Source organism: Elgaria multicarinata, chromosome 2, assembly GCF_023053635.1.
Source record: "Elgaria multicarinata webbii isolate HBS135686 ecotype San Diego chromosome 2, rElgMul1.1.pri, whole genome shotgun sequence".
NCBI classification, from domain to species: domain Eukaryota; kingdom Metazoa; phylum Chordata; class Lepidosauria; order Squamata; family Anguidae; genus Elgaria; species Elgaria multicarinata.
The window spans coordinates 22217657-22361835 of NC_086172.1; the positions used below are offsets into that span (position 1 = coordinate 22217657).

Sequence of the window (144179 nt, forward strand, 5' to 3'; positions counted from 1 at the left end):
TGCAAGTCCCAGAGCACAGTTCATGCAACTGTGCTGAACATTGAAGGCAATTTTGCATTATCCGGCTTGTCGGCATACAAAATTGTCAATCCTAACCCAATTCTGTTTGTTTGCTTAATGGAATTTCTTTGCCATCACATGTACTTCTCCCACCCCCAACTTTTTGCTGCTCTTGAAGGACCGGACCACTGCTTGTCTACTTGCAACCCTGGAAGGATTCATTCTCCCCCCTCCCCTGTCCAAACCAAGAAACAACACACTCAGCCAGGTCTGAAGACAAGGACCATCAGCACAGCCCTACCCTTCACTGGGTGTTACAAATAGCATGCAACTATATTTTTGACCTATGTACATTTTCTTCCTTCCTTTTTTTCTGCAGGACTGCAGTTTGTATTAGGGCAGGAATGTTGCAATGCAACTGTTACAAAGCCAGATGACTGGCCAGCATGGGGCACATTTAGCAACTAAAAATTCCCTTTTTTAAAAAAAAAGGGGGGGATGCGGGGGAGGGGGTTGGTCAAAGCTCTGCACATCTTCTAACCAGTCCAGGCTGGATAGTGGAAGTAAATACGATCTCTTAGAAACCTTCAGAAAGGAGAGCTTGTACGTGCGCACGTGCGCGTGTCTGACTGCTGGAGCCAATCAATCCTCTCGCCTGCCGCCAATCCTGAGCTCCGCATTCACTCCGAATGCAAACTCCCTTCTCTCCCCACCCCCCACGCGAAGTTTGTGGAAGCAGATGTGGCCCATGCGAACCATTTATGGAAAAACTCAACCCAGCCTGTTCACGTGCTGACTTCAAATGCGTTGCGCTGGGAGAGTCTCGCAGGCTTCTGAATCCGTCGGCTCAGATGGATTCTGGCACCAGGCGGCAGTTGCGTTCTGATGAATCCCGGCTGCTTTTCATTCACCCTGTGCCGCCACAACAGGTCTCCGGACCTCTTCTTACCAAAGACCTCTGCTACAGCTGAGCATTTCTGGGGGCGGCGGAAGAGGAGGCGTCGCCTGCCTTAGAGCGCCCAAACTTTTTCTGGGCGCTGCAAGGTCAACCAACGCGGCCCGGCCGAGTTCAAAAGGGGGGGGCGTTACTCCCACATAAGCGTATACAGGACCGCAGCCTAAAGAGCCTGACAGGTCGTGTACACCCTGCGGACAGGCTATCTGGCAGATGTCAGTGGGTTTAGTGTTCACAAAGTAGTACCAAATGCTCAGGGATAACGAGCGTTATCCCGCCCCGCTCTGTGCAACTTTCTTGGGTTTCAAAAGGGGAAATTGGACTAAGCTCTGAAATGGAACGAGCGGCGACCAGTTTGAGGAAGAGAGAAGCCCTCTTTCCCTCCCCCCCCCAATCGCCTCTCCCCGCGTCCTTGCGCCCACAAGCTCTGGCTGCGGACCGGGCTTCCTGCTGTCATTTCTCCCCATTTTCCAGGCTTGCTGCCGGTTGTTTTTTTCCCCGCTTGGTCGTGCAAAGAGGCTGCCGGCTGCAGTGGAAAGACAACCCCTGATGCCTCCGATGCGCCTTTTGACATTTGCATGCATCGGCTCTAAAGCACCGCTCTGCAAAGTGCGCCCTCCGACCGCGGCACTATGGCACTGCCGCCGCGTCTCCCTCTCCCAACCCTGGCCAGGCAGCAACCAGCCCTGCCCCTTTATATAGCGCTCTAAAAATAGCTCCCCTTACACTGCCTTATAAGGCGGCAGTCGGATCGAGCCCTCGCCCAATCGCTCCGGCACTTCCGTGCCGCGTCCCGCCTCCTTCCCATGGCCGAGCGCTGGGATTGGGCGTCAGTGACTTCATGAGCGGCCCTCTCGGCCCTCCCCCTGTTTACCTTACATGGTCACGCGCTGCCTTAATGGACAGATCCCACGGCTGCGCGGAGAAAGGCGAAGGGGGCTGGAAAGGGGGAGGGGCTAGGGACTTTGGAGGAGAGGAAGGGAGGAGAGGAGGGGAGGGGGAAATGGGAGCGCGCGCGCGCAGGGAGGGAGCGCGCGAGCGAGAAAATGCAACCTCCCAAAAATAAAGCGCAAAGATTGCATTCAGCAGCGAGCAGCAATGCAGAAATAGATGGCAGTCTCGTGTCAGTGAGTTTGCATCCCCCCCTCCCCTGCCCTGGTCCAAGAGCTGGAGTCAGCAACAGAGCTCTGGAAAGCAATTGCTTTTTTTTTTCTCCCTTTCTCTTACTACAAGTGGAGAAGTCCCCCCTCTTTGGTTGCCTGGCTGACGGCTTGCACTGTACATCTATCCCTTCTCACTGGGTTGTTGATGGGGCTCCTTTCCTTTACCCCCCTCCTTCCTCCACTCTGGTTCCTGCCTTGATCCCCCCCTTCTCTCTGTGTGAAAGTGTAACTACAATATATATATATATATATCACAAACAAAAACAAACAAAAACAGAGGAAAAGGACATCTGGATTTATTGCTCTTAAGGGTCTTTCCCCCCCTCCTTTTTAATGAACAGAACTAAAACCCCGTCACGAAATTGCAGACACAAACCCAAAAGAAAAGGATTGGAGTTTGTTGTTTTTTTGCTCGGCAGAAGCAGGAGCAGCAGCAGCAGCAACAACAACATGGATGTACTGGCTAGTTATAGTATATTCCAGGAACTGCAGCTTGTCCACGACACCGGGTACTTCTCAGCTTTGCCATCCTTGGAAGAGAACTGGCAGCAGGTGAACCATTTACATTACTCCTGTAAATCTCTTAAATGCAGACACTGATGAATTGGAGCTGCTTTTCTGCTTTTAATATTTTCTCTCGTCTAGGTTCCCCCCTCCCGCTTTTTTTTTTTAAAGAAAGCAACACTGTCATAAATGTCATCATTAACAAAGTGGTCAGTTTCAAAGCTGTTTGCATTAAATCCTAAATCTTATAATCATAAATCAGGGAGCATATGGGGGTTGGTGGAAGTTCTTTTGAGTCTTTTCATATTATATTGTGGGTTACTTTGAAAGAAAGCCTGTGTCCCCTCTTTTTTTCTTTTTAAGTAAGGGGTAATTGGTTTCAACCAGTGTTGACAACTGACAGCTGGTGAAAACGGAATAGATTTTTCTGATTTTCAAGATAATTGGTGTGTCAGTGCAAGCCACTTGCTTTATTGGAGTGACTTGATTGCACAAGCCAGGAACTTACTGCAATAAAAATGATTTATTTGTGTGTGTGTTTTTGGAGTTTCTACCTTTTTTCAAAATCTCCCTTAAAAAAAGAAGAAAAAAGTCTGGATTGATAATATTGGCTTAGAACAATGACACCCCATGCTTGTTTCTGCACACCCATTAAAGAGTTTAGACACCGGAGGGGTTAAGAAATGCTTCCAAAGAGGGAAATTGGGTAACGAGGTTAAACTGAACTAGTAGACAGGAGAGTGAAAGAAGGGACTTGTGTGAAATCTGTGATTAGCCTAAATGCAAAGATTTGGAAAGCGTATGATTAATACAAAGATTTGGAAAGCGTATGATTAGAAATAAAACTATCAGCTGGGATGGTGCAATGTAGGTGGAGATGAAAGCTCTTAAAAGTGGTTCCACATTAGGGCAAGATCATACCTAAGCAGGGCTATAAATTGGATTACTAGGTTTGATTATACATCTAATAAGGTTCTTTAGTGTTCTGCAAGCTACTGTCTTTTGTGGGGAGGGAGGCAGAGAACCCTGGCCTGAGTAGTTAACTAAACAGGTGTGTATGAAGAAGCATGTAGCGGCTAATGTAACTTACACACCTCCATGTCATTTGTAAGGTGAATGAGATAATGAGTTGCTGGATTTTATCTTCCAGTCATCCAAATGTTATTGATTAGCATACATCTACAATGTGCCTGTGAGGTAGGTGTGTGTGTGTATATATATATATATATATATATATATATATCTGTATCTGAATGCACACACATTGTTGAATCTTGCTGTAGCTTGATATTTAAAGATCTCCCTAATATACCATGTCTAGTTTCAGCTTTCTTTTTGGGAAAGGGTATTTAGCAAAATACTTGGTGCAAATATTTCTTAGGCAAGTGGGCAGTTCAAATCCACTTTATTCTTAAAGGAAGAGGAGCCTTTTCTGTGTGCTTCCTCGTTAGGCATAGTCACTGATGAGTCACATCTGGTTTTCTTTATGTTTCTCCTTTGAGCAGCTGATTCAGTTGGAGAGGCGAATAATTCTCCACTTAACAGTTCTTCCAGTTTGCTTCCAACAGTGTCCTTGCTGTTGAATCAGTTGCATATTAATAACAGTCTAGACAGTTCGATGCGAGATAATCTGTTGACATAGCCAGCATGCCTAAGGCAGATAATGTATGGTTACACTTTGTAAGGTTATTTTACTGTAATGGAAGGAAGCTGCCAGTTTTTTTCCAATTCAAAGCCAAGTCTACTGTATATGTGGAGTTCAAAGGAGCAGGATGGTGGTGGTGTTTTTTTTTAAGAGTTCAGGTGTTTGTCCTAAATCCTTTTGTCATTTTTTTGGTTTTATTGAACCTTTTCATTATTATTTTTAGTTGCTATGTGAGCACATCACACTAATAATGTTTACCATTGATGCAGCATTTTTGAGTGTTCAAAGCATTCCATGTATACTATCTCAATAACCTTTACAAGCAGTCCTGTAAGGTAGGCCAGTATTATTACCTCGCTGTGTGTATTTGGGGGAGGGACTGAGAGATTATTGGCCTGCTACCCTAAAGACTCCTAATGAGGCTGAAGTGAGATTTGAACTGTTTTACAGTGCAATCCTATACATAACTCCTCTGAAGTAAATCCTATTTGAGTTCAATAGGGCTTAACCCATGTAAGTGGGGAAGAAGGTGAATGCAAAATGTTATTTGACACAATAATTCATCTACATACAAGCAATTTGTATATGAACATTTCTTTTCTTTACTTTTCCCTAATCACCATGATTACTAGGAGTGCATCTACAATAGCTAGGCCAAATATTTTCAACAATTATTTTAGGGTGTTGTTGTTGTTTTAGACGATATGGTCACGGAACCCATATATGCTTTTCGAAATTGGTTTATCTCCTGGATTTAGGAGGCTGCAGAATTGCCGGAAGCATCTCAGGCCCTTCTCAAGCGTTTTTCAAAACATTGCTTTTACTGAAATGTCATCTAGCACAGCATTAACACAACACATGTGGGGGTGAGGTGGGGGGATGACAAAGGAAAGAGGAGGGAGAAGTCTCTTTCCCAGGCTTCCCTTTGTCTTCTTGGCCAGATCTCAGCAGAGTTGGAGGAAGCTGCTCCAAAGGTTTGGCTAAGTAATAGGTTCCAGAAACGGCCTCTCAAAATGTAACTCTTACCAGTTTCCCCAGCATCTTCCTTTAGTCCTGGCCAGTTCTTCTGCCTTTGAATTCCTAAGTAGTGAAAAGTTGCAGTTCTGTTGTTGAAGGACAGCGCTGCAATTGGTTATTTCAATGATTTGAAACATCTCACTCAAATGAAATCCTCAACCCTTAGCAAATTCAGGACTCATGTTGCACTCATGTCCTGCCTGTGGATTTCCCGTGGGCAGCTGGTTGGCCATTGTGTGAACAGAATGCTGGAGTAGATGGACCTTTGGTCTGATCCAGCATCAGGGTTCTTCTGATGTTCTTACCAGCAAAGCAGAAAGTGCCTAGTTCAAATCTTAACTCAGACCATGACTTAATAGAGACACGATGTCAGCCCCAGCTTCCTACTTGCAATGTAGAAATTAAAAATGTAAGTCTAATTTCAGGGATTCTATAAGGGAATGTATGAAGTGGTTTGAGAGTATCTAGGAACTGAAGTGGTTTGAGCGTGTCTAGGAAATGCACTGCAGAAACATTTAAGAGTACAATCCAGCCAAAGCCGAGCAGTTTTGACATCTAAAACAGGGATGGGGATCGTGTGAGCCCTCCAGATGTGCTCAGACTGCAACTCCTATCAGCCCTAGGCAGCATAGACTATGGCGAGGGATGATGGGAGTTGCAGTGCAAGAACATCTGGAGGACCACACATTCTCCGTACCTGAGCTAAAGTCAAGTACTTAGTTAAATTTCTTCCACTGCAATCAATGGGACTTAAAAGTGCTTAATCAGGGGTGATCTTGTCCCAATTGTTGTTATGTGGATGTAAGGCTAATTGGTTTCGATGGAACTTGCTTCTTGAAGTGCTCAAGATTGCAGCTTTTTATTGCTCTGGTAGACTTTGGGTGTGCGTTAACAGCTGTGGAGAACTGGTACAGGGACACTGTATTGCACTAGAATCCTTCCTTTCTCTTGGCCTACTGTTTTGCCAGAAAAGTTACATGTAGTCAGCAAGTGTCATAACCAGAAAACCTACAGTACTGACTACAGCAATAACTCAAGCCAGTTGCTAAATAATCACTCTGCTGTCACCCGTGTCCTTTCTGACCCCTCCTCCCCATAGCTAAAGGAAGAGGAAGTTCTTGAGTCTGTGCTTCTGAGAATTAGTTGCATGGAAAGTTACAATGAGACAATTTCTGCAAAACATAGCCTGTTAAATGCAGAGTAGACAGACCTTTCGTTGGAAGAGAATTAATGGCCGTGTGTGTGTGTGTGTGTGTGTGTGTGTGTCAGAGAGAGAGAGAGAGAGAGAATATGTACTAATTTTAAGACAAATACATTTGGCATGTGCCATTGTTGCATACCTGAAAATAGAAGGGACAATTTAGGTAGGTTGATGGCTTTATTTGGATTGAAGTGGTGTAAAAATAGATAGGTTATGCCCATTAAACTGCGCTTTATGGAGTACAATGGAAATGTAATCAACTCTCAGCATTGTAGCAAGCATGTTCGCTTTTTGATAAAGTATCATTTTAGTTCTTTTAGCTAGAGCCAAAGTGGATTATGCTTGAATGCCAATATAGGCCAGTAGAATAATGTCTTTGGGTGGGTGGGGGGACGGGGCTAAGTTCAAGTCTCCCCATAGCCATGAATTTCCTTGGCAGCCCTGGACAAATCACTTTCTCTCTGATCTGGCCCACAGATCAGCCCTATATTTGTCAAAAAGAGCAAGGATCTCTTGTTTACCCTGCTGCTCACAAGTAAATAGAGATGGGAAGGTTTGGGAGGGGTTGGTGGGGGGTTGGATGTGAACTCCTCCCAACAGGAAAATTTCCCCCCTAAATTTTCCAAAAATCCCTGGAATCCCCCCCCCCCCCTGTTCCCCCACCCCAGGCCTTCACATCTCTATTCACAATGTTCTGACATATCTTTTCAAAGTCTTACACAAGACCCTTTCTTACAACAGGGACTGGAGTGAGCCAGAGAGGGAAGGGCTATAGTGAATGGGATCCTTGGCCCAGACATTGGTACTTATCAAAGAGATGTCTAAAATCATGAATGGAAAAATGTTTTATTGACAGGAACAGATTGTTATCTGTGGGTATCTGGTGCATTATATTAGGTTTACCACATGCTGTGATTTGTGTTCTTAATGGCTGGTGGATTCAGAATGTAAATTTAGAATAAATGTAAACAAGTGTGTGTGTGTGTGTGTGTGTGTGTGTGTATGAGAGAGAGAGAGAGAGAGAGAGAGAGAGAGAGAGATTTTAATGGAATCTAGAACTGTTACCTGTGAGGTGAGGTTGGGTTGAAGAAGGAGTAATTTTTGTTTCCGTTTACATTTCTTACTTGCACTAACTCCTGAGCTCAGAAAAGATCTAACTCCTAGGCTCAGGGAAGATGTGTTAGGCGCACACTAACATTTATTTAACCACACTAGCATTTATTTGATCACATTTGAAATTAGTGACATGCTGTTATGTCATTTATCTGCTATCTCTGTAATAATCGACTCACCTCCAGCTAGCAAGTTCCTCAAATATAATTTTAATAACACATGTATGTCCTCTGTCTGCAGCAACTCAGTATTACTCTAAGTCATTTCTCAGCCCTGTTTCCTGAGATCCTTTCAAAATGGCATTATTAGTAGAGATTGAATATAGGACCTTTTGCATGTTCTACCGCTGAGCCATGGTCATGTGGTGCAGGTTTCGTGCTCTTTGTTACTACGTGCCCCTCTCCAGGCTGAGCCCCTCTCCAGGCTGAGCCCCTCTCCAGGCTGAGCAAAAACTGAACGAATTGTGCAAAACAAGATTATACATTCAAATTGACTAATTGCATATTTCTGACAAGTTGTTGAATTTACAGTTGTTTAGTACAGTATTTGGGCAACAATGATGTGGAATTGAGGGTTGTTTTTTTGTTATTGTTAAAGAGCTCTATTTAGCTCTATTTAGCTCTATTTGACCTAAAGCAGAGATAGAATTTAAGAAGATGCAAAGCTGCATGGTTTCACGAATTCAGTGGATACTCTGAACAGCAGTTCACATGTTGTGGAAATTGGCAGGCATGTAACTGCAAATACCTAGAGTCTTTCTTGTACCGTATGGTAGTTGCAGTTGTCTGCCTCTATACATGGCATAATGACCCACAGTTAGCCATTGATTCCTGTAATATGCTCAGAAATTGGACGCATGAATATAATTTGCGCATTATGGGGAACACCATCTTGATGGCTTTTTTTTTTTAAGCAAATAAGGCAGTAGATAAATGTTAGTAAATAAATAAAAAATAGCTGGTCATTTCAGTAATATGTGTGAAAAGGCCTTTGGATTTTGTCTGGCCGAGCATCCTGGTGTGATGTGGTCCCCTCAAAATGACTGAATGCCTTAAATTAAGATCCTTCACCATAGGGAATGAGGTACGCTATAACTATAACCATGGTTGACTTGGTTTTTTTTACTGCAATGGAATTCCAAGTTCTTGCTGCTTCTGGACAGAAGAACGTTCTTTCTGTCATCATTAGATTTCTCCACTGGTAGGAGTTCTTATAGCTCACTGAAAGTATCTCTACAGCAGTAACATGTTAATTATATTATTTATCCTATAATGTCTCTTTCCTCCTGGTTTTTAATCACACATCAGCATGATTCACCAAGTTTTGTTTCCTTTTATAATGGGTGTGGTGAGGGGGATGTGGCACTGGCATAAGACTGGCTTTTGTCCAAGGCTTTTGATCTTCCTAAACCAGGGGATTTTTTAGATGTTGTGCTGAAGAACTTCCTAAGTAAAAAGGAGAGAGAGAGAGAGACCCTTTGGCCTGCCCAGAATTAATAATTACAAAATCCAGCCCAACAGCTGGCCTTTTGTCTTGCTTTGAAGCAAATGTACCTCCCCAGCATGGTGGGAAATTCTTTTGTATATTCTTCTTTGAAATTGGTGCTGATGGCAGCTTCCCTCCTGGGGCAAATGGCAGCTTCAGGGGTATGTGTGTGTGGAATTTTCATTGGGACCATAGCATGGAAGAAAACCATTACATTCATCTTCCTGCACATTGCAATTCCAATCCTAATTGCCCCTCCACAGCTGCTGCTTAAAGTCTGAAAGTTAAGCATGTTAATTGCATCCATGCAATTAAAACCATGGCCAGTTCTCAAGATCAAAATAAGCCACTCTCTGCCTGAACTTGCTTTGTTGTGTCATCCAAACCTGGGTGGCATGGCTTGTTGAAGGGGAAACAATTCTCCAAGAACCTGTGGCCTGTTGTAAGGTTATAGGAGAGTTGTTTTCCCTTCCAACCAGCCATGCAACCTTGGTTTGGATGACACAACAAGCCATACACTCACACATGCTGCATTCTAAATAAGCCACCATGGCTTATTTTGATTGTATGAACCAGGTCCAGGTCCAGTTTGGCTCTAGGAGGAGCTCACCATGCTGTGCTCTTGCACAGGAAGAGTTTTGAAAAATAATTTGTTTGGTATTTCATGTTAATAAGATGTAGTTGAACCGCCCAGAGAGCTTCGGCTATTGGGCAGTATAAAAATGTAATAAATAAATAAATAAACATACATTTACACAAACTTGGCCCAATTATTTACTTATTTATTTATTTATTTAAAATATTTATGTCCCGCTCTATATCACTAAGATCTCAGGGCGGCGTACAGATAAAAACATAAAGTATAAAACAATGAATATACACAGTTAAAAACAAATTAAACCATAATCCAAGTTAAAACAATATATAATTTAAAAGCATTAGATACAGTTAAAACGGTTAAAACAATGTGCCAGTGAGTTTAGCCATCAAAGGCTCTGTTAAAAAGCCATGTTTTCACTTGGCGTCGAAATGCAATCAATGTTGGCGCCAATCGGGCCTCCAAGGGGAGGGCATTCCACAGTCGGGGTGCCACCACAATTAACACACACAAACTCAACAGAAGGAAGAGGGAGATCCAGAAAATGCATCCGCCTTGCCTAGCAAATGACTACACTTTCCTCTTTGGAAATCCTAACAGCCTTCCCCAATCTGATGCCCTCCAAATGTTTTGGACTTCAATTCCCATCAGCCCAGCTAGCACCACCAGTGGTCAGGAATGCTGGGAGATGTAGCACAAAACAACTGGAGGGTACTAGGTTGGGGAAGGTTGTCATAACTAAGTATCAGAACTGTTGCCTGTGACTCTTAGGCGGTAAATCCTAGAGACACTTTACTTGTGATTGATCCCCAGTGAACACAGTGGGATTTACTTCTCAGTAAATTTGGATAAGATTGCTCTGTTAGTCTTATTGCTGGGGAGTGGTGGTCGTAATCTTGGGTAACCTACTCTGCTCCTCAGGTGGTATTACTGACTGATGATAATGCCTGTGAAATAGTCTGAAGCCTTGGCACTGTGGAAGTATTACAATGACACAACTAATCTAGCAGAACTCTCTTAGCCGTTAAACTGACTTACATTTGGCAGATGGGGCCATTTTGCTGGCTGGTTGAAATTTTTCCACTGCTACTGGAAAGGAATAAATCACGCCATACTACATTCTTTCCTCCTTGCTATCCCCCATTGTTCTAGAGTAATGGCATACTTGGCCACTCCATAAACGAAACTCATCTCCTTTAATATTGCTATTTCATCTTGGTTCCAGTCGCAGCAAAACACATTTCTAAGTGCTTATTGTACATCATGCCCCTGGGAGGAGAGCTTGCAGGAAGGGTTGACTTCCAAGAACAGCCACCTGTGTGGTGCAGGGTAGTGCAAATGACTACTAAATAAACTGAAAGGCTTCCTGTCACACATGCACACAAAGGGTGATGCATAGTCAAAGTACTCCAGGTAACCTTTGCTACAGAAACGTTATTATAGATGATGTTTTCTCTTGTGTTGCAAGTTTCTGGGGCACTGTGAAGGCACAAAGAAAGCCAGGAACTTTGTGTATAAATGGAGCTACTGAAAGCTGAAATGGAAACCTGGCTTTGTTGTAATAGAGTTGTGCATGGCCGTTGGATATTGGAAAAGGAAAACTACTCTCCTTATTAGTGCAGGGAGTGAGAATTTATGTCACTTCACTTAAAAATAAGGACCAAACAAAATTCTACCCCATCCCTATTTTGGAGCATGAGGTCCACAGAAAAAGCCTTGCCTAGGTTCTGCATTATTTATTCTTAAGAAATTAAATTTTGCTGTGCTTAGACCAAAGCCTATTCCATGGTGGTGGTGGTGCTACACTTGTAAACCAGTGACCCCCAGGAAGCCAGGTTCTGATTAATTTGAAGTGTTCTGCCAAAAAAAAGAAAAAAAGAAAAAAAGAAGCCATATTTTCTTAGGCATCTCAATCCAAATGGGGGCTGATGGTGGATGTGTGATGCCTGTGCTGTTATCCTTCAGTTTTTATCTTTGCTGATTTCTTTTAAAATGTGTTCATTTTAAAACATATTTCTATAGCTGTACATTGCCATGAGTAGTTTTCATAGAAAAATAATAGAGAATAATAGAGTTGGAAGGGGCCTATAAGGCCATTGAGTCCAATTTGATGGCCTTATAGGCCCCTTCCAACTCTACTAGGGTGACCCTATGAAAAGGAGGACAGGGCTCCTGTATCTTTAACAGTTGTATTGAAAAGGGAATTTCAGCAGGTGTCATTTGTATATATGGAGAACCTGGTGAAATTTCCACTTCATCACACCAGTTAAAGCTGCAGGTGCCCTGCCCTTTTAAATCTGGTCACTCTAGTATAGCTCCTGCAACTTTAACTGTTGTGATGAAGTGGGAATTTCACCAGGTTCCCCATATATACAAATGACACCTGCTGAAATTCCCTTTTCTATGCAACTGTTAAAGATACAGGAGCCCTGTCCTCCTTTTCATATGGTCACCCTAAACTCTACTATTCTTCTTAGTATTTTTAGTTGCTATTTTTAGGCCCTATCCCTTGTGCATGTCAACCTAATTGACATTAGCAACAGAACTTGAGAAGAAGCCCTGAGATGGAGTTTAACGATGTATGATCAGGATTGTATGGATGGTCCTTCAAATAAAATGGTTCCAAGCTGTTTTAGGACCTTAAAATGACTATCAACACTTTGAATCAGGCCTGGAAACTTATTGGCAGCCAGTTCAGCTGGTACAAATTTGGAGTTAATGTTTTCAGACTTCCTGGCCCCCACCAGCATAAAAATAAAATAAGCATAAAATGAAACAAATGGCAACAGGTAGAGTATTAGACTTGGACTCCCTAGATTCAAATGTCAACTTTGCCTCTGGTAAGACACCAAGTATCAGTGTTTCAAGACATATTTTTGTAGTATAATCATTGTTTAGTTGTTTGGTGATGAGGTTTTCATGTATCTTTCCTCAAGGCAGAGTTTCTGTTGCTAGAAAATCACCTTCTCTTAGCATTCAAACCTCAACATTTTGGCACTGTGTGGTTTTGTTTTTTCCGCCCCTATTCCAGAAGTTATCGTTCTGAGCTGTTGAGAGTGTGAATTATTATATAGTTATGTCCCCTTCCTTGTATCATTTGAACTGGGTGTCATACTTTTAATGCATATAATGTATATAATTATAACCAGTGCCTTATTGGATTGTGTATCACGATTATTTCTCTTACCCACACTTCTCTGCTTGCTTTTCCTGAAATTGCAGGACAGCTCCCACGCTGCAATTGCAGACATTGCTGAAAGCTTTTACCTGGAGCGGGAGGGGAACTCAGATGTAGGAAGCGTGATCTTCCTGTCTCACTCCCTTGCTGCCTCACAAATTGCACATGCTTGCTTGGTTTGCATTGTCTGCGTGCAAGCGAGTAGGTGGAATTAATTTAACCTCGGTAGCTAAACGTTGCAGAAAGGGAAGGGGAGGAGGGCAAAGTAGTTAATGCCATTTGGCAAGCAATAAAACGTAAGGCAAGCTACCATGTGCAGGCACCTCAAACCAAACAAGCAGCTAGAGCATGTGATGTTGGACTGAAGTATTTTTGCCTGCAGAGGAAAGACCCTGTGGCTGAGCCATTCTCTTCTTGAACACCGGATAACTGATTTCAGATCTGTGCTGTAGTAACAATCCCTTTCCCTGAACTTTTTTTCTCTTCTCTGTTTATTTTACTGGAAATCTTTCAGGGAGATAATTTTTCCTGTTCTCTGCTCTCCTCTTTTTATCTCGCCAAACAAAGGAAGCCCTGCAGCAGTGATTATGTTTGGGTTTGTTTTTTTTTATAAAAAATTGTCATCTCAGATCCCAACAGTATATGGGATCAGCATGTGGATCCTTGCTCTGCTGTTACATATAGTTATTGTGAATTTTTCAGTATGTTTCAAATGTCCTATGTGGGGTGTCTTTATTTTTAAATACATGTTTAAAGCCTTTTGATATTCACATCTTGATAGATACTCCCCAAATGGTTGTAAAGACTGATTGGGATGTATGGCAAAAATAGGTAGACTTTAAGTACGGAGTCATTTCAAAATAAATTTAGAGCTAAATGTTTCGGCTTCCACCCTCAACAGTAGCTGTGATGTTAAAAGGATGCTAAGGGTGGCAGTTTGGGATGCTGGCAGATGAAAATTCCTAAGGAGAACAAAACCGAGGTATGACTGGTATAGTGCTTGCAAATTGTCCTCTAGATTAAGGCTACATAGACTAAAAATTCGGAGTCTGTAAATCCATCAGTTTCCGTTTTGTCAAGAATATCAGTGTCCTCTGTTTTTGTTTTCCTAATTGGGCATTTTTATCTCCCAGTTTTCCAAATGGTCACTTTTGGTATCCATTTAACATCTCAGCTACTGATGAGAGTGGGTGCCAAAATGTTTAGGTCTAAATATATTTTGTAATTTCTCTGTTAGCCCATCTTTCTTATATAGTTTATCCATGGTGGACCCAGAGCCTCCTTGTTGCTTTGCAGTTGTGCCACTTTGTACCAAATATATGCATGCATGTGTGCATGCACACACACACACACACACACACACACACACACACACTGCATTCTACTGAGGCTGTGGAAAATCTTTGGCTTCTCTAAAACTTAATAACTTTCTCTTCTGGATATACGGTTTCAGGTTTTGTGCTGTTCAACAGACAATTATGTTGCCCATGGGCAATGAAAGGTACAACTTCATCCTACTTTCCCCACACTGGTACCACCCAGCTGTGTTGGGACTACAATTCCTATCATCCCCAGCCAGTATGGCAATTGGCTTCAGCTGTAAAATCGCTGCATGAAAAGATAATAAAAGACAACTTCTTGAGATGGTGGGGGGAAACAGGCAGTCTATGCATTACAATAACAACTCTGAGACGTCTAAAGCTTGCTTCTGTTTGCATGAGGAGTTGAATCATGAGTGATGGTGAGACAATGGTGTTAACTTGTTTTCATTGGGCTTGCACTCCCCTTGAAGGACCAGGCTCAATGCTGGGAGTTGCGCATTGATCCAGTCCAAGAGGCCTTTGTAACATGGAGTTCCTTTCCACCAGCTGTGTCTGGCATGTTTGGTGTGACTCATTCTGTACATCAGAGGGCCTGGCCATGGTGATTGTGCTCTGGGTTAGATTACTGTAATGCAGTCTACTGTATCATGCCTGGACTTCCTTTGAAGATTGTTCAGCAACTGCAATTAGTTCAAAGAACAACTGCCGAGTATTAGAATTGCATCATTCCAGTTTTATTTATTTATTGCATTTCCATACTGCCCAACAGTGGTTTGAGACCTGTCTGGTCCATTTCTAGGCACAATGCAAAATGCTGGGTTTTACTTGCAAAACCCTGTATGGCTTTGGAACAGGGTACCTGAGGAATTGCCTTCCTTATCAGTCTGATCATATATCAAGACTTTTTTTGAGAAGCCCTCCTCTAGGTGATCTGTAAGAGAGCCTTCTAAGGGAGGGCGGTGCGGTGTCCTAGCTATGGAATGCTCTCCTCAGGAAGGTTCGCCTAGCAGCTCCTCTCCTCCCCCCCCCACCTCTTTAGTCCCTGATGAAATTGGTTATATGCTATTTTGAGATGCTGCTTACCTTTTATTAGTTTTAATGTTGCTATACTTCTACTGATTTGTATTCTGTTTTTTATGAGTTGTGAAGCTGTCCTTGAGAAATCTTTTTTTTAAAAAATAAATTGTAGGCTTTGTGGATAAAAGTGGCTGCTTAAACAGTCACATTATGGAGGAAAAAGAGCTGGAGCACATGAAGCTTCCAATTATTATCCTGAATTTTAAATTCTGCTCTTTAATCCCTGTAACTCAAGGCCACCCTTAATTATGCCATAGAAATATAGGGAGCTGGGGAAAGAGCTACTGCAAAGTAGGAAAAAAGCTCTCTGTGACATTCACTTCAAAATGTCTTTTTTAAAGAAGTCAGTATTTTTTTTTGGCCTGTATTTGAGATGTTTAGAAGTATGTTTTGTTTTACAAAGAGGCCTGGAAAAATTAAAGAAGGGGGTTTGCTTTATGCCATTTTCTTAAAGGTCCAGCTGAAAGAAATCCCTAAAGCGTATAACATGACCATTATATATTTACCACTCATATGTATAGACACATAAGTGCCAACACTTTGACTATGGCATTATTGGCCTTAGCTAGACCTAAGGTTTATCCCGGGGTCATCCCTGCCTGCTCCCGGGATCCCCTGTGTGTCATTTACATGAACAGGGATGACCCCGGGACGATCCCAGGATAAACCTTAGGTCTAGCTAAGGCCATGGTCTTGTAATGATGCATGAATCCAAGATCTTCATTCAAACCAAGTTATGAATTTTAATTCCTAGTACATTTTTAAAGGTTTCATGTACTTGTACACCAAGGATGGCAAGGTCTCTGATACTGACCTAGTTCGCATGTCACAGATACCCAGGATTGAAACAAACCCTCGATAGCCATAAATGATCAGGACTGAGCTAGTGTACTTGTTCTCACCCAACTGCTCCCACTTCGTTAAACGACCCAGGGCCATTCCTTTCCTGGGATGCTTATCATGATGTCTGAACCCAGAATTGGAGGTTGTTCGGGGAAGACAACCCAGACTTGTGACAGATGGTTTGTTCTTGGGTTACAAATCTGGGTTGTTTCAGTTAACTTGGTGGGAATGGGCAGTAGCTTCAATATCATCAGCACACAGCTAAAAATCACGTTTGTGATGTGTGAAATGGGTCATTGTGTTGTAAGTATCATTCTGCCACTGTTCTCAAATTGTTCTTATGCACATGTTTTGTGTGTTTTAATATGGTTTCATGTGAAACTCTTGAGTTTCACCTATATAATTATCAAGACAATATTTAATGCTTTAGTATATTAAATGCTGTGGCAAATGTATTTGTGTGGGTTCAATGTATTATGAATATTGTGAATTGTCACTGTGTGGTTTGCCTGTCATTATGGTCTCAGTGAAGTTTAGATGCTTGTTTTGCAGCAGCACAAAATCTGCAGTTAGGGACAATCCTTACAAATACAGATCTTAGTGTACAATCCATTAAAATAAGAGGCAAGGTAGTTACTGACTTCAGCGTGATGTGGATTGGGCCCATAGACTCTTACAATGAAAACTTATCTTCCCAGTAGGTGACTTGGTTTTTGCCTCATTTGGAAATCTGTCTTTTCCCCTTTAATAGCTCAATGTTGCACACTTTTTCTTTGTGCTGTTTTTCATCTTGAGTTCCCAAGGCAAAGGTTTTTATCCTGCTGTGTTTATGTGATGATTTTCCCATTGTGGCAACCCAACCATTGTTCTGAAATTTTATCAATTGAGCCAAGGAAGCCATTGAAATAATATTTTGAAATCATTGCATGTATGTGTGCTGCCATTTAATCTGACAATTACTCTGGAAATTTTATATTGCTTGGGGGGGAAATGCAGGTGCTAAGGGGCTGTTGAATGAGATACTGAGTATAGAGAGAAACGAAGGGACAGGGATGGTGAAGAAGCACTGGATGCATTAAAAAGAAAAAAAGAAAGCTTCAAATATTGCTTTGTCTTTGACATATTGATGGCAGAAAGGTGGTATTAATTGACTAATGGAACTCTGGAGGGGTTTGTCACCTAGGACAAATTTTGCCCATTCCTGAGCAGTTTGGACCAACAATGAAAATTGGGTGTAAGGATTTCTTCTGATGCGAGGTGAAACTACATCTGAAAATTAAATAGCCATGGATGCTGTGTACAGACTCCTAAAATTATTACACTTTGTTTCAGGATAACCGTAAAAGCTGGGCAAGGCTGTTCTTCTATGCAAGTGTTCTTGCCAGGGCTCTGAAAGATGTCTAAAGGTGTGTTTAATGTTCTTTACCTGCCTTTCCTGCTAGTTTTCATGTTGTGTGACTAGAATGAGGAAGCTCGAAGATGTGAAACCTCTTTTAAGGGTTGCTTTTGTTGTGTAATGATGGGAGGATGGATAGATTGATGTCTCTGCATGCCTACTGGAAAATGTAATTGGTAATCAAAGGTGATCAGGCAAAATGGCCATTTGCAAGTGTGATATGTAAGTCTGATTATGTTTATGTATACCCCTTGAGTTCAGTGGGACTTACAAATAAATTGTTTGTGTATTTAAAGCATTTATGCTCTGCTCTTCAGCTGGTAAGGCTACAGTCCTATACCCATTTGTCTGGGAGTAAGCATCACTGAATGCAGTGGGACTTACTTCTGAATCGACATGCATAGGATTGCACTGTAAGGCTCCCATATTAATAAAACCAAGATAGTCCCTGCTCTCAGGCTTACAATCTAAAAATACATGACACAAAAGGAGATTGGGAAGGAAAAAGAAAACAGGGAAACTCATGCATCAATTCGTAGTGTTATAAAATACTAAATATGCATAGGATTAGGCAATTAAGATTTCAGGATGCCGTAGTTACTGTTTTTTGTTGCTAGTTCAGAATAAGCATTTTCTCTGTGTATAGTCAGCCCTAATTTCACACTTACCAGAGATAGCTTTGAGACTGCTGTGTTTGATTGATCCTCAGTGATGATACATTTCAGGCTTCCCCACTGAAATATCTGTTGTTGTTTTTAGATGTGTCTATTTGCAGTCAATCTTGATGTCAAGTAATAGAACAAGACCCAAAACATCAGCCACAATTGTTTGAACAGAAGCAAAATGCCTACTATACTCTTACACATAAATATAATTTGAGTGGGAGAATGGTACATAGTTACCTGGAAGAAATGGTATTTGAAAGTCAAGGTATAATTGAATTAGGAGGTGGAATGGGCATTGTGGATTGAGAATGGCATGTGTGGTGCCCCAGTTTTTTTAAAGGGAGCACTGACTGTGGTTTCCTTATCTTGGCTCCAATTCTTACGTTACCTAAACACATCTTAGTCAACAAAACACGTCTCCATGGCTAGGTCTTTGCATGTCAGTGGTTAGAGATGCAAGAACCAGTCACATCAGTCTTCAGCAGTACACATGCAATTACATATTGCAACATGGCACTCTGACCACCAGCTGCTCTCACTGTCGCATGTGGCTTTGCAGCGGCTACTAAGTTGCCTAGGTAACTTGGGAAGATTCCTTAAAGGCTAATTTTCAGACTGTCAGTTGGACCTTTTTAAGAGGGTGCAAGAGAATATTTACAGGGATGCCCTACATCCCGCCCTTTACGCATGTGCTCGTGAAAGCCACCAAGTTATCTATCTTGGTATCGCCTTTGGTGGTGGTCCTCCTTCTCCTCCTTCAAGTAAGTGGCACTCCCTGTGATAAAACTTGCATTCCTGAAACAATCTAAGGAAGTTACTTACTCTCTGCTACCTACAGCTTAGTGCCTTTTTAACATGGCATGAGCTGGACACCTAAAAACCGATATTGTTGAGAATTGTTGACCCCTAGCTATAAAGTTCATGAACAGAGTCATCTTGGAAAGCTACCAGTAGCCTCAAGACACAGAAATTATCTTTACAGAACTTCAAGGTGACACTGTAAGAGTTTTTCTTCCACTGACCTCAACCTTGATTTGCAAGATCGTTTACTCAGAACTTTGCCAGCTAATCTGTATTCTCTCTTGAATGCATTCAGACTGTAAATCTGCCTAGTTACACAGGCGATGTTTCTTTTTCCGGAGAAGATCGTAAAACTGAATGCATCATCGTATTCAGGTTTGAACCAGACCATAATGATACCATTGTAAAACTGCTCTTTACTATCCATTTAGGTTCTCAGCCTCTCACTTAAAATCTTCTATATATTGGTGTTGTACGTTTGTTAAAGATGGGCTGAATTACTTCATGAGTTCCACACTCAGCAAGCGTAAGGACTCCCTGGGTGAAGCAGGCATTGCTATGCTGAAGGTGGAGGCACTTGTGTCCTAAAAGCTTGGCCAAGTTGAATGTGATTGTGGACAATGGAATAGCATTGAAATGGGCCTATTCTTGGCATCACTGCCCGCCAGCTAATTGCAGATTGGCGACCATGAATGTTGATGCATGACAATGACCTGTCTTTGCATCTTAAAAGGAAAGCGCATTTAGCACAATTTGTCTTGTTTAAAAGATTGTTCCTGGTGATCACCACATTATTACCCATTACAGGCTGGAATTTGTTACACTATTGAATTTGGAACTCTTGATTTCAAGGAATGAGTAATGGAGAAAAATGTTCTTAGCTAAATACCATAGAGAAAGGGCTTATTGGTACTCCTTCAGTGGGAATGAGATTTAAATAAATGCTTGTTAGGCCTTTTGTCTTTAAGGGATGGGGTCCCGTCCCACTCACAAACCTTTACAAAAGACCTCTTATATGCAGCAGTGCTATCCTTTAAAACAAAGGTTCAAAACACCTGTGTGTGGCTGTAGATTGATATTTCAGGTTGAGAAAGAGCAGTAAAAAATGAGGCTTTGGTGAAATGAAATCTGTCTGTTGCATTTTAAAGGCAGATGAATTTGAGGAAGACCGCCCCCACCCCCCTGGCTAAAACAGCCTCACTGTCTAGGGGCCACAGACATAAAATACAAAAGCTGAAGAACTATAATTGTCACATTCATTCCTTGTTGCTTCTTTTCTTCTTTTGCTTCCTTTGCTAGGTTGTCTCCCCACCCTTATAATTTTGATTGTAAAGCCTTTGTAGCAGGGTTTTTGCTGATGTTACACTACAACCCCCCCCCCCGCCTTGCTTCCTGCTGCCACTGTTGAGATCATAAGAGGAAGAAATAGCTCTTCTTTTTTGTTTGTATTCCTCTCCATGACTTGCTGAACTTTGCAACTAAGCATTTAGTGCCTAAAGTTGCTTCCCTGCACCCTCCTCCACCCCAATCGCCTTGAAGAGCAGGATGAAAATGCCTTGAATAAATAAATAAATAAGCATCTACACTAATAATACTAATAATATTAGTGATCTGTGGGAAAGAAGCTGTTGTGATAAGAGGTTGAAATGTTCAGCTATCAAGAAGTTGAAATATTCAGCTATCAAGGAAAGGTCTGCAGCTGCCTTCCCTCCTCATCTACTAATCTCAAAAATTATAGATAAATACCTGTAACATCATCCAGACTAATGTCCAAAGTGCTGCTGTTTAATCTACCAGGAGCTGCTCCTGCACAGTTTCAAATGAATGCTATAATGTGAATTCCAGCGTTTTCAAATATCTGACTTTGTAGCCACTGCAATTACAGACTTTTTTTTTTAAGTTAAGGGTTGTATTTATAATTAGGAGTGACACACAAGGTTGTATTTATTACATTTTTATCTGCTCTTCCTCTGAGGACTTTTCGGCGCATACTTTTGCTCCAACCCATTTTATCCTTGCAATAACCCTGTGAGGGAGGTCCCGGTGAGAGCAGGACACCCAGTGAGTTTTGTGGCTGATGGGAGATTTGAATCGAGCTCTTCCTCGTCTTAGTCTGATTCTCTAAGCATTATGCCAAACAGGCTTTTATTTTAGTTGGGTAATTTGTAGATATCTATTGCAGGCATTTAAACACATTTCTGCTTCTGAGCGAATTGTTATGAATTGTTGTTATTGCTCCTTAGCTTGAGGGGTAGGTTGGGAAGAAATAAGTTTTGTTCTTCCATCAGGCTTCTGACAAATGTGGTCAAGATTTGAACTGTGATTTGGTCTCCAGGCTATGCCAGAGGATGAATATAGAACACTTTATATTTTCTCTATAAATAGATATTTTTCCCAACCTCAGCAATTTCTATTGATCTTTCCTGGATGATTGCCAGCTTGTCAAGATCTTTGCTCTGCAGCAAGGTGCATAAACCTAAATATAACATTGCAAGTGAGGGCACGTAAAGAGCAGGACCTTCTTCACGGGGTTATTATCTATGGCCGTATTAGCTAGTTTGGTGTGGTATTGGTTTCCATTGCATAATATACAACATATTATCTGGTGACCTGCTTTTTTCATTGCTGCTGTATGGACAGGGATTGGCAGGTTGGCAACACCAAAATTAGTGCCTTTAAATGTGTAAACCTATATATTTCTACTTAGAAGGAAGGGCCAATGAGCTCAGTGGGGCTTACACCCAGGTAAGTGGGGATAGGGTGCACCCTCAATCCCAGTGAAGTAGATGTTGCAACCTTGCCATTTCCACCTAGTTCTTATTTATTAGTCCACCCAGTCCCCATCCCAGATTGCTGAGCAAGATTCCAGGTTTTCCATACAGCAGGCAGGGGAGAGGAGTGAATGGTCAGGCCAAGGGATAAGCATGGGAGAGAGATGGTGGCTGCCAAGGAAACTCATGGTCCACTAGGGATTTTAAAGGTACAGATCTCAGGGTTGCAGCAAGGCATTTCTTGGTCTCGACTTGAATGCATGTTGGATTTAGAAACCGCAATCTCCAAGCTTTGGTTGTGCATTAACAATCTTCACAAGTGATACATTCCAGGCTAAAAGATGTTTTTGTCACCTGTGCAAACATTGTAGGAATGGCATTGCTCAGCCAAAAATAGATATATTGTGAAGTCTTGTTATCTATATAAAGGCCGGTAGTGTCAATGGAAAACACTTCAGTGAGTTTGATATTTCATGCTGCAATGCAGGCGAAAGATCCATCTCTGGCCAGGTATCATTTAGATCTAGGTTATCTTTGGAGATCTGTGTCTTTACTCTTCAGGTCCCAGGAATTCTCTTTACGTATAGTTGATAAATAACTGAGCTGCGTGAAACGCCAGTCAACCGTTAGGGTCTTGTCAATCGCTAGCCCACTCATGCAAATTTAACTGCTAAACAAGCAGCACTTTAGGGCAGCTAAATGAAGAAAGTGCAGAAAATGCCGGGCAGCTCATGACAATGACATCCCTTCCCTGTTTCACATTGATTTCCATTTAATATGTGGCTGGAGGAGCTGGGAGCCTGCGGGGTTATAAGTAACTGTAAAACCAGCCAGCTGCTAATGACCAGAAAAGGATATCCAATGTGCATAATTGTCTTTACAGGTTTTTCAGCATGATGTTCTTTAAAAATCACAATAGTTAGGATAACTGGCCAATGGAAAGAGGGAACACAAGCCTTCATTTTTAGCAGATTTTGAACTTGCTGTGAGCAGGGGAGGAAGATAAAACTTCCCTTTTGAGATGTGAGCAAGAATTGGGGTGGGGATAGAGGGAGGCTATTGCTAATTAAAAGGGCAGCAATATAATTAGTAGAATTGGCATAAAGGAATCCTGAATCTGGTGGATGTTCAAAGATGTGCTGTAATTTCCCCCCCTGAAATATTTGTGCAATTTTTAGTAAAAGATGTAAAATGTCAATCTTTAGAGTATCTGGAGATTATCTGTTTGTCCATGACATCTTGGTGCCTCAGGCAAAAAATCCAAATGGTGCTCTTCCCCAGCATGGTGGTACAATTTATAGTAATAAACTAAATAATTGAAAAATTCCTGCCACTTAATGAAACCCGAACAACTGTCAACTGACTAATGGCAGGGTTGGTCCTGACTATTATTGTTTGGCTGATTGAAACCCTTATGTGTTGGATGGCCGTAAATTTCTCAAATATATAATAAATGCTTTTAGGTGTTTCCTAACAATTGTACTGAAAGTCTTAAACAAGATATGTAATTTCATCAGTTTCAGGGACCCAAACCACAGCAAATATTCACATTGTAATGTAGCACACTTTGCAGTCCTTATGAACTTTAGACAAAACAGTACTCATTTCTATTAAGTTCATAACATCCATAAATGCAGACTACATTTTATTATAAATGTTTTTATCTCATTTCTTTAATGCATTTGCTGCCAGCTCAGCAACCTGAACGAGCTGCACATAAACTTCTGGAGCGTTTCTTACATTCTTTTGTCTATACCTGCAGTGGCATTTGCTTTCCAACCAATGCAGCTTGCACAATGAAGATTCTCTGGCAGCTTATTAGAGAGTCCATGTTGGAAAACTCTCCTAAAATTGCTTCATTAAATGTGAATTCATGGTCTATTAATAAAAACTGCCCTAATAAAATCCATGATGTGCTTCCAAAAAGCAACCACAATCCGGCATTCCACAACATGTGCATAAGGGTTGCCTTGCTTTTTCCACATAGTAGAAGGCAATAAATTTCTCCTGACCATCTATAAGGTTGTCTAATAGACCCTCAAAAACAGACCTTATATTGTATTATTCTTATAATCCATGTACAACAAATCTAAATTTTATTTTCATCATATATAATACCAATATGTTGTATATTTTGGTGCAAGAACTTTCTCTAAACAACAATGCTTAGTTTGAAGGACACTGCAGTGGCATCTGATCCAAATATTTTCTATCAGTTGAGGACCTAACTAGTTATATTGTCATTGAAACTCTGAGATTACATGTCTCCCTGGAGGAAAAGGCTATCAGTGGCTACTAGTCCTAATAGCTATGCACTGCCTCCACTAGCAGAGGCAGTAAGTGCTCCTTTCATTGCCAGCTGAAGACCTTTTTCTTTTCTCAGTATTTTAACACCTAATTTAACTTAAATTTAAACTTTGCTGTTTTAATTCTGTATTTTAACCTATATCAATTTCTGCTGTGTGGTTTTATCCTGGTTGTGCGTTTTATATTGTATTTGTGTTTTTAGATTGTTGGTTGTTTCATTATGCGCTTCATGGTTTTAATTTTTGTGAACCGCCCAGAGAGCTCCAGCTATTGGGCAGTATAAAAATGTAATAATTAAATAAATAAAATATATATATACACCAGTTGCTGGGGAACACGAGTGTGAGCCTGCTATTACACTTGTGGGTTCCTGGTCAACAGCTCATTGGCCCCTGTTTTAACAGAATTCTGGACTAGTTTCTTGGTCGGATCCAGCAGGGCTCTTATGTTCTATATGTTCTCAGAAATCAATCATATTGAAATCAATGGGACTTCAGCGGATCTAGGGTTGCACCCTAAATCTATAGTTTTCTTAGAAGATGGCAAACAACCCTGCTCCATTATCAAATAGTCAATGCTAGTTGTTCCTTTCCATGGCTTCTCCTCAATTGCTTGGATGCTGTTTTAGCTAACTGAGATTTCATATCAATGTTTTTGAAATGACCAGATCCCTGATCTTGTTAATTCTTCTGAGTTTTTAGGTCACCATGTTAAACACACTTATCGATTTTCTTAAAATCATGTCATGTTGACACAGTAGAAACTGGTTACTATGGATGTTCCCTCCTTCCCTGTGTCCCTGTAGATGCTTGCTCTATAATTTTCTGGAATCTAATTACCCTTGACCAGGAGAAAACCATTTTCTAGTGTTTATCTTTACCTAACCCTTTACATGTGTATTTCTAATAATTAAGGGAACATTTACAAGGTGGAAAGTTGGCTGGCGAGAGGTAACCTTGTTTTATGGTCTTGCATTAATAATGCGTGTCAGAGCTTGCAATAAGAGATCCCAGCCTCTCTGGTTAGCAGCTTTGATTCAATTGCTGAATCTACGAATGTTTGATTGCATGGTTTTTATGGGACCAGATGCTCAAAACAGCATAAACTGACACAGCTTCTGTGACTTCAGTGGCCCTTTCTCATAAATCTGGGTAGTTATTGGGGTGTGTGTTTTTTTGCCTCTGACTAAACATTTTGAAAGCACTTGCCATGAAAGCAGGTTAGGTGCCTGCAATTGTATAAAGGCATTTGAGAAAGATGCTTTACAGCTACATCACACAAATATTCTTTGAGAGTACTTAAGACAAGTGAAACCAGATTATCTTTTAGCTGTGCAAGGATTAATCATCAGGGTTTGTGTACATGGTAATCTTTACTGAGATAACGTACTTGCTTTGGTCTCCTATTCTCCAATTGAGTCTACATAGAAATAATAGGCAGAAGCTAGTTCAAAGTGAAGCCATGAGTCCTATCAGTAATCAGGGGTGCATGATTTGCCTCTGTTTTGACTTAGGGATGAAAGAGCACACACCCAGGAGCTCAGAAAGCAGTTAGTTCAAAATGCAGCAGCTAGGTTATTAACTGGGACTTATTGTGATCCTTTCATACCAGTGCTACATCAGTTGCACTGGCTGCCAGTCTGTTTCCAGGCCTGAATGCTTGCGTCTAATAGAAAGTGCTGTTTTCAGTCTGTTTTCAGTCTGTTTCCAGGCCTAATAGAAAGTGCTGTTTTCACCTTTTTAAAAACCTGTGTGTCTTAGGAACACTTTTCTCCTTCTCTCATAATACTAGAACTTGGGGTCACCCCATGAAGCTGATTGATGGGAGATTCAAGACAGACAAAAGGGAATGCTTCTTCACACAGTGCATAGTTAAACTATGGAGTTTGCTACCACAAAATGTTGTTATGGCCACCAGTTTGGATGGCTTTAAAAGTGGTTAAACAAATTCCCAGAAGAGAAGGTATAGATGGATACTAGTCCTGATAGCTCTGTGCTACTTTTAGTATCAAAGGCAGTAAGCCTATATACACCAGTTGCTGGGAATGTGGGTGAGAGGGTGCCGCTGTTTGTGGGTTCCTAGTTGACAGCTGGCTGGCCACTGTGTGAACAGAGTGCTGGACTAGGTGGACACGTGGCCTAATCCAGCATGCCTCTTATGTTCTTAGGAATGGGATACTAGAAGGACCGCCTGTCTCATGCGCCTGCTAATAGATTTTCACTAGAGGGCCTTTGGCAGGAGTACCTGCCCTCTAAGGCAGTGGTTCCCAAAGTGGGCGGTACCGCCCCCCTGGGGGCGGTGAGATTGCATAGGGGGCGTTAAGAGGCAAGGGGGCGGCAGGGGGGTGCTCAAGGTGGTCTTTTCTGAGAAGCGCCTCTCCAGAAGGTCTTAAAACCCAGGGACACTTTTATGGGAGAAGGTAGGTTGGTCCCAAGCCATATAGGGGAAGAATCCACACATGTATTAATACCGTTTAAGAACAGTCCTTTTAACAGTGAATTGAAATGTTTCAAAAGCCCCAAAACGCTAATGAAGAGACATACCTGCTTGGTGTGCCCCACCATGCCAGCTGCAAAACAGAGGCGTTCGCTCTCTTTTCCCTCCCTCCCCCGGCAAGCCTGTGGCGGGTGTTTCCCATTTAAAGGGGGCATGTGCAGCACGGCCCCTTTTTCATTCTCAGCTCTTCTGCCCGGCCGCTGCCACCACTGCTCAGCCCAGACCAGCAGGATCCAGAGGACAGCGGCCCCCTTTGAATGAGAGGCCCCCACTCCGGGCTTGCCGAGGGAGGGAGGGAAAAGATGTAATTGGATTTTGAATAAATATTCAAGTAATTGTTACTGTTTTGAATTATATTGTTATTATCTTCCTTAGTGGGTCGTTGAAAACCGCTATTCTGAATAATGATCTTTATAGTGTACGGTAGCATGCACTGGGCATAAGTTTGTGGAACCAAGGGGGCGGTTACCTGAAAATGTTTGGGAACCACTGCTCTAAGGTGAGGCAGGTGGCTACCAGGGAGAGCAGAACCTTCTCAGTGGTGGCATTCCAAGTGTGGAATGCTTTCCTCAGAAAGGTCTTCTGTGTATCTGTTTCATTGCCCTTTTGGTACCAGGCAAACACTTTTTTATAATTCCATGACTTTTAAGGCTTAATTTTAATCCTGCTGATTGTCATCATCTGGTGTTTTAAAATCTTGCTGCCTTTTAGTCTTTGTATAGTTGAATGCTAGCTCTATTTTAAATTTCTACTGAAGGCCACTATATACATTTTTGTAATGCAAATAAAATGTCCAGTGTTCTTATGTGAACAGAGATGAGCAGGAGTGAGAAGAGAGGGAAAACTGCATTACTGTGAAAGCGTTGGTTTGTATCAGAATAAAGCTTATGAATGAACCACCTTGAAATCACCTTGGGTATCCCTGGTGGTAGACACAAATTGTCTGAACTATTAAGGCTCTCTTTCAATTCTTTAAAGACTGAAAAAGGTGGTAGATGCAGTTTTTTAAAAAAAAATTGCAGAGGTTGAATTGTATCCAATGTTAGTCCTACTTAGAGTAGACCTATTGAAATTGGGGGGATTTACATTAGACTAACATTAAAGGCAATCCATTGGATTCAACCCTGTGTGTTTTCCTGGAAGAACCCTATTTCTGTTCATCTGAATGTTTGTTTTTCACAAAGCTTTGCTCTTTTAACTGAGCCTATATAACAAAGCTTCAACTTGCCCATACCAGTGGTTTAAATCTTTACTAGCCTTTTTACTTGTGCAATTTTGGGTTCTTTCATTATAACTTTCAGCATGTTGGAAAATGTCTCTGATGTAATTGTCTGTAGAGAAACTATTTCTTCAACTCCCTCCTCAGTCAAATTCTTAGCAGTCTGTGGGGAACAAAATGGTTCTCTCTCTATATTATATATATAATATTCCTTCCTCTCCTATTCAGCAGAGCTTATAAAGTAGCAGTTGTGCTCCTCTTTTCTCTCTGCACAATATTGATTTTAGCCGGGCTTTCTGTCACTACGTATTTGCTTTTTATGTCAAATATTGCATAGTTTTAAAGTACATTTTCCATCTATTGCTTTAAAAAGGCCTGTTCCGTTGTTAGTTCAATGTATGGTTTTGTTCTAAGAATCCAGGAGTCTAGTTGTCTTTTCACTTTCCTACATACATGCGCTCTCTGTGGTCTCCTTGCTTTGAATTTATTTAGAGCACCTTCAAACATGCAGAAGAGGCACATCATAAAGTTTCCCCAGCTGCATTCTGAAGTGGTACAACTCTGTGAGGACTGTACCATGTGATTCCTCTATACTTCTGAACTGGTGCTTAGTCAAGCATCAAGGTTAGCACACAATTATAACAAGATCTGATTCTGTGCCCTTGAGAAGCTGCTCAAGGAGGCAGTTAGTGAATGCTTTTCTGCTGCTGGAATGTGGATAAACATGCCCTTACGGGAACAGGAGAGGCTTCTGGTGAAGGTGAGCAAAACAACTGTAGCAAGATTGTGTGTAAGAGAATGTTCAAGGTATTTTATTTTAAAGCTGCTGATCATGACCTTGAGGAGCAAATCTCTGTACCTGAGAGGCTGCAGTAATAATCATTACAAGGTTGTGGATAAAACGTTTTAGTATGACTGTGTGCCTGTTGTGGGTTAATTTCACTTAGGCTCAATTTTGACTTTTCTCTACGTGTGTAATATGTCTTACATATGGGAGGAAATTAAAAAGAAGGGTAGAAGATTCAGGTCTTCAATGTCAGAGTAATCAAGCTCTTGCTGCAACATTTGAACTGGCCCTTAAGGTATATTCTATATAAACCTTGAAAAGCGTGATGACTGTGCTTTTTCAGGCTCTCACAGACTGTAAACGGCCAGTTAAAATGTTTCAGCAAGTACTTGACTACTCTAACATTAAAGAAAACACCACCAATATTACTAGTAGCCCATCTGTCCATACTAAAAGAAGCCTATGTTTGTCGCCTGAAGTACACTATTTATAAAGCTTGCCTGTCTAATCACTTTGAGCTGATTCTTCCTTGCCTCAGGTGAGCAAGCGAACAGCTTGGTTGAAGCTGCAGGCTTCCCCCTCACAAAAAAGAGCCATATGAGAACTTAAAACGAACGAATTTCCACAGTATTAAAATTAACCTAAACCACTTGAAGCTTCAAATCTGAATATTGTTTGACTTCTGTTTCCTTTTATACTTTTTTAGTAATTGAAGCAGATTTGCCCATGCCGCTGAGGAGGAGGATCTCCGAGACATTGCAAATGGAGGCTCCGCGTCCTCTACCTGCATAATTGATGCATCTGTGGCATTTCTCATAAGAGCAAATGCTATGGCTTTTATTTGTTGGCTAATGTCTTTGCCTTGGATGAACTATTAGCCCCGAGATGAAAAGCAGAGAAGTGGAGGGTGACGAGAGAAGGAGAATGTTTGTTTATGCATTTTGTCTTTTATTTGTGTGTCTGCGTACATGTTTTTCTTTTTTTTACATTTCTAAACCGATTGTTGTGATACTACTTAAGCTTCATGGACAAAAAATTCAAAGATCTGACCTAAATGGATTTGGGGTTCTTTTAGTACTCCAAACCACATTCAAATATAGCTTTATATAGTAGAATGACCCCACAATAAAGTGCACTTAGTTCTGTTTTCTTATATCATGGTTTGTTTATTTTTATCTTGATGGGACTTCTTTTTATCTCAATACTTTCCATAGGCTGTCATAAGAACGCACCCCAAACACAAAAATCAATAGGGTTTGTGTGGTCATTTGTTTGTTTTCAAAAAGTCTAGTATGTATGATCAGCAGAATAGGAATGAGGAAAACCCAATTTAGACTTCCACATTGTTCTCTGTTGTATAATGTTCTAAGCATGTCACATAGACTAAGATTCTCTCAAATATGATGTCTTTCCTAGTCTTTTTTTGTGGCATTTTGAAGTCTGCAGAGGTGGAGCATGGGAGCAGGTTTGAGAAAAGCAGGGGATCTGAGCTGATTGTGAGAAAACTGAGAATGTGAAGCATCAGCAGAAACCGAATTGGTCTGCAGTTGTTAGGGATCAGCAGCATGTCTCCTTTCCATATCCTGACACAGCTGACCATGACTGAAGTAGAGGCACATGCTGGTTCCCCAAAAGTTGAGGAGAGACATAAGCTGAACAGAGAGTACAAATTTGCAGCTGTCCAAGGTGCTCAAGTGACTAGGTCTCGTCCTGAATGGAAAGAGAGACAAAGTCTTGCACTCTGTTTCACATACGATATAGATGTGTTGATTCTTTCTTGCATTCCTCAATAGTGATGGTAAAGGAGGGATGGGTGAATGTGTTGCTGTTATAGGGTTCTCATGAAATTTACAGTTATTTGACTTGAAAGTGGTGAATCTGATGGATATCAAATACATTCCCATACTTCTAGTTGCATGTCAGTGGCTGAGCAACTAGCAAACTAGTGCCTAGACAGAACCATGTTAAGTGTACACACTTGCATTCTTCTCCTGCCACCAGATATTTGCCCCTCTCCAAGTCATTCAGGGTCCGGTTAGGTTCTGGGGGTGAGGGTGGGGATCTGCATTCTTTGTCCATGACTGGCTTTCCTTTTAAGGCAATGATGGGAGATAAGCAATTGGTGCTTGTCTGGCAAATAATTCCCCAAAACACAGTATCGTACCAGAAAATTGTGAAAACATATTAAGCAGTTCCTAGGGATGTGTGACTGGGTGGGGGGGTGTTGGATGGGTGATTATATGATGGGACATTGCTGCCATGATGCAACTTAATGCTGTCAAGCTTCACTTTTTCTGCCTCCATCCATAGGCTCTCCTGCCATTTTCCAAGTTGGTGGTAACAGAGAGAGATTACAGGCCTTTTGCCTTTGTTATTATTTGTAGTACAAGTTTGCAGATAACAGAGGGTTAGGTATGGAAGAAATGTTGAAAATGGTGTTGTGTTACATCCCCAAAAGCTAAGCCATGAGGAATGTGGAACTGAGAGGAAAGTGGTGGCCCTCAGTTCTCTGCACTGGCTGACGGTGCTACTGACTGAACTGAGAGCAAAGTGAGACATAACAAAATGCCATCTAGTACTGTAGAAACACCACACCTGGGACTTAAGTGTCAGACTTTGAAGTCATAAGGGGCAAGAATTTCCTGTAGTGTTCAGCATTAATGTTATTGCTAGAAGATTCCTGCATTGAGTGGGGGGGTTGGTCTCGGTGGCCTTATAGGCCCCTTCCAGCTCTACTATTCTATGATTCTATGCTAAGAATGAAAACTGGGCTAAATAGAAGCAATGGGTGCTGATATTAATGGCCGCTGGGAGAATAGAAGAGGGGCTATTGAAGTTTGATGGGGTATTTTTCCATGAATAAATTCTGCCAGCCCTTTTCTTGGCAAGAGTGACATAATGATTATTTATTTATTTTGTACAAAAAGAGACGTAATAAGCTCGGTGTCAGAATAAATATGGGTAAATACTATTGGAATGAAACTTTGGGATGTCTACCTTAGTATTGTCTGGTCTTCAAGGCTTCAGGCATAGGTCTTCCCCTGCCCTGCTGCCATAGTGTTTTAACTGGGGATGTTGGATGTTGGACCTGGGATCTTCAATATGAAAAATATGTGCTTGCCCCTGCAGTTCAACACACACAATCTAGTCTAAAGGGGGGAGGGGGGTTAAAACCTCATGGGCCATTTTAAGTCCTCTTCTGTTGACTTTTTTTTTTACCCTTTTGGTATAGAGAAAATATGATAATCACTCTCATAGACATATGTAAGTTTTTTTTATAGTTAATTAGTCCAGACTCTCATCTTAGCAGAGTCGTGCATGGGGAAGAGGGTGGGGAGAGAAATTCTTGCATTATTTAATCATTGAAACTGCTACTAACTTTGGAGAAGTCAGGAATCCTTTGTTAGTGTCCCATCTAAAACCTATTAATGTTAAGTGAAAGAGCTTCATTTAGTTTCAGACAGCTGTGGCTCAAACATTTAGGCCTGTCCAAATTAATTTCCTCCAACATTTGACAGGTGAAAAGAGGTATCTTTGTGTGGTAGTAAGACGGATGCTCTCAGTGCATTGGTAAAAAATAAACAAAAGTGAACACGAGGGTTTTGGCTTTCCTTCACAACAGGAATGTTTGAAAAGAAAAGTGAAAATGCAGGAATTTCTGTCCTCTCAGCTTTAGTTAACACTTTCAATATTCTAATATGCTTTGATGGAGCCATATAGTTTAAATTGGATTATGGTTAAATATCTGATTAGAGGTTTAACTTCCTTTACTTCTACTAATTGTTCAACGCTCTACTGTGTCGGTGTATGTGGTCATAATTGGAGACTATGTGCCATTTGATGAAGAAGAAATTAAATTAGCATTCACTCAAGTATCTGATATTTGACTCTTCCTAACGTCCTTCATGTTTGGCCACTAACTGCCTCTAATCAATATAGTTCTGTATTTTTAAAAAATCATCTTCAGGATTGAAGCCTAAGGTATCTTTTTAAAAAATGCTTAGCTTTAAAAAATACCTCATCAGCTTCCTTTTGTTTTACATACACACAGTCCTGCAATTTTGATCTTTCAGTATTCTTAAATGATTCCTAATTTAGCAGTGCACGTGTGTGCATTTATGTTTTACTTTTTAAAGGAATTCTGTGCTCTTTTTAATTGCTTCCTTACTATCAAGCCTTTGGGAAATGTCCCCCCCACCCCAGATAATCTTTTGTAACCTCAAGAGCTAGAATATAACTTTTTTTTAATGAAAGCAGAGAATTCTAATTGCCTGCTTTAGTGCCTGGGGCATTAATAAAAACATCAGATATTGCAACTGAAGTGATAATATTGCAGCAGTGATTCTTAGTGCTTTTTATTATGCTCCTGAGTGTTTCTGTGGTGTCCTGTCTTGCTCTTACAGAAGTTGAAGGACAATTTTTCAGTGGCTTCTCAAAAGCTTTCATTGAAGGTTACACCTGAGGTTTGGGCATGATGTTCATGCCTGATTGGTATGTTTATTACATTAAACATAGGCCTGTGTGGCTCCCTTTACCTTATAGTTCTTGACTTTAAACACCATCTACCATTCAGTGAAGGACACTAATAAGCACTGTAATGTGTGGTATAAAATGTGCCAGGATACTTTTTCTTCTTAATGTTTATTTTTAATAAGTATCTTAATATTTATTTTTGACTACAGCTCACTTAGCACATTAGGTGTACACCCAAGATGATTTTAAGTGTACAGCAAAAACGTAACACATGAAGGTGACCAGCAACTATTTGTAAATATGCCTATTGTACTTGGGGCGTGGCTAGACGAGGGGGGTGGAGAGGGATGATCTTGCAATTTTATGATTGCGAGATTGTCCACCTCATCTACACTCAGTGTGCGACGTAACAGGAGGAAGAGGACATCGTGGCCGCCATTTTGGTTTTTTTTTTTAATCGGATAAGAGCACAGGAGCACTCCAGCACAAAATATAAGTTTTTTAAACAAAAGAAAAACCCTCCCGCTCCCCCCCTCACCCCTGATGGGCACAGAGCTCCTGGCTCCTCGCGAGGAGCTGGGACAAAACCGCGTCAGTGGGCCACACGTCCCACAGTTTCGGGAACATCCTGAGACTGCAGGAAAAACTGAAATGGAAGGGTAGGGCGATATCCGTGGTAAAGGCAGGGATCTTCTCTGCCCACTCCTGGGATGCCCTGTGCGTCATGTGGACACACAGGGACGATCCCTGGGATATCGCCTTGTCGAGACATGCCCTTGTTCTCTTATCAAGAAACCAGGATCGGTTGTGGCTCCCTGTTAAGTATGCACTTTGAGACAAGCTTTGGTTTGCTGCTGCCTAATGGGGTAGAACAGCTCTATATCTGTCTGAACTAATTCTGACTTTTCTCCAGTCATTGTGCTGGTTGGATTTAGTAAGAAAGCTTTAAAAGCGTGCTTGTCTTGTGTATTTTAAACATTTATTTGAGGCCTTCTATGAAAGAGACCACAGACCAAACCAACATGTTATCTTATGGGAGTTGCCTCTCTGCATGAGTCCATGAAAGTCTCCTGTTATTATACATGAATTATCATCATCATTCCTTCTAATAGCGAATTCAGGTGATTGAATGTTTAACAGCGTTAGAGCCCAAATGGGGCCACTGCGAAACATTAGGGAGGTATTAGATTGCTTGGGTAACCCGCAAGGTATGCAGAAGTACAATAAAAAAGAACTTCTAAGGGGCACCCCCTCCAAAGAAACAGCTCAAAGGCGGATAGTTAACAGGCTGCATACAGGGAGCGTGTGACTCCCTTGTTGAATTGGCTGCACTGGCTTCCTATGTGTTTCTGGGTACAATTCGAAGCGCTGGTGATAACCATTAAAGCCCTGAATGGTTTAGGAACAGGATATTTGAACCACCACCTTTTTCTGTACTTCACCTATTGAGATACTTAAGAGGTCCTTTTGTATGTCCTAACAACCCCAGAGAAATACTTAGTTGGAGCTATGGAGAGGGCCTTTCCAAGAACTCCCTTCCAACAGAGTAGGGTATGCATATATTAAAATAAAATGATTTCTGTTTGGCTTTCCCCTGATAATACAGACTTATCCTCTGCCCCCTGCAGGCACTTCTTAGAGTAGACTCTGCTCCATCTACCAGGCTTCACACCCTGATCTGCCAGTCACCATCCCTTAGCTCTCAGTCTTCAGTTTCTATGTCTCAAGGTTTGGGCCTCAGCAGACCTGGCAACTGTAATGGTGGAGAGATGAGCTGTAAGGGCAGAAGAAGCTGAGAAATGGCTCTGTTTTCAAACAGGAGGGAAAAGAGTATCCAGGCATCTACCAACAGTCAACTTGATGTCTATTTCTGGGAAATTTGTAGAAGAGATCATTAAGCAGTCTGTCTGTGCACATTAAGAAAATAACACTGTGATTACAAAGCGCTAACATGAGTTTCTAAAGCACAAGGCATGCCAGTCTAATCTTATTTCTTTTTTGATAGAGTTTATAGCGTTTGATAGGCTGGTCGATCAGTGAATATTGTGGACCTAATAGATCTTGATTTCAGCAAGTTCCTCCACAATAGTCTTGTTGGCACACTGGTAAAATGTGGCCTATATGATGCTACTGTTAATAGAATTGTTGTTGGCTGATGGAACATACCCAATGTGTGCTCATCAACCTGCAGAGAAGTGACCAGTGAGGTGCCTCAGAGTTCTGACCTGAGTCCAGATAGTGTTGTTTAACATATTTATACAAGATTTGGATCAAGGAGTAGAAGGGATTCTCATCAAATCTGCACATGGCATCAAACTGGAAGGAGTAGCTAATATCTTAGACTAGCCTTCTCCAACCTGATATCTTCCATATGCTTTGAATTTCAACTCCCATCAGTCCCAGCAGTATGGCCAATTGTCAGGAATTCTGGGAACATCTGAAGTGCACCAGGCTGGGGAAAGCTACTTTACACAGAAGCAGAATTTAAGATTATCTTGACTGGATTGAGAATTGAGGAAATGAAATTAATTTCCACAGAGATAAATGTAAAGTTCTGCATTGCGGTTGGAAAAATCATATGCACAAATACAGGAGGGGTGACTTGGCAGCCGTACATGTGAAAAGGATATATTATTTATTTATTTATTTATTTATTTATTACATTTTTATACCGCCCAATAGCCGAAGTTCTCTGGGCGGTTCACAAAAATTAAAACCACAGTAAAACACCCAACAGGTTAAAACACAATTACGAAATACAGTATAAAAAGCGCAACCAGGATAAAACCACACAGCAAAGTTGATATAAGATTAAAATACAGAGTTGAAACAGTAAAATTTAAATTTAAGTTAAAATTAAGTGTTAAAATACTGAGTGAATAAAAAGGTCTTCAGCTGGCGACGAAAGCAGTACAGTGTAGGCGCCAGGCGGACCTCTCTGGGGAGCTCGTTCCACAACCGGGGTGCCACAGCAGAGAAAGCCCTCCTCCTAGTAGCCACCTGCCTCACTTCCTTTGGCTTGATATAGAGGTTTTGGTAGACCTCAAGCTAAGCGAACAGAGCAAAGTGGCAGCTCAAAAGGCTAAAGCAGTTCTAGGCTGCATCAACAGAAGTATAGTGTCCAGATCACAAGAAGTAATGGTGCCACTCATCTGGAATACCATGTCCAGTTCTGGTCACTGCAATCTAAGAAGGATATGAACAAACTGGAACGTTTCCAGAGGAAGGGCCTGAAGACCAAGTACTATAAAGGGATCTTGAAGGATTTGGGTATGCTTAATGTGAAGAAGAGATGATTAAAAGGTGAGATGATAGCCATCTTTAAATACTTGAAAGGCGTTCTCATAGATGATGGAACAAATTACTTTTCTATTGCTCTAGACAGAAGGACCTGAACCAACAGGCTCAAGCTAAAAGAAAGGGAATTTTGACTAACGAAGAGCTTCCTGATGGTGCAATCTGTTCAACTGTGGAACATCGTGCATTAGAAACTAGCAGACACTCCTTCATTAGAGGAGGGTTGATTTTTTTTAAAGCAGTTGCTGAATCGTCACTTAACATGGGAGTTTGTACTAGATTACCTTTTGAGGTCTCCTCTAACTATGATTCTGGGCCAAAGCTAACTTTACTTTAAATCTGTATCAGCCAGCGATGCCTTTCCACCCTTTTTATTCTAGAGTAGGTGCAGGCCCCCCAGTCCACACTTTAAAAGCCCCCTCCCTGCTCCTACTTTAGACTAAAATGGGGGAAAGACATAGCAGCTAGATATGAATTTCAAGTGATGTCTGCTTTGGCCCTCTATGACCTCCTTTTAAAGCACCTCACTTCAACTCTTGAGAAGAGGGAGGAAGCTAAGAACCTTTTCCTAAGCTTGGAAATTCAAGAGCCCAATTCTCACTTATCTTTAAGCGCCTGCATTCTTCTTTAAACCCTGTCCATCACTTCAACAGTGACTGACAATGAAGAACATCTATCAATTTCTCTTTATCTTGTAGCAACTCTGCTGCATCATTTATCTTCAGGCGTCTTTTGTTCAGTATCAGTCTTCAGTGTACCAATCCATCTCTTCCTTAGCTTCTGATAACCCATGCTCTGGTGTGAAAGTGTTGTTGTTGTGTGTTTTTTGGTAAAGGCTGTGGAGAACGCACACACACACACACACTGTTGGACCTTTGGTGTGAAGAAACAGTGTCATTTACTAAGGGGTTGTCTATATGCTCTGGAAGCCCCGGGGTAGCTCTGAATCTGCACTGTGTCAGTTATATGGCACAGCCACCAATTCAAAGCCACCCTGGGGCAAAGAGCCAAAGATCTGCAATGGAAAAGTCAGGGACTTACCCCAACTCTTCCTGCCTCAGTGCTCTTCTGCCATCTGTCCTTGCTCCAGCGCTGCTCTGGGGGTGTTCCTGGGTTGCTGGAAGCCGCAGGAGGGGTAGGGGGCAGGCCCAATGAGGCTAATGGCTGCCAGAAAGCCTGTGATGCTGCCTCCCCCAGTGGGGATTACTCTCTGCCACCCTGCACCAGCGATACTGCGGAGTTTGGAAGCAGAGCAGTGGCAACTCGGCACCATGAAAACAGCCCCTAGGAAATAGTTAAGGATCAATTTGGATTTAGGGCGTTTGAGTAAGGCCTTTGTTAGAAGTACTGAGCCACAAAGTCATCATATCTTACTGCAGAAACCCTTCTTAAAAATAGGGCTAATTTTAACTATCCTTGATAATGCTGCTGCCACCAAACCAAAACAGGGATAAGAGTGAAGATGGCAGGAATTGGGGGTTGTAGACGCCAACATGAAAAGTAACTGAGAACCACATCCACTTTGAGTAGACCACTGGCATACATTGATACCATTCAGAAGACACCTTAAACCATGGCTTTAACCACAGTGGTTAAGCCAGAAAGCCAGGCTGTGTTCAGATGACACCTAAAACCATGGCTTTAACCATGGTGAATAAAGCAAAAAGCCTTATTTGCTGTGGTTAAAGCCATGGTTTAAGGTATCTTCTGTACACGGCCTAGCTTTCTGGCTTAACCACCATGGTTAAAGCCATGGTTTAAGGTGTCTTCAGAAAGGGCCCATTATCATTTTAGCATCTATTCCAGATAGAATGGCAGTGACATGGTTCAAGACAATATGCACGAGCAAGAAGAAGCCTCAGCAAGCCTTTGGATCATACACTCCCCCTGCCATCTTCTCCTGTATGGCTAGAAAGAGGATTTTGAAAGGGTTTATTGCTGGTTTCCCCTAGATGTGGCTTGTTGTGTCATCCAGGTCACAGATCCTAGTTTGTCACTAACTATGGCCAGTTTCAAAACAAGCCATGGGTTCTATGGATAATTCCCAACATGTTTCCAACTACCTTATTTCGGGAAAAGTGATATAGTAGTTAAATGGTCAAAACATAGCGTTTCCCTCCAACACTCTATTTGTGCGGGGACAGTGCCAGTGAGTTTGTTTAATATCACAAACTCATTGACTAGATCTTGCTTTCATTGTGTTATTCTTTTCCAGAACAGCAAATTTGCAACCAGTAGCATAAGGAGTAGCAGGCAGGACATGAATTGGGGTTCAAAGGAGGACAGCAGCGCTGGTATCCCTTTCTTGTTTTGTTTTGCCAATGTTTTATCTATAGTGCTTCTCTAAAGGCATAGATACGCAAAGTCTAAAACACAGAGGGCTATGTCAAGGGAAATCCATAAAATGGATGGCTTAGAAGCAATTTACTTATTTGGCAGCATATAATTAATTTATGACTTTTAAGAACATGACAGACACACTGCGGTTCTTTTCTAATATTTGTTTGCAGTGCAATCCTCTGCATATTGGCTCAGAATTGAGTCTTGTGGTGTCCAGTGGGGATTAATCACTAATAAGTGTGTATAGGATTGCAACCATTTCTGTTATTCTCCTGAAATTTGGAAAAGACTGAGTCAGCACCTAGAAAAATATTGATATATGGACTTTCAAAACATGGCAATCAAAATGCAACCAGTAGTTTTTCTCCTTTTCATTTCCACTTGATTAACATTCCAGTGCCACCTTTTTAAAAACCTATATAACCTCTTAAAAATGTAAAAACTTTTACATGTCAGCTCTGAATACTGACAATTGCCCACAGGCCAGTGGGGGCAATTTGGAGGCCACATGTGGTGTGCAATGGTTATGTCACTCACCCCTGCTGTTTTAGATTGAAATCTTGTCCAGCTATGGGGTTGGGGGAAGGGGGGTGGAAGAGAGGAAGCTGCATCTTTTCTTCACGCTTTTTTTTCATATTTAGGGTGTTTTTTCCCCTCCTTTCTTCTTTGCTTTTAAAGGGGGGGGGATTGGCTTGATGAGATGGTTTTGTATTTCAGAGGCAGAAGGCAAGACTTGACCAGCTGGTATCTTGAACTGACACAGGTGCAAAGACTGCAGGGGGTGGGTTCCAAGAATAATTATGGGTTTCTGGAGCATCAGGCCTTGCCTGAAAGCGGGCTTGCAAAGAAACTGTTTTTTATGGAAAATTAATGATGAGGCTCAAAGACTGTCAGGACCACTATCGTCCTCATAAGAGGAGTAATGCCTTGAAGGGACGGCTCTCCCCCCCCCCCCCCCGTCTTCTCCACAGGAAGTTCAGAGACCAAACACAGCATTTTAATAGAGATTTCATGTGACTGGCACTAGTTTTAGTGTTCTTTTCATCTCCCTTCTTGCTAACCTATGGATTCTGTGCGCTATATTTAAAGACCGAACCCAGTATTTTCTCTGCTGTGGGGCAGAGAGTAAACCAAGGCCAAAGAGAGAAACAAATGTTTCCAACAAATGCCAAAAAGGAGGAACACCCTAATATTCAACTTGTGTGTGTGTGTGTGTGTGTGTGTGTGTGTGTGTGTGTAATCGGCCCATTGGTTATCAATTAGCTGTTTAGGTGATAACGAATCTTGTTCTCTGACTGTATGTCACTGAATATTCAGTACCCTTTTTGAGTGATTTGATTTAATGCATTTATATACTGCCCCGTAGCCGAAGCTCTCTGGCTAACAGTGTAAAGGGATGACACATATAAATTGATGGCCGCAGGACTTTCTGAATCCCACTTGCCTGTTCCGGTGGCCTTGCATTTGCACCCCTTCTCCATTCACCCATCTGTAATTCAGGGCAGGATCTCAAAGAGCTTTGACAGCTGCTTCCGCTTCCAGTCCAGCTGGAAGGAGCATGAGCGTTAGGCCTAAAACAACCTTGCTTGCGTTCCAGGGAATCTACTGTCTTGCTCTCTTTCCCACAGATCTGAAGGCCCTGACTGTAAACCTCTTTCTTTACAGGCTTAAGAAGTACAATTTCTTACTGCCTCAGTCATGCTTCAGTTCCATTTTGGATGTTGTATTTGTCTGCAGACGGTTGATGGGAAAGACATTTTATTTGTATTTATTTAAAATATTTATAACCTTGTCTGTCTGCTAAAAGTACCTAAGGCAGGGAACAAAAGCAGTGATTCCTTTGCAGTTAAGCAAACATTAGGGGGAATTGCCTCAGAACTGAGTGTGGAGCACTCGCCTAACATTTGGGGGTTGATTTGTAAGTTATTGCTCCTGCAGTTGCTAAGCAACGGCAAAGGGCCTTCTACTTTTCCTGTGCCTTTCACCTCCTTCCTCCCTACAATTCAGGTGTTTTGATACTATAGAAATCACAGGAAGTAAAGCAGAAATGACAGTTGTAGTTCTTGTTTTGTGGAAAATTTCGCTATCCCTAATCTTTGTGCTACAGATAATTTCTGCTTCTTTTCTTTTCTTATGGTTGTTTTGGCCTGACTTCATGTTATCCCACAAAAGGGCAAATGCCATGTTCACTGTCTAACGAAGGCCTCTCTCTCCTTCTGTCTCTGCAGACATGCCTTGAGCTGGAACGCTATCTGCAGACAGAGCCCAGGAAGATCTCCGAAAGCTTCAGTGATGACCTGGATAGTTTTCTTCACACCTCCTCGGCTCAAGGAGCGGAAGACAGTATCCAGCGGCTGGAGCCCCTCTTATTACCAGTAGACATGAGTACTTGTGACAAAAATGCCAACATGGACGTTATCCTCTCACGGGACAAACTATTGTCTGAGACTTGCCTCAGCTTACAGCCTACCAGCTCCTCTACAGAGGGCTATACTGCCGTTAACCAGGCCCAACTCAACGCAGTGACCTCACTAACGCCTCCTTCCTCTCCTGAGCTCAGTCGCCATCTTGTAAAAACATCGCAAACTGTCTCTGCAGTGGATGGCACAGTTACACTAAAATTAGTGGCAAAGAAATCCGCCCTCAGCTCGGTAAAGGTTGGTGTGGTAGCGCCAGCTAGCACAACGAAGTGTGCGCTCAGCGACAGTGAGCAAGGAGGGGCAGGTGCTGACGCATCCCCAGAAAACAAGAAAAGGGTTCACCGTTGTCAGTTTAATGGGTGCCGGAAGGTTTATACAAAGAGCTCACACTTAAAAGCGCACCAGAGGACTCACACAGGTATTTGTGTTGGATGCTTGGGTCGCATCTGCCAAGCTTGCTCCTTTTATTTGCTGTATATTGTGTTCAGAGCTGAAGTCCCTAGATAACAATTAAGGGTCTCAGTTACTGGACGATGAGTTGGAACAATGTGTTGTCAAGAAGGATGGGAATTTGCTTTCTGAGAATGGCCTTGCTAATCTTTATAATTCTCATGTTCCCCCACATTTGGTGCATTGCTCAGAATTCCCCAAAGCAGTGGGAATACAAAGAATCACACAGGTCACTTGACATGTTTTCACTAGGAGGGTTGCTTTTGGCCATTTGTTTTGAGCGAACTAGATCGCGTTCCTGGAACATGGAAGCCACTTCCGGTATAGCAGACACTGTTCTCTCCGTGGGTGATGTGGGTTAATGCAACAGGATTAATACATGGAGGGTCCTATCAGCCAAGCATTGCTGCTAGATGGTCTTTGTCTCACATCTAATTTACGATTCTATGAATTCTTTTGTAAAACTAGTTGTGGATAGAAGAGAAAGTGGTATCACCAGCTTAGCTTTTGAATGGCTACCCCATGCAGTTCATTGTAGAGAAATATCTGGATTTTAAATGAAATTCTCGAAGAAATACCTTGAGTCCTGTTGTCAAAAGAAATGTAAACTTCAAAAGAACGGCAGTGCATCTTAATTCCCATTTAATATTGTGAGTGGATACCCTGTTCTTAAATGTTATGTGGAAGATAACATTGCTTAGATGACTTCTTCCTCCACAGCAGGTTTTTATGTTCACGAGGCTGTTAAATCGCTCTGAACTAAAGGCTTTGTAGAGACTTACAATATATTATATTGCCTGGTATCATGTAATATAATTAGGTGAATAGAAAAGTGTATAGTAAGCATTCTATGTATTTGTGTGCATGAAGAGTAAGACATGTGGAGAGTACATTGAGATGGGATGAGATGAGCACTTGAATGGGGGGGGGCACAGAAATGTGAGCCCCCTGCCCTGCTCAAAGAATTATGATCTATTTCCTGCTAATCCAGATTCAGAGTCTGGATTGATCTTCAAAACGGGTCACAATTTTAACACCCACCCACCCTCCAACCCTCCAGTTCCTTACCTTTGGGGGTGGAATGAGACCAGTCGGGTAAGAGAACTCCGAGTCCTGGGCAACTTTTGTACCTTTTTGGGGGATGGGGGTAAAATAGGAAAACTGAAATAAATGTAATTTGCTGCCAGGATCTCTTTTCTGCCATTTCTCTTTCTGGGAATTGGTGTTCCCTCTCAATGGGATAATGTTTTATGAGTACTTGTAAAATCTCTCAAATTTGTTTTCTTTTAATAATTGCAAGGAAAATGGTAAAACCTAGATAGTTTTTGAAATGAAAGGGGGGTGTTCACCCATTCCTAGGGATATGTTTGTTGTTGAACGCTATTAAATTTGCTGCCAAATCTTTATCTTAATTCTAGTCGGAGATGTAACGTTGTGGGGAAATAGAAAGAGAATATTTTGCTCAAAGCACCAAAGTTTATCGTTGATCAAAAAATTGAATCCAGATACCCCAGTCAAACTTTTGTGCTCTGTTGACCAATCCAAATCCTCTTTCCAGAGAGCTTTTCACTCTATATATTCAGTGTATCAAATTAGAATGTCTGATTTCAGACATTAAGGGAGGCATGTGGTAGAGGCCTCTCAAGGGGTGACAATCCTGGTATGCACAAGGGGGATCACTTGTTTGAAAAATTGCCCGTGTCAGAATCTCTTCATGCAATTGTAAAATAGTGGAGAACACTTCGACATGAGGGAGCTTTTAAGCAGCCAACTACCTCATGTGTATTCTGGGGTAGTACAGTCCCATGAGAAAACTTTACTCTATGCCCCATTTTTGCATCATTTCTATGTTGAGCTCCCCTGTCTTTTATCTATATTCCTTCAGGAATAAAGTTTCCCAAAATAATAATTAGTAATATTTATTTATTATTCAACTGACTAATTTATCTGCTCTCCTTCTCAGCTTCTCTTGTGAGGATGATGCTATTCCACGAACGCTATGCTATTTTTGCTTCCAACGGAACTGCTGAGTCAGTTTCTTCAATTTTGCTGTAAAAACATGCAGTCTTTGTTGATAGGGCTACATTTAAGCCATTATCCTTCTTTATTAAAAAAGAAAGGAAAAAAAAGGAGTTCTTAGAGATAGGGCTTTGTATCCCTATTAGGACAAATTTCTTGGACTGGTAGAAGAAATTGATACCATGCATAGGATTTTAAAAGAATGAGTCATTCACCATACTGTAGAGTTGGTGCAGTATAGTGTTTTGCACTTCCTAGGTGGTCTCAGGCAAGCCTTTGGCTCAGTTCCAATTTCACACCAAACCATGATTTGCACTACCCAGAATTTTAAATCCAAACCATGGGTTGAACTTCTAATTTCACAATGGTCAAATCATGGTTCAGAGTTGTTTGTCTCCATTTGTTTTCCATCTTCCCAGCACTGAGATTCATAAGTTCTCTCCTGTCTCCATGGTGCAAGTTTCTGGAAGCAGAGTTATGCCCATAACTGTGGTTTGTCAGTTCGGACATCATACCAAGTTATAGTTAGCACAAATCATACTTTGCAAATGCTTCAAATCATGATTTCTGACTGGCTAGTCGTAAACTAGGACTTGTCAATTTCGACATCATGTCAAACCACAATGTAAGCTTCCTAAACCATGGTTTGGCATGATATATGAATTCAGTCATTGGTTGGGTTCACACATAATGCAAACCCATCATATGGGTTGTTGAATTCTGGTTGTCATGTTGTCAAAACCATGGTTAAACATGAACAACCCAGAAGGAGAACCCATAGTTTGTTGTTGGGTTGTGAACTTTGGGTTCCTTAAACCACGGGTAGTTGTTACGCATTGAAGCCAGAACTGTGGGTTGTTCATGAGATGTTTTACCAGGCTACAGAGGATGCAGCCTGCCTACGCATGCTAGTATTATAGCACCACAAAGGCATTTCAGATACAGCTAGGGAACAGGCAAAGGAGGGAAACGAACAACCCAGGGATTGCAAAAACAAACGTTGGCTTGTTACATTGTCTGCCAGACAAATCTTGGGTAGGGCAGCAAACTATGTGTTAAATAAACCATGGGTTAGCGTTACGGGCAAACCAGGTCACTGTATTTTAGTATTGAGAATCTGCATCTCCAGTAAGATAATTATGCTATGCTATTTCACAGGACTCTTATAAGGACTTCTGAGATAATGTAAGTTAAGCACTTTGAAACCTCAGTGCTTAGTATTACTAATTTTACTGTCACCAGATATAATAATTATAATAAGAATTAATAATAATAATAGTTTAAACCTAAATTGAATATAAACTTTAGGAAAAATCTATTAAATGTAAGATCAGTTTGGCAAAAGTACAAGCTGTTCATGATGTTGTGAGAGAACACTTCATGTTTTCCATGAAATGGATCTCCTGAAGATTGAACTAAATTTCCTTTGGCTTCTCTCTCCATATATTTAGGGAGGGTGGAGTATCATTCTGAACAGCAGCCAGATATATTCCACTTTCCCCCCTCAATATTGCTTTTTAAATTATGCATCTTTGCTAATGTGACTGTGTTTGTCAGTTCGGACATCATACCAGAGTTGCTAATGTGAAAGCTAATTCAGTGTATTGTTGGCCATAGTGTGCATGTAACCTGTTGGTAAACTGGTTATCTTCACATCCTGCCAATTGTTAAAGGGAATTTTACCATTTATCAGGTGTGATTGTGTATCAAAAATCATTGTCTCTTGTACTGTACAGTGTAATTATGTGAATAGAGAGCCACCATCATTTGCAGCGGTGCAGTTTTGAAGACCTGTTCCAAAGTTTCCCCTATTACTCTCTTCTCCGCCTCCTCTTCCTCCCTCACCCCATCTGTGGTCTCACAGGCCCCATGCTGACAGCTGGACAAGCTAAGGATGCATTGTTGAAGCATGTTTCTACCATTTTTCTTCATAGTCAGATAAAAGCTTGTTGTTGACATTAAGGCTATTCTAGAGCTTATGTTTGAGGGCTGTGGATTGAGAAGAGCATGCAGGTGATTGCTTTACACCTTTCCATTGTAAGGTAAAGTACCTACTTATTATGCACATGTATGCTCAGGATGCTCTAAACTATGTTTAATGTTGCAGAAGCTATTAACATTGTGAAGCCCTTTGGGAGATGCATCTTGAAGGAAGACCTTAACAGGTTTTCATAAGTTAGTGACTTACGGATCTGGAATTGGGATCACATCCAGGTGGTGCTTTTGTGGAGTGCACTGTTATCTGATGGTGGCATACTTTGTTCTGGATTGTGTGGATTGATCTGTAAATGATTTGGGGTGAGAGGAGGAGGAGGGGGTGTAGAATGCTTCTTTTAAAAAATCTATTTTTAATGTGTTTTTATTTTATTTTGTACACTGCTCCGAAATTTTGAACGGGGAGTGGTATATAAATATTGTAAATAAAATAAATAAATAAATAAATCTGTTGTTCCACAGCTGGTTCAGGTGAAATCTAGACTTCCTGGCAGTGATCAACTTGCAGTGTCTTGGCTCTAGATCAGAGGTAGGCAGGATCAGGCTTGCAGGATCTGCTTGGTTCTCTACTAGAACTTGTAGGTCCATCATCTGGAACCAGGTGTCAAATAGCGGCTCAGCGATGCAGGCATACCCTTGGAATGAAGGGTCAGGGGCCCACTGAGCACATGCTCAACCAAGGAGTTTGCTTTCTGTTCCAACACTGAAAGCAAAACCTAATTCACCATCTTTTCACATAAAAATACACTCCTCCTTTCCCTCCTCAAGCTTTCTTCATTTCACTAGACAAAATTGGGTGGTGGTGGCTTATATTGTTAAATATTGGGAGTCAGAAAGGGAGAAACTCTTGCCACCCAAATGCAATCAACCAGAGATTTTCCTCAAGATCTGGATCTAACTTGGGCATGTCTACACCAGCCCTATATCCTGGGATTGTCCTGGGATCAGTCCTGGGATCCACATGATGCACAGGGGATCCCGGGAGCAGGGAGGGATGAGCCCTCCATTTCCCCAGGATAACTGGGACCACTTTTTCCCATTTCCCCCCACAATCCTAAGGACTGGGTGGTGTGGGTGCCTGTCCTGGTTTTTTCCCTCCTCCCTGCTAGTAGCAGCGGTCAGCAGAGGGAAGGAGCTGTGATGGGGGGCGGGGAATCCAGGGACATTGGGGGTGGAGTGGGGTCGGGGCTTCTTTTTTTTAATGCACTTTTGGACTGGAGTGCAACTGTGCTCCAGCGCTGTCTTCTTTTTTTAAAAAAAAAATGGCAGCGCAATGGCCGCGACATCCCTCTTCCTTTCCGGGATGTCGCACTTCCATATAGGCACCCAGGGACGATCCCAGAAGCAGGTAAGTCTGGGATCGCCCCCTTCCCCCCTATGGTGTAGACATGCCCCTTGTTCCGGCCCTTACTCTAGATTGTGGAACATACCGTTCAGTCTTGAAATAATTCATGGGGGATAGAGTGAGTGGTTGTTAGAAAAGATATACAGGATAGCCATCCTATACTTAGGGTATCTTTGACCCCTTCAAATTCCAGATGCTGTGAGTGAAGTCCTCTCTTTATTTCTTGTGCAGTTACATTTCTGATCGCTGCTGGAGAGTAGATGCTGAGCTGGGTGGATCCAGGGCCTGACCAGAGCAGCTGTGCTTATGTTTACAAGACGCCTCTCTCAATCTGTACTGTCTGATGCCTTTAAACAATAAAGCTAGCATTACTTATGCAAAGAGAAAGTTGAATCGCCTCCAGAACCAAAATAGGAAGTATTAAAGGGGTGTGGTTTGGAAATTTTGGGGTGTATTGTAAGGGTCCCAAGCACCCATACCCAAGATTATAGACATGGAATAGTCATTTTGCTGGGTCCTTTGTCTTTGCACACAGCCGTAGCTTCTTGGAACTGTCATCAGTGTAATCCACTGTCAATCGTGAACATGCTTGGCAGTGCCAATGGCTGCCAGCCACTTGGCTCAGTTGACAGCTGAACTGAAGGTCTGAAAAGATTGTGAGATATTATTTTTCCCTTTGGCTGCTGGTAGCTCTCATGCGTAGGAGAAGAGGAGGCTTTCTGTGGCTTAATTGCTGTGTCTCTCTACAATAAAACTGAAAGACAAAGACTTCTCTCTCTGTCTGCCCTTGAATGCAAGGGGGATGGATTTTCTTCCATCCTGCAGTGGCTGTTGCAGCAGCCACATGGTGGAACAAATGTGTGTCAAGCGATATAGCTCTGATGGAATGACAATTTGCTGAAAGGATTGTGCCATTGGAGGTCACCACACAGTGGACCTGCTGGACTGTGGAATTCCAGATGTGTTCCACTAAAAGGTTGACTGCAAATGACACAACGTATTGTAAAAAGCAAAACGAAAACTGAACACCAGTGAACAAGAACTGTTATAACTTAGTAGGTGGGTCCCATGATTTGCATGTAAAAAAATCCCAGGATTTTGCTATTTCCAGTTAATAAAAAGGGTTTCTCTTTACAGACCTGGAAAGGACCTCTGCCCATCATCTCAGAGAGGGGCTGCCAACTGAAGGATTCAGTCCTGGGCTAGATGGAACCTTAGTCTGACACATAAGGCAACTTCATACATTCATGGGTATCCCCCCCCCCCCCAATACACACGGCTTGTAGCAGAGGAATCAACCAACTGCATGCATAAAGGGAAATGCTAGAAAATGAAGGGGGTGTTCATTCTTTCTAGGATTAATCCTAAAGCAGTTCTTCTGCTGCATTAATGTTAACCGGCAATCTTCAATGTGTTCTTGCTTGCAGAGAAGGTAGTGGGGAAGTAGTGGCTTTAGGCATGGCCAGAGTCACCACTCAGTAAGGCTAGCTTGGAGCCCCAGGAAGCCAAGCCTTGGAGCCCTGGTCTGTTCTTCCCATTGTTCATCTGATACACAAGACATTGCCTCACAGGAGAGAGAGTCTTGTCTGGGGCTACCACCCAAGTGGACCAGCTCTGGATTTAGGCATGAACTTTACCATGCCCTGTTCCTTTTCCTCCGTGCTCTAGGACTGAAGGAACCCAGGAGTAAAAGGACTGGTAGCAGCACCCCAAGGGCCACTGAGCACTTGGTGGTCTGGGATGGTGAGGGGCATGTAGCAAAAAGATTCAAAGGTTATTTGAAGGAAAGGAAGAAGTGGAAGCTGTAGAGCACATGCTGTGTATGCAGAAGGTTGCAGGTTCAATCCCCAGCAAGGGTTTGGCATTCCGCCGTTAGGTTGAGCCACTGTGTGTGCAGACATGGGGTTAATTCAGCTGAGTGTAACAAAAAGCAATTCTTCGTTTTAGTCCGAGTAAGCTGAAGGATTTTTTAGTGGCAGTGCTAATTTATGTTGCGCCAGGGAGCTGTCGCTAAAGACAAATGTGTAAAGAGGTGGAACCAGATTTTAGCCTGGAGTAAAATGGAGAAGTCACTTGTCATGTGGGAAGATATGTGTGAAAGAGAACTCTAGGTGCAGGAAAAGGTGAGGTCTGCAGTTGGGAGAAAGAGCGCCTAGTTCATGGGTGTGAGAAGGACGGAAATAGAATAATTATCTGGGGATATAAATCCAGCTTTAACACATTTGTCCCCTTTTAATTGCATAGCAGATACTTCTGCAAGCAGTGACAGTTTGGCTTCTGGAGAGGGGGAGAGAGAATTTTTCAGTCCCAATTCAGCAAATGCCAATGAGGCGAGTGACAGAAGGAGAGCTAATTTAGAATGAACAAAAGCAAAAAAAAAAAAGTATATTTGTCATTGTCTAAGATGGGGAGCAAAATGTCCTGATGGGAAAATATGCTTTTGAATATGCCTTCTTTGGAAGGGTTAGCTCAGCTCTAGCCTTAATGCAAACCTAGGAAGATGTCCAGAGTCTTGTAGGTACCGTTGGTTTTTAGTGCAAGAACAGATGGAAGGAGAAGTCAGGTTGAGGCACAGGTTTCTGGTATTCTGAAACAGCAGGATGGGATGGAAAAGGAGAGGGACTGATGCAATAGGGAGGCAATAGCAGTGGGGAGGGGTGGGCAAGGAGGCCAGTGAGCTCAGCCCCAGGTGAGGAATGTCTCTTGGAGGGGGTAGATGAGTAATGCTATTGGGATTTGGAATCCAGAGTTCACAGAGCAATAGGCTAGGGACCCTAGCAAGATGTAGAATTTCTGTAGCATTCTACATCTCTTCTTAGCTTGGCTTTCTACTGCACAAGAAGAAGGCATTCACTTTAGGAAGTAAACGCGTGGGATCTTCTGTGTCAATGCTACAGAAGGATTCAGGAATAAGGCGTTTCTCTTCTTTAAAGAAGGCTGCGCAAACGTTCTTGTTCTTTCTTAATTTTTTAACTGCAATCTCTCCCTGCACGCATTATCCTGAACTAAAGAGCATTAACACAACATGTGAAATTGACTTAATAGTCCAAGTGAGCCATTCCCAGGACTGAATGATTAGCCAAGATGTATGTTTTTTTTGAAGATGAAAGGGACTTTTTCTTTCAAAATAAAATAAAATTCATACAGTGCCTCATGCAACTGCATAACTAAAACATTGATACGTAGGCATTCCTCTTTGAAATGATGGTGGAAAAGGCATCACAATAGCATGTAGAAAACTGGTGTGGAATGTGTGCGTGGATTTTGTGCAACAACCCACGCCTTGGCACTAGTGCACATGTATCCCTCAGTTCCAAGAAAGGGATGAGCTGACTATCTCATCAGCAAAAGGTCATAAAAGATGAGAGATGAGGCCGGGAGGTATAACTCAATGGCAGGGCATGTGCTTCTCTTGCAAAAGGACCCAGTTAAAAAAAGGATCAGGTAGCAGGTCATGGGGAAGACCCTGAAGCTTTGCTTCCAGTCAACGTAAGAAATGCTGGGTTCGACTGACAAATAATTTGACCGGGTAGCAGACAGCTTCCTATATTAGACAAGTAAACCTGAGCAAGAATTTTGGATTGGAGAGAGTACATTTAGGTGGCTGAAATCAGTGAGTGGCTGCCAGCAATGTGAGGCATTGATCTAGAGATCATCCAGAGCAACCCATCTGTCTGATCCAGGTGAAAAGTCGTAGTGGTACAACTCCGTGTGGAAATTCTCCGAAGGCAGCAGTATCCGTGCAGGCTTCTACTGTTCTCATCATCATTTCTGTAGGTCAGGCCAAGTGGGTTCAGAATGTAGCCGTGCTTTCTCTCCCCCACCACAGATTCCCACGTCCAAACAGGTAATAATGAGCTTTCTTTGTACAGTCTAATGGTGTCATTTTTTTTTAGATGCAAATCCACAAAATATTTTATGTTCTGCAGTGCACACTTGCGCTCAGGGTTATATATAGCCTTCTTCTGGATTCATGAATAAAATGCAATAATGCTAATGCTAATATTGTTAAACTAGCCTAAGAAAACCTTATCCAGTGAACTGAAATCTCGTCATTTCCACACTCCTTATCTATTGGTTTTGCAGCAGCTCCTTGTCATGCATCCAGAGCTCTAAGTGCTAAAGCGAATTTGAAACTAAAAGCTTTTATAACAGATTTTTAAAAAAGTTTTCCTAACCTCTCATGGGAAAAAAAATAATAGCAATTTGAAGAAGCATACAGTTGTCAATTAAGGAGGAAAAAGGGGGAAAGTAATGGTTTGAATGAGGCAGGGTGGGGGGAGAAATGTGAGGAAAGAGTGTGAGGCAGACAGACTTGTGCATCCTGTTGCTAGGAAACCACATCAGCATTAAATACAGTGTGCTAATTGGCTAGCTTGTCAGTGCCTGGGTACCAGCCTGGGCCTGCTACACAGCTGTTTCTACTGTCTGGTTGCTAGGAAACTGCATCTTCTCTCTCTCCCCCCCTCCCTCCTGCTTCTTCTGGCACCTAATTGTCTACTTTTGCTGCTGGTGTTGCTGCTGGGTACCAGTCTGGGCCTGCCGCTCTGCTGTTCTCCCGTGGGGGCTGAGATGGGGGTGGGGAGTATATGTCAGCAATTAATGGAGCAGAAGTGCACATTCTACAGAAGGCCTGGCACCTGTGTCCCCTAATTCTCTCTCCCCCCACCAACCAAACCCTTCTGTTCTGAACACACATCAGGTGCCTCAAGCTTCTTTCTTTGCTAAGCTTATAAGAATAGGTTTTAAAAGGAATTGGAATTGAGGGAGGTTTTCCCTTTTAAGAGGGGACTTGCAGGGACAGCAGAGGGATAATGCACCTTTTTTCCCCTCGGTGTGCTTTGTGTCAATAGGGCTTTGTTGCAATGAATCATTGCTTTTTCTCCTTGCAGGCTTGCCAGGGTGGGGAGACTATTTGACAGCTTTGCTTAAACCTTTAATACATTCTTTACTGACATAGTGGGAGAGTCTATTTCCTTTATTTTATATTCCCTTTTTATACATTACATTCTATATATACAAATACACTACGTGGGCATTTAAAGGAGAGAACATTTCAGGATTCAATCCACAGTTTTTGCAGGTAAATTGAAGCGGAGACTAATTGCTTCCAAAAGGTTTCTCTTAAGACCGACCAGAACACCTAGCCAGTAGATTCCAGCAGTACCCATGCAAGGAGCTGTCTCCACTCAAACATGTATGTTGATTGCTCCATGACTGCTGCATCAAGCACTGACTTGTATGTTGTGAATGAGCTGTCACAAATTTAAATGCCATCGATAGAATAGTTCAGTCCCCTTAATCCACCTCAAAAGTACTTTTCCATGAAGTGGGTTCACACATTCAGCTGTGCACTATCAATTATTAAGAAATCAAATAATGCCGGAAGAGAGTCAAAGTGAGGTTGGCTCCAGCAGGTCTCGGTACCCATGTTGCACACCTGTTGAGGTCTCAGCAAAGGCCCAAGAAGAGCCCTGCTTCTTATATGGTTGGTATTCGTACGATGTGTAGGCAAGATCTCATTAAGCTGTGTGGTTGGAAGGGGAAATCATTTGCTGCCAGAGAACATCCTGGACTCGAACCCTTACTCTAACCTCAAGTAGAGATGATGGGGAGATTACAGTTCTTGCTCTAAACTGTAATAACTCTCTCTTTAATACCATCCAGTTGGGCCTTTTCAGTCAGAGCAGGGTTTCAGGCAGGTTGTGAAGCATGGTACGTTGGCACTATGTCTGCCCGCAGTGGGTAATTTTTGTGGCTTGAGCTGCCATTGATCTGCCTGTCAAGTCTCACAAATAGAGACTGTGATACTCCTTCTCATCTAGCTAGTTTGAGCTTTTGGGGATACAAAGAACAGTATAGGAGCATATATGTTCAGGAAAAGCATTGTCACAATGACCTTGTATTGCTTTTCATTTCACATCTCGGCCATGTTTCTCTTCATTTTTCAGCCTAAAGTGCATGTCCGAATTCTCCCATTTGTCTGTGTTTTGATGGTGCTTGCCAAAATTGTATCTTGAAACACCACTTCTTTTGATTCCTGTTAGAAAATAGGAATGGTGTAATAAAATATTATCCACTACTCTGCCACCTTAGTAAGAAATGGCACTTCCTTTTTCCCAATGAAATAAATTAGAGACATTTAGGAGTGAAAGAACCTTAAAAGAAACTGAAATAGATATTTTTGATTAGTTCCACCATGATTGGTTCAAAGAATCAAACACCTGCAAGCTGAGGTTATATTTTTGACCTCCAAAAGATGATTTATCAACTATTTTCTGTGTTTCTCTCTGTCTCTTCCCCCCACCCCCGCCATCTAAAAGCAACAAAATGTGATGTATTCTAAGAATTCTACTTTTACATGTTGCATTTAGGATTGAATGCAAGTCCTAGAATAATTCGTAGCAGGATGTTAGAGGGGATGAGTGTATTGTAAATCATTAACTTCCTGTAACTTTTAAACCTTTATTTACCCTTTATTTAGGGTTGTGATTTTAAAATAAAACTGCATGTATTCAGTTTTTAAAAAAGAAGAAGCTTTTGAGTGTATGTGTTTGGGAAAAAAATCATTTGTGGCAAAAATGGCATTTCATAGTTTTTTGCCTAGATAAAGGTCTTGGACAGTAGGAACAGTGTAAATGTTAAAGATAGAGCTTTATATTAGGGCACATCAAAGTATTTTAAATTTAAATAGCTCCTATTTTGTTACATTTTGAAAGTTGGCTTATGATGTGAAGGTTCATTGTGCCTTTCAGTTGCTGTAATATTATGCTTTCACAAAACAGTAATCTGAATTTTGAACATATATAGCTGCCTTTACCGATTCAGAACACTGGTCGTCAAATCCAGTATCTGACTGGCTTTGGCTCAGGCTCTTAAAAGGAGGGCTTTCCCAGTTGACCTGCTACCTGAGATTAATACGGCAAGTGCTCCTTCACCCAGTAGCACTTTGACTCTGCCAGAAGGCAACAGAGTGTGTGCAAAAATGCCCTAGGAGCCATGCGTTTTGGAAACTCATGCTTGGGATCAACCTGTTCTTCTCATGCAAGGTAGAAAGGTGGAGAAGAGTAAGACCTATACAACTGCATCCTCCCCGTGCCCTCCAGATGTTTTGGACTGTTCTCAAGCATTCCTTACCAATGGCCATGCTGGCTGCAGCTGACAGGAGTTGTAGTCAAAAACATCTAACATGTGGGGGTGGCACCAGTGGCATAGTGAAATTATTATTATTATTATTATTATTATTATTATTATTATTATTATTATTATTTCTTACCCGCCTCTCCATTTTGATCGCTGTATCAAAATAGATAAAACTGAATTAAAACATAATATACATTGTTAAAACATCCTAAAATCATTTTAAAAACATTCTAAAATTCCAATGGATAGGCCTTCTGGAAGAGATCAGTCTTAATAGCTTTCTTAAATGCTGATAGACTGTTAAGTTGATGATTCTCCTCTGGCAGGCCATTCCACAGACTGGGAGCAGCAGAAGAGAAGGTCCTCTGGGTAATACCTGTCAGCCTAATTTTGGCTGACTGAAGTAGATTCTTCCCAGAGGACCTGAGTGTGCGGGGCGGATTGTACGGGAGAAGGCGATCCCGCAGGTAGCCTGGACCCAAACCATGTAGGGCTTTAAAGGTGATAACCAACACTATATATATGTACATAAGTCTCCAAGGGTACTTCCAGATAAGACTTTTATTGTGCAGTTCTCCTCCGCAAACACGGGATTTTACAGGGAGTCCAGACTAAATCATATTCCAGTTTTAACCCTCCTGTTTCTTCCATCTTCTTTCTTTTCACAAAAAAAACCATTAAGGACTGAAAAACAGAATAGCTGCACAACTCCTTTTGATTGGTAGCAGTAGGGACCCCCAGTCTGGAAGCACCCTTGTCCTAAGAGATAAAATTTAGGTTTTCCCTCCTGCCCCTTTTTTGAGATCACTTGCATTCATTATAGAATGAAGTAGCCAAGTAATGCTTTAACTATATCAGGGAAAAGAAAGCAACAATTAACTGAATATTCTTGTTTTTTTCTTATGTGATTGGATGATCTCAGGTATCTTTCCCTACATTTTACATTGATGTTTTTTATAGCTGCCAAGTGAAGGAAGGGAGTAGCTTAATCTTTGCTGAGGTCTGTGGGTCAAGGATTCCTTTAGACATGGCTTTTAAAGGTCACATTTTCTTTTGTCTTGATATTTTTGCTTCTGCACTGCAAACTGTAAGCAAGCATGCAGTGCCTGAGAACACAAAGAGACACTGTCTGACATTTGGCAGCATGCAGCTCATGTTACAAAAGAAAAGAATCTGAAACGAAGGCTAGTCCCTGTTCTTCGCAATGCCATTCTGGAATGCCCCTGGTGCTCAGCTATCATAGGAGTTAAAGGTATATCTGAGGCTAAGATAAGAATACACTCTATATAGCTTTAACAGCATCTGTGCTTTGGTTTCATACTGTCAAAACTATCCATCTTGGGTTGTATATTTCAGTAAGTATAGCTGAAATCTATCCAATTACTAGTGCCTGCAAGAGATTTTATTTGTTCGGTTAGATCTTGGGCATCAAGAGAGTTTCTCACTTCCATGACAATTAGAGGCCAACTTTATCTATTCTTCACTTACAGTTTTGAAAATCTCACATTGCTGTAGAAAATGACATACTCTTTGTCCCAGCAGAAACATAGCTGGCTGCTGCAGCATCTTTACAATATGCAGTCTTTTAAGCATGCTTAGCCCAAAACTACACATTGTCTCTAGTGCAGTACTGAGATCTAGGCCTTCCATTTTATTAATGCTAATTTTGCATGTCATTTAATCAGTTTCTATTTAATCACTTCTTTAAATGGATGACCCGTCTGTATCCTAATAGGTCAGAATACACTGCTTCCATAAGTATCTAATTGGGTACCTCTGCATGTGATGAAGCAGACACAATTGCAGCAGATAAATGGATGTTAACGCTGGTGTTTCTTGCAATGAAATGCATAAAATGTAAATGACATAAGTGCATCTTTATATAGCAGTGCTGGAAGGCTACCTGGCCATGTACATTTATATACAAATGTTTTTTTGTTTTGTTTTTTTAAATGTGTCTTTTGCTGCAGAAGTCAATGGAGTAATATCAGCACACCTGCCGCAATCGTATTTTCTGTATAAAGTGTGCAGCTGCCCTAAATTAGACAAACTACTGAGGATATGGTTGAGGTCATGGACAATGGAAGGGGGGGGGGGGAAACAGAAAGATAAGGTGAGGGTAAATAAACCTCTGCAAGGACATTTTGGCTACTCTAACTCCCACCCAAGTCAACTGATGATCGGACTATCCATAAATTATTCCACGCATCCAGTAATGAAGGAGAAACAAATTGGAATGACATACAGATGGAATATTGATTTAAACTGTGGCTAAGTGTGAAACAGGTGCAGGTAAATAATTAGTAAGTAAGTGGTTTATTAGTTGCACCCTGCTCTTCTACCCATAAGTAGGAACAGATCATTCTGTCGTTTTTGTATATGTTTACACACAAATGTGTTCTGTCCCTATTTCTGCATTAAAACTGCTGGCTTTTCAACATATTCTGCACACACACAAAATCACATTTAAATACGTATTTATAAACTTATTTCCTTTCAAAATACACATTTAAGCATCCCTGCCCATTTTAAGCATCACAATATGAGTAATCAAAAATAAAACTACAGATCAAAAGCAAAATGAATAGGTTTATGAAAAGCATAGCACACTTGGTGAATGGATGATCCTTGGTGAGTACAGAAAACCAATTCACCAAGAGGCTAATGGAAAGCTTTATCAGGGCCCAAACATCTTTTTTAGGTCCAGTACAAACTCTCCTTCCACAGACATACCACAGCCCCATTTTATACATCCAGTCTCATGAGCCATGAAAGAAACAAATCTATTTTAATTGGCCTGCATTTTAGCCATGCCATCCCCCTAATTTGTTTTTGTTTATTGTAGCGTCTTCCCTGAAGATGAGTCCTACAAAGCTTGCTGACTAGTTTGTAACTCTTTGTTTGGTCCAAATAGTGGTAGAATCCTGTCAATGCTTTTCTCCCCCCCCCCCCCACTTTTTTTGTTGTTGTTGTAATGGACTAGTAAACTGCAAACGTTTTGTAAACAGACCAATTCACTTTAAAGTTTTATTTTTCTGGCCCTTTTTGTTCAATCACGAATTTTCTCCCCACCCCCCACCCCAAGAGTCAATTTATCTTACAGGTTCACACTTAATAGATAAAATAGCTACATGACTGAACTGTTCCTGCCTCTTAGACAAATGTCTGGTGAATGCTAACTTGCTGAGACTTCCTTCTGCTTGTGCCACCATCGCTGGCACTGTGGGAAAAAGCTGTAGGTCTATGCACACTAAGCCAGTGTGGTGGGGAGATTAGAGTGTTGGACTAAGAGCCAGGAGATCTGGGTTCTAATCCTCACTTGGCCAAGGGAACTCACTGGGTGACTTTGGGCCAGTTTCTCACAGGGTTAACATTGGCCGTAGCTAGACCTCAGGTTTATCCCAGGATTGTCCTGGGGTCAAACCTGTTCATCTAAGTGCCACACAGGGCATCCAGCGCTCAGGCAGGGACGAACCCGGGATGATCCTGGGATAAACCTTAGGTCTAGCTATGGAAGGGTGACCATATGAAAAGGAGGACAGGGCTGCTGTATCTTTAACAGTTGCATAGAAAAGGGAATTTCAGCAGGTGTCATTTGTATATATGGAGAATCTGGTGAAATTCCCTCTTCATCACAACACTCAAAGGTGCAGGAGCTATACTAGAGTGATTAGAGGGCAGGCCACCTGCAGCTTTAACTGCTGTGATTAAGAGGAAATTTCCCCAGATTCCCCATATATACAAATGACACCTGCTGAAATTCCCTTTTCAGTACAACTATTAAAGATACAGGATCCCTGTCCTCCTTTTCATATGGTCACCCTAAGCTATGGCCTTAGTAAGGATAAAATGGAGAGGAAGAGGATTATGTATGCTGCCTTGGGTGCCTTAAGGAGGAAAAAATGTGGGATATAAGTGTAATAAATCGAGAATTAGTGTCTGAACCAGACATTTGCTGTCCTATAGTGAGTGGTAGTTCTCTCAAGAACTACAAGAGTGGTAGGTCTTGAGATAACATGTCATATATGTTCTGTACCTAGCCTGAGCGGATGGGAAGGGCAGAGGAAATAAGGAAAGGGTTGTACATTTAAACAGGCTTGAGCACTCGGTGAGAAGTGAGGGGCAAACGAGAGAGATGAATTGGGTGGGAAGACCACAGGGGCCCAATACAGATGACCAACCGCTAAATGTAAGGGACCACAGACTTGCTCAATTGTATTGACAAAAGTACGGTGAGATTTTTTTCCCCCCTGCTATGGTTTCTACGGTTTACTAAAGGCTGGGGGTCATCAAGTGGTAAGGTTAAGGGCCCAAGCATTTGGGAAGCAGGGTGAAGAAGAGTAAACTTTACTGAGGCCCAGAGATCCAGGGACACTTTGCCCAGACTGCAGTCCCATTACCATGAGGGGAAACTGTAGCTATTCCTCCAATAGAATTTTAACTCCTAATGCAATTGGGGGAGGGGGGGAATTACATTATGTAGCACTGTTGATCATGCAGTGATCCAGCCATTGAACGAGGGTTGATACTGGGCAAGGATGATGATTTCAAACCTTCATTCAATTAGCTTTAAATATGGAGACATACCAGTTTTCTTAAACCCAACATCTGGTCTCCTACAAGAGCAACCTCGCCTTCCCATAAACCACTAAGAAAGCCACCCTGTTTCTTTGGCTTGCTACCACTTAGGCTGTTGCTGGTATCTTCCTGAAATGCAAAGCAAATATATACACCTTTTTTTCTGCAGGACACAAGCTGCCTGGTTCTAGTTTATGGCTTCCAGCTTCACTCCAAGCACTTGCTCCTGGTTCCTGATGGGCTTTAGTTATTTGCTTTCCTTCTTTTTCAGTGTATCTGTTCCTATCTAGGACTGTGGTATGACACCAGAATTGCAGCTGAGACTGATGTGAGAAGCATTTGATCCTGGGACAAAAGAAGCAAATAATATATTACTAATCAAATTTCATGCTGTTTTTTCTTTGGTATGAGGCAAATGCTTCTTTGGGATTGCTGCTGTTTCCTGTCAAAATAACAAGACATGTGGTCCAGATGCTGGCCATGAAACTGTCATAGCTAAGAGTTGCCATAATTTTACTGATCATTTTAGAATTTCTTCTTCCTGGCTAGACGAATGTAAAGCCTGCCTTAAAAATTAACGTCCGTCTTCGTTGCCTTACATTCTTTTAAGATGCATATAAAAATCCAAACGATTGTATCCCACAGAGGGGAAGGGTGTTCTGCACATGTTCAAAGGTACACTGTGTTGAACTGATAAGCAAAAGTGAAACCTGAGCAAATGGACATCAACTGCATTGATCTGCATTGCAGTTCTGAGTACAGCATTTTGGGTTTATCTGGCATGGAGTATGAATAAAAACAAATGTTGCAGGGTCCTGTATGAAGTTTTTGTCATCACTTGAGTGAGCTGCAAGAAATTATGTGAAATTGAAACTCGCTCAATGTTTTTGCCTTCACCTCTCCCCCCTCCTCAGTTTTCAAATCCCTTTATCCTTTATGTCTTGTGAGCTGTGATCACTTGACTGATGGATCAATTGGAGTTTGGCTTTGCTACACCTGCTGCAATTTTGTATAGGGTTTCCTCTTTGCATTGCTTTGCTTTTTAGTTTAGCAATCTCACTCTCTCTTCCCTTTTGAAACCCCTCTGAGTTGAGGATAAAAGGCTCTGGTGGCTGAACTATAAGAGATATCTCTGCCCATTCTCCCCTTCTGCTTGTGCCAGATTTCCACTTTATCTTGAGAGAAGCAGAGCCTAGCTTGCAATCAATAATGTTTAGTAAATGACTAACCGCACAGAAGCTTTTTCTGCCCTCTTTGGGCCCAGATGAGAGATGCTTATGTTAGCTTTGTGTATAATTAGGGATTTTCAACCAGAGATTAATTTGGCCCCATTTCATCTTCTCACCTGTCTTCAGTTACCGATGCTTGAACATGTGGTTTCTTCCAGATTTGGGCCATAAAGTAACCAGAGCTCATTGCGCCCTTGCTCTTGTTTAAAAAAAAAAAAAACCTTTTAGGATTCAAGACAAACTGTGAAACAAGTGATTGTTCTTGTGTATGCATGTCACTTTGAAGGCAATGCCTGTGAGTGATATTTAAAGGGCATATTTGAGGAGGTGCACATTACTTTTTAAACAGTTTTTGCTCTCCCTGATGCTTATAATAGCTTACTAAGGACTTGACAATGAAGGCTGTGTGTTTCTTTTTTCTGAGTTCTCTCTCCTAGGTTCCTTCTGCAGTGCTCACGTCTTCTTGGTTTGCTGAGCTGCATATTGAGCCTGTAGAATACTGTGTGCTTGATTTCAATTTGATGGCTTATATATCATGTTAGAAGACGGGGACCTGTGAACTGAAATTAGTGAGCCACTTTGGGCACAATCGTGTGGAAAAGCAGCATACAACAAAACAGATGCTGTTTCCCATTCACGGGACATCTTGTCTCTGAGCTCCTTGTATGGATTAAGTCTGCCATCCTTCAAAGAGGAGAATGTTCAAAAGGGTTATATGGCTCGGGTCCAGGTTATTTGAAAGAACGTATTCTCCCTTATGAGCCGGCCCGTGCTTTGAGATCTGGAGAAGCCCTTCTTTCAGTCCCACCATCTTCACAGGCGCGCTTGGTGGGAACATGGGAGAGGGCCTTCTTGGTGGCTGCTCCACTGCTCTGGAACTCTCTTCCTGGGGAAACTAGGCTGGCTCCCTCCTTGATGGGCTTTCGGAAGCAGGCTAAAACATTTTTGGTCCAGCAGGCCTTTGGAGAATAATCTGGCCCTACATCTATGTTAATGTCTTATAATTTTGTTGTGTATTTTAAACGTTTATGGTTTTGTTCCCCCCCCCCCAATGTATGTTTTAAACTTTGTAAGGCCGCCTTGAGGCCCAGCATTGGGCAAAAGGTGGGATACTACTACTACTACTAATAATAATAATAATAATAATAATAATATTATAGGGTTAGTTGCGACGGTGATGAGCATACTTGCAGACTTATTCAAGAGAAGGGGAGCAAAAATAAAATACTAGAGTGTCTCTTACTTTAGTACTACTGCATCTGTTTTCATCCAATAGAAGAAACTTCATTGCCTGCTATGAAACAATTTGCTTCAGTTGCAAAACCAAAAGCCAATAGCAAGTTTAATTTTAATCAGGATTGAAAATATATCCCCCCTCACACACACCCCATCTGCCCCTGGGTTGCTTCACGGGTGCATAATTTTTAAACCTAGAAACGGACCATCCAGAATATGGATTAGTTTAAAAATAAAGGTTAATATTTTAAAAATATCAGTCAGTTTTAAACAACTGAAATGGGAATAAAGACTTTCTGTAGTAAACTAGCCACTTCCAGACTCTGTTGAGCCCAAGTTTCACAGCTTCTATTTTACTAATTAATTTCAATTCAGTGGCTTCATGCTAGAGTCTCCCTTTTGAAATGTTTCTGTTTTAAAGGGTAACTCAGAATCCTTTGGCAGCCTTTAGGCCTGTTAAAGAATGTCTTGGTTTCCCCAATGGTTTTTTAGTGTGTCCATTTATGCTCTTGCATAGGGACTGACTCTTCTGGCCTGTGTAAATGGTAGAAGGACATGGATGGCATGTAGAAGATGGGGACATGAGCAAGCCCTTGGGTTCTATGGCTGATGTTGTTTGGCCCCATGTTAGTGTTGCTTGAGTAGATAGGGGGGCAGAGTTAACACCGCAGGGGCTAATTCCTGGGTTTGTCTCTCCACCTGGTTGCCGATTATTGCTAATGAGTAGTTCCTTCACATTCAGAATCTGCTGGCAAGCAAGAACTCATCTCCCAACAGACATCTGTGAGGGGGGGAAAGGGTTATTTTTCCAGGATTGGTTTAGGGTATGCTGGAAAGGTTTTAGCTGAGAGATATGGGTGTCAAGTGGTGTTTTCTCTGCTGGTCCTGCCATGTTGGTCTGTGTGGTAATAATATTCTGAAGGAGGGAACAATTTGTGATATAAATCCAGCAGGCATTTCGTCCCTATCCAAAACACTGTAGGAATGCAACTGTTTTATAGGGTTTTAGACAATGGACTGTGAGGTGTGCTATGGATGGTACCTTGAAGCATGTATGTATTTGTAGTGGTCAATGGATTTATAGTATACTATGGTGCTCATATGCCCATCATGTAGTTGCACAATAGTGTCTCAAACACAGACTTGCTCTGTAGATGGCTCCAGACTCTAGCTGATATTGTTGAAGTCCTGCTGTAATCCCTCAGGGGTTTCTTTCCTTTGGATATAAATGATGAAGGCACTTTTAGTATCTATCCATATGCGATGGAGGAGAAGTATGTTTCTTCTTCTAGTTAAAGAGTATTTTTTATTAATCTACACAGTAGATGTTGCTAGTCAGGAAATACAGGAAGATATGGTATTAATGGGAGCTAGTAAAACATGTATTTATTATTTATTTATTTAAAACATTTGTATCCCACCCTGTATCACTAGGATATAGCCTATGATGTATGGAAGTTGGGGCCAATCTACAAGTTTTGGGGGAGACTTGTGGTTGGATCTCCCAACCAACGCAGTACCACTATGCAGCATACTTGGGTGAATGCCTGGATCCTAGCAGAGCCCACTGCCACCACCACAACAGGTGATATGGCTCAGCAAGCAAAGGTCCGGGAACACATAACATACCTAAATTCACCAGGGCTACCAGTGGACATCAGCCCCACTCCTGACATATGTACATTGAGGGAAGGATTATTATTACTAAGATAGCAGTGCCAGTGCTGAGCACTGCTGCTAACCCACCAAAGCAGCTTGAGTAGGACCTCCCAAGATCTAGAGCTAAGGATGTACGTTTAAAAAAAAAAATCCGTTCTGTCTGTGTTTTGTGGATTGTCAGTCTTGTTCCATCATCTGCTCATGGATGGAATCAGATTTTTTTTCTTTTTTTACAGAATGTCATTCTGCCACTAATTCACCTTAATGCTAACGAGCATTAGCTAATGTGAATTCGCACAAATTCCCCCCAGAGGTGAAAAACCAGTCCACAGAATCCATGTTACTCAGAAAGAGCCAGTCCACTGCAGAATCTGTAGGTCAGATTCAGAGAAATACAAACTCATTTGAATCCATTGTGGATTCATTGTGGATTTTTTTTTTAATAAAATGGAACCACGGAGGGTACCACTTGCAATGAAGCTTTGGCACTGGGAAAGAAGTTTTTAAAATACTAGTTTCCTACTCAAATTCTCCTGCCTCAGTTACAGTGTTGTGTGTGAGAGACAGACAGACAGAGACAGAGAGACCTAGGCAAAGAGTTGATGGATAAAACACACCAGGGAGAAAGCATTAAACACTCCATCCCTCAGTGCCACTGTTCAGATCAAATTGGCAGCCCCCACCCCCACCCCCCGTAGCTGTATTTCATCAACAAAAGAAGACTGTTTGGCCTTCAGTATATAAAAAGGAAATCAATGAAATAATGGCCTTAGTTAAATGGCATTTTAAAATATTTTGTCCTCGATTGCACACACAATTGTATATTTAGTTGGCACATGCAATGATCACAATTAGTCATGCAAGCTGTCAGTTGGTGTATACATTGTCTCATGTGAGCAATATACCAATTTGTGTGTGAAATCAACATGAGAACCTGAAAATGAAACTCTCTAGTGTCAGATAGTCCTGCTTTATTGTAGCAATTGTTTAATAATGAAAATATCCACCCATATTCAAGGTATTAAAATAATTTGTTTCGTTGTTGTGAAACTTTTGTTCAGTACTGTGTGTGAGCTGCTGGTGAAATGCATGCTCAGGCTGTGGCTTTGCACTAAAGTCACTTCCCCAAAAATCAAAATTCTGCAACAAAAATCAAAATTCTGCAAGCTGAATAAATCATGCAAATTAAAGAGTATAAACATATACTTACTAAGCTTTCATAATGCTCCTTATGTTGGTGATGGACAAAGACCAAGAACTACAAAGATCAGTACTCTGGTTGAAGTCTGAGATTTCAGGTGCTAACATGTTGTCAACCTCATGAGGATTATAACTTCCTTTCTTTTTTTAAATGAGGACTGGTGAAAAATGTGTGCATTTGCAAATGGAAATACAGAAAGGACAGAGGTGTCTCGGGCAATGTGCTTTTGATTCCTCCATGGCTTTTTTGTCCTTGAGTATAGTGCTATGGGAGTATAGTGCTCCCCCCATTGATGGATCACCTTGATGCCCAGAGAAGGGCTGGATCAAGAGGAGTTGGGAGTGGAAACCCTTGTCCCTTGTTCATGGTACTCAAGCAACTTTGAGTGACTGTGATGTCAGTGGCAGCCATGCCTGTTGGCTTGTGGGATGTCGGTGGCGGCAGGGAATGGGCATGGCACTCCCATTTTTGCTCAGCACTAACATGCTACTTCCTTCTTCTCTGCAGGTGAGAAGCCTTACAAGTGTTCGTGGGAAGGATGTGAGTGGCGTTTTGCACGGAGTGATGAGCTCACGCGGCACTACAGGAAACACACAGGGGCAAAGCCCTTCAAGTGCAACCATTGTGACAGGTAACAGTTACTATTTATTCTCAATCTTTATCCTGTCTTTTTACTTGGGAATTGCCCTCAAGGTGACTTAGGTAAAAATCACTTAAAATAAAAATACAGTTTTTAGCTCTGATTTCTCTCCCCCCGCCCCCCGCCCCAAGAAAAATCAACTATGGTCATATGAAGGCATTGTAATGTTTCCTTGCAGCTGTAGACTTGCCTTGCAGCTATAGGAAACATATCAAGGTTGTTTCCACTTCCATGGACAGATGTCTAATGGGAAAGCCAGCCCTTGACTAGTAGACCAATGAGGTTTCAGGTTCAATCCCTGGCATTTCCAGCTGTAAACATATGGGAGTATTCCAACTGGGAAATATCTTTGCCCAAGACCTTTGAAAGCTGCTGCTAAACTAGACAGTCTTGGCATAGATGGGACCATTTGGTAAAAGGCAAGTTCATAATATTCATAGCTGACACGTTAGCAAAGTGTTCATTTTCTAATGCTTTTTTATAACAGATGTGAACATTTTATTATTATTTTCTAATAGGCAAGACTAGATAGGGCAGACACCTGTCCATAGTCCAGTAGACCTCAGTATACAGGGGAGTGTGTTCTGTGGTTGCTAGGCCATTCCACCTGCTTGCTCCCACCTTCAGGACAATACTCAGCTAGATGTGACATGTTGAGAAGAGCCCAAAATGACTTAGGCTGCAGCCCTAGGTGTGCATTTCTGGGAGTACATCCTATTGAATTCAGTAGGACTGACTTTGAAGTAGGCACGTATAGAATTGTGCTCTAAAACAAAGCATGACTGCCCTCATCATTCCTTTCTCAGCACCATTCTAAGCAGGAGGGTGGGTGGGGTCTGATGTTTACAGCAGAACACGTACACATACACACACACACAGAAACTGAACCATAAGAACTTCAGAAGACCTCTGCTGGATCAGACCAAGAGTCCATTTAGCCCATCACTCTGTTCACATAGTGGCCAACCAGCTATTGACCTACAAGCAGGACATGGTGCAACAGCACCCTCCTGCCCATGTTCCCCAGCAACTGGTGTATATAGGCATACTGCCTCTGATACTAGAGGTAGCATAGAGCCATCAGGACTAGCAGCCATTGATAGCCTTCTCCTCCAGGAATGTATCCAAGTATGTTCAGAGAAGGGCAACCAGGATGATCAGGGGTCTGGAAACAAAGCCCTATGAAGAGAGACTGAAAGAACTGGGCTTGTTTAGCCTGGAGAAGAGAAGATTGAGGGGAGCCATGATATCACTCTTCAAATACTTGAAAGGTTGTCACACAGAGGAGGACCAGGATCTCTTCTTGATCATCCCAGAGTGCAGGACACAGAATAATAGGCTCAAGTTACAGGAAGCCAGATTCCAACTGGACATCAGGAAAAACGTCCTGACTGTTAGAGCAGTACGACAATGAAACCAGTTAGGGAGGTCGTGGGCTCTCCCACACTAGAGGCATTCAAGAGGCAGCTGGACAACCATCTGTCAGGGATGCTTTAGGGTGGATTACTGCATTGAGCAGGGGGTTGGACTTGATGGCCTTATAGGCCCCTTCCAACTCTACTGTTCTATGATTCTATGAACCCCCACCCCTTTCAGTTTGCCCTTCTGCCACCATTGTTATTTCAGGTACTTTTCTTCCCCGCTCTGCTCCACCTTTGTATATGCATAAGCAGACCTGTAAAGAACAAGCATCCCCCCATCATATCTAGCATATCCCTGAGAAAAATGACACAAGAGGGAAAGTTCAGAGTGGCCAGAAAAGAAGCTAAGCCTCAAAACAGTGTTGATAGATAGGAAATGTTTCGATCAGATACGTAATATGCCCAGTGTGTTTCGGTTTACATGTTCCTCGGGAGCACTGGGAAAAATAACAGGCTATATTCCAAAATGTTAGATATAGAAATGTTAATGAACTTGAATTATATATAGCATCCACCATCACAAAAATGAAAGCATGAATAAAAACAAAACTGGTTACAAATTGTAGTCAACGTTAACTAAAAAATATTGCAATGAAGAACATAAACCTTGCCCTTAATTAAATTGCAAAACACCCACATCTAATATATAGTGCAAAACTCCACGTAAACAATAATGCACAATAGAAAACACAAGGGAACTATTCCTAGGAACAGGAATGCTGTGGTTATAAACCTCTCTATACACAGCCTAAAAGGGAATGCAAATGATAACTCAGTTATTATCTATTTAGACTTCTTTGTAAGAACTTACTTGTGCTCTTGGGTTACTATTGAAATTTGTCGGTTAATATCTAGAATTCTAAATTGGAATACTTGGCTCAATATACTTTAAGACATCTGACTCTCATTGGTAAAATAAAATGTTGCATGAATAGGGCGGAACAAACTTCCCAATAATAAAATCAATAGCACTGCCATTGCCAGCAAACCACCTAATTGGCGATATTGACCCTGCCCAGTCTAAAGCCGAGATCCTGTTGAGGCAATAATCAAATAATATGGTTACATCTGGCTGTGCCATCTTTTAAAATCCTATTTATATTGTAACTTTGTAAGCAGCTTTTAGAAAATTAGCCGTCTTTTTAAAGCTGCCTCAAGAACTCTGCTCTAATAAGAAAATGCTTCTAATACAATCAAAGATCTATTTAGCTCCTGTGCACATTAGACCACCAAGACTCATGCATGGGGAAGGGTGCACTGGACATAAACAGAGACGCGCATTTTAATGGGAAAGAAAGCTGATCATTTTTCACAGCCTGTCTCTCTGAGGTCTTCATTCACCCCACCGAGTTTTTTCTCCCTCTGCTCTCTGCCGGCCGGCCTTTGCCTTTTATGTGTGGATATTAGACTCTGCTTTTGTTTGTTTAGAATGAGAAATAACATAAACTAAGAAAAGATCTCTGGAGTTTTGCCTCTTCTATGCATTCCTTTGGTTGACAAAGGAAGATTTGTCTCCTTTTATTTGGGGGCAGTGGGAGAATACTCAAACAATTGTTGTTCCATTGATGTTGGTAGAACTATATTCTTTCTAAACAGGGAATTGTCATCTTGGAGTGAAACCACTGCTTTCTTGTTGTCTTTATCTTTTAAGAAGAAGCCAGCCAAGTTTCTGACCTAGGGCCAGAGAGTTTTCAGTTCTATTATGAACCCTTTCCTTTGGTTCTTTGCGGTAATATTATTCAGTCCATTGAACGCAGTGGTGTCTGTATTTTGTAGCAGCTACTATCAAAAACACCATACAACCAGTTCTTCATGCCCAAGGCAGATCCTGGTTTGCATGTTTGGAATGATAGCGTTCCAGGACATGTAGCAAAACTACATTTGAAATTGAGGGATCATGATATGAGGGGGAGTGTCTGCTGTAAGTGCTTTGGGCTTGCCCAAAGTAGCTGTTTGGATAGCGGTCCTTTTGGATTTTGGTGGTGGAAGTACTTAGCCTGATGTGTGTGAGGGTTGGGGGGGGCTTACCTCTGATTTCCCTCCCCTCCACACACACACGTGCGCACCACTTTCCTGAACCATTCAGGCTATGCTGCAAGAGAACAGGAGAGGGGAGTTCTTTTAGCCCTGTGTCGTCAGCAGTTTTCCAAATGCTTTTGAGGGAATTTGGGGATTGTGCACAAGGTTACCTCTTTTTACCCTTTGGTTCCTTCACCCGCCTTGCCTTCTGTCCTGCCCGAGGGTCTTCCTACAGTATTTGTGGTGAGTGATTAGAGTGATTAATAATAATAATAATAATAATAATAACAACAACAACAACAACAACAACAACAACAACCTGCCTCTCCATCATGATCGAGGCGGGGAACAACAAGCATAAAATACATAAAATATTAATTAAACCACAATATACAGTGTTAAAACTTCCTAAAAACATCCTAAAAACATCCTAAAATTCCACTGGATAGGCCTGCCATAAGAGATCAGTCTTTATAGCTTTCTTAAATACTAAAAGACTGTTAAGTTGACAAATCTCCTCCGGCAGGCCATTCCACAGTCTGGGAGCAGCAGAGGAAAAGGTCCTCTGGGTAATACCTGTCAACCTAGTTTTGGCTGGCTGAAGGAAGTTCTTCTCAAGAGGACCTGAGTGCGCAGGGCAGATTGTACGGGAAAAGGCGATCCCGCAGGTAGCCTGGACCCAAACCATGTAGGGCTTTAAAGGTGATAACCAACACTTTATACTTCGCCTGGAAACTAATCGGCAGCCAGTGAAGAGATTTTAAAACTGGTGTAATGTGTTCACCCCTAGGTGTACCCGTGACCAGCCTGGCTGCCATATTTTGAACTAGTTGAAGTTTCCGGGCTAGGCACACAGGTAGAGCGCATTGCAGAAGTCGAGCCTCGAAGTTACCAGCGCATGCACTACCATCTTTAGGTCTTCTGACTCCAGGAAGGTGCGAAAATCTCCACTCAGCCACAAACCTTTCTAGTGGGTCTACCTCTCTCCCTCTCTTTACTTAACCTACCTCATAGGGTTGTTGTAAGGATAAAATGGGAGTGGAGAACCATATATGGCATTCTGAGTAACTTAAAAGAATGGTGAGATAAAAATGTAATACATAAAACTGTAGTGCACACCAACAAACTGCGCAGATACTGATGTAACACACCTGACCTGACCCAGCCTCTGGGACAGCTAGTGCAAGGGAGCCTATAACTTAAGAGGTTTCCCCCCTAAGCACAGTAAGGGAGTACATCTTGATTGAACAGGCAGATGAAATAACACTTAACCAATCCCCAAAGACACAAGGAGGGTAGGTAGGTGCTGAGTGAAATCTTGCCATATGAACAATCACATTTCCCCCTGTCAAATATAGTCTGTTATATTTTTCCATGTTAGATGATCTGTGGGAATGAGAGTCCTACTGCTTATCCAAGAAATTTACTTTATTCAAATTGGCAGGATGATGTTTCTTTTTTATTTAATTGTGCCGGCTTTGATTGTAACATTTGCTTTCATTACTCTTCCTCTTCCTTCTCTATTCTCAGGAGCAGGCAACCATAATCTCTTTTAAACTCTCATTTGTGAGAGAAAGTAAGCCTGTGTGATTAACTGAATGAGGATTTCCCCCCATAACTTGACCACCTAGCTAATAAAAGTCCTGCTTCACTTTATACCTGCACGATGACTTGTGGTGATAGCTCTTGTTTTAACCTCTTCCTCTCCATCCTGCATCGATCAGCAGAAGTTTGTTTATTTATTTATTTATTACATTTCTATACCGCCCAATAGCCGGAGCTCTCTGGGCGGTTCACCCAATTGTTGGGTGAAAGTAGGGTCTGAAGCAGCATGGAGGGGCATTATGTGGTCATTTAGACTTTCGGTTTGAACTGCTAGCCTTCCCTGCTCTCTGCTTTTTGAGATAAACTTGCCGTTCTTGATGGAAGAGCCCAGGGAGGAGTATTCCAGACCCAAAAGAGTTTACTGTGAAAGCCAAAAAGTGGATCTATTTAATCATGTTTGGTTTGCCTGTGCTAAACCTACCCAGCCATACAGGTGAACCACAGATAAAGCCTTCCCTAACCCGTGTCTTAGCTGGGGTAATGGGATTTATAGTCTAACAAATCTGGAGGGCCCAGGTTAGGAAAGGCTGCTATACAAGATTGTTGTGCAGTAAAATATGGATTTGAGTTCTTTGGATGAAAGGCAAAACGCAAAGGTTATGTTTATTATTTTTCATTCTATTTCTGCTAATCATGGCAAATGTGTGTGGGAAGGTGATGGATGGGTGTGCATCATCATTCTCTCCAGATTTCTTCAACATAGCAATTTGATGGCTACATGAGCTTGTTTGCCACGAATTGATCAATGAGATCAGATTTTAGTCATGCAAAATTATCAGTATACATTGTTAGTATGTTCCAAATAGTTGCCCTGATGTTGTGGAAGGGCCATTTCAGTTGTGGCATTCTGCTTGTAGAACTCTTTTCCCAGGGAGGCTCACCTGACACCTACATTAATATTTTGAATTGAACAGCAGCATAGAAATGCTTTAAATAAATATTTAGAACTTTTCTCCTAAAAGTTTCCTCCTCTTTCCCCCTCCATCCCAACAATTCATTGTTCCAACTGTGTTGCCTTACATCTCAGGTAGGCTTATTTTTGTAAGCTGGCAAAGTGTTGTCCTGCCTTTCAGCCTCCCCTTACGTAATTCAAATAGTGTGTGTGTGTGTGTGTGTGTGTGTGTGTGTGTGTGTGTGTGTTTTGGAAGCAGCAAGGGAGCACAGATGTCCCCAAGGGGAGCTGAAAGGCCATCTCTAGAGTGCCACATGTGCCATTTCAATAAACTGCCTATTAGTTTTCATTAGGTTTTTCTATTGAAATGTTCTGTCTGCCTGGGGGAGATCTTGCATATCATGTGAAATACAATTCCACCACCCATTCTAAACATCAAGGTGAGTGGAAGACCAAGCTTCCACCACTGGTCATTCTATAACAATGTCCTTTCTGTCTTTCCTTAGTTGTAATTAATGTTTTTCAGGTGGTTATCCATAATAAGTATGTGAGAGACAATCTGTCTGTCACTGCCATACATATATGTCTCAGAAATAGAACTAATAACTAGTGACAGTGAAACTTGAACGCGCCCCTACAACCTCAATGTAAGAGAGTTGAATTCTATTGAAATAGGATGAGTGGATGTCAGCATGTGTTCTTTGGGATTGCTAAAATGTATTAGTGTGTCAGTTGATTTCAACACTTTCGTTTTATTTGCTTTTCCTTAAATTTAAACAATGTAAGGAATACACACAGTAACTTTTAAAGAACTATTCCAATAAAAAATGCAATGTAAAATAATCCCTGCCTGCTCCCAGGATCCCATGTGTTATTTGCATGCACAGGGATGATTCCAGGATGATCCCAGGGGAAAAGGCAGGTGTAGAAACGGCCGATGTTACTGGGAACTGACACCTTGTGGAAAGAAACAGTGTGAACCTGCCCCCTTTGTTTTCTATATATGAATATTGGTTATGAGTGTGTGTGAGGTTGTTTTAGATGTATTTATACAAAGAGGTGTATTAATTCATATAAATAGCAAGTTTTTTATTTTAATATTTATATCAGTGGGAGAGGCTGGTAACAAATAAATAAAATTATTATTATTATTATCATCATCATCATCATCATCATCATCATCATCATCCTGTATCGAAGGCTCCCTTTTTTAGGAGTTTAGTTTAACTTTAAGCAAGCAATCCTTAATATTTGACTGCTATTACTAAAGTAACTCTCAGTTTCAGTGTCAATTTCATTAGTATGAAGAGGCACAAATCTCCCATTTTATGTGAGAGCCTGTGCGTTTTGCCGAGCAATTTGTATTAGAATTTGTAGTACCAAAATGCCAACTAGAACCTGTCTTCTTGGCAGTCATTCAAAATTGCTGTTTGCTGTGGCATCGCTAATAGCTAGACTGTGTTGCTTTGTCAGATTTTACAGACTGGAGGGTTTGCTGCACCAGGACTTATTTGGTATGCTGCTGCTAGTAGAAAATTCTAGCTACAGCGAGCCTTCTGAATTACAACATCTAGATCATAATAAAGCTTTGTTGTCTCCCACCAAAGAAGGCAATGCAGTGCCCCGTCTGTGAACATGAAAGTTATCCAGGGATCCAACTTACTGGTCCATTGGACCTCTGGTGTTTTACTATCTAAAATGTGGGAAGTCGGAGCTCAAGACTACATGAAGCCATGTTCTCTGGTCTGGAAGCCCTCTCCCCTGCCACAAACCATTTGATAGTGGGTGATGATACTTTTCAGGGAATAAATACTCCCTTCTTCCCTATGTCCCACATTCCAGAGCTAAGATTCAAAACCAGTTTCAGGGCTGATACCTCATTAATTCCTCTATTTTGCATTTCAGCTTCAATTAGATTCGCTATCAATTTCTTGTGTTTTTGTTTTTAGTCTATCATTTTGCAGCTACACATCTTTCTAAGAGAAATTCCAAATTCCATGTTCAGGATCTATGGTCCTTTATTAGGCAAGTTTTGGAGACCTCCAGATCACTTCACCAGGCAAAATATTACCAAACAAGCATGGGGGTTGGGGAGAAGGGAATGGGAGGCTGAACTGTTGGTCATGAAATCTTTCTAAGAGTTACACATGAGAGTATCTAAACATGTTCCCGGCTAGGTGCTGCAACTTCAGCCACATACGGAGTCATTGCAATGCTTCCACATGAGGCTCTTGAGAGTCTGTGTAGATATAACATTGGTGAATGGACTAGTATTCAGTCACTTAGATTTTGTATGGTTTTTTTTTTAAAAAAAATACAAATGGTGTATGTGTTCAATCTCAACATGGGTTCTTATCGTAGGGATCAGAATGCAGGAAGGAAAAGAGAGAGGAGGTAGGAAACATCAATGAGACCAACTTTTGATTTCTAAAAAGTTTGCCCTTTGCCCATAAATACAAGGTTTTTAAAATATTATGTCAAGCTCAAACTTAATCTTGAGTAGGTGGTATGGATAAAATGCTACTACATAAAATGTCACTAACTGAATCAGGAGCTGCTTTTCCATGGAAGGGACCGATTTTGTGGTTTCTTTCTGCCTGATTGTTGCCCTTCCTACTAGCTGAGCAATGACCAGGAGAAGGGCCTACACTGTTGCCCCAGCCTCCTGGAACCAGTATTCAGCCGGCCTTGCACCAACATGAGACCTTGTCGTTTGAAAGCAGTTCCCTAACCACCAGGCGAAGGTCATTTCCGCGGTAATCTCACTGGAGACAGCCCCATATGTAGTTTCAATCTATGGTATTGTCTCCCTCGCCATCACTTTAATTTTTTTCTCTCTAGCTATAAGGGCTGAAAGCTTTTTGTCTTTTGGAATATGGTAGGAATAACAACTGAAATTTCAAGCTAAATTCATCATCACTTATTATTTCTAGAGTGCTCAATATATACCAGGTGCTTTGCAAATTCTGCTGTTTTATGGTGCAGCTGTAAGCACAGAATTTTCTATCCTGTTGATGATCTTGTATGCAGTGAGGAATAAAGTCTGAACAATTGTACGTGGTTCAACCCTGATCTTATTTTCGTATTTATTTTTGCAGGTGTTTTTCAAGGTCTGATCACCTTGCCCTCCATATGAAGAGACACATCTAAATAACTGAGACCACTCAGTCAGACCTAAGCGTCATGGGGAGAAGGGCGGAACAGAATTGTCTGTCTCTTGCTGTCTTTCAGGAGAAGAGAACTTGATCACATATAAACCTCTGTACACAAAACATGCACTAAATGCTGTCATACACCCAACTATACTTAATTACATAATCTGTTCTCAATGCCTTGTCCATCTGGAAGGCAGAAGATATGCGAGAGGAAAGGGGATGCAGGAGAAGTCAGTAAGACACAAAGAGATGCTGATGACGATTCAGGACACTCGGATTTTTGTTCCCCGTTTATTGCCAATGGAAATCAAAGCAGATGGAAGAGGATTCCCTGCAGGTGAACAGCAGTGGGAGAAGTAACAAGCTTCTCAGTGCAACTTGATGAGGGTGGAGGAACGTGATTTTGGAGTTGCAAATTTGTAGCACTAACTTTTCTTTTTAAATAGATTTTGGAGGGAAAACTAATGACCTAGAAAAACCAAATCCCAGTTTGGTAGCCAAAATGTTAATATGTCTTGGTTCCTTTCTGTTTTCATTTTTGAGACTCCCTTACGTCCAGTGGTGCATCCAGACTCCTCAAGAACACTTTGATCTGCCCTGGTTCTGGCTCTTCATAGAACAGAGCTGTCAAGATCCATTTAAGTCAATACCAATGGCCTTAATTGGCAGCAGACTGTGCAGTGACACCTAGGACACACCTACCACCTTTCTTGCTTGAACCGGTGTACATTTCGTCAAGGATATATATTTTTGATTTGTTTTGTTTCTTCAATTTTGATATTTGGTTATTGCACACTCTGTGCACTAGGGGACTATGGAAACTGCTGGTGTGGTTTCACAGTGATTGGCCAGCGAAGTCCTTGAGTAACACCACAGTATATCTTTGGAGGCATCACCATATTGCCATAGTTCAGACTTCCTACTTAATCGCCTAATGAAAACTTGAAAGAAAGCTTGTTTGGAAGCTTTGAACCTTTTCTCTGTGTTCCTCAGAACTCATTTACACACCTGGATATATCTGTCTTGGATTCTACCACTCAGGCATGACTTCAGGTTTTCCTTCTGCACCAACGGTGGGCATCCTTGTTGCAACCCACAATGATTGGTTAGCAACTCTGGTCACTTATTCTTGCTAGCCCATTTTCTTGCTAGCTACCCAGTTAAATGTCTGGTAACTTATTTCTGTGTCTAGCACCTGCGAGAGATATATTTTGGGGCTGAGCAGATCTGTAGAAGTGTTGTTAGTGATCATCATGGATGGAAAAGTGAGAACCTATTTCAGACAAAATAAATCCCATACAACATTCTGCTGTAGAGTAAAGACCTACTTAGGTTCTCCTTTCCCATTTTTCAAGATGATATAATGTTCCCACTCTTCTAACATGTTACAGTTGAATGAAAGGGGTTGCCTCTTTGGTGAGTACCAGCTTCCCCCCAAATGATAAGTTTAAGCAAACCTTAAAAATAGATAATGCATGGGTCCACTTTGACCAACAGTTGTACCATTTAATGATCAATGGAGGCATCAGGCTCACCCTTGAATCTTGTAGATAATGTGGTTGTAGCTCAAAAGTGGATTAATTTCCCTGTACTTTATACACACGCACGCACGCACACACACATGCACACACAATACTCTCTCTATATATAGATGTCTATTTCTAGCTAGTTGGAGCTGGCACTGATTCCAAAGACTGCCTTTTCAAACTATCTCTCATGCAGGTGGAGAGTTAGTCATTGGGAATGGTTGTGTATAGTTAATAATGTGGGACCATCCCTGCAAGACATGCCAAGAAATGAAACAGCACGTGATTCTCCCTTGGTTGCTGCTCTTCCACTCACTAAACTAGCTCACTGCCCTCCTTTTGACTGTTTTTTGACTTGCTGACTGTTCAGTACTTTCCTAATTAATATTTAGGATGCAAAAACTTAAAGGATTCTTTTTTATATACAGAATATCTAAAATTGTATAATATAAGTACAGACACAGGGATTCTTAGCACTTAGCCTTTTTGGCTTTCTTTCCAACTTTGATTTCACCAAACTACCAAGTTTTTGGATCAGAGTTCCTGTGCACACTGTGACTGTCAGTGGCCATTTGTGTTGCAAATACAAGGTCTGGCCCTTAATAATGGGATGAGAAATGGACCAAAATCTAACCATCTCTACAAGGGCGATTAATGTTGGCATTTAAGAATAAGGGAGAGATCTAAGTTTTATTCCAAAGATGTATGGTTAACAATGATTTAGAAAAATATTGGAGCACTGTTTGCTGACAATCTTGTAGTTCTCTATATTTGTGTTTGCATATTTTCTATTCCACCCAGGGGTTCAATGGGCGTTTTGAGAACCCTGCACCTTGATATTTGAATATTGTATGACAGTTTTAGAATATCAGCTTAAGGAGATGACAGAACATCTAGACAGTGTGTTAATGGAAAAATCTATACTGTCCAAGAAATTCTTCTTGTAGCATCCTACATAATGTGCATTCATATTTGTCATGACAGTAGTCTTTGGGTAATATCCACAAATGTCATCACCTAAAATGTTGTTAAATCCTATTGCCTCTAGAATTTGTAGGGATCATCTACAAGAGTTGGTGACAAATTTAATATAAGCCTGTCTTTTAAATAATTAAAAGCAGGTAGGAGTGGGAAACTAGGGAAATGAAAAGGAACAATATTGATTTACCTCCTGTTGTCATTTGTGGTCTTGCTAACTTCTCTACTAAGTGCAGCAGAATGTAAAATCATCAATACCCTTTAAATGGCTAAAAAGCCTTATCCTAGGCAAGTCCTAGCAAGAATTCTGTTGTTTTGCATACACGACAGTACTGGGTTTGGGTTCCTATATTGTTCCTATATTGACCGTCTCTTAACGGTTTTCCAATATTAGTGGGGTGATTATGCACACTTACTTGCAAGTAAGACCAGTTAAAATAAACTGGACTTGCTCCAGGGTAAATCTGTAAAAGATCCACCTGCAGCCAGTGAGGTGGTGAGCCAAGAAGTAAGAAGCTACCCCTGCTCAGTAGTGGCTGAGGGAAAGAGGAACCTGATAGCTTTCATAGCAGGCATTGCATGGTGGTGGCAGTGGAGGAGAAGGTGTGAACCACTTTACCCGTTGCTCAATCTGCCATCCTAATTATAGTAAGAAGGGAGTCCCATGGAGGTTAATGGGAATTAACCTGCCAGTAAACATGCTTAGGATTGTTACTGGGAGATGCACAACCCCCCCCCCCCACATTTTGAGATTTTGGTTTAACCACCTACAACAAGGGTGGGGGATGTCTGGCCCTCCTGATGTTGTCGGGCTTCAACTCCCATCAGCCCTAGCCAGCATAGCCAATAGTGAGGGATGTTGGGAGTTGCAGTCCAACAACATCCTGCAGACTGCAAATTCCCCACCCCTAACCTGCAAAATGAAAACCATGCCTGATGGTGCCATAACGATAATGACCTGCGCTTTTTAAGATTTCCTTTTTCCTTTTACAAAACCCGAGGGAAGTGAAGAGAGAGTTGTAGATATTCCAAGAACTTAATTTCACCCCTTGTCCCTTCTCATCTTGGCTTTCGCTGTCCTGTACAAATTGGATTTTTGAAGGAGAGGATTTTCTTCATTTATGGCAAATACTGGCCAACTTCTTCAGCCCTGGAGGCCAGTCTTCATCCAGTGCTCCCAATAGGAGAAGAACTGGTAAAGTAAGAGGTGGCACCTAGTCTAACAAAGGAAGGTATAGGAGGGGGACACAGGAAAGGAGCCAGATGGGGCTGTGCATTCACTTGGGAATCCCTGCTGTTGGAGCACTGTATGAATCGCACTTGTATGGAGAGGTACAATGGCAAGGAGCAACCAGTGAGCCCTGTGGCTAGAGAGGCACTGTTCTTCTTACTCTAGAAGCAGAGGTATGTGCCAGTAGGCAAGTTTGCATCAGCTGACTGCACTATCCGTCCGTCGCACAGCATTCTCTGCGCCAGTAATTTCTTTGTCATTTGTGCTGTTCGTTTCTGATAGATCCCATGTTAAAATTGTCTCAAAAGAAAAATCTGACTCTTTTTTTTTTTTACGAGTCACATGGAGGAGGATGGGGGGCATTAAGGATCTTGCCTTTCCTTACTACGTTTGTTGAACCTGTCCAATCTCATTAGAAACTGCAAGATTTGACCCCAACACTCTTAACAACGTTCTTTTCCCCCTTTCTTTTCTCTCTTTCATTGGGATTAGAGCAATGGTTCAATTTTTCCAATAGCAATGGGATGGAAGGAGGACCATATCAAGAATGTATTACCTGTTATAATTTCAGAAACAGGTGGGTTTGTTGTTGTTGTTTTTTAAAAAATTGTGATGATCTTGGAGTCAGGAATTAAGATTGTCCTATTCATGTTTGTTAAATAAACATTTTGACATTTTTTTATTTTTTAAAAATGGCTATACTGCCAGAACACAGGTTCTGCACTCCCATGCTCTGTGCGCGCACATGTGCTCAAGCACCTAAACTAAACATATCCCCCATGCAGATGAAACTGAGTTCCATGTATATCTGGTGTAATAACCAACAGTGCCTATTCCTGTCTGGCTTAGTACCCTCACCAACAGCTACCAGTGGATTTTAGAAAGTGTAAGAATGCTTTTGTTGCCTGTGCTGGAATATATATTTTCCTGTATACAGTGAGTGAATAGACTGTAAAACTAGGGAGGAAAAATGGAATGCAGGAGTACCCTGAGAGTGAAATTACATGGTGACATTTTAGGCAGGGGATCCTTTATCTTTTGAGCTGCACTGTGCAAAAATCAGCTATCAACACGCAGTTCCCTGGAACATCAAATTTATTTTTATTTCTGTGTGACAGACTGTTACCTGGATAGATGAATCTGTATGGTGTACATGGTTTCAAGGTCCATCTGGAAAGACATTCCTGAGAATTTAAAGTTTTGACACTTCTGTCACTCAGGGCACAATCCTATGCATGTTTAGACAGGATGGCTGGCAGGGTGTTGTAGGACTTTTTCTGTCTAAATATGCATAGGATTGCACCCTTAGTGCTTTTGTTTAATATGTAGTTGTTAGCCATTACAGCCTATGGACAAGACAAACGGTTCGCTGGAAGGCAGTTGACCAGACCAGTTAATGCTCTTCTCCTTTGTAATAATCCAGTGTGCCGTTTATCTGTTTCTCATACTTTTTCCAGTTCTGTGCCTGCCAAATTGTAAGACTGGTTTTAAACAATGTGCTACTTAGACCTAGCTTCAAGATAGAGTTGCATGAGTTTGGGGGATTTTTTTAAAAAACCACAGAATTAGAACAGAGCAGCTTTGCACCAATTTGGCTAACAAAAGTAAGCAGCACTTAAATTATCCCAACATATGTCATCAGCAAGGGAAGTCTCTAACTAGAAATGGAAAATAATTTTTCAGAAATTTGAAGGTGGTATAATAGGGGCACCATAACCTATTGAGTATATACCCCTTTCATTTTCTCCCAAATGTTGGCACTGTTTAAACAGGGTATTTATAGTTTTTGTTTTGATGCTTTTGGTTTTTGAAACACTACAGAACCCCGCGCACTTTGTTTGACCAGAGACTGGGTGACTCGAGCCGTCTTGCACCCTGAAATAATGTCTGAAGTAGTCACAGGGTCATGTTGCATAGCCCCACTCCATATCACTGATATTTGTGTGCTCCCCATGCTTGTGCTTTCAGTGGGCATGAGGAGGAATTCTATCTGTGTACAGTTCTTCTGGGATTCACTCTTACATGGAAGAGTTCTTTGTGCATGTGTCTGTATGCAGAGGGCACCCAAGGAACAAGGCTATGTAGCATGCCCTCCAACCCCCTCATGCATTCTTTCCTATGCACCAGGGACTTTGAATGAACCCTCTAGTAGGACAGATAAAGTGTGTGTGAACACACAATGGGAAACTTCATCTTTCAGTTCTGGGGAGGGGGATCTCTCCAGCCTGAATAATGCCTAATGCCAGAGACAGACTCTGCCCCATAAGGTGCTTAAGCATGGTCATACCTTCAAGGATTCATAAGAATATCCGCTCACTACTGGGCAAAAGTTTAAAGATGGAGAACAGATTTTTACATGTCTGAAAATCAGTTCCTGGCACTGGGGAGTTAAGTGCCCGTTACAACTGACCAAGCAGTTGACTTATTTATTGTATAGTCAGTTGTTTTCAGCCTGCAATGAAGTATCAGGGAAAAGGCACTCCCCTTATCACAATCTTAAAACGTCAAGTGTTTGAAATGAACCCATCAGATTACTGATGGAATTAGAATGGGAAGATTTTACCCCCTATTAAGAGCCAAACCCAAACCCCCTCCAAAGTTTGGACCTGTCTTATAGGGAGATAATCACCGCCTCTCCCTACAAGTTCCTTCCTTCCTTCAAAAGCAAGCTTACCCTGGCAGAGAGGTGTCACTGCAGAGAAGAGAGACCCAATGCATTGAATGAGGGGGCATAGGAAATCATAATCCCCATGTACCTTGACAGGAAATAGGGCTGGAGAGCATAACACAAGAGCACCCAGAAATTCAGGGTAAGATGTCCCATGCTGTCCTTTGTGCAGCAGCCTCTTCCCACCAACTGTTCTTACTGCCAGTTCCAGCCTTCCTACAGTTATGTTTGCTTGGAAACGAGGTGGGAACAAGTAGAGAGGGCTTCAAGGTTCACTTACTATTCCTAAACTTTCTTTAAAAATAAAACTAAAATCTCCGGTTTTGTCCCAAGACTTTTCCAAGAAGGCTCAGAAAAACTAAATTAATTACAGTGTGAGTTGTAGGGGGAGTTACGCACCATGTGTTGTAATGCTTCTGAAACGGTGAGATAGCCAGGACTAATTTTCAGTTGTGTTCGTTGGCTATGAACATCCACCAAAATGTTTATTCGATTGGACAAATGAAGAGGAACTTATTTAAGAACCAGTATGAGCAGGTGGTTTGCTCAGATCCCCATGTGCTGGCAAAGGGCAAGTGATTAGATTTTGTAATTTGTGCAACTAAATTCAGGATAACCATCCCACACATTTTGCACTCACAAAATGCACGAATCCAAAGATCTCAAAGCTTCCCCACCCTGTATTTTTCCTGCCATACAGATCATAGGCAGTAAGAAAGAAGGGGGGGGTTTCCAAACATTAATTATTCTTCCTCCTTAACACAAAGGGGGTTTCATGAATACAGTAGTAGGTGCGCAATCTCCTGCTGCAAGGATTGATGTTCAATCAGGGCCAGAATTGTGTGTACAACTAAGTCTACTAGAAGCAGGGTTCCCTCCCCGCCTGCCCCCGAGTACGTTTTTTTTTTTTACTTGCAGTGAGTGTGTTATAAATATATAATCTGATTCCAGATGTGAATAAAACCTTCATGGATTGGAGCAACTGAGTTTTAATGGTGGCTTGGCTTGACTCTTCTCTAGGATTGATTGTCTCTGAAACTGGAGCAGATGGAGGGGAGAGTGGGGGGGGGGAGTTTTAGGAGCTTGGTAAAGACATTGTTCAACCTGAAACATCTCCCTGCCTTTGGGATTTTTGTTTGAAATAGTAACAGTGATGAAAGAATAGGCTCCAAGTCAGAAATCAGAAAACGTGCACCCAACATTTCTCATGTAAACTACGTTTTGGCTTAGCACATCTCCTTTAACAATCAAACATTCTTTATTCTAAGGGTATATATAGTTTTTTTAGTGGTCAGATTTGGTCATTCCTTTAGGAAAAAAAAAAAAGCAAAACAATACTTCTATAACAACCAACAGCGCTTGGAAGATTTTCGTTTTGCACTACAGTTTTCCTTTTGCCAGATATGTCTGCCAAGTGCGTTTGGAGAAACCTTCGGTCACATTCTCTCAGGCCTTCTCTGGTATTTCTAGTATATCGCAGAAGTACCCAAACTTGTAGCCCTCAGTTCTGCCTTTTTTGGTTGACATTTTATTTTTTTTAAGCTTTTTATATATAAATATAAATAGATATATATATGAATATATTACTTTGTCAATTTTTTTGACTGTACAAAAGTCTTAAGATTTAAAAATTATTATTTGTATTATATGATGGTGGTATGTTAATGTTACAAGATTATTAATGAAGAAGAAGATTTATTTTTGTTACTGGTCTGTTTCATAATTCTTTTTTAAATTGGTATATTGTAAGATATCTATGCAAAAAAAAGTTATGTGACGCATTTTTATTTAAGAATGTAATATGTGTAATAAAAAGTAGAATGTGTTTGGCCTGGAAATGGCTCATAGTGTCTTGGATATTTCCTTTGAGGCATAAAGAAAACTGCAAGGAACAAGTTAATACATCTGGGCCGATTAACGCATCGATGAACCCCAACATTCTCTGGGTTGTTTCTAGTGGTGGTTTTGCACTAGTGGAAAGCGCTTCCACTCGCACAAGAAAAAGCACCTGAATTTGAATTCCCACATATGCATCTACTGCCCTTTCTATATCAAAGCTTCCTGCTGTTCTAGAGGATTCCCCAACTCTCAGGAGCAGCTTTTTGAAGGGTATGGGGGGAAAGTGTAGTGTATAGAGATGATGAGCAAAAATTGGGTGTCTGTACAAGTGGAAATCATTTCCCTAGTGTAAGGCTACCGTAGGATTTAGCCTTCTATGCATGTTGCGAAAGCTAGAAATCTCTGGGGTATGAGTCTGTTCATATGATGTAATTAAATGTAGTTTTGTGTGTGGGTGTTTTAAAGTCCCAGATGAATACAAAACAAGATAGAATGGAGTTATGAGTGAACGCATGCAACAGTGATATGGACCAGAAAGAGACTTCATCCCTAATGCAAAACCTCTTTGAGAAAGTTCTGTAGTTCTGATCAAAACTCTTTTAGATATCCTCCCGGATTTTTTACAGGAGGATATCTCAGATTTGCTTTTGCTGAAATGTGGTAAGCATCAAAGAACACACTACACTTTCTCTTACAAATGTCAGTAGTCTTATCAAAACTCTTTGGACTTTCCTCAAAAATAGATATTTTGCCTGAGGAAAAATTTTCTTCAAATTTTAATTTACAACTTCAGAGACAACTCTACCTTTTCATTGTAAACCATCTTGAGCGTTGTATTAAAAGGCAGCATACATTCTTTAACACAGGGAAGAGGTACACTGTTTCGATCTGTGGGCCGTAACTATATCTAAATTAATTTGGAAGATGACTTCTTTCTGGGTTTTGCTCAGGCATGTGTTTTTTCAAGCCACAAGGGGAATCTTCCAGAAAGCCCTGAAAGGCTAAAAGCTCTGGCTCCTTCTTCCTTGTCCATGTGCAGTAGTGGTTTCTGCATGGGGTGAGGGGATGGAATGGAGCCAATACTTGCAGCCCAATTCCTTTCTAACAGTACAGACATCAGCTGCATAGAAGCTGATGTCTGTTTCCTTCTCTCCAGCCCCCCTACCTCTTCACCTTCCTGATAAATATGACACTTTCCAAGAAGTGGTAGTGTGCAAATAAAGCACATTATTCCTCCATCTTCAGTGCAGACTTCCACAGATTAAAAAAAACCCAAGGCTTTGCACACGTACTTACACAGACAATTGTTTTTAGAAAGCTTCATCTCTGTTATCACTTATTTTCAGAGATAGGGCTATTCTTGCAAACAAGTTCCTGTGCCTATGGGCACAAACATTTTCTGTAAATGAGTCATGAGTGTACCCCCTGGCAAATCCATGAAGCTGCAGTGCTGCACAAGCTCGATTGCTTCCTGTTCATAGGGTTGCTTCAGAACCAGCATCTTGAATGAGCTGTTCATCAACATGTTTTGTGTGTGGATCCAAGTACAGGAATTGTTTGAGAGAATTGCCCTGGGTCTGAAAAAGAGAAGCTAATTGGTCCTTGAAATGGGGATGGGAAACTTGTTTATGGAAATCTTACTTCTCAAGAAGACCATGATGCTTGGCATTTAACAAAGCACATTGAGATCCATGCATCATTCATAAAACCTTTCTAGCCTCTTCAATTAACTGTCAAGCCTCTCCCTCCCATATCAGGCCTTTTTCTTACCAAGTCAAGGAGGCATGGTCCTGAGAAACAAGATATGTGCTCTGCCACTGAGCCACAACCCTCCCTGTTGCATAGATCAGGAGTCCTCAAACTTCTGGGGTTAGTGGGTGCATTTGGAATCTTGAGAGTGTCATGGTTAGGGTGACCATATGAAAAGGAGGACAGGGCTCCTGTATCTTTAACTGTAATATAGAAAAGGGAATTTCAACAAGAGTCAATTGAAGAGGGTGAAATTCTCTCTTCAACAACATAGTTAAAGCTGCAGAAGCCCTGCCCTCTTTTGTATCTGGCCACTCTACTATAGCTAGTGTAGCTTTAAGTGTTGTGATGAAGAGGGCATTTCACCCTCTTCAATTGACACCTGCTGCAATTCCCTTTTCTACATTACTGTCCTCCTTTTCATATGGTCAGCCTAGTCATGGTGCTCTCATAAAACGGCTGCCATGTGGGGTGGGACAACTTGCCCATTCGTAAAATGGCTGCCATGGTGGGCCTAGCCGGTCACAAACACACAGGTATTCTGGTGAAGCTAAAGGAAAAGTAAGTTGCCTAAGAATTTAAGTACAAGGCAGAAGTGGAGTCTATCCTTCAAAACACAAACACTCTTTTGAACCGAAATAGTACCATGCCAGCATCCCATGGGCCCACCAGACTCCCTACCCCCTCCTGATTTTTTTAGTTTGTTAAAAAAAAAAAAGCGCTTACAACTTAGAACGATCTTAATGAATAAAATTAAAATCAGGAGGGGCAGGGAGCCCGGTGGGCGCCAAAAGAGTTGTCCATGGGACTCATGTTGGAGACCCCCAGGAATAGCCTTGACGGTTGTGCCCAGGCTAAATATCATTATTATTTTATTTATTTATTTATTTTATTACATTTCTATACCGCCCAATAGCCGAAGCTCTCTGGGCAGTTCACAAAAAAATGTTATCAGCTTGATCATTCAGGCCCTGGGACTGGCACTATTCTTGCCCCTTCTTCTGATGCTCTTGGCGACTGCCTGGTCTCCAGACCCAACCACCATCTTTTGCATGAGGGGTTATGTAAGAACGCCAGCCGGCAGCAACCAAAGGGAGCAGCAAGTCAGTTGATGGTGGATCAGGGCGAAGGAACCAAGGGATCAGCTCCGGTTTTCTTAATCCTTTCTTAAACCAAGATATGTTTACGTGTAGTTTGCCACACATGGATAAAGGTGTACCTTTTGCCAGGATTTTTAAAAGTTGGAAAGAGAGTGGGAGGGGGGATCAGAAACAGAAAATAACAGGTACTTGAGCTACACGCATGGACACAAAAGTAAAATAAAAACTTAAGATTTTGTGCAAAACCATTGGCTCATTTTTCACCTCATAAATGGTTGTATGTTAGCCCCCCAGGAAACATACAGCCATTGTAGGTTAGCCCCCCAGGAAAGCAGCCATCGTCAAAGAATGACAGCTTAGCACACAATCATCTAGGATGTAAAAAGACCATAAATCTCAGTTATCTCTATCCACTCACTAGCATCCATCGCCACCAAAAGGTTAGCCTTGCCTTATCTTGAAGTGTCTGCATATTTTATTTTCTTCCTGTTCCTAAAGCAACGGGAGATACCTGAATGTTCAGTGTGGGAACTGGAAGCAGGCGTTTCTGCTGTGAGAACTGTTGCCAAAATAACCTTGATGCCCCCATTTTCTCAGGAAAAGCAAAGCGTTTGCGCTCCTGGGTGGAGCTGTTTACAACTTCTACGCTAAGTGTTGTTGGGGTTCTTTTTCTTCTTTCCACTGCAGATGCCTAATTTCCTGCAATTCTTGGAGAGTAGCAAGCAGGAAGAGCGGTCAGGAAGCTCACCACCACAGTTAGGCCGTGATTAAGAGTGGACTCATTTCCTTCCTTTTCCTCCACTGCTGTTGGAAAGATTTTTATGTTCCCATGTTTGGAATTTCTAAGCACCTCCCTCGCACATTGCACACAATTAATGATGTTATTTTTTTGGCACCTCCCATGCCAGAGGAATGTTGTGCGCCAAATATTTCTCCCATGCATAGTTTTGTTGTTGTTTTATTGCTGTTTTATTTTTACAGATGAGAAGCCTGGGTAGAGAGAGAGAGAGAGAGGCCACTTCAGGCACTTAATGAAGTAAGGAGGGTTCAGCCTGTGGTTCAGTCAGGCAGAAGGGCCTGGGTTCAATCCCTAGTTTTAAAAGATCAGGCTACCAAGCCTTGAAATGTGAGTTGCCTTGTATGTTCTCAACAGGGCCGGCCCTATCATTAGGGATAGTGAGGCAGCTGCCTCCGGTAACAGACAGATGCTGAGGAGAGGACACCATACAAGTCTCAGGAGCATTGGACGATGCTGTACCATCACCAACATTGAAGTAAGAGTCAGCTGCCAGTTCTGTCACTTTTGCGTATGTAAAGGGGAAGGCGCCATTTTGTCCTTTGCCTAGGGTGACCATATGAAAAGGAGGATGGGGCTCCTGTATCTTTAACAGTTGCATAGAAAAGGGAATTTCAGCAGGTGACATTTGTATATATGGAGAACCTGGTGAAATTCCCTCTTCATCGCCACAGTTAAAGCTGCAAGAGCTATACTAGAGTGACCATTTTAAAAGAGGGCAGGGCACCTGCAGCTTTAACTGTGGTGATGAAGAGGAAATTTCACCAGGTTCCCTTTTCATATGGTCACCCTACCTTTGCCTCAGGCCGCAAAATGTCTTGGCCCTTGTTCTCATGTTTATCTCTCAGAACCCCGTTTTTGTGCCTTGACCAAAAGTTGCCAGTCCTAAGCAGAGGATGATTCTTCTGTGATACAGCAAGCAGCATGTAGCAAGTAAAATCTCTGTGAAACAAGCTGGACGCTCACCGCCTAGTATGAATGCAAGGTCTCGCCATGTTTGCTGTTTCTCATTACAGTCAAGCTGAGAGGGCAGCGCGTTTGGATACTTTCCCTAAGCAACTGGCAATCCCTGAAGGGTTAGAGAGAGCTTTAACAGCTGAAGTGAAACGCAACAGGAAATTTACTCCATGTGTCAGGTCAGTCCTTTCACAGAGTATGAAAATGAGGCGATTCCCTCTCCCATGCGCTGCTTCAGTGACCTTTCTCATCCACAAAGCCTTTTTTGCTGACTGAGTCCCCACTTCCTTTTTCTCAGAAGATTGGTTACTAAACAATTATTTAGAATGCTGCACTCTGGTTCTTTGCAGCGGCAACGGCTGTTAACCCCTCCTTGGCTGCTGTCCTCTTGTGGAGACAGGAAATTCTCTCATGGAACCAAGGATGTGGAAGGTCCGACTAGCCATGATGGAGGAGATCTGTGAGGAGATCTTTATCACTGAAAGTACTGGTGATGAATCTCTCCCATGTCATGCATTATCTGGTACCAAACACTACAACCTGTGATAGTTCTGCTGTGTTACATAGTTCACAGAAGGTGGCCTTTCGCACATTTGCTTGTGCAAACTGTAGCTCAGTGGCTGAGCGATCAAGGTAGGGTGACCATATGAAGAGGAGGACAGAGCTCCTGTATCTTTAACAGTTGTATAAAGCAGGGAATTTCAGCAGGTGTCATTTGTACGCATGCAGCACCTGGTGAAATTCCCTCTTCATCACAATAGTTAAAGCTGCTGGAGCCCTGCCCTCTTTTGTATCTGGTCAAGAGGGCAGGGCTCCTGTAGCTTTAACTGTTGTGATGAAAAGGGAATTTCACCAGGTGCTGCATGCATACAAATAACACTGGCTGAAATTCCCTTTTCTATGCAACTGTTAAAGATACAGGAGCCTTGTCCTCCTTTCCATATGGTCACCCTAGATCAAGGCTTTGAGCAATGTCATTCTCCATGGACATCACAGCTCAACCAGATCCCATAAATCCTCTGGTTGGCCCTGCCAAACTGACCGTGGTGGGGTGGGTGCGTCCAAAGGCACTCCTCACTCAGGACACTATTTATCCTAGGGGCCCTGCCCTACTGATGGCGTTTTCCTCCTTGGAAACTTCAAGGAAATCAGAGATTGTCCTTTGGTGTTGTAGTATAATAGGAAATAATAAGTAGGACTTGTAACAGAATGTTGTAGTGTATCCTTGCCTCTGAAGAAGATTGCTCCTGTTCAGGTTACAGCTAGGCAGCTAGGCCCTCCTCCAGAACAGTCCATTCCACCCACCCACCCTCATCCTCATGTGCTGGTCTTCTTTCCAACGTTCCGTGGCTACCTCATTGGGCTGTTTTGGCAAGGGGAGGAGTTCCTTTATTGATATACACTTCCTCAAATCTCAGGATTTCCCTGAACATACTGATACCTCGTCTTACTCCTCAGTAACCCATTTTGTTTCCAGTCTTGTTGGCACTCACCACCTGAGTTCACTATTGGCATGAAGTTTGGGTTACTATTTTTCCCAAAGGAAGCACAGCTTCAATCAGGGGCAGGGTGGGTGGGGAGTAGTTGATATCTGAATGATCTTTGAAAGGGTTGAAAGTGATGCTTTGACGTTTCTGATACTATCTGTGCAGTAATACTCAGCTGTGAAATTCACAGGCCCCTCCACAAAACATCCGTGCTATGCTTCAAGCAGCTGGCTAGTTCTGAAACCTGCTCCAACTTCTTCAATCGCCTATTTTGTAGCATTTTTAAGTAAATAGGCCCAAAGGAGGAAAATGAGATTTCACTTCCAAGAAGGGAAATGATGGGATGGCTACAATGGGGACAGACAAGCAAAACATCCTGAGGTCAAGCAATCCTTTTGAAAGACGAAAGCAGCCGCCTTGGGGACTGTCTAGGGAAACTGCTCTCCCTTTGATGTGAATAGGAACTGCCTGGCACCTGGAACCAAGGGAGAAGTGACCGCCTGGCTAATAAGGAGGGCCTCTTTGCACACAGAGTGTATCTGAAGGCTTTGGCCATGCCCACTCTAATGACATAACTTCCTGTCAAAAACAGTACTGAGAAGAAGCTGGTTTGAAGTAAATGGAGTTTATACTAGCATCAGCGTGAGCTTCCTCTTGCTATTTAGCACACTGAATCTGTAAACAAGTGTAAGGAATCACAAGCACACAACAAGTGCCTTGTGTAGAAAAGGTCCAAGTAGCCTCTTAACCTTGTCATCTTCCGGCTCAGCAACCTGGTGCCCTTCAGATGTTCTGGATTTCAACTCCCATCAGCCACAGCCAGAATGACCAATACACAGGAATGCTAGGCGTTATAGCCCAAAACTATACACAAGGTTGGGAAAGGCTGCATTAGAAAAGCTGAGATTCTCACATGGCTGCTGCATCAGGCACCCAAACACCATATTCTGTATGAGTACAGCATGGACATCACACACCCTGCATTGCAAGTCTCTCTGAGACTGTGTGTAAAGCTTTCCTTGCATTCCTCCTTGCTTGGAGGAAGCTCAGGGAAATGAACTTCAAGGATGCTCAGCTTTGGACAGGCTTGCGAAGTACACAGTCATTCCAACTTCAGAACTGAAGACAATTTCTATATTCCACTGTGAGCTTTTCTACACAAGTTATTTAATGTGCATTCGTCATTCCTTACTCATGGTTGTTTATGGGTTCTTTAGATCATCTTGTGACCCTCCAGCTTTGCGTCTGTTTTCTAAGAGGGGTGAGGGTGGGGGTAGAGCAAAGAAAATTGAGTAATATTTGTGAAAGTGAAAGAGAACACATTTCTCCATTTGCATTATTGTGCTGTAGCACAGCACCACCTAAAGGTTATATAGCTGAAAAGCAGGAAAGGAAATGCTCTTTGTGTAGAGCTCAGATCCCAACTCTGCAACAAAACCGGAAGTTGATTAACAACCTTCTGCAGAAAAGCTCTACTAGGGGTGGTCAACTCATGGCCCTTCAGATTTTTTAGCCCACAATTCCCACCATCCCTATGCAGCATAGCTAATGGTGATGCATCATGGAAGTCGTAGGCCAAAGCATCTGGAAAGTCACATGTTGCCCACCCCTGCAAGCTTTGGTGTTAGGATAGCAGCATGCTTTTAGCACTGAAGCTGGGGATAGACACGGTACCATTTTGTTGCAGGCCCCTATTTGTTTAAATAGAATTCTATGGCCTCAAACAAGCACTGTAAACTAGACATGCCCCTCTATACCATTGGAAAAATTCATTGAACAACAACAGCTAGATTAAGTTTTCTGACAACAGAGTGACTAAATACAGCGAAAAATGCCAGAACGACAAAAAATCAATGAGATTCCTTCATACTTTTGTCTATAAAAGATAGGCAAGACAAATTAGGCCATTGCAGTAAAAGGTTTTACGTTTAAAAGGGCCATTGGCTTGATCCTAGAGACATTATGCTGAAGTAAAAGTAAAATTAAGAAAAGATTAATCTTCCATATGCATTGCATCGTTCTCAGTTTCAGTTTTTAAAAAGACGCATCTACTATTAAAGGTTTTGAAGCAGCTGTCCCAAACCTGACACCCGCCAGATTTTTTTGGGTACAACTACCATCATCCTAAACCTGTATTCTGGCAGGGATGATAGGACTTGTAGTCCAACACGTTTGGAGGGTGCCAGGTTGGGAAGCCTGCTTTAAAAGAAATGGCAAATTTCTTTTCGAATTTCATTAAGAAGTAACATGTTAACAAGCTTGATTACAACTCATTGTGGAGAGATTTCAGAGTCTGTGCTCACATACTTTGATATGATATGTTTTGGTTGATGAACAAACCATTTAAACAGCTCTTGGTTTCTTCAACATGGATTCTTCTGTATTTTCAGGGCTCACTCTGTTCTTTAGACACTGAGCTGAGCACCCAAACTGCATTTTGCTGTACAGAAATTTTAAAAAACTCCATCACATACAGACTGGCCTCTTCACAGATGGTCAGGATCTGGGATCCATAATAACATTGGTGTTGTAGATCAAGAAGAGCTTCACAGCTATACAGACATAAACTCAGGCATAACTAAGAGATTCCATAGGGGGAAAATCCCAAGGAGCCATGACAGTACAAAATGGCTGGCAAAGGAGGAGGAAACAAACAACCCACAGATTGAGGGGATAAACCACGGTCTATTTAATCATCTGCCAGTATCCGGACAACACGTTGAACTGTGGCTTGTTGTTGAAATCTGGGTTATTGTGTTGTCTGAACTCTGAAACCAGCCACGCTGCAGCTGCAGCAGAAGAAAGTAGTTCAGGTGTGGCTATCTGTTCATGATCCTTCTCTGTGTACTTGCTCTTACTGATAAGTAAAATAGTTTTTAGAAAACCTAAATAGTTTGTTTGCCAGATGTTTTCCATGCCCAATAAGGGCAAAACAGTCACAGCACTGTCCCACGTGAATTATAGCCTCTCAAGCAACCATAGCTGTAAGAAAAAGCAAATATTGACACTTCACTAATGTTTGCCTACAGCACTCAGATTGTCTGTGTTACATGAATCAATTAGGAAAATGGAGAATTGATGTCCTCCAATAAGAAAAATATAGTAAGTGCTGGCATCGCTGACTATATTCACCTTATGCGTAATTCTGGAAACACATTTGTGTGATGCTTAATCGTTAGTATTTGGATCTGAACAAAATGCTCCGTCCCAGCAGCGACGACTTCCAGGAACACCATTACAATGTTGAGTGTGTTCGCTCAATCCGTTTTAAGTACCAGAATTATCTAAATAGGACGAACCCTCTTATCAGCAAAGGGGACGGAGGTGGGCAGTCCGTTTCCTTGTAGTCGTACTGGTGTGATCCAGTGAAAGTCCGTTGAGTTGTGTGACTAAGGCCTAATTTGCACAGAGGTGGTGACTTCTGGCCTTTACCACTTCAGATTGAAGATGGGACCTCAGGTGAATCTGTTGCATTTTTGAGCATTTAACCATGCACCATTAAAACCGTTGTTAATGCAACTCAGGGCAGATGAAGATGGTCAGTAGAATAATGTGACATGTACCTGTTCAGAAAACTATGGTGGAGGCTGAATTCGTCCCCTGTTCAAAACACTGTTTCCAAAGGGAAAATATCCTGTCAGAATTGTAGCCAAGTTTTCAACTGGTATGCCAGTTTTCTGCACTGGGTATCGGGGGTGAGGGGTTCATATAGGACAACATTCAGATCTGTAATTCCGTCCTTGTAACCTGAACTGGTACAGGCCCTAGAGGACTGAGCCATATGGTTTTTCTGAACAAGTACATCAGTTTTCAGCCATAATTAACATTCACTGATTTGTGTCCATAACACATGCAGGGGGCTTAGTACCCTCCAGTCAAAAACCAAAATTCTGCAATTCTACTGTGAGCTTTTTAAAATAATAATAATAATAAAATAAATCTGTATAATTTGACATATTTGATATATGCTTCTGTCGGCATCAACAAAAAGCAGTGGCAGCCATCTGTGCCAGATTAATGATGCTGTTGTAATTATGAAACATTGGGTTCAAATAACATGATAACCCACAATGGGTTAAAGACACCACAGTGGTTTATTTAACCCATCATGGGTTATTGTGTTGTCTGGTGGGATTTTTTTCATCCTCGATGGCTTATTTGCTCAAAATGCCCCACATGGATAACCCACGGTCTGCAGTAGGGGTTATTTAATTCGTCATAGGTTATTGTGTCATATGACAGGCACAGTGGATTATTTTGGTGTCCTAGAGAGTTGCGTGGCAAGAGTGGTTCCGATAGAGTGACCATAGGAAAAGGAGGACAGGGCTCCTGTATCTTTAACAGTTGTATTGAAAAGGAAATTTCAGCAGGTATCATTTGTATATATGGGGAACCTGGTGAAATTTCCTCTTCATTGCAACAGTTAAAGCTGCAGGTGTCCTGCCCGCTTTTAAATCTGGTCACTCTAGTATAACTCCTGCAGCTTTAACTGTTGTGACTAAGAGGGAATTTCGCCAGGGGCTGCATGTATGCAAACGGCACCTACTGAAATTCCCTTTTCTATGCAACTGTTAAAGATACAGGAGCCCTGTCCTCCTTTTCATATGGTCACCCTAGTTCAGATCACTGCCACTGCTCTGCTCCTCGAGGGCATTCTCTGTGTAAGAACACGTGAACTCTACTGCATTATAGGGGAGCTGTGTGTCAAGTTTTGTCCTGATCCTGCAAAGTTCCAAGGGTTTACAGAAAGCCCCCTCTTTTTGGCACCCATAGACAATACCATAGTAGCTGGTTTCAGCTATCCCCCATACTGCAGTTGCTCATATTCTCTCTTTCACTGTTACACATTTAAACCCATAGGCAATTTAAATGTACAACTGCGATATATGAAAAGAGCGAATTAGGTCTATCAGTATGGGGAACAGCTGAAACCAGCTACTGCAGTATTGCTTGTGGGTTTAGGCCACACAAATACAGCTATGATGCATATATGGTGGGAATGCCCATGTAGGCAGCTATTTTGGAGACAGCAGCAGAGATCATGTTGGACTCAACAGTGATAATTTGGACTACCATGAAGAGTTGGGCTCAAAGAAGTTGAGCAAATCTATTCATTGATAAGAACCACAAGAGTCTTAAAAGCCCAACGATTGGCAAAGCATCCTCTTGCTGATAACTGCCCTCAGCACATAGAATGTTTGTGAACATTCCACCACAGCACATCAGCTCAGCCAATGATGCCAGGGTCTTCATCACTGCCACGATGTCCACTGGTGCCACAAACCCTAGAGCAGACTAAAATATAGATTGTGCTTGGTCAACTAGCTTGTCATGTGTCGTTAGGCTGCCCATCTATACTTGTTCTCTATGATTAGGGTGACCATTTGGAAAGGAGGACAGGGCTCCTGTATCTTTAACACTTGCATAGAAAAGGCAATTTCAGCAGGTGCTATTTGTATGCATACAGCACCTGCTGAAACTCCCTCTTCATCACAATAGTTAAAGCTGCAGGAGCCCTGCTCTCTTTACCAGATGCAGGGCTCCTGCAGCTTTAAGTGTTGTGATGAAGAGGGGATTTCACCAGGTGCTGCATGCATACAAAAGACACCTGCTGAAATTCCCTTTTCTCTACAACTGTTAAAGATACAGGAGCCCTGTCCTCCTTTCCATATGATCACCTTATCTATGATCATGCAGGAATTTTTAGGCTACAGCATTTTGTGATTTGGGAAACTTCCTTTTGGCCTAAGCAGCTCAAGGAGTCATTTGGATTATCTCTGTGGATGTCACTTTATAACCAAGGATTGCACCTGAGTCTCTCTCTCTCTCTCTCTCTCTCTCTCTCTCTCTCTCTCTCTCTCTCTCTCTCTCTGTGTGTGTGTGTGTGTCTACTGGAAAAGAAATGTTTTGGAGCATGACTGGGGTCCGCGGAGTGGATCAAACATTTTATCTCCTTTGTTCGGAGAATTTGAAAGAAAATGAAAATGAATCAGATAATCCAGGCACACATGTTGTATGTAATGCAGACAGGTTTTACAATCTAGTGTTCCTTGTAGCCAGAGATAAGATTTCCTGGAAAGGAAGGATGTTCTGAGCATATCTTGCCTTTCATTCACCAAAGCAGGAATCTCTTCTTTTGCTGTTATCTGCAACTATTCACAGGTACCCCTTCCAGGAAACCTCCTTATGTCTGCTTATCTAGTTGCACCTGCCAATTAGTCCCTGTGGCTCTTTTATCTATAGTTACCTTTATGTAACATCCACATACATTTTGACAGTCAACAATATCTTTATGGACAGCTACCCTTTCTAATAGTTCAGTAAAGCAGATGTAATAACTAAGTATATTTGGTGGGGTGGGGGAGTCACCTGCTCAATCTTCCCCACTATGGTGAGATGTCTTATATTTCTAATCACAGTTGTTATTTCTGCATTTGCTTCTCTCTCTCTCTCTCTCTCAGCTGACCATATGGAAAGGAAGACAGGGCTCTTGTAACTTTAACAATTGCATAGAAAAGGAGATTTCAGGAGGTGCCATTTGTACATATGGAGAACCTGGTGAAATTCCCTCTTCATCACCACAGTTAAAGCTGCAGGTGCCCTGCCCTCTTTTAAATCTGGTCACTCTGGTATAGCTCCTGCAGCTTTAACTGTTGTGATGAAGAGGGAATTTCACCAGGTTCTCCATATATACAAATGACACCTGCTGAAATTCCCTTTTCTAGGCAACTGTTAAAGATACAGGAGCCCTGTCCTCCTTTTCATAGGGTCACCGTGTGTGTGTGTGTGTGTGTGTGTGTGTGTGTGTGTGTGTATATATATATATATATATATATATATATATATATATATATATATTACTGTATACAAATGTTATGCAAATTGGTGTTCTCTTTTTGGTGTTACATTTCCTCTTTTTCTACATAAGTGACCACAGTGCATATAATAGTTAAGCCATGGCCCGGTTCAGACGACACTTTGAGTTTTGTGGTTATTGTAACCATGGCCAGCTGTGGTTCCACTAACCACATGCAAAACCGGTGCAGACGACACCATTAACCCTTTTGTGGTAAAATTTTCCTTAAGCACAAAGCAGTTAATGCAGCACCTGAGTCCTCCATCGGGCAGAAAACATAGAGCCCGAAGTATAGAGCGGCTGCTCTATACTGCGGGCTCCATGCCCATCAAGGGTGTGCTGCAGGGAGGGCGAGGGTTGTTTTGTTAAATTCCCATCGGGGGTGGTGGATGGGCTGGGGGAGGGCAATGGGTTTATTTTTTAAGTGCCCATCAAGGGTTTTTTTTTTTAAAAAAAAAACAGTACTCACTGTTGCACTGGAGTGCTCCTGTGCTCCGCTTCGTTGGAAAAAAATCAAAATGGAAGCCATGACGTGCTCTGCCCTCTAGGCATGTTGCACGCTGCGTGTAGAATGAGGGGGTGGGCACTGGATCCTTCTCACCACCAACGTTGTCTGGGCCAAAGCAAGAGGCAAGTGAACAAGCAGGTTGCCATGGCGAAGAGGAGCAACTGTCAGTGGGCCCCTGCTGAAGTGCCCAACCATGCCTACCCTTGAAACTGATCCTGCCTCTCTTTTTCTGCTTACTAACTTTCAGCAAGCTACCCACGTACCTACAGGCCAGGCTATTTACATTCTGATTCTTAACTGCAACCCAATTAGGCCCCACAGGTATCCATCTGTCTCCTTATTAGGAATAAGTGTTTCCTTCTACATTCTTCCAAAACACGAGCATATTGCCCCTTCTCTCTCTAGGTCCTCTGCTTCTGTCCACAACTGTCTCCATAGAACAGCCTTTCCCATTGGTCATGCTTGCTGGGAATGATGGGAGTTGCAGTTGAACACAGCTGCAGGTCACCAAGTTGCAGGAAGGCTGTTCTATAGAATTACACAAATAGCTGCTGGTCTTATATGCATACTTACCATTTATATTTCTGCAATAAATCACATATTTGATTCTTCTTCTTTTCTGTTACTATTCCCCCACCTGGGTACCCCATTCCTGCCATGGTGCACCATGACTTTAGGTTGACTATCCTTACACATGTCAGTCAGGTACATGTGTGTTCACCTGTGAATACTTCCAGCTTGTCTAAACTTACAAATGCTATCATTTATTCACAGCATCCATTGGTGGATGGCTCCTTGATACATAATACTGTCAAATGGATCACTTCAGTGTATATTAATCTTCCTCATCCTGAAGCTCTCCAGCTGTATTGGACTGCAAGTCCCAGCAGACCAACACAACTGGAGGGCACTGGGATGAGGAAGGCTGAAATCTATAATGCTTTTATTATATGGTGATTATCTCATTTATTTTAAGATGGAAATGGATGTGCATGCACTTTGGTAACACCAGTGTTTTCTATTTCAGAGGTTTTCTATACGAGGCTGTTAATCCATTGCATTTACTTTCGGTTTCGGCGCAGATTTGAGATCTGACCATTACATGAAGAGTGTTTCCTTACCTGCTTTTCTGCTACATAATCTCTAGGTGGCACTGTGGTATAGCAGAATAGTGCAAACATACTAGTGAAAGAAGCATTTTCTCTTGTTTTTACAATACTGCATTTCCCTGCTTTGCTCTTTAGACACAGAAGCAAAACTGGAGGGTCACAATGTCATCTAAAGAACCCGTAAACAATGAAGTAAGGAATGATAAGAGCATGCTGAATGCCTCATGTAGAAAAGCTCTAAATCTCTCCCCCATTGTAGCCTTTCTCTGGATCAATGAATTTGGAAATGTGGCGCCCTTACTTCTTCATCCTGTTCTGCCATATAGTCATTTTGTTTCTCTAGCTACTTGTTAAAAATGGAAGAGGGAGATTCAATAAATGTGACCTCCCTAGATAGTTCATTTTCCATCTTAAAAATGTAGAGGCCAGCAAATGAAGAGAACAGAAATGTGTATTGAAATTGCCTATGAACTGTGGAACAATTTTCTAAAAATAGCTCCCTTTTTCTAAAAAAAAAAGCCAACTTAAAACAAATTTCAAACACCAGATTATCTCTGCACTCTCATCTATTTCATACAGTGTGATATTAATAGATCATATGACAGCGGGGACTAGGATAATAAATGTATTCTCATCCACATAGAGGACTGTTAAATTGACTTCGAAATGCAGAAATAAATAATGACTCCCTGTGATCTTTGGAAACCATGTTACAGGGAGTAAAATAGCTTGGCTCTTTTAACTGTAACCTAACATGTTAAATTCCATCGGTTTTATTTGAGGCTGTGGATAGATGGAGTGATCAATCTCTATTACCTTGGGCTACCCCTCCTCCCTCTTCTTCCACCTTCACAGGGCCATTTTTCTTCTTCCTAGACATTTCAGTTCATTTCCCTGAGCCATGTTCACCTTAATAGCCAAATTGAAAGGCTGTTGGGTTGGAGGAAGGATTCTCAACTATCCAGAAGGAAGAGGCCAAGATAAAATATTAGCAAGCCGGTAGGTGTGTGTATTGGGGTGGGTGGTGGGGATAACAAAATAATAGAAGAGATTGGTTAAAAGTGGCATGCAGCATAAAAACCACCAGGACCGACTGATAAATGTTGTATTTGCTGGCCTTTGTAAATAGATAGCTTCGGGTAGATTTTTAAAACATTCCCCCTTTCCCCCTGGACGAGTCACAAACAGGTCTTCCCCCGAGAACTGGAATGAGGACGCTGCAATTAACTCGGCTGCAGCCAGAGTGCTGTTCACATCCTTAGCAACCGGTCGGTCTCTATGGTACCTGGAACCTTTCCTCCTCAGCTCCAACCCCTTTTTATGCATCCTCACGGCAAAGGTCACCGTGGAAGTCATTCTGGCTTGCTGACGCTCCACCGGAGGATGCCATCCGTCTCCTTTCTCCAAGGCTGACTATCCGCAGCCGTTCCGTCTAAGCAGGAGGGCTAGAAACAGCCATTATAGGTGGTTAGTCAATCCAAGCTGTTTGCTTTGCATGAATACTGAGTGAACGACAAACTAAGTGCTTCGCTGATGGCCTTCTCTGCTCTAATTCTCTTAAATGTGAGGCTAATGAACTTTATCTTTCAACTCCATTGAACCTCATTATACGGTAAATATCCCTCCTATAAAATTCTTACGATGCTGCTCCCAAAAACAATAAGGATATTATTGGAGAGAAGCAAAGTCCACAACCTCCCCTCCCCTCGCCCCAGTAGATTTATCTTTCACAATGAATGTGTTCCCTGGCGATCCATAGGCACAAATGATTATTATTTTTAAAAAACAACAACCAACCTAATAGAATAATCTGGGTTGCTCTAATCAAGGAAAGAATCAATATAGCAAACCATCAGTGGACCAAATCTTCACCCCTAAAAGAATAAATAGCAATTTCACCCAGCAGCTCCAAAGTTTGTCTCATCAATATTAGCAATATTAGCCAGTATTTCCCGATTGGCTAAATTCTGGTCTGCTTTCAGGAGCAAAGATATATAATGTGTTTTGATATATAATCTTTGTCAAGGGATGCAGTGTTTATAGGCAGAGCCGGCAGACCTCTTCCAAAATGACTGCAAACCGCTCGGAATAAAGGACTCTGCCTTTCCCTTTACAGTCATTGGGGGTGATGGTTCTTGTATATTTTTACAGCTGTAGATTCCTCTTATTGCTTTAGTTCCGTATGCTGGGATCTGACCCCACAAAGCTGGTTGCAGCTTCTAGCAGAATGCGGAATCCACAAGAGGCTCTAGAAAACATCATCTTTGCAACTTCTATAGCCGAGAAGGACAGCCTCCAGCCGTGGGCCTAATCTGGCCTGCAGAGGCTGCACATCTGGCCACAGAGGTTTGGGCTCCCTCTGTGGGCCCTCCCCATTCCCCTCCCTAATGCCTGCCTGTAAGAGGGGCTTTGGGAGAAGGTGACCTGCCCTGCATCCTCCCCCAGTGGGAGAAGGCACAGGGCAGGCGAAGTGGGAAATGGGTTGGCTGCGCTCAGAGAGAAGTCCCATGTGCAGTGAAGCTGGTTCTCCATGGATGTGCCAGGAGCATCCTTCTCCTAACATGCTGCTGGGGACTTAAAGCTTTGCCTGCCCTGTGTCCAGGACTGGCCCTACCATTAGGCAGAGTGAGGCGGCTGCCTCAGGTGGCAAATGATGGGAGCCGGCAGCAAGATGCTGGAGAAGAAAGCTGTGGGCAATGCAACCTGCCCTGCGTCCCCTAAGTTAGCCTGATGCCTGCAGGTGGAAGTTATTTCTTCCAATGTCAAAGAAATATTCAGCTACCAGTCTAGTCTGTTTTTATGTGAAATGGAGGGGGCGCCATGTTGTCCCTTGCCTCGGGCAGCAAAATGTCTTTGGCCAGCCCTGCCTTCATCCCCTCCTTAATGAGGGAAGGGTGTGGGCAGGCTTTTTCTGATGAGGGAAGTCCGGTGTACTGCAAAACTGGTTCCCAGTGGAAACAGTGGGAGGAGGATTCTCCTGTGGCTACCCACATGGTATCCTTTGGCCCACAGAGGGAGCTCCCCAAGATACTCAACCCTATCCCCAAAATGTGTTCAGCACTTTGGATAGCTCCCTTGGTTCTGACTGAAACCCGGAGTGGATTAACTGCCCCACTGATGTAGGAACCAGCAGCCTCCACGGAGAGAGGGCTCCTGCCCCTTGAATAGTTCTGTAGAAGAGGGGATTTCAGCAGGTGTAACCTGCCATGCAAACAACACCTGCTGAATTTTCCTCTTCTGCACAACTATGAAAAGGGAAGAAGGCCAGTTCTCTCTTGCAGCTGTCTCTCTACTGTTACCTCCCAATCCCCTTTCCTTTTGCGTCATGTCTTTTAGATTGTAAGCCTGTGGGCAGGGACTGTCAAGAAATACTTTTCTAAGCCGCCGTGAGAGCCTTTTTTGGCTGAATGGCGGCATAAAAATCCTTAAATAAATAAATAAATATCTCTGGGTAGGGGGTGTTCAGTCAATACACATCTCTTCAAGGGAGACAGTTAAAAATAACAAATAGCCCAATAATTTGTGCTATCTCATCTATACATTTGAAAGCCTTGGCTAGTTACAAGTTTATTGATGCTCATGAACCACATATGAGGGTCGATGTGCCTTCCTGGTAAAATTCAACAAGATGGGGAAAACCAGCCACTTTTTCCAAATGTGGCTTAGGGAAAGAAGAGGCTGGGAGCAAAGAACTGGTCCAATCAGTTGGAGGGAGACCGATTTCCAATTCCGAGTTAGAAAGAACCTCTGGGAGAGGATTTTCCCCATGGCAGGTGATAGCCCCAGTGACTGTCTTTGGGACATCCCTCTGCAAACTGTGTGGGGGGGGGAGAGAGTGAGAAGTCCCTTGGGATCTTGGGCACTGACTAGTGGAGTGAGTGCACACAACCATTTGGCCATGATGCCTCTCTTATTCTGCCTTTAACACTCTAAAAATTAAGGTCCACCTTCAGCTTTGGACTACAAATCTCCACGTCACATATTGTGTCCTGTTCCTTTAAAACCCACCCGTTAGGGATCAGCAGTGGAATATTCTGTTCACTAAAAGTGGAGGAACTTGCAGCAGGCACCATTTTGCCATGGTGCTTAAAAAAATAAAGGCCTAAACATGCACCCAGCCACTAAACACTGTGGGTCTTCATGAGTCCATTTGAGCGTGTGTATTTGAACTCTGTATTGAATTGTGGGCCCTGTGTCGGAATCATCACTGCTGTGAGTTTCACATCTGATGCGGCATCTTACATTTGCCTTGAGCACCAGGACCGTTATTGCCTTATTTTAACAAATGCAGACTGTTCTGGCTGTTCCTCTGTCTTTTCCCCTGAACGTGATGCCATGTCGTCCAACTTCTTTGCCATGTTATACCTCATGACATTTCCTCTTTAAGGCGTGTGCTTTATTTTATCATGTTTCTCATACAGTCAAGCAAGTGCTAATTCAAGCAGTTACTGAGGCTGGAAGATTTAACCTTCCTCCAATCAGCAAAAGCCATTGTGAAACAGCCATCATGTTAACTTTAAGAATAGATTATCATTATTGAGCTTGTATTACTTTGGCTGTCAGCCCAGCGTGTCCTTGCTAGCTCAGGGTCACCAAAAATGAATAATACTCTGTTGCTACTCAATAAGGCATGGGATTCATATGATTAAAATGGGTTTTGCATTCAGACAATCCTTAAACCACCGTGTTCAGATTAGATTTAAAGGGATTTGACTGCTAGCTACCCGAAATAGCCATTAACCCTTAACAACTCCCTTTGCCCTTACTGATTAATTCCCAATTGTTCAGGTGCTGAAATATGCTTGAAATGGTCAAATTTAAATTAAAAAGTAAATAGTTAGCAACGACCAACTTACTGATGGGAATGGACCACTGAGAGCCTTCAAGTCTCTGCTGTTTCCAGGAATAATTCAAGAGGCAAGGCTGCCCTATTGGCTGTCATTGAAACACTCCCTAGTTTGGTTTGCCACATCACTGCTTTAGTATTATTTATAATAGCAATTTTCCTGTGCGTGTCCACCAGCATCCCCCAACCTGGGGCCCTCCAGACGTTTTGGACTATAACTCCCAGGATTCCCTACCATTGGCTGCGGCTGATGGCAAGACACCAGGTTGGGTGGAGGCTGGTGAAGGCTGTACATGATCAGTGGAAAGCGCACTCTTCACGAAAAATAAAAATGAGCGTACACAAAGACAGGGTCAGTGAAGAAAAAGTATTGAGTAGTAATAAACTTTATTAAGTAATAACAGAGTATTATACACCTTTAGGATCCTGCATTACCAAGGATATCCTGGATTGACAGCCATAGTTATATTAAGTGACCATGTATCCTACATTATTATTATTATTATTATTATTATTATTATTATTATTTATTATTATTATTATTATATTTATTTATTTGTATCCCGCCTTTTGCCCAATACTGGACCTCAAGGTGGCTTTACAAAATTTAAAACATATACATTTTAAACGTAGGAAAAGTAATGTACAAAAATTAAAATTAAAATTTTTAAAAAATCACAATATTAAAACATTAAACGTTTAAAACACATGACAATTTTACAAGTCCTCAACATAGATGGAGGACCAGATTGTTCTCCAAAGGTCTGTCAGAACAAACAAGTTTTTACCTGCTTCCGAAAGTACATTAAGGAGGGAGCCAGCCTAGCTTCCCCGGGAAGAGAGTTCCAGAGCACTGGAGCAGCCACCGAGAAGGCCCTCTCCCATGTTCCCACCAAGCGCGCCTGTGAAGATGGTGGAACTGAAAGAAGGGCTTCTCCAGAAGATCTCAAAGCACGGGCAGGCTCATAAGGGAGAATACGGTCTTTCAAATAACCTGGACCCGAGCCATATAGGACTTTATATGTCATAACCAGCACTTTGAATTGTGCCCGGAAACAGACTGGAAGCCAGTGGAGCTGTTTTAACAGGGGAGTTGTCTGCTCCCTGTAACCAGCCCTGGTCAGCAATCTGGCTGCAGCTCTTTGAACCAGCTGGAGTTTCCGAACACTCTTCAAAGGCAGCCCCACGTAGAGCGTGTCACAGTAATCCAACTGGGATGTAACTAAGGCATGTGTCACCATGGCCAGGTCCGACATCTCTCAGAACGGGCGCAGCTGGTGCACTAGCTTTAACTGTGCAAACGCACTCCTGGCCACCGCCGAAACCTGGGCACCCAGGCTCAGGGCTGAATCCAGAAGTACACCCAAGCTGCGGACCTGTGTCTTCAGGGGGAGAACTTTAGAAAGAACAGTCCTCTATTTGAAGGAGTCCTCCGTTTAAAGGGCTGTCCAAGTCCAGTTTAAAAGAGAGTACCATAATAAGAATATAAGAACATAAGAAGAGCCCTGCTGGATCAGACCAAGGGTCCATTTGTCCAGCACTCTGTTCATACAGTGGCCAAATAGCTGGACACGGTGCAGCACCCACCCATGTTCCCCAGCAACTGGTGCAATGCCTCTGATACTGGAGGCAGCACGTAGTGATCAGGGCTAGGAATTTGTCCAACCCCCTTTTAAAGCCATCCAAATAGGTGGCCATCACTACCTCTTCTGGCAGTGAATTCCATAGTTTAACTCTGCACTGGGAGGAGGAGGAGGAGGGAGAACTCAGGGGCTGCAAAGTTGCCCATCAGCGGTTAGCTCCAGGACAGCAGTCAGAGCAGGCACCCAGGTCACCTGGACACCATCCTCCTTGTGATAGTGACATGTATGATATTCCTATTTAAAATTATAGTAATTATTTCTAAATTTGCAGCTATACGTGTAAATTAGAGTATGTAAAATGTAGGCATATTTCTGTCCTCTTTTGTCCTCTTCTTTGCTGAGGCGTTTTCTCTCTTTTGGGGAAACCTAACTGGCCAAGCCCCACTAGTGGAAACTGCCTCCACCCAGGGTGTCGCGACCCCCACTCCCACCGCCACGGCTCCTACACCAGTGGGGGCTGGTGGCTCTGTTTTGGTGGGGCAGTGAAGCCATTCTGGATTTCAAGTCACAACCACCCAGAACTTCAAAGGAGCCATCCAAAGCGCTGACCCCCAGCCCTTAAATGGGTTCAACTCCTTGAGTAGCTCCTTTAGAGTTGTGACTGCTGGTTGTGACTGAAACCCGCTCTCCTCCGGTGCAGCCATGAGGAGGAGACCAGAAGCTTTGGTCTGCATTTCCAACGAACAGTGGTTTCTCGCTAGGTCCAGACCTGGAGCAACTGTGGCAAGTGTTCACTAGGGTTTATTGAAATACGCCAACTTCAAATCATAGTTAATGATCCCAGTTTGTTTCAATAAACCATAGCTAACACAAGGCTGCCCAGTGGGTTTATGGAGCCTGGGGAAGTAATGAAAGGTTGATGCAATCTGAAGAGAATCCAGAAGCCGGGGGTTGTTGTGATATTGGAGGCCCTGTCCCCCTGCCCTGCCCCCTACCAGAACTCATGCATGTGTGGGGGCTGTGGTGAACAACCTGACAAGGCCCCGGGCAGAGACCAATAGTGACCACAGGAGCTGCCCCAGTTATACACATACACACAACCCGGGCAGCCCTGGTTAACATTAATGCAAGTTCATGAATTTGCAGTTCAGACACATAATGAGAAAACATGGATAGTTGAAAACAGACATGAAAGCTTCTGATCGCCTCATGGACATGCTGGAGGAGGGAAAGATTTCGCATGAAACTCTAAGCTATGGTTCAGAGCAGGGACAGGGAGTGTGCGTCTCTCCAGGTGTTGGTGGACTTCATCTCATACCCCCACCCATGGCTGTGCTGGCTAAGGCAGATGGGAGTTGTATGTAGTCCAACAACATCTGGAAGGCCATACGTTCCCTGCCACTGGTTTAGAAATATGTGTGAACCAGGCCTTAGTGTTGGAATTATAAATATGCATCCTTTGCCAGTAGTTGGGAGGGGGGTTGTTTGTTGTCATTTTTGTTTTGAAATTAAAGGGAATATGGAATACGCTACTGTACTTGTATTTACACCAAGCCCAGGTCCATCCAAACCCCTTCAAATCCACTACATATAGGGTGACCATATTTGGGAAACCAAAAAAGAGGACACCTAGTGTGTGTGTGGGGAAGCAGCTTTCTGAGTCCTGCAGAAAGTACGTTATTCCCCTGCCACCTTAAAGAACCCGATTGGAATGGAGGAGGGGAAAGGATTTCATTCTGCGCCACCACCATCCACTCCAATTGGGGCCTTTTCTATAATGTCCACGAATGACCCACTTTCCCCTTTAAGACCTCAATTGGAGCTCGGGGGGGGGGGGAATGATGTGCCTCAAGAAAGCATGTCACTCCCTCCTGCCATGCTAATGGCAGCCTTAAAGGGGAAGGTGTGTCATTCCAGGACATTATTGAAAATTATAGAAAATCCCCCCTGACACCATGGAAAGAACAAAAACCAGGACAAATCCGGGGAAATCCTGACAGTTGGTCACCCTAACTACATAAATATACCCATACTGTATGCCAAAGGTGTCATTGGGAATTCCTGAAGGCCAGGGGCCAGGAGAGGAAGTCATGTGTAAGTTCAACTCCCCGCCCAGCCTGCCTGAGCCAAAGTCCCCCAAAGAAAACAGTCATGGGACGAACCAAAGATGGAGCTGCACCACAAGACATCTACATTGCAAGTTCAAACGTTCATAGTCCTCAGAGCTCCCTTGGGCCTAATGCTCTTGCAAAGTATGTCTCTTGTGTGTCTAGCTTGCAATCTGTGCTGAAACGTTGTGCCTCTCCTGCCTTTTTCAGTATGCCAGGAAGAAGGCCCCAGTTTCTCAAAAGAAGAAATGAGCTGTGGCTTCATGGATTTATGTTTAAGTTGCAGTTGTAGAAAGAGCACTACGTGTGGAATACCAGTGCATTGGGGTGGTTCTTTAGTAACTACTTAAGGGCTCCTTACCTTCAGAATTGAGGGCTTACCTGACCTCTGGTGTGTTGAGAGAGCCTTGCTGCCATGTGAGGGTGATGTTGTTCATTCTTACCAGGGCTGCCATGGCGGGCGCAGCTGGTCACAAAACACTCATTTCCCAGAAAACGAACTAGTGAGACGAAACCAAAAGTAACTTTGTACAGTAGTAGTGGAACCTGAAACTTGGCCCGGTAGTGCATAGGCAGCGGTGCAGTTCCCTCAGCAAGGAGTTGCATGCTGAAAGGGGGAAGCCTCCAACAACAGCCAAGCGCCTGCCTTCTGCACCAGCTGCAGCTTCCAGTGCAACCATGAGGGCAGCCCCACACACTTTAGGTGGAACTCCCAATTTGTAGTAATTCAGACATACCTTCATACTACTGAGGATAGTGGCAAATGGCGGACAGACCCACTGCCTCCCCCAGAGAGATGCACGCACCTGTCCCGCCCCCACCAACGGATTGGCTGTCGCTGAAGTTCTGCAAGTGAAGCCACTCCTACCCGGACAGGTAACGAAACCACAACAATAGCACACACACACACACAGAGCACGTAGTCACAAGATGGGAAACATGTAAAAACAGTCTCAGAAATTGCAGAATATTAGGGCCAAAACACCATGAGAAAAACAGAGTAGGGAGTGTTTTGTGCCATGCCGGTGAGCCAAGCATTACAATGGGCTCCATCCCACGAGCGTTTTATTGCACGCTCGTTCCTGGGCGCTCATGGAGTTTGCTCAGGTCCCTCCCATGACGTTGCCTGCTTCCCGCGTGCCTTCCGCCCCTTCTGGCCTTCCTTGCGCCATTAGAAAAAACACAGAAAGTCCAATATATTTTAAACCCGGAAGTTGCTGCTCTCTCCTGCTGTGTGTAGGAGAAGCAGCATGATTAGAACGCCCGACTGAATGGGCCTCGTGCGTGTTGTTTACTTCCTGTTTTGAAACAGGAAGTAGCTGAGCAACGAAACCAGGAGTGGAGAAGCGACGGTAGGCAGCGTGTTTTCCCACGTGTGATGGACCTCAATGGCAGAAAAAGCTTCTTGTGTAGATCAGCCCTGGTTTTACTGAAATCAGAATAAATTTGAGGACAATCAAGAAGATGCCAGGAAGACAAAAGCCATGAAGAGGAATCTGAGGACCAAAACTTCTTCAAATCCCTCGCTTTCTCTGTCCCCACCCTCCACCCCTGCCGCAACACACACACACACACACACACACTGTACTTCTTTTAAACTGTGGCTGACCCAGTGGCTGATGCCTAATACGGGCCTGACTGGAAGCCTTTGTCAGTACACATTAGCGTTCTGTTAAAGAAGACACAGAGCCGAAATATAGAGACGTCCACAAAACCGAACGTTATCAGAGCAAGCCCACCCCTGCAGCTTTAACCCTTTGGCGTTCTTAGCCTCAGCTTGTTCACAGAGGCTGAATATGAAACCTCGGCCTCTCTGCACCCACGTTGCCGGAGTGCTTGAGTAATCAGGAGATTGCTTCCTCCCCAGGGTCTCTTTACCATGCAGGATGTGTGCGCGGCATCACTGTCAGATACCGGGAACTGTAGTGACAGAGAGATGATGTCCACAGCGACAGAACGCAGTGACAGCAAGAATGTCCTTCACATTCTGGGGAATCTTAAACGGGGGCTCTTTCTGAAAGCTGCGTAGCTTTGTTCAATCAGCTCCTCTCCCCCTCAATGCCATGTTGAACGTCTCTTCATGCAGCTGACATCTCTTGCAGCACCACAGATTTAGCCTCCTTTGTCCTGCTTCAAATAACTTCCCGTTTTATCTAAACGAAGGAACACGATGGTGAAAGCCCCGGAGCATATTTTACACTGGGCGGGCAGCGCGCAATCCCTCAGAGCCCCCCAATGTCAATTCCCAGTCCGGTTTCCATGAGGTGGCCATGGCTACTTAAAATCTAGTCAGAAACATGCGGAGACAGCATCTTATCCAGGGTTTTATTTTCCATGCAATTTAGGGAGCTGTTTAAAGCTCAGGAAACCCCTTTCATAGCTGTTTCTCTCTTATTAGGAGACAGCGGCATCTGGTGGCCGTGGGAACGGCATTGTACGTGTTTAAGAGAATATTTCGCACAAATGGTAAACTCAATGATGTATAGAAACAACTACCAGTTTAAGACCAGAGTTATGGCTATATGATGCTGTCTCAAGCTCAAACAATGATCACACTACTGTCAGATGTGCGTGTATGTGTAAAATTGCCGAGGAAATCCAACATTTTACTTCAAAAAACTTCTCTAAAATGAGAGATCTGGTAAAAAGGAAGTTGACAGGGGGCCAGCCCCAATAAGGAACCACTTCTCCAACTTAAGCCGAAGTGGGACTGATAAACGGAGCGTGGAAATATTGTCTCTCTCAAAAACCTCTTGCAAATTTTGCTTTATTTATTTAGTACTGTACTTATATAGTCACGCCATTACAGAGGTCTTCAGGGCAGTTCACAAACAATTACAACATTATAATACCGTATCAAACCATCAAAACACAATGAAAAACATTAGAGTATTAAAAGACCCAATAAAATGAAAACAAACAAACATGAACTTTTAAATTGAGACACACAAACTAAAAAAGAAAGACAAATTATTTAAAAAGCCTGGGTGAATAAAAAAGTCCTCACCTGCACTGAAAAGACAATAAAGATGGAGTACTTTCTGAGCAGGCTGTTCCATGAATGGGGTACCACCACCAGAAATGGCCCTCTCTAGTTAGTGCTCATTTGAAACAGCTACACAAGGCCTAATAAAAGAAATAACTAAGAACATAAGAAAAGACTTGCTCGATAGAGTCAAAGATCCATCTAGTTCATCATCCTGTTCCTCTCAGAGGCACACCACTTGCTTCAGGGAAGTCCACCGGCAGGACTTTAAGGCAATAGCCCTCTCCTGCTGCTGTTCCCCAGAAACTGGTATTCAAAGGCATACTGTCTTTTAACCTGGAGGTGACATTCAGACATCACAGCTAGTAGCCACTGAACGACCAATTAGCCCTGTTCAGTAGGGTGACCATATGAAAAGGAGGACAGGGCTCCTGTATCTTTAACAGTTGTATTGAAAAGGGAATTTCAGCAGGTGTCATTTGTATATATGGAGAACCTGGTGAAATTCCCTCTTCATCAGAACAGTTAAAGCTGCAGGTGCCTTGCCCTCTTTTGAATCTGGTCACTCTAGTATAGCTCCTGCACCTTTAACTGTTGATGAAGAGGGGATTTCAGCAGGTTGTTCATATAGGGTGACCATATTTGGGAAACCAAAAAAGAGGACACCTAGTGTGTGTGTGGGGAAGCAGCTTTCTGTCCTGCAGAAAGTACTTTATTCCCCCGCCACCTTAAAGAACCCGATTGGAGTGGAGGAGGGGAAAGGATTTCATTCTGCACCACCACCACCCACTGCAATTGGGGCCTTTTCTATAATGTCCACGAATGACCCACTTTCCCCTTTAAGACCTCAATTGGAGCTCAGGGTGGGAGAATGATGTGCCTCAAGAAAGCATGTCATTCACTCCTGCCATACTAATGGCAGCCTTAAAGGGGAAGGTGTATCATTCCAGGACATTATTGAAAATTACAGAAAATCCCCCCTGACACCATGGAAAGAACAAAAACCAGGACAAATCCGGGGAAATCCTGACAGTTGGTCACCCTACTTCATATATACAAATGATACCTACAGAAATTCCCTTTTCTATGCAACTGTTAAAGATACAGGAGCCCTGTCCTCCTTTTCATATGGTCACCCTACTGTTCAGACAACATGCTAAGCCATGATGGTTAAGCATTTTGCATTAAACAGTATGGCTTAGGGTGTGAACCATTCCTAACCGTGGTGGTACATAACCGCATTTTAAACATGCTCACTAACCACTTGCTGCAAAAGTAGGGTGACCATACGAAAAGAAGGGCAGGGCTCCTGTATCTTTAACAGTTGCATTGAAAAGGGAATTTCAGCAGGTGTCATTTGTATATATGGAGAACCTGGTGAAATTCCCTCTTCATCACCACAGTTAAAGCTGCAGGAGCTATACGAGAGTGACCAGATTTAAAAGAGGGCAGGGCACCTGCAGCTTTAACTGCAGGAGTAAATTTCACCAGGTACCCCATATATATAAATGACACCTGCTGAAATTCCCTTTTCAACACAACTGTTAAAGATACAGGAGCCCTGTCCTCCTTTTCATAGGGTCACCCTAGCAAAAGGGTTAGCAACCTTCTCCACATGGAGCAATATGGCCATGAGTTATGGGTGTGAGGCAACCACGGACGTGGAAGAAATATCGCTTGGGTAGATGAAAGCAAGTGGCCGAGGAGAGGACCGCCTTGGCTTATGAGGTAACTGGAAAGGAAAAGGGCCAGAAAATGTTTCCTCTGCTTCCATATTTGCAAGTGATGCATTGGGTGAAGGGGAGACGACTTAAAGCACATGATTATGGATAAGAATAAAGACCTGCCTTTAAAGCATTATTAGAAGATTGGATTTCAGGAGTCTCTGATACGTTCAAGATCAGGATATGATAAGGGAAGTTGTACATATCAGATATGCTGGCGTTCAGGCTTTTTGAATTCAGGCTAGGAAAAAGGAGAATGAGCAAGTTTCCTCTCAATACATTATCCCTCTCTGTGCTGAGCCAAGTGAGGATCAGCAAGTGAACAGGGGAGCTGATCCAGTTGGGGGCACTGCAGCTCCTGGGGCCTCAGCCGGGAAAGCTTCTCACCTAGACTGGCCTCCCGGGGCAGTTGCTGCTACTCATTGCTGCTGTTCTTTGCCGCCTTCTTCCCTTCTCCTCTTTCCCTCCCCTTCCCGCCCTTCCAGTTGGCCTCTGCGAATGGCTGTGCCAGGCATAGGAACAGGCAGCGCTTCAGAGGCGGAGCCAGGGAGTCAGGAGCCTTTCCCGCTGCTAGGCTCAGTATTCCAAGAGGAAAGCCTTTCCGTACCTGTCCCCATCCTTTCTGTACACATGCGCTTGGGACTGGAGTCTCGGCAGTTGTGCCTCATGGCCCTGGGATTCAACAGAGAGTTCTATCCACCCCGAAGAAGAAGAAGAAGAAGAAGAAGAAGAAGAAGAAGAAGAAGAAGAAGAAGAAGAAGAAGACACAGCCACCACCAGAGACAACTCAAAGTTATATTGGATCACAAGTGGTACCTTATCACAAGTTTGTTGATGCTGTTACACCTCCCACAGCTTTCCAGTGAAAATATAATCAAGCCAATGCATGAGGCATTTGTCTGCAGCTAGTCTTCATACGATCGTGAGCATCCCTGGAGGTCATCTGCACAAGGGCTGTGCTCCTCTTCTCTTCGGTTCAGAGAAGCAGGAGCAAGGTGGCCTAATTCGCCTCTGGAAAAGGCGGAGGCGAAGAGAGTCGGGAGGGGGTTGCGGATCGAGGCGAAGAGGATCGCCTCAATCCAGAGCTCTGCCTGCAGGTAAGTGGAGGGGAGGGGGACTCATCTAGCGCTGCTAGCACCGCCATCCATGCAGCGATGGCAGCGGTGGAGCCAGGTAAGGCAGCAGGGAGGAGGGAAGCTTACCTGTGTCCGTCGTGGGCTTCAATTGAGGCCCCGGTTGAAGGCGGAAGTGAAGGCCAAGGCCTCTTCCAGCTTCAAGCTGGGGCCTCAATTGAAGCCCGCGACAACAGACACAGGTAAGGGGGTGGGGGGGTGGCTTATCTTGCACTGCCACCACTGCCGCCGTCCATGTAGCGGAGCAGCACGAAGAGGATCGGGCCACGAAGCGGATTGGGGGGCTCCATGCACAGTCCTAGTCTGCACAGTTCAGCATGCATTTTAGGATTAAGCTGAGGCCTCGCGGGCAGCAGCTGCAGTGGGTACTGGAATGGCAGTCTGAAGGGGGCAGGCAGGAGAACCAAGAGAAAGGGCCTGAAGCTGAGAGCACTGGACCAAGAGCCTGCTGTGGCACGTGATGAAATGCAGAGAGGCTGCTGACTAATGGATGAGAGAGGGGGGGGAGAGAGGGAGGGAGACCAGGGTCATTAGTCTGTTTCAGTGAGCTCATGAAAGACAAGGTTCTCTAGGTCCCTTCACTGGAGGGCAGATGCTGTCTTGTCACAAGGGACAGAGCCTTCTCTGAGGTGGCCCCCAACTGTGGAATCCTCTCCCTGTAGGAGTAGAGTCGGTGCAACATTACAATCTTTTCTTTTCTTTTTTTAAATGTTTTTATTATTATAAATTATACATAGTATGAGAGCAATATGATTTGTTGTTGTTTATTCGTTCAGTCGTTTCCGACTCTTCGTGACTTCATGGACCAGCCCACGCCAGAGCTTTCTGTCGGCCGTTGCCACCCCTAGCTCCCCCAAGGTCAAGTCTGTCACCTCCAGAATATCATCCATCCATCTTGCCCTTGGTCGGCCCCTCTTCCTTTTGCCTTCCACTTTCCCTAGCATCAGCCTCTTCTCCAGGGTCTTCTCATTATGTGGCCAAAGTACTTCAGTTTTGCCTTTAATACCATTCCCTCAAGTGAGCAGTCTGGCTTTATTTCCTGGAGTATGGACTGGTTTGGTCTTCTTGCAGTCCAAGGCACTCTCAGAATTTTCCTCCAACACCACAGTTCAAAAGCATCTATCTTCCTTCGCTCAGCTTTCCTTATGGTCCAGCTCTCGCAGCCATAGGTTACTACGGGGAATACCATTGCTTTAACTATGCGGATTTAATCTTGACATCTCACCAATAACCACATCCAATTTGCCCTGGCTCATAGATCTTACATTCCAGGTTCCTATGGTGTGTTGATCTTTAGAACATCGGATTCGTCGTTCACCACCAGCACCGTCGGCTGCTAGTTGTCCTTTCGGCTTTGAGCTAGCTGCGTCATCACATAATAAGACATCACTTCTCTGGTTACTAAATTTAGGTATATACATTTTCACATTCATATATTATACACTATATATTTTGTAAGCAAAATCCAAAAAAGAACAGCTGGGAATTGTCATTACTACAGTTTAATTGTAGGAGTTCATTGCAATAAAATCAAGGTCTTTACATCTTTAATTTACTTCTGATAGCAGACCTTTAAGTGAGAGTCCAAAAAAGCCAGGATGAGGGTTGATAGTCTTTAAAAAATTTAAAAAACTGCAATCGCATTTAACATCAATAGATTTGGAAATTAACAAGGATATAAGGTGATGCCAATCACAGAGGTTATAGAGAGTACATTGGTAAGTGTCCCCCTTTGCTCAGGCTATAACAGGGAGAAATAGTTATATTTATCTATCTTTCATATAGGCAGTGAAAGGGTGCTAAGCATTGGGGAAATGAGCAGTCTTTAGATTTCTGTTTCTCAGATGAGCACATTTGGTTAACTTGGTCATTTCTGCTACCTTCCACAACCATTCTTTCAGCGTAGGGATGGCATTACTCCTCCAGTTTCTGGCAACCAAAATCCTGGCCACAATCAAGAGATTCTGAATCATCTCTCTATATATGGGGTCTATTTGCAGGGCAGGTGCCAGACTATTTTGCGCCCTAGGCAAGGAAAGCTCTGGGGGCAGGGAGGGGGGTTACCTCATGGTGTTGTGTGTGACAGGGTGTCACTTGCGCTGTCCCAAAGCTTATTGGGGGTGCAGCCCCACCTCTTAACCTGAGGGGCAGACCGTGGGCACCACTTCTTCCACGCCTCCCAGCTCTGGAAGGGCTGCCTGTCCAAGCCTCCTTTGGGGTGTAGCAGCAAGGCCGGGCATGCCGCTTCTGCCCCCGACTGTGCAGCTACTCCTGTGCCTCTGCGTGCCCTGCAAGGAGGGGCTGTGAATGAGCCCTGGCTGACTGGCTGGGGGGGGGGTGGTCTCTGCCCTGCAGTCCCCACTCAGTTTCCAGCAGCTGCAGCTCCCAACAGGGAAGGCGGCGCACCGGGGCTGCTGCTGCTCCATGGGGGCTACCTGTCTCTGCGTCTTCCTTGCTCCCCTCCTCAGCCCACAGAGCCTTTGGCTGTCCCCCGGCCCGCTCCTCTTCCATCTCCTCCACGTTGTCTCCTCCCACCCCGCGAACAGCAGAAGCAAGCAGTGCCTCTCCGGGCCCTCTGATTGCAACTGCAGGAAAAGGCAGGCCACGCGGGGGTGCACGCAAGCTGAACCCCCACCCCCCAAAACCTCCGACCCCAGGAGTGGGGAGTCTGTGCCCCTCTGACGTCTGCACCCTAGGCGGCTGCCTAGTTGTCCTTAATGGTAGAGCCGGCCCTGTCTATCTGTTCCTACACGTAACCAAGCAAAACTGTTAGAGGGTCACAGGATATAGAAATAGGTGTAATTGTAGATATTGCACATACAATTTCCCCCCAGAAGTAGTTAAGCGGAGGGCACTCCCACGAAATATGCATAAAATTAGTGTTATCATTTCCACAACGCTAGCACTGGTCTTCACAGTTCCTGTAGATATGACTCAGTTGGTTACGAGTCAGATAGTATTGGGTATAATATTTTATAATGGTCTTCTTCCGCGTTAACAGAAGGGGAGCATGCTGGGCCTTGTAAGAATATTTTCCTCCACATCTGGGGCGTCATTGGGCAGCCTATTCCTCTTTCCCATCTAGTTTTCAAACTGTTCACTTTGTTTTCATTTCTCTCTATAATTAACAAATGAATCTGTGATAGCTAGCCTTTCCACTTCTTTCTTTCATAAATTAGTTGTTCAAAAGCATTTAGATCTAAATTGTTTATATTATAGCCAAAGAGGGACCTGCTGTGTGAAAGATAGTTTAAGGAAATACCTGTATAATTCCCCCCCTCCACTATGACTTTGTGACTCATCCAGTTTGAAACTCCATCAGTTAGTGTGAAATTATCATTGCAAATGAATGATGCAAGTAATAAAAGATTAGATTTTTTATGTGCCGAATCAAGCTCTTTAATCTTTGTAATTAAAGCTACATTGTATTTTGATCTGTGTTTGTTAATATAATTAGGGGCAGATATAAAGATACCGCTTATAGAAGCTTTAGCAGTATCCCATATTATTCTCCATGCCATCCCTTCAGTGCAGTTTACTGCAAAATATTCTTGTGTCTTTGACCTGACACTACAGACAGCAGGATTATCCTTTAGTAAAAATGCACTGAGTCTCCAATTCTTTGATTTATATCTAGATTCATAGTGACCAAGAGTTAGATAAACTGGGGCATGATCAGAGACAGACTGAAAGCCAGTATCACTAATGTTTTTGTACTAGTGCTGGAGAAACAAAAACATATCAATTCTAGAATAACTTTGAGTTGGAACCAAATAGGAAAAAAATAGAAATAGTGGAGTTTTAAAACTAGAGTGACCAGATACAAAAGAGGGCAGGGCTCCTGCAGCTTTAACTGTTGTGATGAAGAGGGGATTTCGCCAGGTGCTGCATGCATACAAATGACACCTCCTGAAATCTCCTTTTCTATGCCATTGTTAAAGGTGCAGGAGCCCTGTCCTCCTTTCCATGTGGTCACCCTATTTAAAACTCCACATGTCTGTCAAATATAAGGAGTGTATGCCTTTAAAAAAACTAGATGGAAGGATATTGGTAGATTCCTTTGACTTGTTTTTTTTCTGTCTTAAGCAGCATTTACTACTCCGATTATCACTTCACTTTCAACAAACTCTTAAGATTACCTCAAAAACCTCATGATAGAATAAACCTTGCTTCTGATTAGGTGCATATAAATTCATCAATGTTATCTTCTGATATGGGCTCCCTCACACCAGCGATTTATCGCACACTCCCCACGCCTGGTATGCACTTTTGCAGCCCAATACCCACATGACGTAGTCCACGTCCTGCACAAATTTCGGCTCTTATCCTCTATGTTTCATTCCTTTTTTTAGCACATGAAGACTGGATTATGTTCCCTCCCTGTGAAATAAATGCTCTCCTTTCTCACATGTCTTTCTGTGGTTGCGTTCTATCGACCATCCCGTTCTTTGTTGGGGGCGCATATGTCTAAGGGCAGTCTCACTAATAAAAGAGGAGGGCAGAGCAGTTCCCCACTCAGCCGTGAAGGGGAAGGGAGAGAGGTCCCATTGAACTCTATGTTCTTACATCAGAGTAGGCATATTCACCTTAAAAGAAATGTAGAAAATGCACCCTCCTTGCCCGTAGTGCCCTCATTTTTAAAGATAAAGAGATCAAAATTGGCACAGTGATAGCTCTTAAGGAGGGCTTTCAGCATGCCAAGTTTGAATCAGATTGGGTCATCCTTTGATTTTTTAAGGATTTTGTTTAATTTCCCTCTCTTAAACCCTTTTCCTGGTAGTCCACAAGTCCGGAGGGTTGAAGGATCGATCTTCTATTGCTTTGATCATATGAAGCTGTGCATCTTCAAGTTCATAAAATAGAGATCTGCTGGTTCCCTTACTCAAAAGTAAATCCCATTGATTTCAACTGCATTTACATCCCAGTCATACTAAAATCAGATGCAGGCTTACCTTTGAGTATACCCCATTGAACAGAGAGAGACTTTCTTCTGAGTAAACACATATAGAACTGATTTTTAATAGTGTGGTCACTCAGAAGCTTTTTTAAAAAAGAAGTCTATAACAGCAAACTGGAAAGAAGTGCTCTGCAGCCCCACGCTTACTTCTGAGGTCTTACAACTATTTATTCAGAAGTGTCTCTCTCTGTGTTCAATGGGGTTTACTCAAAGGTAAGCATGCATCTGAATTTAGTATTTTCAAACTCTAAAGCCTCCAGGCAGGGTGAGGGGAACGTAGCCTGGGCAACAGGGAATAACCACAAACGTATGTAGGAGAGACAGAGTTTTCCCGAAGTGAGTTCAGTAACAAGAGAAGCTACTTTCTAGAAAAAGCAGCGCAACACCAGGAGTGCCCCATGTGGAGGGCGAGGTGTCCAACTACCACCAACCAATGAATTGTAGGGGGAGGTACAAAGGAGATCTGGGGGGGGGGAGGTGCATCTCAATGGAACAACACCGATACGCTTATTATGGAGGTTTTTATTTACAGGTTTTGTTTGTGTGTGTGTGTGTGTGTGTGTGTGTGTGTGTGTGTGTGTGTAAGCGTGTGCGTGCGTGTTTGGTGTAAATTGAGATTTTTAAAATATAAGTAGACTGAAGTCCATTGTTTCCCCCCCCCCCAATACATCTGTAAGGATGAAAGACAACCAAACAAGAGTTAATATTTAATAAATATTTAATAATAATAATAATAATAATAATAATAATAATAATAATAATAATGATAACAAATGACTTAACAGAAAGCCAGCAAATGAAAAGGCTTAAACTCAGTCTGTTTCCTGCTTTAAGGCTGGCAAGTGCCCCAGACTGGGCTCAGCTAGGCAAGACCTGGAGGGAATCTACACGTCGTACCGAAGGCGCTTGCGTGCGCCGTCAAAACGATGGTGTAGACGGAGAAAGAAGAGACGGAGGAAGAGGAGGAGGAGGAGGAGGCTGGGGAACCGGCCACGTCCTTGCCGCCGCCGCCTCCCCACTGGCCTCCTGCTGCCGGGGTAAGAGCCACCCAGGTCGGAGAGCTCGCCAACCCGGGTGGCTCTTACCCCGGCAGCAGGAGGCCGGCGGGGAGGCGGCGGCGGCGGCAAGGACGCGGCCGGTTCCCCAGTCGCCTCTTTCTCCGCCTCTTCTTTCTCCATCTACACCATCATTTTGACGGCGCACTGGAGGCACATGCGAGCGCTTTCAGTACGACGTGTAGATTCCCTCCTAGGCTGTGAAAGCTGAAGAGGCTTTTCCATTGCAAGAGGAAAGCCAAGGTGAACCCGGGAGGAAGAGGAAGCAGCGAGCAAGGCGGAGCTGCTGCGGCTGATCCAAGGGGTGGTCGCAGGTGCTGGCGTTTCGGGCTGTGCTGGAGAGGAAGCAGCGTACGGCCCAGGCTGGAGGAGGAGGTTCAGGATGCACCATCACAGCTTCCCCCAAAAAAGCGGTTCTTCCCCTGCAGAGGGGAAAAGTCTGTCATGGTGGGAAATGAGCCAAAGACGAAACCCCAAGGGGACAAAAAGAGAGAGTGGAAAAAGATAGAATGGAAAAGAAAGGATGAAAGAGAGAATGGCAAAGAGAGAGAGAGAAGGAAGGAAGGAAGGAAAGAAAAAAAGAAGGACGGATATGCCAAGATGTTTCAGATCCTGTAAGAATCAAGATCCTCCACCAGGAGATCATCAGCTGTAAGGCAGAAAGGAGAAGGACCCCCCCCCCACTTAATGATAGCAAAGCATTAAACTCTTGGGGTTAGCAATTGAGCTCCCAAAGGAGGTGGGAACTGCTGCTTCCAAGCCTGTGGGTTGTGGTCGGGGCTTTCTCACCAAGACCCATGTTTGCCATATGGCGTGGTTGGCATTTCATCTACTCTAGTGCGCAGACAGGAGACTGCTGCACAATACAAGAAATACATCTAGGCAACCAAGCATTGCTACACCTAGTAGTGACATACTAGCAAGTCTTAATATCAAAACGTAAGTTGACGCCTCTTTGCTGAAAAACAATGGCTCAGCAGCAAGAAAGGTCCTTGATGCAGAAGACACCTACGAGGGAAGCCTCTGCGCTGTTTCTTACCCTCTTCGTCCACATTCGAGACGTCAGCGCTGTAAATTGATGATGACACCTGGCCACAGCTGAGGTCAATGGTGGACGAAGAGGGGACCACCTGTATTACATTGGAGGATCTTGACTCTGTTGGGGGGGGGGGGAAAGGAGACACAGAGACCATGTTAACATAATTAGCAAGACACACCAAAGAAGGGGCCCATTCCCCCCCAGGACCCTGGAGCTGGCACTGGCTAGAGTGCCTCAAGCAGCGGCCGGCGCCCCTGGTCACGATCCCCCCTGGCCTATCCACACACCCCCAGGACCTTGGCATCTCCTCACCTCTGACGGCACATCCCAGAGAGGGTTTCTCCTTGGGCTCCTGCACTGCAACAGTTTTTCTCCCTCTACAGAAGAGGGAAAACCACTTCCTCTTGGGAGGAGGCGCTGGTGCCTCCTGTCCCTCCTCCTCCGCCATGGGCCGTATTTGGGTTCCTCGGCAGCACGGCCCAAAGCGCCAGCACCTGCGACCAGCCTTGGCCGCCTCCACAACTGCTCCAGATGCTTCGCTCTCCTCTCCCGGGTGCACCTTGGCTCTCCGCTTACAAAGGAAACACTTCTTCAACTTGGACAGCCTAGAAGAGAGTGAGCAGAAGGTGAGAAAGGGGGCTTGACGGCTCCTCCTGGTCTGTGTGGGTTTAGGCCCATTTCTTATTCTTTGTGGCTTCTTTCCACCACGAAAGAAGCCACGAAGAATACATCTTACAGAGACAACGTAACACGGGTCTTAAAGGAACTGAATTGGTTGCCTATATGCTTCCGGTCAGAATTCAACGTTAGCCCTCCTCCGGTCATCCGGCACCTCACCCGTCTTCCATGATTTTGCAAAGATAATAGACAGTGGTTCTGAGAGTTCTTCTGCGAGCTCCTTCATTACTCTAGGATGCAGTTCATCGGGCCCTGGAGATTTGAACTCATTCAAAGAAATTAGGTGTTCCTTGACCATTTGTTTATCAATCTCAAACTGCAATCCTGCTCCCTCAACTTCTGCTTCACTTTTTCCAGGAGTGGGGGTGAAGGGGTCATAGATCTGCTTTTGCGAGAAGACGGAGCCAAAGTAGGAATTGAGCGCTTCAGCCTTTTCTTTGTCATCTGTTATCAATTTGCCATCCTCATTAAGCATTTGAAGCAGTTGAACCACCATTTCTTTCCTCTGTCTTTTACAACTCACGTATCTGAAAAAAATGTTTTTATTGCTTTTAGCATGCCTTGCTAATCTCAGCTCATTCTCAGCTTTAGCCTTCCTGACGCCATTTCGGCCCTTCTGTGCTACCTGTCTGTACTCTTCTTTTGTAGCCTGGCCTTCCTTCCACTTCCTATATGTATCCTTTTTTGTTTTCATGTCATCTCTAAGCTTTTTGTGGAGCCACATTGGTTTCTTCTGTTGTCTTCTATCTTTTTGCCTTGTTGGAATTGCTCCAGCCCCCCCCCCCCCATCGCCTGCTGTCACCCATCTGGGCCTCCTTGTTGGCACATTGGCGCTGGCTGAGAGAAGGCCCAGATTGACACCCTGGTTGGGAGATTGAGATTTCCGCATGCAGCAGCTGGTGGCAGGTGTTGTGATGCAGCGGCCAGCAGCTAGGTGGGCACAGAGGCTGGCGGGCGAGCGACAGCCAGGCAACAGGTGGGCTGCCTGGTCTGGTCTGGCCCGTCCTAGGATTTTGGTTCCATTCAGGGCAGGCAGAACTTCATATGCAGTAATCCTAGGGAACTCTTTCCCAACACAGATAGTTGTTTTTAGCCATCCTCTTTGGTATGTGGCTTGGCTTGTTTGCTTGAGTTATTTGTGCCTATTTGCTCCATAGTGCAAAGGAAGAAGTGGGTCTCTAGTAATTCATTTTTTTTAATAAAGCAATTTGATCCATAGACCTTCCTCTCCAATTTGCTTTGATATAATTGGCATGACGTATATTTCGTAACACTTGCTGATCATTGTTCATCCCTCTCTGTTTGGGGCCCTTGGGAAGGCATTTCAGGAGTGGGGAAGGGATACAGGGAGACCCCATACTCCCACTCCTTGTAATGTTTGTTCTTTTTAAAATGTTCTGGGTAAGGTCTGGTTTTCACACTTCATACGAGGAGAAGATTTGATACATATGAGCGGCTCTCCTCAGTTCTAGCTTTCCTGCTACTTTGGAATGTGACTCATACACTGAAGGAAGCCTCTCTCTGCCTCTGATCAAATACCGGGATTCTCCTCAGAGGACCTTCTCTGGTTTCCTCCGCCATCTGAGACATGGGCAGTGGCTATTGTGGAAATGGCCTTTTCAGTGGTGAGACTACTGGTGTGCACAAGGGGTGTGCCATGTGTGCCCAGGCACACCCTAATGTTTGGGGCTTCCTCTGTTTTCCTGATTTTAAGGGATTTTTAAAATGGAAATTAAACAAATGCTTACATCTGCGTAACTTTTAAAGATAAAGAGATCAAAATTGGCACAGCGATAGCTCTTAAGAAGGGCTTTCAGCATGTCAAGTTTGAATCAGATTGGGTCATCCCTTGATTTTTTTAATGATTTTGTTTAATTTCCCTCTCTTAAACCCTTTTCCTGGTAGTCCAGAAGTCCGGAGGATTGAAGGATTGATCTTCTATTGCTTTGATCATATGAAGCTGTGCATCTTCAAGTTCATAAAACAGAGATCTGCTGGTTCCCTTACTCAAAAGTAAATCCCATTGATTTCAAATGTATTTACATCCCAGTCATACTAAAATCAGATGCAGGCTTACCTTTGAGTAAACCCCATTGAACAGAGAGAGACTTTTTTTCTGAGTAAACACATACAGAACTGATTTTTAATAGTGTGGTCACTCAGAAGCTTTTTTAAAAAAGAAGTCTATAACAGCAAACTGGAAAGAAGTGCTCTGCAGCCCCATGCTTACTTCTGAGGTCTTACAACATTTTATTCAGAAGTGTCTCTCTCTGTGTTCAATGGGGTTTACTCAAAGGTAAGCATACATTTGATTTTAGTATGTTCACGCTCTAAAGCCTCCAGGCAGGGTGAGGGGAACGTAGCCTGGGCAACAGGGAATAACCACGACCTTCTCTTGTTTCCACTGCCATCTGGGACATGGGCAGTGGCTATCATGGAAATGGCCTTTTCAGTGGTGGGACCACTGGTGTGTGCCCAGGCACACCCTAATGTTTGGGCCTTCCTCTGTTTTCCTGGACCCTCCCCCTCCGCTCAAATCAGGGCTTTTAAGGAGGACAGGAAGAGCGGTGAATTCTACTGCTCTCCCCGCCCCAGCCCAGAAGGCCAATAATTTTATTTGCAGGCGAGGGATGGAGCCGCTGCTTCCATGCCCCTCACTCGCTCACTTGACGAGCCCCTCTCTCCCTTGCTGCCCCCTTGCTTTTGCCTGCGCGGTAGCTCTTGCCTTGTGCTCCGGCCCCAGCCACACACACGGAGCTCACAAGAGTTAGCTTTTTTCAAGTAAATATGATGTAACCAGCAAAGTGCTATCTTCCTAGATATGGGGTATGTGTGTGTGTCTTGTATATCTTAAAAACAGAGTTGTAGCACAATCCTAAGTATGTCTACTGAGAAGTGAGCCCTGCTGAGAATAATAGTTGCTCTGACGTAAATGTGCATAGAATTTCAGCCTGAAAAAGAGGGTCAAGAAAAGGCAGGAGAAGGGGATAGAGACGAAGCCTTTGCAGAAATAGAATAGACAACTGTGGGCTTTTAAACCCATATTTAAACACTCTATTAAGTACAGCAATGATTAGAGTCCCTAAACATGCATAGAGTGACTCTCCTTCAGTCATGTGTAACTGCATTTCAGTCCCTATCAAGTAATCATAAAAGTGAACCAGCTAGATTTTCCATGGTAAAACTCTGCACATGGGGACAGATATTTGTTTTAAATTTTAATACATATATTATTCTTTCCTATAACAAAATGGTACTTACTCCATGGGCCCTTCTTCCACCACGACGGCTTTTCTCCCTCTGCAGAGGGAAAACGACCTCTTCTTGGGAAGCAATGCTGATGCCTCCTGTCCCTCCTCCTCCATCATGGACCGTACTTTGCTTCATCTGCAGCATGGCCTGAAGCGCCACCACCTGCAACCAGCCACAAGCACTCCATCTTTTGGGCTGCTGAGGTCCAAGGTGGATGAAGAGGGGATGAGCTCCACTTGATTGGAGGATCTTGACTCTGTTGTGGGAAGAGACACATTGCTTTAAAGATTCAGAGCTTCATCCTACGTAACTGCTTCCCTTGGATTATCCCTGTAGCGCTAAGCTTTCACCGTTGTTGTTGTTTTTGCTACCGGGCGACAGCGATCCTTTGCATACCAGAAAGTGAGTTTAAGGGGGGAAATGTACAAAAATCACTAAAAAATCAATGGATGACCCAATTCAATTCAAATTTGGAATGCTTAAAGCTCTCCCTAATATCTATTAATGTGCCAATTTTGGTGTCTTTATCTTTAAAGCTTAGGCAGATGTAAGCATTTGTTTAAAATCCTGCTCCTGTGCCCCAGCGGCGGCTCGGAAGATACGCTCAGAGAGTAGGGGCTAAATACAGCAAATCTTTTAGCTTTGAAGCACAATTAAAGCAGGATGCATGGGAGTACTTCACAATCAAAGCAGATTATAAGGTGGAAAACTTCTGAGTCCTTTGCATGCAATTCGCAATGATTGCACAGTATAATGCTGGTGTGATAAAGCTCATATAGAGAGACTGAGAAATAACTGCACCTTCATATGAAATCACAGGTTGACCACATGGAAAAGAGGAATGGGCTCCTGTATAGGAAAGGGAATTTCAGCAGGTGTCATTTGCATGCATGCAGAATCAGGTGAAATCCCCTCTTCATCACAACAGTGAAAGCTGCAGGAGCCCTGCCCTCTTTTGTAACTGGTCAGTAGGGCAGGGTTCCTGGAGCTTTAAATGCTGAGATAAAGAAGAAATTTCTCCAGGAGCTTTAATCTTTAAATCTTAAAGCAATGGGGCATTCACAGAACGAAAAGGGGTTTTGCATCAGGCATCCAGCAAGGGCCACATTTTACCTCAGCCTTACTGAACCTGGTGTCGTCCCGATGGTTTGGCCTACAACTCCCATCATCCCTCACCACTGGCTATGCTGGATAGAGATTATGGCAGTTGTAGGCCAAAAATCCCTAGAGAGCTATAACTGACACGTGTGGTTGAACAGGACTATATTTTCAGAACCGTCTTAATGAGCGTGCAAAGCGTGTGAATGCACAGCACTCACGACAATAATTTCAGTATCCTACCCAACCATATTCCTTTCAGCACTGCTACCTATCTGCTCATCACCTTTGCTGGCCCACTTGACCAATCCAAACAAAGGTATCTTCTCCCTCTTGACCAATAAAACCGCTGAAGCCTCCCTTCATCCTGCCACCGTAGCCAAGGCAACCACAACGCAGTACTCTAGAGAGGCCTCTGGCCTACTCCATGATAGATAAAGCTCACAGGGCTCACACCCAGTCTTGAAACATCAGGAAACGGGGCACTATTTCTTCACCCCTCACAAGTGTGTGACACAATCCTTGCAGGTCCTTTTCCTACAACACAAGAAGGAAAAGTAAGAGATTGGGGCCCTTATACTGTATTTCTTCCTTGAATAAGTGGGCCCCAAAATGCCATATGTGGAAAGGAGAAGCAGGAACAAGGGCCTGTGGGTTGCAATTTTGCTTTCAGGAAGGGGGAGGTCCCCACCCACCCCCAAACCTGTGACAACCACACACCCCTCCGAATTCCCCAGGGTCAAAGTACAAGAGATTTTAAAGATGGAGCTTTTTTATTTTTCTTTTTTTTCTCAAAATAAGCCCTGCTGTATGAATGGATGTGGAACTGGGTAGGAGAGTTTGGGTAGGAAGAATAAGGCCCTGTTGACATGAACACAGGGTAGTTATCAAGCCACACTACCTTGTTAACCACGCTGCCTGTGCTGGTTGTGTGCCGGTTGATTTGAAGTTCCTCTGAAAACCCTAAAACCCTGGCAGCCTCCTACTTCGGAGGGAAACTGAAAGCTCCCTCAACACGCTCCCTACCTTCACTTCTCTGCCCGTGTTTTCATTCCTCAGTTACTTCCTCTTTCAAGGAAAGGAAGTACACAAGGAGCACAAGGCCCATGGAGTCCACTGCTCTAATGGCGCTGTTTCTCCTGCACACAGACGGAAAGAGCAGCGATTCCAACTTTAAAAAAACATCGGACAATGAGGGTGACCCTATGAAAAGGAGGACAGGGCTCCTGCACCTTTAACAGTTGTATAGAAAAGGGAATTTCAGCAGGTGTCATTTGTATATATGGAGAACCTGGTGAAATTCCCTCTTCATACAAAAGTTAAAGCTGCAGGAGCTATACTAGAGTGGCCAGATACAAAAGAGGGCAGGGCTCCTGCAGCTTTAACTGTTGTGATGAAGAGGGGATTTTGCCAGGTGCTGCATGCATACAAATGACGCCTCCTGAAATCTCCTTTTCTATGCCACTGTTAAAGATACAAGAGCCCTGTCCTCCTTTCCATGTGGTCACCCTATTTAAAATTCCACATGTCTGTCAAATGTAAGGAGCGTATGCTTTTAAAAAAGCTAGATGGAAGGTTTTTCCTTTGACTTGTTCCCCCCCCCCCCCCCGTCTTGAGCAGCATTTACGACTCCATTGAAATCTCTTCCGAAAATCATTTCACTTTCAACAAATTCTTAAGATTATTTATTTATTTATTACATTTTTATACCGCCCAATAGCCGGAGCTCTTTGGGCAGTTCACAAAAAAAATTACCTCAAAATTACCTCAAAAACCTCATGATAGAATAAACCTTGCTTCTGATTAGGTGCATGTAAGTTCATCAGTGTTATCTTCTGATATGGGCTCCCTCACACCAGCGATTTATCGCACACTCCCCACGCCTGGTATGCACTTTTGCAGCTCGATACCTTACCCACATGACGTCGTCCACGTCCTGCACAAACTTCAGCTCTTATCCTCTGTGTTTCATTTCTTTTTGGAACACATGAAGACTGGATTATGTTCCTCCCCTGTGAAATAAATGCTCTCCTCCCTCCCATGTTTTTCTGTGGTTGCCTTCTATCCACCATCCCGTTCTTTGTTGGGGGCGCATATGTCTAAGGTCGGTCTCACTAATAAAAGAGGAGGGCAGAGCAGTTCCCCTCTCAGCTGTGAAGGGGAAGGGAGTGAGGTCCCATTGAACTCTATGTTCTTACTCCTGAGTAGGCCTTAAAATATTCACCTTAAAAGAAATGTAGAAAATGCACCCTCCTTGCCCGTAGTGCCCTCATTTTTAAAGATAAAGAGATCAAAATTGGCACAGTGATAGCTCTTAAGGAGGGCTTTCAGCATGCCAAGTTTGAATCAGATTGGGTCATCCTTTGATTTTTTAAGGATTTTGTTTAATTTCCCTCTCTTAAACCCTTTTCCTGGTAGTCCACAAGTCCGGAGGGTTGAAGGATCGATCTTCTATTGCTTTGATCATATGAAGCTGTGCATCTTCAAGTTCATAAAATAGATATCTGCTGGTTCCCTTACTCAAAAGTAAGTCCCATTGATTTCAACTGCATTTACATCCCAGTCATACTAAAATCAGATGCAGGCTTACCTTTGAGTATACCCCATTGAACAGAGAGAGACTTTCTTCTGAGTAAACACATATAGAACTGATTTTTAATAGTGTGGTCACTCAGAAGCTTTTTTTAAAAAAGAAGTCTATAACAGCAAACTGGAAAGAAGTGCTCTGCAGCCCCATGCTTACTTCTGAGGTCTTACAACGTTTTATTCAGAAGTGTCTCTCTCTGTGTTCAATGGGGTTTACTCAAAGGTAAGCATGCATCTGAATTTAGTATTTTCAAACTCTAAAGCCTCCAGGCAGAGTGAGGGGAACGTAGCCTGGGCAACAGGGAATAACCACAAAAGTACGCAGGAGAGAGACAGAGTTTTCCCAAAGTGAGTTCAGTAACAAGAGAAGCTACTTTCTAGAAAAAGCAGCGCAACACCAGGAGTGCCCCATGTGGAGGGCGAGGTGTCCAACTACCACCAACCAATGAACTGTAGGGGGAGGTACAAAGAAGATCTGGGGGGGGAGGTGCATCTCAATGGAACAACACCGATACGCTGGTGCGCAGGAGAGGAGAAGTGTAATGATGGATGAAACGAAAAAGCGCAAAGGCTTAAGTTGCTCAGGCTTTCACCCGCTATGGAAATGTGGGTGGATAATTTGAGGGCAAACGTGCAGATGTGATGGAGCTCTAGATCTCCCTTCTACAGCTTTCTTTTGGTCAGTTGTTTCAAAAGGAATGTTCCATGTCATACAAATTGCAACTCCTTCAGTTTTCGTGGATGCACAGGCAGCATTAATGTTCCCAGCACCTAATTGACCTAATATGACCTAAACGTTCCCAACACCTCATTTTTTAGAGAACAGGAGAAGAAACTCATATTAAGGCACAGCGTGAAAAATATCTCGGTCAATTAGGCGGCGTCACTATCTTTTCAGTCCCCGGCCACCCGTTCCTTGTATTCGCCCATGCGTTTGAAGTGTGGTTCTGTTGGTAAGCCTGCTCTGTTGCTTCAGGTGCCTTTAAACTGTTTATTATGGAGGTTTTTATTTAAAGGTTCCAGGTGTGTGTGTGTGCGCGTGTGCATTTTAAAAATGTGTGCGTGTGCATTTTTAAAATGTAAGTAGACTCAAGTCCATCGTTCCCTCCCCATGCATCCATAAAGATAAAAGACAAACAAACAAGATTTAATATTTAACAAATATTTAATAAGAAGAATAATAATCATGATAATCATGATGACTAAGGCTGGCAAGTGCCCCAGACTGGGCTCTGGTAGGCAAGGCCTAGGCTGTGAAAGCTGAAGAGGTTTTTCCCTTGCAAGCGGAAAGCCAAGGTGAACCCGGGAGGAGGAGGAGGAAGCAGCGAGGAAGGCGGAGCTGGTGCGGCTGATCCAAGGGCTGGTCGCAGGCGCTGGCGTTTCGGGCCATGCTGGAGAGGAAGCAGCGTACGGCCCAGGCTGGAGGAGGAGGTTCAGGATGCACCAGCACAGCTTCCCAAAAAGAAGTGGTTCTTCCCCTGCAGAGGGGAAAAGTCTGTTGCGGTGGAAAATGAGCCCAAGGAGAAAAAAAGAGAGTGGAAAAAGATAGAATGGAAAAGAAAGGCTGAAAGAGAGAAAGGCAAAGAGAGAGAGAGAGAAGGAAGGAAGGAAGGAAAGAAAGAAGGATGTGCCAAGATGTTTCAGATCCTTAAGAGTCAAGATCCTCCACCAGGAGATCATCACCTGTAAGGCAGAAAGGAGAAGGGGGGTCTTAATGATAGCAGAAGGCAACCAAGCATAGCTACACCTAGTAGTAACATACCGCGGTCTTAATATCTAAACTTAAGTTGACACCTCTTTGCTGAAAAGCAATGGCTCAGCAGCAAGAAAGGTCCTTGATGCAAAAGACACCTACGAGGGAAGCCTCTGCGCTGTTTCTTACCCTCTTCGTCCACATTCAAGACGTCAGCGCTGCAAATAGCTGATGCCTGGCCACAGCTGAGGTCCAGGGTAGACGGAGAGGGGACCAGCTGGATTATACTGGAGGATCTTGACTCTGTTGGGGGGAAAGGAGACACAGAGACCATGTTAACATAATTAGCAAGACTCACCAAAGAAGGGGCCTATTCCCCCCCAGGACCCTGGAGCTGGCACTGGCTAGAGTGCCCCAAGCAGCGGCCAGCCCCCCTGGTCACGATCCCCCCTGGCCTATCCACACACCCCCAGGACTTTGGCATCTCCTCACCTCTGACGGCACATCCCAGAGAGGGTTTCTCCTTGGGCTCCTGCACTGCAACAGTTTTTCTCCCTCTGCAGAAGAGGGAAAACCACTTCCTCTTGGGAGGAGGCGCTTGTGCCTCCTGTCCCTCCTCCTCCGCCATGGGCCGTATTTGGGTTCCTCGGCAGCACGGCCCAAAGCACCAGCACCTGCGACCAGCCTTGGCCGCCTCCACAACTGCTCCAGATGCTTCACTCTCCTCTCCCGGGTGCACCTTGGCTCTCCGCTTACAAAGGAAACACTTCTTCAACTTGGACAGCCTAGAAGAGAGTGGGCAGAAGGTGAGAAAGGGGGCTTGACAGCTCCTCCTGGTCTGTGTGGGTTTAGGCCCGTTTCTTATTCTTCGTGGCTTCATTCCACCTGCCACAGGCTGGAGTTCTGAAGATGTCCCCCCTCCCACCACCCTGCCCTGCAAGTGTTGGCTGAAGGGTAGCCCGGCCTTTGCTGGGGAGGAAGGAAGCCCTCGGAAGGCCAACCAGAAACCCAAGCTGCTAAGGAATTCTACTTACATTTTCCTTTTCTCTCTCTCCCTCTCTCACTCTAGCGCAACAACGAAAACCACTCACTCATCAGGTGACAGGATTTCTGCCCATCTGGCCCTGAACCGGCTGTGTCATGTGTCACAGGGGAGGGCGCGTCACAATGACCTTAGCAACTGAGCAGCCAGGGGTATTGTTACTGTGACGTGGCCTTATTCTGGGCTTGGCCTTTCATCCATGTCCATCCTCTGGCTATTCCATGCGTGTTTCTTTGGATTCAGGCTAGAGCAGCACCTGTGCTTTCTAGGAATAGCCTCGTGTCTGCCTGTCTTACCATATCCATGGTGCCCCCAACACACTGCTCATAAGGGACACGGGTCCCGTCTCTTCTGGCAATGCACACAGAGGTCCAATGCATGCCAGTGCGCCCACCCACCCCCACCACACCATGTGCCATGACGTGAACTGCACCTCTTATTGCTGCGACCTGGTGGGAATCTACACTGATGTTATTCTAACGTTTTGAATGGGTTACTGTGACGCATACCTTCACGTGACCCTGGGTCTCCAAATGAGTTGTACTTACAGGTTCTATTTCTTAGTTCCAGCGTGGCCACAGATTCATGTGCCTCGTTCTACCGGTACTTTTCCTCTCCCTTTCTCAGAGCTGCTGGGTTTGCTCCGCCCACTTCCTGTTCTCCTTCCTTCACCCCGTTTGCTATCTTATCTGCTACAGCAGATCAATCACACCAGCGTTATACTGTGCAATCACTGACAATTGCATGCAAAGGACTCAGAAGTTTTTCACCTTAGAATCTGCTTTTATTGTGAAGTACTCCCATGCATCCAGCCTGAATTGTGCTCCTTTTGCAAAAGATTCGCCCGAGCCGCAGCTGTGGGTGCAGGAGCAGGATTTGAAACAAATGCTTACATCTGCGTAAGCTTTATAGATAAAGACACCAAAATTGGCACAGTAATTCAAATATCAAATGGGGTCATCAGTTGATTTTTTATGATTTTTTGTTAACATTTCCCTCCTCTTTGCAAAGGAGCTGAGGAGCGCCCAAAGGAGCGCTGTAGCTCCATGCAGGAAAATTCACAAGGGTCCAAAGTCCAAAACTCATGACCAGCGGGGCTTAAATGGGGCTGCTGCTAAAACTTTTCCATTTGGTCTCCCATCCAAACTCTGACCAGACCCAGCCCTGCTTAGCTTCAGCAAAGTGGCTGACTCCTATGCATTCAGGCAATGCCCTAGGACTTGCATTAAGATGTTTTGGGAGGAGGTTTGTGTGTGCTTATGACTATTGCCCTGCCTGCTCTGCTCTGCTGACTAGGAATGAGGCAGGCAGTGGGCGGAGCAAACCCAGCAGCTCTCACAGAAGAGGGAGAACAACCGAAGGATGGAACAATGTGCCCTGAAGTTCCGTTGCAGCGAAACGGAAGTCACGCTAGTGTGTCCAGACAAACGATACAGAGAACCACGTTAGAAAGGGACACTAGCAACGCTACAAGACTAGTGTAGATCCGGCCCTGGGATCAGACATATAGTAGTGGATGAGGGAGAGCCCAGATTGCCTTGCAGTGCCTTCAGCCTGCCAGGACTGGGCTGGTGCAATGTCCCAGCATTTCAATATATGCTGTCAGGGCATCATGGGGTAAGAAAGTTGATCTGAGGGGGTGAGAAGAACAACCAGACTGTCTGAAAGCTGGTTTAGCCTCTTTCCAGAATGTGGCTTTGGCAAGGTTGCCCCTGATGAAGCAGCTCTTGCTTCTGAAATGGATTCGATTCAAGAAACAATGTTTGTCATAGCCGCCTTTGAGCATACGCTCTCTTTTTGTATCGTGGCCTGGTTTGGAGCTTCCGTGTTGGGGTGTGTGTGTGTGTGTGTGTGTGTGTTGTATGCTGGTTTTGTATCAAACACACTGGCTTCCAGTTTGTTCCAAGCTCAGCTTGTGGTTCTGTTTCATACCTGTAAAGCCCTCAGTGGTTTGCGGTTGATATTTGAAATCTCTCCTCGTCTATGAATTTATAATCTTCATAAAATCATAGAATAGTCGAGTTGGAAGGGGCCTAGAAGGCCATTGAGACCAACCCCCATCTCAATGCAGGAATCCACCCTAAAGCATAGCTGACAGATGGTTGTCCAGCTGCCTCTTGAATGCCTCTAGTGTGGGAGAGCCCACAACCTCCCTAGGTCACTGGTTCCATTGTCGTACTGCTCCCTCTGAAGGAACAGGTCCGTAGCTTGGGAGTACTCCTAGACCCATCGTTGTCACTGGAGGCCCAGGTGGACTCTGTGGCACGGAGTACTTGGGGTCAGCTTCGGCGGATCCGCCAGCTACGGCCTTTCCTGGACAGGGACAACCTAGCCACAGTAGTGCCTGCACTGGTAACTTCCCGATTAGACCACTGCAATGGGGCTGCCCTTGAAGACGACGCGGAAGTTGCAGCTAGTGCAAACTGCAGCAGCTAGACTGCTGGCGGGTACATCTTACAGAGACCACATTACACCGGTCTTAAAGGAACTGCACTGGCTGCCTATATGCTTCCGGTCGGAATTCAAGGGGTTGGTAAGGATGTTTAAAGCCCTAAACGGCTTGGGACCTCGGTACTTGAGAGAGCGCCTCTCCTTATATATGCCTGCCCGAGACTTTAGATCTGTTGGAGGAGCCCTTCTCCGCATCCCACCAATGCAACACATTCGCTATGATGGGACAAGGGAGAGGGCTTTCTCTGTGGTGGCCCCCCGGCTGTGGAATGCCCTCCCCTTGGAATCCGGTGGGCGCCAACATTGATTTCGTTTCGCCGCCAAGTAAAATCATGGCTTTTTAACAGAGCCTTTGATGGTTAAACTCACTGGCCTATTGTTTTACTTGTTTGAACTGCTTTTAAATTATATATTGTTTTAACTTGGATCATGGTTGAATTTGTTTTTAACTGTGCATATTTATTGTCATATGCTGTATGTTTTTATCTGTATGCCGCTCTGAGATCTTAATGATATAGGGTGGGATATAAATGTTTTAAATAATAGTTTTTAAATGATAATAGTCAGGAAGTTTTTCCTGATGTCCAGCTGGAATCTGGCTTCATGTAACTTGAGTCCATTATCCCGTTTCCTGCACTTTGCGAAGATCGAGAAGAGATCCTGGCCCACCTCTGTGTGACCGCCTTTTAAGTATTTAAAGAGTGCTATCATGTCTCCCCTAAATCTTCTCTTCTCTAGGCAAAACATGCCCAGTTCTTTCAGTCTCTCTTCATAGGGCTTTGTTTCCTAACCCCTGATCCTCCTGGTTGCCCTCCTCTGAACACGCTCCAACTTGTCTGCATCCTTCTTGAAGTGTGGGGCCCAGAACTGGACGCAATACTCTAGATGAGGCCTAACCAGGGCCGAATAGAGAGGAACCAGTAGCTCACGCGATTTGGAAGCTATGCTTCTATTAATACAGCCCCAAATAGCATTTGGTTTTTTTTGCAGCCACATCACACTGTCGGCTCATATTCAGCTTGTGATCTACAACAATTCCAAGATCCTTCTCGTTTGTAGCATTGCTGAGCCAACTATCCCCCATCTTGTAACTCTGCATTTGGTTTCTATTTCCTAGATGTAGAACTTGGCATTTATCCCTATGAAATTCTGTTGTTTTCAGCCCAGCGCTCCAGCCTATCAAGCTCACTTTGAAGTTGGTTCCTGTCTTTCAGGGTATTAGCTATCCCACCCAATTTTGTGTCATCTGCAAATTTGATCAGCGTTCCCTGGACCTCCTTGTCTTAACAATTAATACAAATGTTGAAGAGCACTGGGCCCAGGACTGAGCCCTGCGGTACCCCACTCATTCCCTCCCCCCAGTTTGAGAAGGCACCGTTGATAAGCACTCTTTGAGTCCGATTCTGTAGCCAACTGTGAATCCACCTAATGGTTGTTCCATCTAGCCCACTTTTAGCTAGTTTGTTAATCAGAATATCATGGGGCACTTTGTCAAAAGCTTTGCTGAAGTCAAGATACATTACGTCCACAGCATTCCCACAGTCCACAAGGGAGGTTACCCCATCAAAAAATGAGATCAAATTAGTCTGGCAGGATTTGTTCCTGACAAATCCATGTTGGCTTCTAGTAATCACTGCTTTGTTTTCAATGTGTTTACAGACTGACTTCTTTATAATTTCCTCCAAAGTTTTCCCAGGGATGGATATCAGACTGACTGGTCTGTAGTTCCCAGGTTCCTCCTTTTTGCCCTTTTTGAAGACGGGGACAACGTTAGCTCTCCTCCGGTCATCCGGCACTTCACCCGTCTTCCATGATTTTGCAAAGATAATAGACAGTGGTTCTGAGAGTTCTTCTGCTAGCTCCTTCATTACTCTAGGATGCAGTTCATCGGGCCCTGGAGATTTGAACTCATTCAAAGAAATTAGGTGTTCCTTGACCATTTGTTTATCAATCTCAAACTGCAATCCTGCCCCCTCAACGTCTGCTTCACTTTTTCCAGGGTGGAGGGGTCATAGACCCGCTTTTGGAGAAGACGGAGCCAAAGTAGGAATTGAGCACTTCAGCCTTTTCTTTGTCATCTGTTATCAATTTGCCATCCTCATTAAGCAGTTGAACCACCATTTCTTTCCTGTCTTTTACAACTCACGTACCTGAAGAAAGCCTTTTTATTGCTTTTAGCATCCCTCGCTAATCTCAGCTCATTCTCAGCTTTAGCCTTCCTGACGCCATTTCGGCCCTTCTGTGCTACCTGTCTGTACTCTTCTTTTGTAGCCTGGCCATCCTTCCACTTCCTATATGTATTAGGGTGACCATATTTTGGAAACCAAAAAGGAGGACAACATGGCCGCCCCATGGGGGCGTGCCCACCAACATGTCCAGCCCCCAAGGGGGCGTGCCCACCCAAACATGGCCTTGGTCACAGGTCTGATTTCACAGCACACAATTAAGACAAACCTGTTCTACGTAACATCTTAATGTTGAAATCACTGGAATAAAGTATAAGTGAGACATTCAATGTATCTGAAATTAACTTCACTCATTCCTACTTCTGTAACTTTTGCTGTACGTTGAAGCTTTTGCTATACTGTGTGCTCAGCTACACCAAGCAGGGTATTCCACTATGAAAGCGGTATGTAAAAGGCAGGAGCCACACTATTACTTTAGAGAGGTATTGAACTGCACTGCAGGAGCTACACTACTGCTTTATAGTGGTACTGAAGTGCACTGACAACTGTTGGGGCCCATGACACATCTACACCGAGCAGGATGTAACACTATGAAAGTGGTATGAAAGTGGTATATGGTATGTGTCATGGGCCCCAACAGTTGTCATTACACTTCAATACTGCTCTAAAGCAGTAGTGTGGCTCCTAGCTTTTCTATATCGCTTTCAAAGTGGAATATCCTGCTTGGTGTAGATGAGCCCTGTGTGTGATACAGTCTTCCCTTCCCTCAAATATCTTTTCTGACTGCAAATCCTTCACTGGATGACCACAGTCTAACCTTTCCTAACATCTAACACTGTTTCCCCATCACCTTACTGCATACTGCTACAACTGAACAAATGAAGCAGTTGACAAGTATGCAACAACCAAACAACCAAGCATTCAGAAAGAGTAGAAACTACGATTAGCCTGCAAACGTGAGCCATGGAACAAAATGGACTAAAGGTTACCACCTCTTAGCTTGTTTCAACTTCAACCAGACATAACAGTCAAAAACAACCGAGAAAAACACACCTACATTGAAATTGCAATACCTAATGACAAAAATGTTGCAGAAAAGGAAAATATACACGACTGGATATGGAAGTTAAAGAACTATGGCAACAGGAAAAACTTACAATTATTTGTTAGTCACATCAGTCCCCAGCATGACATCGTGGTTGTTTTTACAGAAAACTTTCAAAAATTAGGCCTACCAAAATACATGCACGCCAACATCCAGAAAGCAGTCATACTTAAAACATGTTCAATAGTCAGGACATTTCTGAATCAGTAAAAGACAACATGACTTGGCAAAGCCCATCATGTTCATCTAGAAAAACCACCACAAGCAAGAAAAGAGAGATAGATGATGATGATGATGATGGTGATGATAGCAACCCTGTTAATTTTTAAAAAGTTTCTTTAAGAAGGATGACCAATTGTCAGCCACTGTTACAAAATATACGTCATGCCAATTATAGTAAACAAATTGGAAAGGAAGGTCTATGGGTCTAAAATGCATTATTTAATAGGAACATCACCTCCAAATCATCCCCCCAACTCACAGAAAACTACAGCCACCCCCACTACAAACATGCACATGCATTCATTCAGTCAAACAACCACGCATCCCATTCAGACATCAATACACTCCCACTGCCAGCACACGTGTTTGCACGCACACGCACACACACATTCAGCATCACTCACTCCAAAAACACACATGCATGCACACGTGCATTCACTCAAAGACCCCATGCACCCCCACATTCTCTTTCACACACAAACAAACCTCAGTCTTACCTCCTACTCTATCTTCTCCTCTTCCTGCTTGCTTCTTCTTGCTGCTTCTGCTGCTTCTTCTGCGCTGGGGTGGGGTGGGGTGCTGGAGGCTGCCTTGCTGGAAATTCCTGCACGCAGCCCCCAAACACTCACCTCGCCCTCTCGCCCGAACTCACGCGAGATCTCAGCTGGAGGCTGGGTCTCGCAGAGTTCCCAGCCAGCTGCCGAGATCTCGCTTGAGTTCGGGCGAGATTCAAGATGGCCGCCGCCCCTCGCCGGAGAAATTTAGGCCCGGTAAGTTGGAGATGTGGTTGCTGCGGGCCCAGTAACCACAACCCCGGTATTTTGGGCCCTAAGTCCAGTTGCTCCGGACGCCCAGCTCTCCCTGGAGGTTTCCGGAATTTTCCGGAGGGTCTGGGCAGCCTAATATGTATCCTTTTTTGCTTTCATGTCATCTCTAAGCTCTTTGTGGAGCCACATTGGTTTCTTCTGTTGTCTTCTATCTTTTTTCCTTGTTGGAATTGCTCTAGCCCCCCCCCCCAATCGCCTGCTGTCACCCATCTGGGCCTCCTTGTTGGCACATTGGCGCTGGTTGAGAGAAGGCCCAGATTGACATCCTGGTTGGGAGATTGAGATTTCCGCATGCAGCAGCTGGTGGCAGGTGTTGTGATGCAGCGGCCAGCAGCTAGGTGGGCACAGAGGCTGGCGGGCGAGCGACAGCCAGGCAACAGGTGAGCTGCCTGGTCTGGTCTGGTCCATCCTGCCTGGCTTAGGATTTTGGTTCCATTCAGGGCAGGCAGAACTTCATATGCAGTAATCCTAGGGAACTCTTTCCCAACACAGATAGTTGTTTTTAGCCATCCTCTTTGGTATGCGGCTTGGCTCGTTTGCTTGAGTTATTTGTGCCTACTTGCTCCGTAGTGCAAAGGAAGAAGTGGGTCTCTAGTAATTCATTTTTATAGTAACTCATTTTTTTAATAAAGCATTTTGATCCATAGACCTTCCTCTCCAATTGGCTTTGATATAATTGGCATGACGTAAGTTTGCAACACTTGCTGATCATTGCTCATCCTTCTCTGTTTGGGGCTCTTGGGAAGGCATTGCAGGAGTGGGGAAGGGATACAGGGAGACCCCATACTCCCATTCCTTGTAATGTTTGTTCTTTTTAAAATGTTCTGGGTAAGGTCTGGTTTTCAAACTTCATACGAGGAGAGGATTTGATACGTATGAGCGGCTCTCCTCAGTTCTAGCTTTCCAGCTACTTTGGAATGTGATTCATAGACTGAAGGAAGGGATTTTTAAAACGGAAATTAAACAAATGCTTACATCTGCATAAGTTTTAAAGATAAAGAGATCAAAATTGGCACAGCGATGGCTCTTAATAAGGGCTTTCAGCATGTCAAGTTTGAATCAGATTGGGTCATCTCTTGATTTTTTTTTAATGATTTTGTTTAATTTCCCTCTCTTAAACCCTTTTCCTAGTAGTCCACTAGTCCGGAGGATTGAAGGATCGATCTTCTATTGCTTTGATCATGCGAAGTTGTACATCTTCAAGTTCATAAAATAGAGATCTGCTGGTTCCCTTACTCAAAAGTAAATCCCATTGATTTCAACTGCATTTACATCCCAGTCTTACTAAAATCAGATGCAGGCTTACCTTTGAGTAAACCCCATTGAACAGAGAGAGCCTTTTTTCTGAGTAAACACATATAGAACTGATTTTTAATAGTGTGGTCACTCAGAAGCTTTTTTTAAAAAAGAAGTCTATAACAGCAAACTGGAAAGAAGTGCTCTGCAGCCCCATGCTTACTTCTGAGGTCTTACAACGATTTATTCAGAAGTCTCTCTGTGTGTTCAACGGAGTTTACTCAAAGGTAAACATACATCTGATTTTAGTATGTTCACGCTCTAAAGCCTCCAGGCAGGATGAGGGGAACGGGCGTAGCCTAGACAACAGGGAATAACCACAAAAGTACGTAGGAGAGAGACAGAGTTTTCCCAAAGTGAATTCAGTAACAAGAGAAGCTACTTTCTAGAAAAAGCAGGGCAAGACCATGAGCGCCCCATGTCGCTTACTAGGGAGGGCGAGGTGTCCAACTACCACCAACCAATGAACTGTAGGGGGAGGTACAAAGGAGATCTGGGGGAGGGGGAGGTGCATCTCATTGGAACAACACCGATACGCTGGTGCGCAGGAGAGGAGAAGTGTAATGATGGATGAAACGTAAAGGCCCAAAGGCGTAAGTTGATCAGGCTTTCACACGCTATGGAAACGAGGGTGGATAATTTGAGGGCAAACGAGCAGGTGTGATGGAGCTCTAGATCTCCCTTTTACAGCTTTCTTTTGGTCAGTTGCTTCAAAAGGAATGTTACATGTCATACAAATTGCCACTCCTTTAGTTTTCGTGGATGCACAGGCAGCATTAATGTTCCCAGCACCTAATTGACTGAATATGACCTAAACGTTCCCAACACCTCATTTTTTAGAGAACAGGAGAAGAAACTCATATTAAGGCACAGCATGAAAAATATCTCGGTCAATTAGGCGGTGTCACTATCTTTTCAGTCCCCGGCCACCCGTTCCTTGTATTCGCCCATGCGTTTGAAGTGTGGTTCTGTTGGTAAGCCTGCTCTGTTGCTTCAGGTGCCTTTAAACTGTTTATTATGGAGGTTTTTATTTAATAGTCCCCGGTCAGTGTGTGTGTGTGTGTACATTTTTAAAATGTAAGTAGACTCAAGTCCATCGTTCCCTCCCCATGCATCTGTAAGGATAAAAGACAACCAAACAAGATTTAATATTTAACAAATATTTAATAATAATGATAATAATGATGATGATAACAAATGAAAGCCAGCAAATGAAAAGGCTGAAACTCAGTCCGTTTCCTGCTTTAAAGCTGGCAAGTGCCCCAGACTGGGCTCAGGTAGGCAAGGCCTAGACTGTGAAAGCTGAAGAGGTTGTCCATAGCAAGAGGAAAGCCAAGGTGAACCCAGGAGGAGGAGGAGGAAGCAGCGAGCAAGGCGGAGCTGGTGCGGCTGGTCCAAGGGCTGGTCGCAGGTGCTGGCGTTTCGGGCCGTGCTGGAGAGGAAGCAGCGTACGGCCCAGGCTGGAGGAGGAGGTTCAGGATGCACCAGCACAGCTTCCCAAAAAGAAGTGGTTCTTCCCCTGCAGAGGGGAAAAGTCTGTTGCGGTGGAAAATGAGCCCAAGGAGAAAAAAAGAGAGTGGAAAAAGATAGAATGGAAAAGAAAGGATGAAAGAGAGAAAGGCAAAGGGAGAGAGAGAGAAGGAAGGAAGGAAAGAAAGAGGGATGTGCCAAGATGTTTGAGATCCTTAAGAGTCAAGATCCTCCACCAGGAGATCATCACCTGTAAGGCAGAAAGGAGAAGGGGGGTCTTAATGATAGCAGAAGGCAACCAAGCATAGCTACACCTAGTAGTAACATACCGCGGTCTAAATATCTAAACTTAAGTTGACACCTCTTTGCTGAAAAACAATGGCTCAGCAGCAAGAAAGGTCCTAGATGCAGAAGACACCTAAGAGGGAAGCCTCTGCGCTGTTTCTTACCCTCTTCGTCCACATTCAAGACGTCAGCGCTGCAAATAGCTGATGCCTGGCCACAGCTGAGGTCCAGGGTAGACGGAGAGGGGACCAGCTGGATTATACTGGAGGATCTTGACTCTGTTGGGGGGAAAGGAGACACAGAGACCATGTTAACATAATTAGCAAGACTCACCAAAGAAGGGGCCTATTCCCCCCCAGGACCCTGGAGCTGGCACTGGCTAGAGTGCCCCAAGCAGCGGCCAGCCCCCCTGGTCACGATCCCCCCTGGCCTATCCACACACCCCCAGGACCTTGGCATCTCCTCACCTCTGATGGCACATCCCAGAGAGGGTTTCTCCTTGGGCTCCTGCACTGCAACAGTTTTTCTCCCTCTGCAGAAGAGGGAAAACCACTTCCTCTTGGGAGGAGGCGCTGGTGCCTCCTGTCCCTCCTCCTCCGCCATGGGCCGTATTTGGGTTCCTCGGCAGCATGGCCCAAAGCGCCAGCACCTGCGACCAGCCTTGGCCGCCTCCACAACTGCTCCAGATGCTTCGCTCTCCTCTCCCGGGTGCACCTTGGCTCTCCGCTTACAAAGGAAACACTTCTTCAACTTGGACAGCCTAGAAGAGAGTGAGCAGAAGGTGAGAAAGGGGGCTTGACGGCTCCTCCTGGTCTGTGTGGGTTTAGGCCCGTTTCTTATTCTTCGTGGCTTCATTCCACCTGCCACAGGCTGGAGTTATGAAGATGTCCCCCCTCCCACCACCCTGCCCTGCAAGTGTTGGCTGAAGGGTAGCCCGGCCTTTGCTGGGAAGGAAGGAAGCCCTCAGAAGGCCAACCAGAAACCCGAGCTGCTAAGGAATTCTACTTACATTTTCCTTTTCTCTCTCTCCCTCTCTCACTCTAGCGCAACAACGAAAACCACTCACTCATCAGGTGACAGGATTTCTGCCCATCTGGCCCTGAACCGGCTGTGTCATGTGTCACAGGGGAGGGCGCGTCACAATGACCTTAGCAACTGAGCAGCCAGGGGTATTGTTACTGTGACGTGGCCTTATTCTGGGCTTGGCCTGTCATTCATGTCCATCCCCTGGCTATTCCATGCATGTTTCTTTGGATTCAGGCTAGAGCAGCACCTGTGCTTTCTAGGAATAGCCTCGTGTCTGTCTGTCTTACCATATCCATGGTGCCCCCAACACACTGCTCATAAGGGACACGGGTCCCGTCTCTTCTGGCAATGCACACAGAGGTCCAATGCATGCCAGTGCGCCCCCCTCCCCAATGGCATGAAATGCACCTCTCACTGCTGGGACCTGGGCAGGTTCAGGGCACGCCATCACATCATTGTGTCCTGAATTCTGCCAAGTAGTGTCCCAGGTGAGGGCGTATCTCTACATGTTGATGCCCTTCTCTCCACAACCCGTCTTTCCGGGGTCCCCAGCAGAGTTCTTTCCTCGATGAGAAATGCAAAGACTCCACCACTGATGGTGTCCTCACAAGGGTCCCCTGGAGTTCCTCCTATGGAGCATCAGCTTCACTTCCTTCGACACGTCTCCCGTAGCAGCATCCGGGCAGATCCAGAGACTGTGTAGCTCTGTCCCACTAACATTAAGCATTAAAGGCTGTCCAATATGATAAAAGTATCCTTCTCCCTTGCAATATAACAGCCTCACAGATTAGCTGGAATGACCAAGAGAGTCCATTTTCCTTGACAGAGCTGCCTGCTGCTGCCCAGCGGGAAAGGGTCATTTCGCATAGAACCATCTTGTGCCATTGCAAGAGAAGAGAGGCTTGTAGGTGTCGGATAATCTTCTCTTCCATGCTGGAAATCAACATCTCAGCTGTATTTTGAGGTGCATTTCTCATCAGTGCCTCCTCCATGGCCTTGCGCTTTTTCTACTGGAAGAGAAAGTAGTGAGATGGATAATGACTGTCTGTCCCCATTGGCATTACATTTTAATTACCACCCAAAGAAAACCATGCCAGCTAGTCAGATGGCTGCCAGATGGCTAGTCCTGATTCACTGATAAACCTTTTACAATAGCCGTTTTGGAGATGGAAAAATTAAACACTACAGGATTATGGACGATGTTACTCAATGGATGAAGCACAAAGTCATTCTGCACATTTGCATATGTATGTTCTCCATAACACCGGAGGGGAATGTGACCATACAATCATGACCTCCTTATACAGCACTGTTTTTTTCTTGCTGTCATTGTAACGGGGTGGTATAAACCACCAGTATCATTTATTTGTCTGGGCACTAAGTAGATGGTTGAGCACTGCTCCCATCATCCCTATCCATTGATGTTCTGACTAGGGCTGATGGGAGTTGGTGTCCAACAACATCCAGAGAGCCACATGTTCCCCACCCCTGCTGCATAACCTCTCATCTGGATTACTGCAATGCGTTATACGTGGGGCTGCCTTTGAAAACGGTCTGGAAACTTCAACTGGTACAAAACAGGGCAGCACGTTTACTAACAGGGACTGGCCAACAAAACCACATCACACTAGTTCTCTTCCAGCTTCACTGGCTGCCAGTCCAGGTCCGGGCCCGTTTCAAAGTGCTGGTATTAACATTTAAAGCCCTAAACGGCTTGGGGCCAGGCTATCTGAAGGAACGCCTCCTCCCGTATGTACCTCAGGGGTCCTTCTCCTCAAGCCCCTGCCAAAGGAAGTGAGGCAGGTGGCTACCAGGAGGAGGGCCTTCTCTGCTGTGGCACCCCGGCTGTGGAATGAGCCCCCTAAGGAGGTTCGCCTGGCACTGACACTACATTCTTTTAGACACCAGATGAAGATCTTTTTATTCTCCCAGTATTTTAACAGTCTTTGAAATAATTTTAACTTTGCTGTTTTAAATTTGCATTTCTGCACTGCTGCTGATTTTATCCTGGTTGTGCTTTTATATTGTATTTTATATTATGGGTTTATACTGTTTGTTTTATACTTTCAATGGTCTTAATTTCTGTGAACTGCCCAGAGAGCTTCAGCTATTGGGTGGTATAAAAATAAATAAATAAATAGACCCTTATGTAGCTAAAATGGTTCCATCTACACACAAGGGCTACCATTGGAGTCCATGGCAGAAGCAAGGTTCAAACTAGGAATTTACCTCCTTCTCTGCTTAGCCACTCTGCTACTCTAGCTTTCAACTAACCTCTACATCATGGGTGTTATGTAGTTCCGCAGCTAATTTCTCCAGTAGTGTAGTGTATACGACATAGAATCATAGAATAGCAGAGTTGGAAGGGCCCTACAAGGCTATCTAGTCCAACCTCCTGCTCAATGCATCACTGTCTCTGATCAGCACCAGGGTTGTACTATTGGTGGAGTTCTTCTTAGTACTATCTATCAGACAGAAAAAATGATAGCCCCATCCAGTGGGGTTGTGAATCCATTCTGGGTTTCATTCGGAACCAACCAAGGGGATATTTTGGGGATTGGGTAGAGCACCTTGGATAGTTTCTTCCAGGTTCTTTGAAGGAGTAAGATCAGCTCCCTTAAATATGTTTACATATGCTTTTGGGGTATTTCTTCCCTGCAAGTCTATATGTTTCATTATATAGCCACTAGATGGCACCATGATATAGCAGTATTCTGGAAATTTACCAAACCATTGGAGCGCCTCAAGACACAGTTATATTTATTGCCATATTTTCCCCATTAAGAAAAAAGCTGGGATAAAGGTTATAAAGCACAGAAGAGGCCCTGGAGATTGATGACGTTGTGTAAAGAATCTTCAAACTTCCATGAGTGCCCAATCATGAGTGCACCATAAAATCCTCGTGTAGAGAAAGCCATAGAATAGGTTCTCCATTCCCTGGGCTAATATTATTCTTTTCCAGATTGTTTCTAGGATTAAGCAGGCTTCCCCAAGCTGGTGACCAACAGTGTGATATGGCTGCAAGAAAGGCCAATGCTATTTTGGGCTGCATTAATAGAAGTATAGCTTCCAAATCACGTGAGGTACTGGTTCCTCTCTATTCGGCCCTGGTTAGGCCTCATCTAGAGTATTGCGTCCAGTTCTGGGTTCCACAATTCAAGAAGACACAGAAAATCTGGAGGGTGTTTGGAGGAGGGCAACCAGGATGATCAGGGGTCTGGAAACAAAGCCCTATCAAGAGAGACTGAAAGAACTGGGTATGTTTAGCCTGGAGAAGAGAAGATTTAGGGGAGACATGATAGCACTCTTCAAATACTTAAAAGTATTAAGGAGGAGGGCCAGGATCTCTTCTCGATCTTCCCAGAGTGCAGGACACGGAATAACGGGCTCAAGTTAAAGGAAGCCAGATTCCAACTGGTCATCAGGAAAAACTTCCTGACTGTTAGAGCAGTATGACAATGGAACCAGCTACCTAGGGAGGTTGTGGGCTCTCCCACACTAGAGGCCTTCAAGAGGTAGCTGGACAACCATCTGTCAGGGATGCTTTAGGGTGGATTCCTGCACTGAGCAGGGGGTTGGATTCGATGGCCTTGTAGGCCCCTTCCAATTCTGCTATTCTATGATTCTATGAAATACTGTGGACATCAACTGCCATCAACCTCAGCCAGCCCGGCCAATGGTCAGGAATGCTGGGATCTGTAGTCCAACACATCTGGAGGGCACCAGATTGGGGAAGAATAAGTTTTGCCTCTGTAGCAAAGCAACACACGTGGTCACTGTTTAGGAGAAATTCATAGGCTAACTGTTTGTGAACAGGGTCAGACAAGAGATATTGCTAAGCCAGTGGGTCCCCCCCTTCCTCCTTCTCTATAACCAGTAGTAGACTTTATCCATGCCCTGACATCAGAATAGTCTGCATTTCTCTGCCCATTTCCCCACATCATTGGATGTCCCTAGTAGGAATGGGGAAATGCAAAATGCCATGAGGTCAGCTGAGGACAAGGGTAGACAAAGGAGGGGCTAGATCCGGGGCTGACATTTTATGTAGGAGCCATACGTTGATTGTTGTATCTTGCTTGGCCCATAGTATGAGGTCTAGTTGTATGATGTTCAAGAGGCAGCCCCAATAAATTTGATCATACAACACAGAGGCTTGGTGAAGTGAAATTCCATTGACCATTTTTCCTTGGAGGAATGGATTGGCCATGCTGGCTGGGGATAATAAGTATATTCCAATATATCTGCAGGGCACCAAGTTTGGGAAGGATAGTTAGCTTTTCTAAAAACAATCTGGAAGAAAATGATATTAGCCCGGGGAATAAGAAGCCTATTCTATATCCAGTGTAGGCTGGTGGCTCTGGTGTTAGTGGGGCTGCAAATCCGCTCTGAGTTTCAGTCTGAAACTATCAGAACTCTAAAGGAACTATCCAAAGTGCCGAACCTGTTTTGGGGATTGGGTTCAGCACCTTGGATATCTCCTTTAGAGTTCTGGTTGAAACCCAGAGCGGATTCACAGCCCCACTGACATTGGAGCCACCAGCCTACACTGTTGGGATCTATGTTTTGTTGTTGTTGTTGTTAATTATTGTTAATTTGGCACTGAAAAACAGGCAACAACTAGCTCATAGAGGCAGAAAATAGTTGAAGTCACTTGTTAATAGAACTTTATTTTCTGCAAGCTTGCAAAGTACTCTGCAAATTCAGAATGAACCATTCTATAGACTGGGTTATTCTTGCTCAAATTCTGGTCTTTTCCTTCACCCAAACAGTTGTATTTGCCACTTACACACAGTTGACGTATCTAAGCCTTGCACACGCCATCCCAAACGCTGGCAATAATATGGATATTATGCAAATCTGATGCCCAAATGATGCAAATCAGATCCATGGCATTAGCCTATCTAATTTGTGTGATTTCCAACTGATGTGATTCATCTCCTGCCATGTACCAGGGAAGGGCAAGGGGGGAGGCATTCCTTCCTGCTTGGCACTCCCAGGCTATAAAAAGGGGCTTGAGCTCACATTGCTAAAATGAGGAGGGTGAATTCAGGGTAACAGCCCAGTCTC

At 43.4% G+C, this 144179-nt stretch overlaps 1 protein-coding gene across 1 annotated transcript; it reads left to right on the forward strand.

Annotated features, from left to right (window-relative positions):
• Positions 1–2389: 2389 nt before the first annotated feature.
• Positions 2390–77319, forward strand: KLF7 (KLF transcription factor 7). The gene is made up of 4 exons (XM_063116118.1): positions 2390–2670; positions 40882–41491; positions 64436–64559; positions 73604–77319. The coding sequence occupies exons 1-4, from the start codon at positions 2452–2454 to the stop codon at positions 73653–73655; spliced, it is 1005 nt and encodes a 334-aa protein (XP_062972188.1). The 5' UTR covers positions 2390–2451; the 3' UTR covers positions 73656–77319.
• Positions 77320–144179: the final 66860 nt, after the last annotated feature.

Excerpts from the sequence above, each read along its gene's own strand:
- KLF7 (XM_063116118.1), top strand. The coding sequence starts at position 2,452 with ATGAACAGAACTAAAACCCCGTCACGAAATTGCAGACACAAACCCAAA. Across the intron at positions 41,492-64,435 it reads GCACCAGAGGACTCACACAG|GTGAGAAGCCTTACAAGTGT; the intron begins GTATTTGTGTTG and ends TCTTCTCTGCAG. Across the intron at positions 64,560-73,603 it reads AAGTGCAACCATTGTGACAG|GTGTTTTTCAAGGTCTGATC; the intron begins GTAACAGTTACT and ends TTATTTTTGCAG.